Source organism: Pipistrellus hanaki, assembly GCF_964339955.1.
Source record: "Pipistrellus hanaki genome assembly, chromosome: 7".
NCBI classification, from domain to species: Eukaryota; Metazoa; Chordata; class Mammalia; order Chiroptera; family Vespertilionidae; genus Pipistrellus; species Pipistrellus hanaki.
This window is the reverse complement of record NC_140509.1, coordinates 68503254-68647432: the sequence shown is the minus strand read 5'-3', so window position 1 is coordinate 68647432 and position 144179 is coordinate 68503254. Positions and strand designations below refer to the sequence as shown.

The 144179-nt window shown below is 40.7% G+C and overlaps 3 protein-coding genes across 4 annotated transcripts; 2 read left to right on the top strand and 1 right to left on the bottom strand.

Moving 5' to 3' along the window:
• Nucleotides 1-34026: 34026 nt before the first annotated feature.
• On the top strand, nucleotides 34027-37240 carry TCF21 (transcription factor 21). Its single transcript, XM_084889345.1, has 2 exons — nucleotides 34027-34896; nucleotides 36671-37240. Exons 1-2 carry the CDS (start codon nucleotides 34447-34449, stop codon nucleotides 36758-36760), a joined length of 540 nt encoding a protein of 179 aa, XP_084745471.1. The 5' UTR covers nucleotides 34027-34446; the 3' UTR covers nucleotides 36761-37240.
• A 19949-nt stretch (nucleotides 37241-57189) lies between these two features.
• Nucleotides 57190-84819, top strand: TBPL1 (TATA-box binding protein like 1). Of its 2 annotated transcripts, none has more exons than XM_084890844.1 (7): nucleotides 57190-57440; nucleotides 76932-77004; nucleotides 79760-79842; nucleotides 79997-80060; nucleotides 82105-82208; nucleotides 82303-82397; nucleotides 84281-84819. In XM_084890844.1, the coding sequence occupies exons 1-7, from the start codon at nucleotides 57319-57321 to the stop codon at nucleotides 84358-84360; spliced, it is 621 nt and encodes a 206-aa protein (XP_084746970.1). In that variant the 5' UTR covers nucleotides 57190-57318; the 3' UTR covers nucleotides 84361-84819. The 2 variants fall into 2 exon arrangements, with proteins under 2 accessions (XP_084746970.1, XP_084746969.1); XM_084890843.1 differs by having other exon boundaries at nucleotides 57304-57440; nucleotides 76826-77004.
• A 1639-nt stretch (nucleotides 84820-86458) lies between these two features.
• Nucleotides 86459-133437, bottom strand: SLC2A12 (solute carrier family 2 member 12). Its single transcript, XM_084890839.1, is given in 6 exon segments — nucleotides 86459-88743; nucleotides 88746-88849; nucleotides 95014-95146; nucleotides 100331-100453; nucleotides 114319-115659; nucleotides 133204-133437. Coding segments are annotated over 6 exon segments (1845 nt in total). The 5' UTR covers nucleotides 133319-133437; the 3' UTR covers nucleotides 86459-88714.
• Nucleotides 133438-144179: the final 10742 nt, after the last annotated feature.

Below are 144179 nucleotides of genomic sequence, written 5' to 3'. Positions count from 1 at the left end.
ATAACCTACTCTGAATAAAACATTTCTAAGTAGTTTTGGAATTATACAATAGGCTTCTAAATTTCTTTTGTGTTTAAAGAAGAAATTATAAGGAAAATTGGAAACATTTTAAAGTGAATGCTACAAAAAACATAAAAGATATAACATCCATTTTTTTTATAAACTTCTATAGAAATTTGGCATCTCATGAACATATGAAATACACGACTAGGGATGAGGAATGTGAAAGGGATAAAGGTAAGATGGTTTCACCAACAGCAGTTATGTAAACTGCCTTTATGTCAATATTTGTTTTTAATATGCTTTTATTTTATTAAAATATTGATTCCTAAAAGTAAACACATCTACCTGCATCCTATGGGCTTAAACACCCCCTTAGAGAGAAACAACCAAGATTTTTATGTTCTTAACTATTGAGGAGATTAAAAAAAAAAAAAAAAAAAAAAAAAAAAAAACCTAAATATCTATATATACAAAAGCCTAAGTGACCATTATGACTGAATGATCAGCCAGTAGCTATGACACGCACTGACCACCAGGGGGCAAATGCTCAATGCAGGAGCTGCCCCCTGGTGGTCAGTGTACTCCCACAGCCAACCTCCTACAGCCGGCCAACCTCCCGCAGTCCCTGATCAGCCCCAATCAGTACTGGGCAAGACAGCCCCAATCAGCCTGGAGGGACACCACCCATGCACAATTTCATGCACCAGGCCTCTAGTATATGGTATATATATTAGGTATATATATATATTATATAGCATATATGTGAATACATACATATTCTACGTCATATATAAAATATACCCATTTGTTGCAGGGCTTTCTAACCTGTGACCTCTAAGCCTAGATGTATGTTGAGCCTTGCTGAATATTCAAATTTTACAAATGTTTCTCTTTGGAGAGAGATCTACAGCTTTCATTGGCTTCTTAGAGAAATTCATGAACCTAAAATTCTAAAACACAATTTTAGAGACTAAAATGTATTTCAATCCTATTCTTTACTCTCCATATTCTCTTCCTTCTAGTGACCTGTTAGGGTTTTATTCTGTTATTGATGTTTTGGATGTTCAAGTAGGGAACATTGCAAAACACTGAGATTAATCCTTATAACGCAAAGAATGACCAGATGTGATAACATAACACAGCCCTGTTTAAGACTCTTGACTTGTTTAAAATTTAAGTAGCATTACATCTCTTTACAGAACTTAGAATAAGCATGGAAACAGCCTTTATGGTGTCTATGAGGCCAAAAAATAAATGCAACTCTGCACATTTTTTATTTGAAAGCATTCACAAATGACATGCGATGCATAAACTTTGGCCAAAAGCCACAGCTAAGCATTGTGTCAAATACACACATGCACAAAGCCACTGTATTTTTCAACCCAAAACTATTTAGGAATTAGTTCTTTATTTTCTAATTATTAAATTAGGAATAAAATGATACATAAAAAGCCATGTGTTTAACTATTGCCTTTCAGTTAAATAGGCATGACAACTTTTGAAAATCCAGATAAGATAGATCTAGACTGAAGAGGATTCTCCTGCTTAGATTAACAAGAAAAGTGAGCTAGAAGGAAGCTTAGTGAGATGCTGAGAAATGAACTTAATGAAATAGGTGTGGACTAGGAGAAATTATTCCACACACATGTTCTGATTGCTTCTGCTCAGATTAATGTTTTCCTGCAAATAAAACTGGTTATCTTAGAGTTCAGGTCAAAGAAAGCACCTATCAGGATGACTCTACCATAAGTGAGGCATTTTGTCATTCAGAACCAAGATATGAGAGTTATTACAGGGGGGAAAAAACAAAAAACAACAATGAGCAAAGACACTGGAATATCTAACTACAGTACATGTCAAAGTTTCAACCTGTGTGACAATGGATAATGAAACTTCAAAACAAATTCAAAGTTTAATGTACTTAAGATGTAAGTGTCAGCATTATAGAGCATGGAAAAAACATGTACCTTATTTAACATCTCATCCTATATAATAAAAAGCTAATATGCAAATAGACCAAACATCAGAACAACTGAACAATTGGTCGCTATGACGTGCACTGACCACTGGGGGAGTGTGAATAACATGGCAGGTGTTGACCACTGCAGGATGGTGGAACAGGTGAGTGGGGATGCCAGACCAAGGTGGGGCACCAGACACTGTCATCCGGGTGAACTTCTGGTGGTTACTGAGAATTCTTTGCTCTGCACTGCAGTCCTACCCAGCACTCACACCTGCTGTAAGAACCAGCCTCACTTGCACTTGAAACTGGCGCCAGAGCCCCCACGTGCACCCACTGCTGGTGCCCAGTGCCAGTCAGAATCACTCGGCGCCATCAGTGGGTGCTAGTGGTGGCTGCCAGCCTTGACCACCCCTTTGGGATGATTGGGGCAGCAGCCACTGCTCACACCTGCTGACAGCGCTGGCCCCACTTGCACCTCTATTGGCACTGGCCCCAAATTCTCCACATCATAAGTGGGTGTGAGTGAGAGCCAATATCATCAGTGCATGGGAGTGGAGATAGCGGGAGAGGGGCTGCCGACAGCCAGGGGACCAGGGGCCATGGCGGGGGTGTGGAGGATGGGCTAAGACCTGCCTCTGTGCCACCCTCACAGCCCACAGTTCCTTTCAAGTGCACAAATTTGTTCACTGAGCCCCTAGTTTAATTATATATGGCCTCCTCTATCTCTGAATGAAATGTTCTGCCACTCACCCTTAATTATGATGCTAACATTTGTCTTGGATCCACTTCCATCTTGAAAAGATTTAATGAGATGTACATGAGTAGGTTTCTCTAACAAATCTTGATAATTTGCTTTCAGGAGAACTACTAGTAGTTAATTTATTAATAACTGTAAAAGTGAGCATAATTGGAAGATTTATGAATCTAGGAAATAAGACCCTTAAAAGGCAGTGTCACTATCTCCTGCTGTCTAATATAAAGGCTTAGAAATCTAAAGTGAAAACAGAACAAAATACATTCATTATATCATAAAGGATATTGTTTATATATAAGAACAAAATATTAGAGAATATAAGTTGCTACTCTAAATAATGAATCTGGAGAGAATGAGGATGAAAAGGCAGGAGGATCACCACACCAACTCTGAAAAGTCTATAACGCATTTGTGATAAGAACAAAAAAAAAATAAGTATTGTTTATGTACATTAGTATACAATAAGTGTATTTATCATATATTAATATAGTAAAATATGTTAATATAAATAAAATTACATTTTGAAGTCTCTTCCTTATTAATTAGCTTACTAATTAAAATTAATATAACATTTTAAAAAATTATTTTGGGATTCAGCAGTGGTACAAACTTCTGTTCACATTTTTCTAGAAGATGTAATTAGCAAAATAAATGACAACAGACTAAGTCAGAGCTGAGAAATGAGAAATCAACATTTTAGAAAGTTATATCTTTGTTGAGTTTCCCTCTATTTCTTAGCCTTCTCTTGACCAAAATAATCACTGTTACAAAAGCACATAACTAAAAGTGAATGAGTTGCAAAGAAAATGTTAAATAATTTACATAATACACCAAGACAGGGAAATGGTTCTCTTAGGAAAAAAACGTTCTTCCTTGTCAGTAGCTCAAATACTAAAACAGACTTTATTTCCAAATAAGTTTTCTTCATAGATCTAAGTGCTTCAAAAGCAAAACTTGCCGAGACCAGTTTGGCTCAGTGGATAGAGCATCAGCCTGCAGACTGAAAGGTCCAGGGTTTGATTCCAATCAAGGGCATGTGCCTTGGTTGTGGGCACATCCCTGGTGGGGATATGCAGGAGGCAGCTGATCAATGTTTCTAACTATCTCTCTTCCTTCCTCTCTGTAAAAAATCAATAAAATGTATTTTTTTCAATGTTAAAAAAAAAGCAAAACTTAGCAGAAAAACATATATTAGTAGATTTAATATGTTCAATAGTCTCATAGTTTCCTCTCAAAGTTGGGTGCACTGGTATTGGGTTTTAGTAATATATCTAGACCTATAAAAATCTATTGAAGATGCTGTGTCACTTGTCTTATACTAATATTCAGACTTATTAGGCCCACCTAAGGTTGATCTCGCTTTTCATATTTTCATTTGCTTCCTGTATACAAGCCACTGATAAATCTCTTCCTCGGTAAGCATCCTGTTCCCCATTTCTGAGATTAAATAAATCAATTTTATGAAGTCATCTTGCAATACAGATGCTCCCTTTTCCCTACCCACATATTCTAATAAAAATTTTACAAGAAAATTTTAAAACATCTCATCAACATTGCTTCTACAAAGCAACTGTTAGTTATAAACAGTCTTTTATGTTTCAAGGAGGTTTAAGATACTTCAAAGACTTGATCTAAACCCCCCAAATCCAGGTTGTTCTCATGTATTTTCTTAAACATGGTATGTTCAGTTTAATGGTTTAAAAATTTTTTGAAGTATTTTGTGATGAACTGGGAAAATTTACACTGATCCCATTCTAAAAAGCAAATATTTCTGGAATTCCCATTTTTACTAGGTCTTTCTTTTTTAAAGATATAGAAAGCAAGGCCTTTGTTCACTGTTTGTACATAAATGTTGTGGAGCTTAGAGAAGTAACACATCTCAGCTGCCCAAGGCAATGTATATTAACATGTTTTGATGCACCTTAAGAAAACAAATTCCTCACAATCTAATTCTTATAGATGGTCTTCTTGGTTACGTTTCTTATCAGGAAAGAGGCTGATCTGTTTTCCTTTCTTGTATTCTATGTGTCAGTGGCAAGAAAAAACAAATAAAGGCCACCTTGATAATTATTGGAAGTTTGTGCAAATATTAAATACAAGATCATACTGATCTGAATTGTCCCATTAATATTCCATGATAGATAGTGAGATTTTAAAAGTTCTGACTTGAAATAATAACAGTGTGCACAATAATAAATATTTTAAACTAAAAATCATGGTTCATGTTTTCCCCTTGAAGCTTTAGGTGACCATGTTAAATGGGGTTTACCCTAGCTGGTTTGGATTATTTGAAATTTTAAAAAATTACCATTTTTGAGGACAGTATTTTTTATTTCACAAGAAAGCTTCACTTGGACCAAATAATTGTTTTCTCAGCTTTCCACTCTTCTTTCCACTAGTAAGACCCATAAAGAAAAAAATGTATTATTTATTATTTTAGCACATATTTTGAAATTTTTACAACCAAGAGGAACACAGATAGTACTTTAAAGCTTCATTTCCTCTAAAATAAAAAACAAAAAAACAAACATGTAGCTCTGGCTGGATATACTCCCCTCGGTTTTGAAATCGGATAAAAGAATCTAACTTTTATCTGTTTGTTCTATTTGTTATAATGCCAACTCTATTCATGCAAAGTAACAGAAGCTTGAAGAGACATCCATTTACATGTTTATTTTGCCCACTGAAGTGCCTAACCTTCCCCTAATATGTGTGATACACAAGAAATGAAAAATGCCCAACTGGACATTAAAAGATCATCTATAAAAAAGTAGCATTATCACGAGATTTATTCAGAAGTGAATCATAGCTGTAATTGTTCTTTGCTTTGGGCTTTCTTCATTTTAAAATATTTCCAAAATGAATAAAATGTAGCTATTTAAAAAGGGGGGAAAATTCAAATCATGGTTTCTAAGGTTTAAAGAATTTGTGGCAAATGAAACAGCATCCATTTCCAGGTAGGTCCAGTTCTCAAACACACAGAGACATTAATAAAAACAAAACGTAAGCTCTCCCCTAAGAGGAAAAACAAGGATTCAGTTGATATTTTGTAATGTTTGTTGCTATAACAACGTTATACTTACAGCAAAAACTGAGTTTGTTCTGTCTCCCATTACCAAATTAACATCTCAACAATGTTCTCTTTATTTCATACTAATAATGCTGAACAACAAAATTTCTTTTGAACACTTGTGTCTGGTTACTGGAATAACAAGTTAAAATTATTTCATATCCCCTCGTTTCCCTACCCATCTTTCCAACGCGCGCGCGCGCGCGCGCACACACACACACACACACACACACACACACACACACACACACACACAAGCTGAGTTGTATATTTTGGCACATGGTAATTTATTCAAGCAATTGTTGACATTTACTTGACAGTCGTAGTGTTAGTTAGGCAAGGACACTCTCCCTGTGACATTTCAACTCATAACGTTGCAAAAAGGATTCTTTTTATAAATAGTTCAGGGGCTGCCACTGAACCCTCAGAGCCCGGGTTCCTATGCTTGAAGATCAGTTTACCCTAGTTGTTTTGTTGTTTTCTCCATACTTTATTCATCAATAGAAAATCTCCAAAAGACTTACGTAAACATTCTTAAATTCTTAATAAGATACACATTTATTTTCCAAGTACTATTTTATTCTCTTTTCCCGGAATCTGAGCCTTGACCACCTATATAATAAAGTAGCCCAAATTGTTTAATTGCCCCGATAATAATTTAGTAACTAATATTCTTGTAGTGCAGGGGGATAAATAAAAAGATGGCAAGTATCCTTAGAATAAAATACAAATTACATAGCTAAAGTGCCAAAGACAATGTTAAATTTCTTCTTACATATATAATGTATGTCTAGATTTTATGATATATTCATTCCATCATTCATTCTCTCGTTTATTCACTTAGCTCTGTGTCCTTTAAGTTTTATTGGAAGCCAGTAGACAAGTCTATATGAAGGCTTAAGGAAATGATTTGTGTGTGACTAATGTCAATATAGCTATAATAAGATTAATTACTGTATCCTATTTTGAGGATGGGTTTTCAGGAGGCCACTGGTCCTGTAATATGGGGGAAAAAATATGGAGTTATATATTTATGTATAGCTAAGAAGATAATGCACAGCTACTAGGACTGAATTTATTTATATCCATGAAAGGAAGTCAGAGAATCATTCTGCAATGAAACATCCTATGCCTAAGATACCCAAGCACATCAAATAGTTTTAACACTCTGCGCTTCACCAGAACACCTTCCTACAGTATTTAGCACTAAAATATGTTTTGTCCTGTGCAGGAGCGCACTTGTGCGCAGGTTATCCAAAGTTCAAGGGGCTCTATGCTATATGCAAGATCTCTGTGCAGGACGTGCCAGAGCAGGAAAGGGGTTCAAAAATGTTGGCCAGTTAGATGTCAACAGAGTGGAGTGTCTTCATCTGAGCTTCATACACCAAGATGAATGCTGCCTTGTCTAAAACCCATTCTCATACCACTCACCTCACCAATTCCAAAGTCACTTCCTGCCTATACAACTTTTTTTTTACATCCTCACCTGTGGATATTTTTTCCATTGATTTTTAGAAAGAGTGGAAGAGAGAGGGAAAGACAGAGAGAAATATCAATGTGAGAGAAACAATGGATTGGTTGCCTCCTGCAAAGTCCCAACTAGGGCCCTGGGCAGAGGAGTCTGCAAATCCAGGTACAGATCCTTGGCCAGAATCGAACCTGGGACCCTGCGGGATGCAGGCCGACTCTCTGTCCACTGAGCCAAACCGGCTAGGGCTAAAGGGACTTTACGACTATAGCTTGGATCTGGCTTTCAAACATGGATGCATTTAATCAAAGTGACACGGGAGATAAAGCGAATTGGAAAGCCTGAATTCCTTCTGACTCTCTGCATTAACTCTACACCTCACATAGTTCAGGCAAGTCCATGGTTCTTTTTTTTTTTTTTTCCAAATAAAATATAATCCTGACTCTGGACTGCTGAGGTTATAAAGGAGTCAATAGCATTATGGGAGGATTATGATTTTTAACCCTTCTACCATAGCTGAGCCTAAATAATTAGAATTTATCTCTTGAATATTTTCCTTGCAAATTGCATGAGACCTACATCAAACACATTGAGATTTTTGCGAAGGTGTTGCTGATGCTATCAAAGTGGCTTTTCTTTTTCTGAATTACCTACAATTCCTGATTATTATTAACTATGTCATAGCAACCACCAGCTCTAGAATCCACTCTGCATAATTTAAACCTTAATTCAGTTGGATTAGGTGAATTACATGGTCTCTCAAAACAATCAAAAAGAATAAATTGTTGTATGCTACAGATTATGTTCCGTACAATTTTTTAGTTCCAAAAAGGTCTCAGGTATTCTAGGAGGTGCTAGATGAATATGTAATAAATGTATGTGATAAATAATATCCTAAAGCAAAAAGATTATAGTGCTAATGTTTAGAAGTTATATTTAAGTATATTATGCAATTTAAAATCAAAGGATGCCACAATTCAAAGTGACCCACTCTTGTGCAATATTTATCCATTTTAATGGGGATAATGTAAATCCTTAGCTACATAAAAAACAAATAGAAGAAACTCACCAACATCAACAATATCAGCACTGTGTTGACAGGCAATCAATAAATATCTATTAAATGAAGTATGACCCTTTCTACAGAGAACATATACAAGTGCTCACAGCTGTCCAGTCCATCTAATATCATACCATCTGTTTTTCTTGGAGTTCTGCTTTGGGAACAAGAAATGTTTAAAAATACGTGTTGGAGCCAGATTCATCACACTTGATAGGCAGAACACCAAAAGTGTCCAACCTATGCTCTCTTAAAAATGCAAACAAATCTGCAGTGTGAAAGGCAAAAATTTATTGATTTAAAAAAAAAAAAGGAAAGGCTAAAGACTAAAGACTTTCTGCTTACCAAATGAAAAGAGACACTAACTAAAATGTAAAATGAATATTCTGTGGGAAGATAGGGATTACAATAGCAAGCAAGTGTCCAAGAATTTAGGGTTAGCAGAGTCAACAACACCACCAAAATATCATCCAAATTGTGCCAGATGGAAAGTCCATAAGTAAAGATAGCTAATTCTAAATACTTGAATATTGCTTAATTTGATTAGCTTTATTAATTTGCCTCTGTGGGAATGAAAAGAATTGTTTTCTCTTTTCCTGGCTCAAATGAATAGACAAATTAAATAATTATTTTTACCACTTAGAGATAACTTGTATGCATATATCAGGGAAAACAATCCATTACCTAGTAAATGGTCAGAAAAACATAGGTTACAATTGCAGTCTTTCAGGTAGAGAGCAAATGTTCATATTATCACATAAACATATAGATCAAAACACTTGTACATAAGTGTCCCTAGCAGCATTATTCATAATAGTCCAAAAATGGAAAGAACTCACTGTCCTTCACCTGGTAAGGGAATAAATGAAATGTGATTTATTTATGCAATGGCATGTTATCTTATATATAACCTAAGTGACCATTACTGTGAAATGACCAAAACAACCAGAATGACCAGTCGCTCTGATGCACATTGACCACCAGGGGGCAGTCACACGACACAGGATCTGCCCCCTGGTGGTTAGTGCACTCCCTCAGGGGGAGTGCTGCTCAGCCAGAAGCCAGGTTCACTGCTGGCGAGTGCAGCTGCCATGGCGAGAGCCTCGCTTATCTCCATGGCAGCACTACTGAGCAGCAGCAGCAGCAGGTGCAGCAGGCCAGGATGAATGCAAGCAGCGCAGCACCTAGCCCCAATTCGGGCTCCTCTCTGGCCGCTACCGCTTGGCACACTGTTACATCCCTCAGGAGATGTCTGACTGCTGGCTTAGGCCGAATCCTGGTGCCGTTCTCTGTAGAAGGCAGTCAGTCCGAACTACTCGGTGACTCAGGGAAGCACAGGAAACTCAGGGTGAGTCTGCCTCCGTGCTTGACTAACGATGGTGTTTGCAGGACAGGTCGTGCTGGCCCAGCCTGTGCATGTGCAGCAGCTGCTGAAGCTCAAGGAGCAGGCCATGTAGCAACAGAAGGCCATCCAGCCACAAGCTGGCAGGCAGACATCCCCTGAGGGGTCCCGGACTGCGAGAGGGCACAGGCCGGGCCTCTAGTTCAAGTTCATAAAAAGAAATGAAATACTGATACATGCTGCAACATGGATGAACTTTAAAGACATTATGCTAAGTAAAAAAGCTAGACACCAAAATACACATACTAGTATTATATGATTCCATTTATAGGAAATGACCAGAATCAGCAAATCTATAAGAAAAAAGTACACTAATGGTTGCCTAGAGCAGGGTAGTGGAAGGAGAAAAGGGGAGTGACTGATAATGGGCAGGGGTTTCTCTGTAGTGAAAGGGATAAAAATGTTTTAAATTGGATTGTAGTAATGTTTGCACATTCCTGTGAATGTTCTAAAAGAACTTAAATTTTATACTCTAAATTGCCTGGTGAATGAATTATACCTCAATAAAGTTGTTTTTCAAAAAGCATAAAGGAGATTTGAATTTGAATAATGAATGATCTATTATTTGGAGGCATAATTATTTACTAACTACACAAATCAGATTCACTTGAAAATTACTGGCCACTCTACTTTTTTATAATGAAACTAGGGGTCCAGTGCATGAAATTTGTGCACTGGGGATTCGGGGGCCCTCAGCCCAGCCTGCACCCTCTTGCATTCCAGGACCACCCAGGGGGAGCAGGCCTAAGCTGGCAGTCGAATATCCCTCTCACAGTCTGGGACCCTTTGCTCCTTACTACCCGCCTGTTCGCTGCTCCTTAGTGCTGTCACAGAGATGGGAAAGGCTCCTGCCACCACCACTGTGCTCGCCAGCCATGAGTCTGGCTTCTGGCCACCAGGGGGCAGCTCCTGCATTGAGTGTCTACCCCTAGTAGTCAGTGAACATCATAGTGGCCAGTAGTTCTGGTTGTTCCACCGTAACAATTGCTTAGGCTTTTATTATATAGATTCCTCTATTTCAAAACTATTTTAAGACACTTTTTTATCTCCCCGTTAAAAGAATCTGAAGATTTACATAATTTTAAAAAATTATGTCACAGAGGATAATCCAATGATATAATTATTTTGAATGGCATTAATTGAATCATTAATGTTTTTATCTTATTTTTTTATTTTCCATTTCTTTCTTGTTGCTGTTGTTCTGTTCTAATGCTACCATAATTTGCCTCAAATGTACCAAAATAAAGCTTTGTTTTCATGTTTTTTCAGAATTAACCTGAAGCTAATCATTTACTTTGAGTGATGGCAAACAATGATATAATTTCAGATTAAGTTAATAATAGCAAAAACAACTTTGTTATCCTCTGCCACACACCAACATACTTTGAAGTGAGAAAAGAAAATTCAGTTGGCTAAGTGATCTCTTACAGTTTAACTGTCAAATAAATCCTCTGATGAACAACTCAGAAATCTAATTTGGTATTCCTGAGAAACTCCCTCCCACTCTTAGTCCCTCCCTCTCTAAAAGGTTCAAAAACACCGCAATTATAGCATTGACATCTAGCTCTAATTTGTATAGTATCTATACATTCCCCTTGGTATTCTTAAAATCACCCTAGCTTTCCTGGAACCTCTCTTTCAATTACAATAATCATATGCTGATATTTGCTACCATTTCTTTCTGGAAGAGAAACAAACTGGAAGACCTTATAAACAAGAAATACCTCAAGTAACAAAAATTCCATGTTACTCTTGTAAACACAAAGAGATCCAAATCTCTGAAATGTGGCATGTTCATATTTTCCCTATAGGAAGATATTACTAATTCCCAGAGTTTATCTGTACCTTACCTTCAGCTACTATTTAAATGCCATCTCCAATTAACATATCAGGCAAGATCTCCCAAAACTGATCACCAAAACTGAGTTCATGAGCCTAAGAGTGATGCCATAGTAGAAAGTAAAATGGGAAGAATCAGGGATCTTGGCTAAAAATTGTGCCTCGAGCCAGTTGAGCTCATCTCAAGTCGTTCTAAGTGACAGGGAAGTTTGGCATAAGGGTTTTTCTTTTGCACAGGCTTCCTCTCTGGCCATCAACCAAAATGAATTCTGGGAGCATGTACTGAGAACCCAGAGTTCTGCGCAGCAGCACCAAGGCGGGGCAAGCAGGAAATAAGTGAATAGTTACCCTTCTCCTTTGAAAGACAGCCGTTTTCAGGTGAATTTTCAACTAAAATCCCCTAGAAGTATCCATCATCTCTCCAACAAACTTAAATATTTAGAAATATCAACACAGCACATCTTTTCTTTTCCATGTTTTAGAAACCTCAAGAGCTTTGCATCGTAATCATATGCATGCCAAATGATTTGTAAGCAGTAAACCTTAAAAAGGATGCATTATTAGATAGGAAAATAAGTAACAGTCCAAAACATCCTATTACTGGAGTATTAGGTTTTGCTTCTGTGAGAAGAAATGTTCTAATAATGTTTTGATTTGCTCAAAAAAAAAAAATCCCACTTGATACTCTTACAAATGTTCGGGAAAAGAAAGTTCATCTCCTCTTATCCTGATCATGTCTTTCAAATATAACCTGGATTCTTCTTTCAAGAGTGATTCATGCTCCACATAACAAGTAAATGATAACTGCGAATAAATCAAATGCAAAATCATGTTAAATATTTCTGGTGGTGTATTTGATTCTCACCAAAATGAAATGAGTGGGATTTAAGCTTTCCTTTGATATTTTTTTTTTTTACTTCAATCATTTTTTTTAGAAGCAAAAAAGTACTTCGGTTTTACTTTAGATGTTTAGACCTGCTGGTTCCTCTTACAAAAGCTACCTGTGGACCCATCCCGGGGCTCACATTGATTTCGCAGAAGCTCTGAGCCCGGGAAGCCACGTGTGAGATAGCAATCATCGCGCCTATTAACGCGGTTCCAAACCGTCCAGGCCGGCACTCAGGATTCACAGTAATTCCCGGTGTGAGCCTCGCTAAGCGACAAGTTGATGGGGCAGAAGGCGGGGAGGAGAGTGACCCTGGAAGCAAGCGGAGTGTTGGTTTTACACCCGCTGCGTATCTGTTACAGGCGAATTTCCTCTGGCGCCAGCAGGTATTTTGAGCCAGGCACCCAGGGGATCCCCGAGGGGCAGGGTGGGCGTGGGGGAGATGCAGCCCTAAGTTTGGGGGATCAAAGCTCTAAAGACCTCGGAGGAAATCAGTAAGATCCGGGTGGATTGGCCCCCAAGGCTTCCAGTGGGATGCGGAGAGCATTCCCCCCCGTGGGTGGGTCAGAGCCGAGGGGGTAGCGGATGGGAAGGCAGGGGGTGAGCAGGGTCTCCAAGGAGGGATCGTCACACCAGGCCGAGGAGGAAAGCCCCCGATACGACCAGGGAGACCATGAGGGGTTCTGCCCTCGTCTGTTAAGCCGGTGACCCCAGAGGCAACTCTTGCCGGCAGACCAGACCGTGCCGGCGTGATGGGCTGCGCTGTCCCGCCCGCAGCGGCCCCACGTCGCGGGCAGCGGGCGGGGGCGCCCGGGCGGCCGGGGGCGCGGCCGGGCGCGCAAAGGCCGCGGCCGGTCTTCCCTGGAGGTCCGGGAGGAGAGCCATTAAAGCTCGGGAAAAGTGACTGCGATTTATTTGGATTAGTCACTATAAAGGTCTGGGAAGACAGCTATTTATCCGACGCGGGGCTTTGACAAATGGGCTGGGCAGAACGAGAGAGGGCAGTCCCCCTGGCCCGGGCGGTGCAGGGGCAGAAATCAAGATCCTCCCACCTGCTCCGGCTGCGTTCATTCGAAGGAGCGCGCACCTCAGTGGGGACGCGCGTCTCCACCTGTGGCCAGTGGCGGCCCCTGCCCCCCAAGAAGATGTCCTTTCCAGGCTGGAGGGATTGGGCTGCTGCCTTCAGGCCCTTCAGGGATTTCCGCTCCCTCTCTGGCAGCACCTGACCGCCAGATTTCAGGAAGGTTGCTCAGCCTGCCATCTGGCCTGGTTGCCCTGCAGGTGACCAGTCCTGAGTCCACCCTGGAGGGTCCACCTTGGTAAAAATCGTTTGGTCTGGCAGCATCCGGGTCATATAAGAGAGGTCCTTTGGAAGTCTTTTATTTTTATTATTATTATTATTATTATTATTATTATTGCTATTATTATTACTACTGCTACTACTACTAATAGTAGTATTATTTTAAGCAATGACAAATGATTTAAACCTGAAATTTAATTCCACTACTTAATATGGAATGCGACCATAATGTACTCACTGGATCCTAATTAAAGATAACCTAGACCTTGGTTGTCACCGAGTCTGCAATCGATCCACTCCAAAGCCTACAACCCTAATACCTCCAACAAGAAAAGAAAAAAACAACCACAAAATTCGTGGTTTTCGATACCTTTGAACTTAATTTTTTTCTCTTAATTTCTTTGTCATTAATATATAAAAATGAAAGCTCTTTAAAAGCAAGACATTTGTACTAAAGATCAACCAACAAAGATAAAATACGGAAAATTCTAACTTGAAATGAAATCAGAATCAATTCTTTTTTTCAACAGTACATCGCTTTTAATAAAAGTTTTTGTCGCCTAGGGTTTCAGGCCAACACTGTATTATCAGGTTATGCAAAAATTTAAGGCTAGATACCTTATGCATGATTCTGAACAAGAACTCAGACTGTTGGTAACAAGTAAACCTGATCACTTTGCTTTTTGGATCTGAAACAGTCCTTTTTGAACAGTCGCTAAAAAACAAACAAACAAACAAATAATCTCTGCATATAGCAATGATGTTAATTTCTTTCCTTGTTTGCCTTTGTTTTGGTTAAAGAGCTAAGACTAGGCTCTTTAGTAATTTGAATAATTTTTTTTCTTATTCGGTAAAAGAAATTGGATCCCTTCAGTTAAAAGATGAAAGTTCAGCATGGCCAGAAGATGAGGGTTTTAGCCCTTTTGATGGAGACTATTTGAACCCGAAAATTTTGCGTGGCTATCTATCTTGCTAAAAGTCAGGATGAGATAAAGTGTAATCTGGCTCTGATTTCTGCTGGAAAGAAAACATTGAAATGACTGCTCATTTATCACCGCGCCCACCCTCCCCCTCTTCCACCTTGGTTTAATTGACAATGTAACACGGAGCTGTTTGTGTCTTCCCTTGACTGTTGGAAATAAAATCTATTCGTTGAAGGGAGAGTTCTAAATTATCCAGGTTAGCATGTAAAGAAATCATAAGGGGAAAAAAAGTATAGGAAACAGTTGTAAAAAGTCTACCAATAGCAAGAACACTGGAGAACCATCCAAATTTTGTAATGATTCATCAGGTTTTTCTTCTCTGCCTGTTGGGTGAATTTGCATATATAGGTTCCTTTACTAATAGTAACTACTTAAAAATTTATTTAAGATACTATTTGTGGCACTATTCCTAAAACTGACTGGATGAATACCTACTGTAGTGATTATGGAAATGAAAATGTTAATACCCAATTTTGACAAGAATCCAGTGAGTGAAACAGTGACTACCAAATACTGCCTGAAAATGTGTAAATTAGATCAACTGAAGATGTCCAAATGATCAGATCATTTGTTTCTAGTCCAGATAATTATTTTAATCAAAAAGAACATTTATTTCCTCTAAATAGATGCCTAAAATCTCAAAGGTTGGTATGCATGCATAATAAAATTCAATCTCAACAGTAACCATTTATGTACCGTTTCCCTGAAAATAAGACAGTGTCTTATATTAATTTTTGCTCTCAAAAATGCGCTAGGTCTTATTTTCAGGGGATGTCTTATTTTTCCATGAAGAATACGGTACACATTTATTGTTAAATGAAAATAAAGGAAATTTATTACTTGTATATATATAGTACAGTAGTACAGTAGTTGTCAACACAAACCAGATAAACTGTGAATCCTACAGAATAAAAATTTACTCATTTATTCAATGACAATCATGTCATCATCTTCTGGAACATCATCATAACAATCCAATTCCTGAATTTCCTGGTGAATTTCTTGTGACTCCATTTCTTTCAGAATCTGTGGACCAAATCTCTCATGTTTAGCCTAGGGGGACCTTATTTTCAGTGGGATGCCTTATATTTCACTCAGAAGGAAACCTGTAAGTAGGTCTTATTTTTGGAGGATGTCTTATTTTCAGGGAAACACGGAAATACTAAATCAATAATAGGATTTTTTTTTACCAGTGATCTAATTAATCAGTATTTCTTAAAATGTTAATACCCAATTTTGACAAGAATCCAGTGAATGAAACAGTGACTACCAAATACTGCCTGAAAATGTGTAAATTAGATCAACTGAAGATGTCCAAAAGACTTTAAAATGCATCTACCTTTTATGCTAGTAAAAGGTAGATGTTGATGAATTTATTCAATAAAAAGAATTAATAATATGGACAAAGATTTTACATGAGGAACATCACAATAACAAAAAACTAGGAACAAATATATGCAACATGAAAACTAGTTTTGCTACTCAATTATGTCATAGAAGAATTTTTAATGACATACAGAGATGTAAGATAACAAAATAGATTATTATAAAATATAATAAAATTTTTGTGAAAATTATATTCATAGAAAAGATTTGAGAAGATATAGATAATGGTGGTTTATCACAGGGTAGTGGTATTCTACTTTTTTGTTCAAAAGTTTGATTACATACATATATATATAAATTTTAAAATACAAAAACATTACACAATCAAAAGTCTTCTCTTTTACATCTTCTATTAATGTTGCTATTTGAGTTGTCTGCTTTTTCACATTGGTTCGTGCAATTCTTAATCAAGTAAGAAAATCAGTTCTTTTTCTATTATATTTCTTCAAATCCTTTTCGTAGTCACAGACTGTCTTTTGATTTTGTTTATATTTAAAATGTATATGTAAGCACATTGATCAGTCTTTTCTGTCATGCCTCAGGTTTTATGTTTGCTTACAAAGTCCTCTTTCCGAGTTTGAAACATCGATGAGAGAGAAACATCGACCAGCTGCCTCTTGCACATCCTTTACTGGCGATATGCCCGCAACCAAGGTATATGCCCTTGACTGGAATTGAACCTGGGACCTTTCAGTCCGCAGACTGATGCTCTATGCACTGAGCCAAATCAGTTTCAGCAAGATTAAACTTTTTAATACTTTTTTAATGTCTTGGTTATCATATCGTTAAAATGAAACCAAAGAACTAATCTACATGAATTAACACTATCTTGTAATTATAAAAATAAATGGATGCAAAGACTATTGAACAAAAAAAAAAAAAAAAAAAAAACAAAGTCCTCTTTCCTATGCATACACACACACACACACACACACACACACACACACACTAGTTTTTTTAAACTTTCTCACTTTTCTTCTAGTAGTTTTTCAGTTTTTATTGGTAATATTATTGAGAAGGGTTGATACTCAGCTGGTAAGTACAGTGATGGCTATACCAGTGGAAACCTGAAATTTTAGATCCATAGAAAATGGATCTTTATTGTTGAAAGTTTTATAGAATTCCCCCTTTTTTTCCCATTGACCCCTTCCACCCCACACCTGACGCTCCCAGGCCTTCACCACACAGTTTTAATTTATTATTGACCAACTAACTAATTATATGAGGCCCAGTGTCTGTTCACACTATTCAAGATGACTTGTACCCTAACCAAAGATGATCTGATTGGGCCTCTTGATTGTTGGATTTTGGCCACCATAATTTTTCAAAATATACAAGGCTCTGACATAATTGTTGATACCTCACAATCTTATTTTCTCTATTTGAAGCTTGTTCATTAGTGGTTGGTTTTTTTTTTTTAAGGTTTTACTTTATTATTATTATAAAACTTTATTTTGATCCTCCTGCATAACTTGGTCCTAGACTGGTTTGATCAGGCTGGAAGCCTCTGAAAAGTCTGTTTCACTGTAATCCCAATTCTTCCTTCTCATCAATCATCAATGTTGACCCAGAGAAATTAATTTGAAGGATAAAGTAAAAAGCTTAGTTGTGGACAGGCTGTCTGTGAGATATATTCATATGAAAATGCCAGGAGGCATAAAAATCTATTCCTATCCTTTAGGAATTAAATCCAAAGTAAAAACCTAATTGGAGAACAATATGTTTAGGAATGATAATAAAGACTTGACAATAGATGTGATCATTAAATCTAAAGGGAAGAAATGAGAAAACTAGCAACAGAACCTTGGGAAATGTTCACATTTAGGTGATTTGTGTAAGAAGACACAGTGAAAACAAAACAAATGATAAAAGATAGTGTGAAGAAAATGAAAACTATGAAACATCACAGGATCCAAGCAAAGAGAAAAAAACTGAAGAAATATATAGAGAAAATGATGTATTGTTATTTTAATAACAATAAAAAAGTGTTAACAACCTAAATGTCCATTAATCAGTAAGTGATGAAATTATGGTCCAGTAATACCATAGACTACTACATAACCATTAAAATGAGATGGATCTATGCTTACTACCATGAAAAGATTTCCAAGCCATATTGTTAAATTTACAAGTAAATCATGGAAATACATATAGTGTGTGATTCCAACGACGTAAGACAAAAATAAAAAGCATTTGGTAATATATATAAGACATATACTGAGTGGTCAAATTATTATGACCACCTGACGTTTGTAGGCAAATTAGCCGTACACTGCATCATATGGGATATGGGAGACGAAGGCCTGTTCGAACACCTTTGCTGTCTGCAGTTACCAAGATAAAACATCTCCAATTCACACAGGAACACATTTTTTCCAATGCTCGATTGGACAGTCGAACATTGGAAAAAAGTCATGTGGTCCGATGAATCACATTTCCAGTTGCAGCATGCAGATGGTAGAGTGAGAATTTCTCGGGAACAGCATGAAAGCATGTACCCCACATGCATGAGTACAACCTTTTAAGTTGGTGGGGGCAGTGTTACGGTTTGAGGCTTGTTTTCCTGGCATGATTTGGGCCCTTTAATTCACGTGGAACGATGTCTGAATAGTACAACATACCTAAGTATTGTTGCTGATCAAGTTCATCCTATCATGTTGATGGCATATCCCAATGGAGATGGCTTCTTCCAACAAGACGATTCCCCATGCCACAGTGCTCGTATTGTGCAGGAGTGGTTTCAAGAACATGAGGGAGACTTTACCTTGCTTATGTGGCCCCAAAATCACCAGATCTCAATCCAATTGAGCATTTGTGGGACGAAGTTAAAAGAGCCATCAGGTAGCTGGTTCCACAACCATCAAACCTCACAGAACTGGACAGTGCTATTCATCAGGCATGGTGTCAGATTCCTCACATCAACTTTCAACATCTCATGGAATCAATGCCAAGAAGAATCACCACAATATTGAAGGCAAAAGGTGTCCCAACGAAGTACTGATGGGGTGGCCATAATAATCTGGCCACTCAGTGTACATTCATGAACACATGTACATAATAATCTGGCCACTCAGTGTATATTCATGTACACATCTACATCCTTCCCAACACTTGTTATTTGTTGATTCATTGATGATAACCATTCTGACAAGTATAAGGTGATACCTCATTGTAGTTTTAATTTGCATTTTTCTGATGATTAGTGATGCTGAGCATCTTTTCATATGTGTTGGCCATCTGTATGTCCTCTTTGGAGAAATGTCTGTTCAGATCCTTTGCCCATTTTGTAATTGCATTGTTTGTTTTTTAGGTGTTGAGTTGTATGACTTTTTATAAATTTTGGATATCAATCCCTTATCAGACATATCATTGACAAATACTTCTCCAATTCAGCAGGTTGTCTTTTTTTGTGTGTGTGTGTGTTGTGTTTTGTTGTTGTTGTTGTTGTTGTTGTTGTTTTTTATGGTTTCCTATGCTGTGCAAAATCTTTTTAAAATTATGTAGTCCAAAAAAACCAAGATGGCAGCATAGGGCAGACACCCGAATGCAGCCTACCACAACAAATTTGAATTTAGAACTGGAAAACAGGGGAGGCATTGCCCTGAAGCACCAGACAGCTAGCTGAGAGGAGGCTCTGCCATCTGGGAAGGAGAGAGAAGGCATGCCGACCCTCAGAAACTGTGAAGGTACTGAGAACTGTGCGTGTGAAAAGGCGCTGGCTTACTCCCGGCGCTCAAAGAGGCAGGGCCGGGCCGGGCTGAGTTCACTACTGGGGTACTCCCGGTGCGTGAGGAGGGCGGGCTGGGCCGAGTTTGCTACTGGCTTACTCCCGGCGTGCAGAGAGGGGCAGACAGTTAATGCATGGCTGGCTTTCTTGTTTGAGAGGAAAACAGAATCACCCTATTGCTCTGACGGCCCCAGTCAGGGAGAGGCCAGACTGTCAGGCAGCGAGCAGAGATCTCTTGGAGGTGTGTGAAGTCAGAGGCCATTACTGTGGGACTTGGGGAGGAGCCACTTGGGGAGGAGCCGAAGGGAAAACAAAGCTTGTCTGCACCACCCCGAGACTCCACCCCATCCAAGCTGAGCAAAGAAGCTCTCCCCGAGGCTGGCTTTCTCCAAGGAGGGACTGGCCAGAATCTAAAGCTTGTCTGCGCCTTTACCAAAGAGGTGCATGAGCCTGCAACCAATCTGGTGAGACTCACCACGAACAGGACTTTTCTAAGGTAAGACTGACAGGGAACCAAAGATTGCCTATGCCACCCCGAGGCTCCACCCCATCCAAGTGGAATACAGAAGCCTTCCTAGCTGAGACACTGCTGATCCTCACAGCCAATTGGCTTGGAGATCAATGCTTCCCAGTGATAAGCAAGGCTTAACAACAAGACTGCACACATAGCCCACAAAGGGCTACACCAAGACTGTCCACCGCAGGTAACTGGGAAGGCTGTGCTACTGGGCTCTACCAGAACACCTAACACACAAAACTATTCCATCAAATCAGGAAAACAACTAAAATGCAGATAAGAGGCAGAACACAAAGGAAGGGGATGGAGGAAACGAAAAGAATGGACATTGAATTCAAAGCCACTGTTATAAGGCTTTTCAATAATACCCTAAAAAAGGCTGATAAAATAAATGAGACTTATGAGGACATGAAAAGGGATCAACTAGAAATAAAGAAAACATTGTCTGAAATAAAAAATATTACACAGACTCCTAAAAACAGACTGGAAGATCACAAGAATCAAGACAAAGATTTGGAACACAAAGAGCCAGAGGGAACTCCTCTGCAGAAGCAAGAAGAGAATCCAGAAAGTTGAAGATAGTGTAAGAAACCTCTGGGACAATTTCAAGTGAACCAACATCAGAATTATGGGGTTCCTAGAAGAAGAGAGAGAGCAAAATACAGCAAAAATACTGGAAGAAATAGTGACAGAAAACTTCCCCCACCTGGGGAAAGAAATAGACTTGCAAGTCCAGGAAGTCTGCAGAACCCCAAACAAAAGGAATCCAAAGAGGACCACACCAAGACACATCATAATTAAAATCCCAAGAGCAAAAGACAAAGAGAGAATATCAAAAGCAGCAAGAGAAAGCAGGTAGTTACCTATAAAGGAGCACTCATATGATTGTCAGCTGATTTCTCAACAGAAACCATGCAGGTCAGATGGGAATGGCAAGAAATATTCAAAGTGATGAATAGCAAGAACCCACAGCCAAAAATACCCTACCCAGAAAAGCTATCACTCAGAATCGAAGGCCAGATAAAGAGCTTCACAAATAAAAAAAAAAGCTAAAGGAGTTCATCACCGCCAAACCAGAATTATATGAATTGCTGAAGGGGGTTATTTAGGAAGAGGAAGAAGATAAAGATAAAAATTATGAACAACAAATACATAACTATCAACAAGTGAAACTAAAAATCAAGGGAATTAAAAAATCTGATGAACAATATTAACTAGTGAATATAATAGAATCAGAGGTATGGAAGGGGAGTGGACTGACGATTCTCGGGGAAAAGGGGAGCAGAAGTGTGGGAAGAGACTGAACAAAAACTGTACACTTATGGATGAGAACAATGGGCGATGGGGAAAGGACAGAGGGTGGGGTGGGAACCTGGTGGAGGGGCACAATTGAGGGGGGGGGAGAGGAACACATTTGTAATAATCTGAACAATAAAGATTTATTTAAATAAATAAATAAATAAATAAATAAATAAATAAAATAAAATTATGTAGTCCTGTTTGCTTACTTTTCTTTTGTTTCTCTGTCCTGCAGAGAAATATTAGAAAGAACATTATTAAGAGCAATTTCAGAGTTAGCGCCCTGTTTTATTCTAGGAGTTTTATTGTTTTGACTCTTACATTTATGTCTTTAACCCATTTTGATTTATTCTTGTATATGGTGTAAGAAGATGGTCCTATTTCATTCTTTTTTTACATGTATCAGGGTTAATCTGTGCAGTACCCAGTGAGCCTGTCAGAAGCATGAACTCTAGCTGGTTTGGCTCATTGGATAAAGCATCGGCCTGTGGATTGAAGGGTCCCAGGTTTGATTCTTGTCAAGGCTACATGCCTCAATTGTGGACCCCATTCCCAGTAGGGGATATGCAGAAGTCAGCTAATCAATGATTATATCTCATCATTGATGTTTCTATCTCTCTCTTCCTATCCTTTCCTCTTTGAAATCAATAAAAATATACTTATAAAAATGAATCACTGACTTCAGAACTTTTGCTGGAGTTATTGGAAAACATTCCCTTTTTCTACGAAGGTTATGCATGGGGGGCGGTATGACTAGACCTCCAGGCAGTGATGCTGATTCCATTTGGAGACTGATAGAGACATCAACACAGCAGAAAGGAGAGGATAAATGTGGGCTTAGACCTAATGCTGAATTTAAGTGCTAAGCCGTATGTGTTGAACCAACTACTACTGTATATCCTTGGACTGTGCACCTGTAAGAGCCAATGAATCCCCTTTGATTAAATAATGGTGGTTTTTTTCTGTCACTTGATGCAGATCTCATCCAAAAGCTCTATTTTATTTCAAACTCTACCTAAATAATATAAGAAAGGATACCTTAAAGTGAATTTCAAGATAACCAAAATAATTTAGTATGGCCATTAATTTCAGTATCTGTCCCAAGCTCTGACCAGCACAGCTTGCTCACCAACACTGAAATAACATTGGGCGTTTTGAATTTCACCTCCTCTCCTTTCCCTCCCTCCTTTCTAATGGAGATGCTTAATGAGTAGTGAAAAGTCTCAAAAGGTGAATGAGAAAGACAGTGTGATTCTGATTCCCAAAAGCTAGAGCAGTGAGCCCCAAAGATATTCAGCCCAGCAGATAAAAACTTGTTTGGCTTCACTGACATTATCATAGGTAATTCTTCCTGGTGTATTCATGGAGAGCGATAGTAGATTTTCTTCTCTTGAATGTTAGCATTTGAAATATTCAATGCTATCAAAGACTGGCTTTATTAGTTTTCACATTATTTGAGAGGACATAATAAGTTAATGACTTTCTAAAACTCATGTGGTTATATTGAGCTTGATTTATTGTTTATGTCATGATATAAGATATAATATTTGATTTATACAAAAGAAATGTTTGTAATACATATCTACGTTATGAAACACTGCTAAAAAACTGTTTCCTTTCCCAGTATTTATTAAAAGCTAATCCCCAATCTAATGCTATTTGAAGGTGGGGCTTTGGGGAGGTGATTAGGACAAGAGGTGACCCTCTCATGTGAACAGCATCTGAGTGAGTTGGATTCCTTGCTAAGGGACATAGAATATGGCAATGGGAAGATTACCACCACAGAGGAGGGATAGCCTAAAAGAGCAGCAGATTTCCCAAGGGATCCTATGTCATGAGGAGGAAAGATTACAGGAAACTTCTACTAACACTTTATTTTCCTTCCTGGAGCTCCAAGAGAGGTTTCAGTAACTCTGTGGACAGGTCAATAGCTACTTACACTATAGGGTTTCCCACAGCCCACATTATAACTTATGTCTTGCCTGCTGTTTTTAAAACCCTCTTTCCTTTGCTCAGATGCATTTAAGTGTTTGGTTTCCACAAGTTTGTAACTCTCAGTTGAGTTTGGTTTGGGAAGCAGTAGTTGTTAATTGAAGTAGAACATCATGCACCAAAGTCTCCAAAAGAAACCAATGATAGAAAGCCAGAGATAATAGGATGATTTGGCCAAATCAATCCCATTCTTTTGGATATAATTTTAAATAAAAATGAACATTTTTACCTCAATATGGACCAGATCCAGAGCTAAAATATAACAAAAGAAAGCTAAAATTAAAAAAAAAATTTAATTTATCAGAATGTGTGCAGAGCAATTTAGATCATTTAAGCTCATTTCCAAAATAACCAGTTTTGTCTCTGTTATCTTTATATTTAAGAAGAAAAAAATTGGTATGTGTTTCCTTAATGATGAAAAGTCCTATAATGGTTTTACATATACAGAAATAATGTAAGTACAGTGTATTAGTGTAGAGTTTAATGTTCCAGAAACATGCACTCAAAGATTACCATTCTTAGCATTTTACCTGCAGAGAATGTGAAATATGACAGTGTGTTGAAATAGTCATTACCCAAAATTTGCAATTCATTTTTCTTTTGTTATAAAAAAAGTAATCTTGTTCTAGATATTTGGTTTCTCAACACGTCTGACTTTCTATGGCACTCTATATATTTAAAAAAAAGATAGATACCAGCTCTGTCAGTGTGGCTCGGAGGTTGAGTATCAATCACAAGGTCACGATTCAATTCCTAGTCAGAGCACCTGCCTAGGTTGCAGACTCGATCCCCAGTATAAAGCATACAGGAGGCAGCCAATCAATGATTCTCTCTCATCATTGAGGTTTCTATCTCTCTCTCCCTCTCCCTTCCTCTCTGAAATCAATAAAAATATATATTTTTTTAATAGATAACAGTCTCTTGATTTAAAAATTCAGGAGTATTCTAGGATGCGAGAGAGAATATTTTATTTCAATATACTATTTTTTGATAGGTGAAGGATTTTAAAATCAACAGATTTTTAAGATAATATTATGCTTTTAACTAGTTTCATATGTTATATATCAATAACCCTTCTGGTATCAAAGATGGAAGTCTAATATAACATTAGTTGTTTTTATATGTCAGTTTTATTTTTAAAAAGAGTACATCTGAACCAAACATCACGAATTTAGTGATGTTAGCTCACCTAGAGAATTTCTCATTAAAGTCACTCTTTGGCATTTCTCCCACGATTTAGTAGATTTCTGTTAGTGTAAGTTGCTGTTCAAGACCTTAGTCAGTTCTCATATCTCACCAAAGACCCATAATAAAAAAAGAACTGTGGAAGAAAAAGGTTTGCTTGCCATCCCTACCCTATCTTCGACCCATCAAGATCATGTGCTAAAATTATATTTTTCAAATGAGTGTAAAGCATTAAACTATAAATTTGTAGAACCAGACAGCTCATTAGGCTATGGGCCTATGCCCTTCTAGACCACTTAAGGCATTTCATAATTCTTACGAACCTGCTGTGCAAACAGAATACCTTTGCCTTGATAATATCTTGCAAGGAAAGAACAGAAATACACTTGTAATTTCCATGTTGTAGGAGTCAACCCCAAATGTCACTGAGACTAGAATCTGACCAAATCACTGAATTTAAAAAATAATTTTAGCCGAAACCGGTTTGGCTCAATGGATAGAGCGTCGGTTTGGGGACTGAAGGGACCCGGGTTCGATTCCGGTCAAGGGCATGTACCTTGGTTGCGGGCATATCCCCAGTAGGGGGTGTGCAAGAGGCAGCTGATCGATGACTCTCTCTCATCGATGTTTCTAGCTCTATATCTCTCTCCCTTCTCTGTACAAAATCAATGAAATATAATTTTTTTTTTAAATTTAACATTTTATCATAATGCCATAATTCAAAGTAAATATCTGAATAAATATCTGTTACCTTACTTTCAGTAGACTCTTAAATTATTGTTCTACTTTTAACAATGGAATCCTTGATTCATACATAACTTTCATTTGTAGCTGTTTGTAATTATTTGATTTACTTATTTTCAATTTTACAATTAATGCTCTTTATAAGAAACAGATATTCATTTCTTTCTCAATTTATATTTGTCAATGTTGGAAAAAGGAGTTGTGTATGTCAAGGGTTTTACTACATCTTGACAAAAAGAAGAAATCAGAGCTAACTCTCTCCCATTGAGTGGTGAACTGGTTGTGTGAGCACAGACAGAATAGCACTGAGCCCAGCTGAGGAGCTGGCAGGAGTAAGCCAGATCCTCCCTGGCTCCCACTTTCACCAACTAAATAGTCAAACAATATGGATGTTTGCCTGTGCCCAGAACAAATTTCCATTGGTTGTATCATATCTGTGTCATCTTTTCATGAAAGATTTGTTTAAAAATCTTAAAAGGAGAGTATATTTTGACCTTTCGTGGTATGTGTAGAAGTAATAGCACCAACTGAAAGAATAAAATAAAATAAAAATGTTTAAAGATATATTTGACTAAGCATTTCTTTCTTCAACAGCAAGAAAATCATTAATACAATTTCATAACTTTTTAAAATCACAAAATATTCAGAGGAGATACTAACCCAGCATCAATTTAAAGTAAATATAAAAATAATTGTATCTGCATTTTAATTTTTGGTAATAGTTTTGTTTTTGTGTTTCTTTGTGGGGTTTTTTGTTTGTTTGTTTGGTTTGTTTGTAAGTTACTAGCATGGCAAAGAAACTTTTGATTTTTACCTTCCAGGGTCAAATCTAGGCGATATCAATCACCTATTGTGATACCCTTATGAAACATGCTATATCTTTATTCTGCCAGGTCAGGAGTTCATAAATTTAATTTGGAGCAAAAAAGAATGATCATTAATGAAACGATCATCTAAATCACCAGAAAGTGAAAGGAGAGACTGAAGTAGTTAAAGTTTAATACTGAATAGATTCTTAATTTGGTGATTGAGAACATAATTGGCTTCTCATCCAAAATAATAGGATTGAAAATGCTTCTCTTCTTCCCACATATTTTATCACCATAACAACAACCAATATTTACAAGTGTTTACTATATGTTAAGCACCAAACTAAATCACTTACAGATATCATCTCAATTAACACACCCAAAACACTATTGAATGTATTCCTGCTGTTACCATGTTAAGTGATAGGGCACCCACCAAACCTAGCAAAGTTAGGGGATTTGTCTAATTTCACACAACTAGTTAGTTGTATAAGCAGAACTTGGACCCAGTCCCTTGGTGTTCTACTATGTCATAATATCTTTAGAGAAAAAAAATTTAGAAAAATTAAAATTCTATTAAGAATATTTATGTTGTATAATTTAATGGGATGTGAGCATGACATTTCCCATTCAATATTTAGTTTACTCTCCTGTCCAAATTCATTTGAGAAATGTTTTCCTGGGAAGGTTGTTCTCATTGTGGTCAGTCTTGCAATTGGGTTAAAAGAAATAAAACATTTATTCATGTGAAAGGCAGGTTAATATCTCCTTAACATTCTAGTTAAAAATAATAACTGGCTTCATCTAAAATATGTCAGAGTGACCAGTTTAAAAGATCCCAGTACAGTCAATCAACTGTTTGTTTTGTTTATAGACTAAACTAAGAAATGTTTGCCAACTTTTATTACTGAATTGATCTAACCCATGTCTATTTCTGTGTGGGAGCTGTGTGGTATATTCAAATGACTGGATGAAGAATTCCTAAATTCTTCTTCTAATGGGTTCTTTAGAATTGATTTAGAGCTTCTAACTATAAAATGACCCTCCTCTCTCTCTTTCAGGGGACTGTCCTTTGCAAATTTTAAGAATGAGTATCAGATGACATTCCTCGTCATAGACCATGAATCTGGATTTAAAGCTCTTCATCCTAATGATTCCTCAAAAAAAAGAAAACCAAGAAAAGAAAGCCTGAGGTTTGTTCTCATTATTATCATTGTCATTAGTATAATGACATTAGAATATAGTAAACCCTCAAATGACAGAAGAGCCCTGTGTTGTTTGAAATTGAAAATAATAAACAACCTTTTTTTCAGTTATAATTTCTAAAAATAAATGCTATGAACTAATTCGCATCTTCCACCCTCAATTTATGTTGAAGCCCTAACCTCTAATGTGGCTGTACTTGGAGATAGAACTTTGATGAAGTGATTAAGGTTAAATGGATCATAGAGTTGAGTACAATAGGATTCCTGAGTGTCCTTAAATAATAAGAGAAAAAGATCTCTCTCCTGAAAGTAAAGGAAAATCATCTAAGGATACACAAATAGGCAGCTATATGCAAGCCAGGAATAGAGTTCTTACCAAAAACTAACTATGCTAGTACCATAATCTCTGACTCCAATCTCCCAAATTGTGAGAAAACAAGCATCTATTGTTTAAGACACCCAGTCAATGGTGTTTGCTATAGCAACTGGAGTTAAGAAAGTAAACTACTATCAAACCTTGAAAGTATATTAGAAAAATTAAAATTAAAAAAGAAGCTTTCTACTTGTTCTAAAACCTTATAAATATACCTGCTTCATGATCAGATTGATAGCATTTAAACAAGCAACTTAGAGGACTGTAGTGAGGGCCAATGCTGGTTGGTAAACAACCTGCACATTTTTACTGGTAATTCCTCAAAAACCGTGATTTTATAAAGCCATAAAGCCATTTTATTGAGTGTAAGTTAGTGACAACATTAGTTGAAATGGATCACATTGATGAGTGTTCTCAGATATGTAGTCAGAAAAAAGGTTGTTCAATGTTTTTTCAGTTAATTCTGAATTCCAAATAAGAAGTGAAGCTCATGGAAACTTGACTTGAACTAATTATAAACTTCATAGAGAATTTGTGCTATGCATTTTCTATTAAACAAAATATTCTCCTCTATATACAGTTCATTTTATCCTTTATGCTTACAAATACACTGGCAGAAACTGAATTGGTTCCATTTCCTTTTACTAATGATCCATAATCCTGAGTTTTAGCAGAGTATATTTAGAGACTGTGTTTCCAAACTTTCCTTGCAACTAATGAGGGCAGCCAATAGGATGGGAGAGGAAGTGATATGTAACTTTCACATCTCATTAGTATAAGGAATCTGCTTGCCCTTCAGCCTTCTTTCTTCCCTTCCTGAGGGCCGGTGAGGGTAAGCTGACTTCACCTACATATGTGAAGGCACCGCCCAAAGGATGACAGAATTACAGGATAGAAGAAATCTGGGTCCTGGGTGTCCTTGTGGAGGAGAATCATCCATCCCCCTGGGACCACCTGCCTTTAAGAAAGAGAGAAACGAATGTATGGTTTATCTGAGCCACTGTATTTTAGAGTTGTGTTAGTACTTTAAATAACGTGCAAATCTCACAGTTAGCACTGTACTTCCCATATGCTATGGTCTAGAACATTCATCCAATCGCTCAACTATTATGTACTAGCCCTGCTCTAGGCTCAGGCCATACAACTAAACCAGGAATGTCAAGTCCATGGTTCCAGTGTCCATCTTCTAGCCACATAGGAAGGAAGCTGATAGCAAGTTGGCCTGTATCTGTTTTCTAGCCATCAATAAGCAATATTTAACTTATAAGTTAAATATTGGTATCTTTCATATCATCCACTGGATTTATTCTCTTTAGGAAAACTTGGGAGGCTTTGCTCTCGGGCTTTACATTAAAATACAGAAAAATCATCACTCAAGAAAGTCTTTCTAAAGCTTTATGGTTATGGCAGAAGTCTGGCACACATATCTATTAAGATTTTCATTTCATGTGGCAGCTCTTTCTGCAGTAGTGACAACAAAAAGGAGAGGTTCTACATTAAATGGTAGAATGCAGGATTGTTCAATTTTCCCTCCTCTCTTTCCTAATATTAAGTAGATCTAATAAAAAATATCCTAGAAGTAGAAGACTTAGGAGAACATTAAACTGGATTTGTAAAGTTTTTACCTCTCACTATATGCCTGAGTTTTTTTCAGCCCCCTTCTCATTAAGGTAAACTCTGTCCTTCATGTGCCTGCTTTCAAAGTTGTGTTATGGAGCATGTGTGATTCAAGATTACTTATTGGGTCTAAAGAACCATGGTGAGTCTTTCTTTAGACTTGTATGTTGTTTGCCAGCTTTAAATCTCAGTGTTGTGGCATCTGACCTACAGTTCATTGAATTACATGTGAAAAGAGGGAGTTAGAGTATGATGAAAACCAAGAGGACTTTTTTTTTAAGATATATATATATATATATATATATATATATATATATATATATATATATATAAAATTTATTTTTTTTTACAGAGAGGTAGGGAGAGGGATAGAGAGTTAGAAACATCCATGAGAGAGAAACATCAATCAGCTGCCTCCTGCACACTCCCTACGGGGGATGTGCCTGCAACCAAGGTACATGCCCTTCACTGAAATTGAACCTGGAACCTTTCAGGCTGCAGGCCGACGCTCTATCCACTGAACCAAACCAGTCAAGGCAAGGACTTCTGATAATTGAATGCATTTATAAACCATTGATCATAAATGATATCAGACAAAGATAACAGGAACACTTACCATTTTTTATCTCCTTAGCTAGCCATCAATCTCACTTACTAGTACTACAACCACTTTGGATGCCAAAATAATAGGCCAGCACAGTTATAATTTAGTACAAGTAATGGGACATAATGGTCACATTACAGTAAGTTAATATTTAATAAAATGACCCTGGGCAGTGTGGCTCAGTAGTTAAGAGCATGGGCCTGTGTCAAAGGACTGGGATGCTGGTTTGTTCTTTGGGGGGTACATGTGGGAGGCAACCAGTTGATGTCTCTCTCTTACATAGATGTCTTTCTTTCTCTCCCTTTCTCCCTCTCTCTCTCTCTCTCTCTCTCTCTCTCTCTCTCTCTCTCTCTCCATTCCTCCATTCCAGGCTCTCTGAAAAACAATTGAAAAGATATCCTCTTATGAGAATTAACAAAAACAAAATTTTTAATAAAATAGAGTCAGATTTCAGGGGATTTTGAGCAGAAGATGAAAATCAATCGCCAGTGACAAGTAAGTGGAATGGACAAAGAGGTGCAGATTTGCATAGAAAGTCAGCACATTGTTGCAGCTCATGTGGTTGCCATCAAATAAAGAGAATGACACATCAGGAAGTGTTCATAGGAAGTGGAGAAAAAAGAGAGATTTGGTAATTTGGCCAATTTGCAAATCTATATGCCTCCTGGACAGATAATGGGCAGTATGAGAAAATAATTAAAATTTAGAGCATATTTTTCTTCTCTGGGAAAGAAGATGTGAAATCCGTTTAAAAGAAGCCTGTGATGTTTTCCTTCTCATAAAAGATAAAGCAAGTTATTCCATCCAATGCAACTGAGTCAAATTTGAACTTCCTGAAAATTTACCAGTAGATAAACCAGGATTTAAGTTCAAGGACACATTCCATGCCTAATCTTCATTTTACAACTTTGGAAGATAAATTTTCCTCTGCACTGAAATCTTTCAGAGATAGCCTTTTTTGAAAAACAAATTGTTAGAAGTGTGCAACGAATTGGCCAGATGTCTCTGGGGCATAAACACTCTCTTAAAAGAAAGGTAAGAACTTCTAATAACGACCTCATGCTTTCAAACCATAAGTCTTCTGTCTGGTGCTCTGAAAAAGTAACGTTCAAAGTATTTTTCTTGTTATTGAAAGAGTTCATACAGTTTCTCCAACGTGCTTCTCTTCTCACAGAATGTAGTTTATATTTGGGGAGAATTTGGCACAGCTTTAGTTACAGCTTCACTGATTTCCTTAGTAGAATCCAACAATAAGTCATTTCCCTTACCCATTTGTCCCTTAGTGTTTATTAGCAGGAATAGACACAAAATGTCAAAAGAAAAAAGTATTACTCATATTAATCTACTTTCTTCATGACTTCACATCATGATACCTAAATAAAAGCCTTCTTCACAACTTGCTCCCATACTGGCATCCATCCCTTAGGAAGTTTTTGCAAACACCCCCAAAGTTCATTATCAACTAACTTACCCTTCCCAGCCAAATGCATTACTGCAGGATAAGTGTATTTAATTCTTGCTTATCTAAATAATAATAATAATAAAAATAATAATAATAATTGCTAGGCACAAAAATCAGCATATGGCATGAAGCTAGTTTTGTTCCCTTCTAGAAGTTGTTTTTAAGTTGCAGACCTTAAAAATAGACAGCAGAGCCGAAACCAGTTTGGCTCAATGGATAAAGCGTAGGCTTGGGGACTGAAGGGTCCGGGGTTCGATTCCGGTCAAGGGCATGTACCTTGGTTGCAGGCATATCCCCAGTAGGGGGTGTGCAAGAGGCAGCTGATCGATGACTCTCTCTCATCGACGTTTCTAACTCTCTATCTCTCTCCCTTCCTCTCTGTACAAAATCAATAAAATATATTTTTTTAAAAATAGACAGCAGAAATCTACTCAGTGGTATGTATTACTCTGATTGCTACTATCCCATAAACAGCCTGGCTGGCCTATAAACTCAGGTGTAGCAGAAAACCACACCTTCTCCCTTTCCCCAAAAAAGAATGACTCTAAGAAGCAAAACCTTTACAGCTTCATAGCCTGGTGTATAGTAAGGCCATCATTCTGATTCTTAATCATTATCCCATTCCAGAGCCTAAATAAATACTTTTTCTGTGACTATTTTACATATATCTCATGAGCTACACACACACACACACACACACACACACACACACACACACACACGTTTCATAAAGTATTGGCCAATGCCCATTTCACATAGTTCTTTTAGCCTAAAAATAACTTTAACTTTCATGTCTTACCAAGACTGAGAAAAGGGAGGGCAAATCAAAGAAAACCAGTTTGGGAATCAGTGGGGGGAAATTTTAACAGGCCTGCTGGGTGTTCTCTTCATACTGTCTTGGCTCTCAGTATTAAATTATTATACTTTCTGCGTTCTAGGACTGGGTCATTTGTGCATGAGGACAAAGGCAACTTCAACTTGATATTTCTGTCATCCCTGCTGTGGGAAGAGTCTTTTTCCTGGTTTATAACATCAATCACCCTCGCCATAAATCTTGGTGGTGGATATGGTCATTTAAATCTCCACCTGCACAAACAACAGAAAATAAGAGAGCTCATAAATCTCTACGCTGGTGATTAACAAATTTTGAATCCTAGGCAAAGATATTATGGTGGGATGGGGGGGTCTCACTAATTCATTAATAAAGACTGATTTGCTGACAATCTGTTTAGTTTACAGCATAGGGGGAAAGCAAACAAGACCCTGCTAACAAAACAAAACGTTAGGGGTTAGTGAATTCCCAGCTGAGCCCAGGATTAGAGATATGATATCTTAATGTAGGAGAGGGGTGCAGGCTCCCGGCCAAAAGCTCAGATGCCACGCTTACACGCTGCCTCAGCCTCTCATCTTCAGCGCCTAATTGCAGGGAAACAAAACCCAGGGAAGTGCTGGTAAGAGGGACTCCTGCATTCAGTCTATCCAGTTTCATCTCATCAATTTCATTCCATCGCTTGGTTTCTGGTTCCCCCTGCTTTCCTACTCCCCAGATTTTCTTATTATCTAGTAAAGATGGTCCTCGCTGGGGATCAGGAATGGAAAAGAACCTTTCCCAAAGGGATAATACTGTTTAGTGTTTTTGGAATGTCAGCTTCACCTGAGGATGTAAAGAGAGGCAGAGGTGGCAGCACTGGGTGGGAGAAAATAAGTCTCGGACAAGGTGATGTCTGAAAGCAACGATTCTTAAGACAACATGAAATACATTTTTTTAGAGAGAAATCTAGGGGAAAGTTTTTGATTTGGTTAAAAAACGGTTATCACCACATACTCTTGTTACTTCACCTCATTCCCCCCACTCCCACTGTGTGTGTCGCTGCCTGTGAGTGTACAATGGTGATGTGTGTGTGTACACGGGCAGTTCCTTGATATCTTGAAAGTGACCAGGTGCAGGTGAATTTGTTGGTACTTTCTCCGACATCCCCCTAAAGATTCTATGAAGAACTTGTTTCTTCATTTACCCCGGTTAAGGCTGGAAGATCTCTTGATAAGACTGTTGTAGTCTTACAGGGTGTTGGCAAGAGCTAACTGATCTCTGCCTGGATTCTAAGTGGCGTTTTCTTTCTAGGGGGAAGCAAGAGGGATGCTTGCTAGAGATTCATGGGTGGAAGGCCCAGAAAAAAGAAAAAAAAAAAAAAAGGATCTGGTCATTTTCCTAAAATTTGCTTATGTACAAACAGCTATGACCTCTTAGGGGGAACTCAGGCCTTAGAGATGGGGATGGGCAATGGGCGCTGGAGAGGGGCTGTGGGTACGCTCAGCTCCTCCCAGGCCCAGCTCCAAGGGGAAGGTGTTAGTATTTCGCATTGCTGTTGAATACATTTACATTATAAGTTGGAAACCAGGGCCTGTGAGTGAGTGAGAGTCTCCCTCCGGTTGGGAAAGGGGTCGAAGAGCCTCGCTGGGGCCTGGGAGGCCCCTCCCCTGGGCTGCCAGGATCCGCCTCTCTATTCCCCAGATAAATTCCTAGTGTCCACCAAATTCCTCGGCGCTCTCTCACTCTCCTCTAGGCCACGGCTCCGGGGTGGGGGCGCAGAGCGGCCGGGTTCCTTCCCTAAGAAGCCCTGGCCCTGGCGGCTCCCTCTGCGGAGGGGACAGGGGTGCGAGACCCCACCGGGACCCCATCCCCAGCTCCCAGCACGCGGAGGCCGCTCCACCTTGCACTCTAGGGGGGCCCACTAGTTTCCGGGTCTCTCTGTCCTCTCTCTCCCTCCCCTCTCCCCCGCTCATCCTCTCCCGCGAACATGTCCACCGGCTCCCTCAGCGACGTGGAGGACCTCCAGGAGGTGGAGATGCTGGACTGCGACGGGCTGAAGATGGACTCGAGCAAGGAGTTCGCGACTTCCAACGAGAGCACCGAGGAGAGCTCCAATGGCGAGGCGGGGTCGCCGCCCAAGGGCCGCGGCGGCCTGGGCAAGCGGAGGAAGGCGCCCCCCAAGAAGAGCCCGCTGAGCGGGGTCAGCCAGGAGGGGAAGCAGGTCCAGCGCAACGCGGCCAACGCGCGCGAGCGGGCCCGCATGCGGGTGCTGAGCAAGGCCTTCTCCCGGCTCAAGACCACGCTGCCCTGGGTGCCCCCGGACACCAAGCTCTCCAAGCTGGACACGCTGCGCCTGGCGTCCAGCTACATCGCCCACCTGAGGCAGATCCTGGCCAACGACAAGTACGAGAACGGGTACATCCACCCGGTCAACCTGGTAAGTTCCCCGGGGTACCGTCGCCGCCCGTGCGCCCCGCGATGCTGTCCGTGCCCAGTGTGAGCGCGGGGCTGGGACCCCGCACCCCGCTCCTTCCCGCCCAGCGCCTCCTCCAGGGACCCTGGCGGGAGATCCCCCCAAGGCCCTCTCTCTCTCTCTCTCTCTCTCTCTCTCTCTCTCTCTCTCTCTCTCTCTCTCTCTCTCTCTCTTCTCTCTCTCTCTCTCTCTCTCTCTCTCTCCCCTGCAAGCCGCCGGAGCAGGGGTGATTTATGCAAGTGTTTGACGTGGCAGCCTGATTAGGAGTGTGCAAGTGGAGAGAGCTGGCAAAGAGGAGGATCCCCTTGCACCCGCGCCACAGGACTCGCGTGGAGGGACTGGTGCGGGGACGGGACAGGGAACCTGCGCTCCAAGGGGCATGTTATGAATCCCTTGATTCTTCCGTTAGCGGGAGAGTAGAACTCGATTTCCCCCCTCCAGTGCTTGTGAATAAAACCGCCCAACTATGTTTCTCTCTCAAGCACGTATAGGACCGTTAGACATGGATACATCAGGTCCCCCATAATTAATTGTCATGTAAGTCCTGGACCACTTAAATATTCTGTGCTTCGCCTGTAAGTGGGTTGACATTTTTAAATCCCAGAAGTTTTAGCAAATACCAGCATTATTAGTACCTTCTCGCCAGTACTGGTGTAACAAATAATGTTAAAGAGGTCGCTTTCAGCCAAGATTTAAGAACATTTTAATTTTTTCTATTTTTAAAAAGTAATGCTCATTGAGCTTAATGTGTTTTTTTTTTCTCCAATGCATTTTACTGTGAAAGAAATATATTTTGTTTCTTTTTTCATGGGATTTGATTTTTCAAACGTACAGGCACCAAAGAAAAACAACACTTCCTAGCACCTCTGTTTGTGTCTGATAAGAAGGAGAGGTTTTCCTCTTACCAGCCGTCTTATCTGCCAGAGCTAGGGAGAGAGGTTTGAAGATCTAAATTGTCTTCTCACTGAGTTAGTTTCAGAATTTGGGGGAGAAGGGAGGGGTGCAAAACCACGTTTTGCCTCGAAAAATATTTTCCCCTCCAATTAAAAGTCTGTTTTTCCGAATGAGACGAGTCCATAGCTTTTTAAAATCTGGAAGTCAAATGAAAGCAGTGCCTTCGTTGACATTTTACTGCTGCCTTTATCTTTGAGCAAGAAACTTCCATGAGCTTTATCCTAAAAGGCCCAGAAGAGAAGGCTGTCCTTGCTTAGCCCAGGAGGAAGATGATCTTAAATACAATATGAGTGTCTATTCTTTCATTAGTATTTTCCCCCCTTAAGAGGTAGCGATTCACTCGGAATCTGTGGCCAAAGCCCGCATTTGTGATGGAGGACAGGAAGGTCGGCAGGGGAAGATAGATGGGGCTAAAAGCAGGAGGTCCAGGAAACCTGACCAGGGCCTCAGCAGAGGGGCGAGGGAGATTCCCGGCGAGAAGTCTCCGCTGGGCCTGCACCGTGCACGGGCCTCTTAGGGCTTAAGAGGGGCCTTCTCTCTCGGGTTTCACTTTGCCCCCAAGAAGTGGCATCTCTTCTTTGCTCTGCCTCCCCGGGCTGTGCCTGGAGCCAGCGCTGCTGTTGGCTTTATCCAGCCACAGGCTCCCTGTGAATGCAGAGATCCCGGGTCTGGGAGGCTCGCCGCTGCCCCCAATCGAGCCCTCTCCTTCCTTCCCTCTGGCCCCGGGAACCCACCCCATCCCTCCTCCGCGGCCACTCAACTCCTCCGCTCTTCTCTCCTGCAGACGTGGCCCTTTATGGTGGCCGGGAAGCCAGAGAGCGACCTGAAGGAGGTGGTGACCGCCAGCCGCTTGTGTGGAACCACAGCGTCCTGACCTTGGAGGTGCGAGTCTGGGAAAGGCGCGCTCCCCTCCCGGGGGAAGAGCCCGGCGAAGGCGACCCCTGCCCTCCCTGCTGTCTGCCTCTGCTTCCCTGCTCCCCCCCCAACCCCCAAAGCTCCTCTCCCAGGGCCACCCTGCGAGAACACTTTACAGACGAGGAGATTCGAGATTCGTTTCCAAACCCGAGGAGATTGGTTGTGCTTCCAACGATTCCCACCTATTTAACGTTATTCCTGGTTACCGTGAATTGACTCTGCGAGCCTTGCTGGTCCAAGTGCAATATGTAATTATAAATATATGAATAGCTAATAAGAGCCTATCGATGTGTATCTTCTGTACCATATGTTGTAAAGTGTAGATCATAGAATAGCTGACTTTGACAGTCACCTTTATAAAGTAATTCACTCAAAGATATATATATATTTTTCAAACAAGTTTTTCTACTTTTGAAAATAAATCTCTCTTTATATTGCTAAAAGCCCTGCCATTTGGTGTGATTTAAAAAAAAAAAAAAATGTTCTTTGGGATAGAAAAGTGGAGGACTACAGGGAAGCTTGATAATATAAATGGTTCTTTTGTGCCTCAACCCAAACTCCCAGAGATAGAGAAGGATGAGGTCCAATTTCCACTCTGATGTCCAGATCAGGTTTTGCACTGAAACTTCCAAAACCTGTCTGCGCTCCCAGGTTATTTTCTGTACAATCAGAAATAATGTAACCGTAAACAAAGAAAGAGCAGAGTTAAAGCTGCTGTTACACAGAAAAGGAAACTCTGATGGTCATGGATTCCACCAGGTCATTGCTGACGTGTTGCGGGAAGAAGGTAAACCCCCAGTTTTAGAACTTTCCAGGCAAGGACCTGTAACCCGCGGTTAGAAACCAGTGGAGAAATGCTGGGAGCTCATGAGAAGGGTCGATTCCATATCCCTTAGGAGATGCTTCCCGATTTTCAAAGTGGCCACATCCATGACACGTTTCTTATTAATAACTAATTCGTGTTAGCAACCAGCCTGCCTGCCTGTCGGTGAAGGTTAGCCAGTGCGCTCAGCTCCCCGCCACGACTTCCGGCGGCCTGGGCTTTTCTTTAAACATCTCCCCGGCCTCGGAACAGCTCGTCGGGGAAGATTAAGTTGAGATAAACAGAGAGGCAGGGCCCGGGAGCCTGGGACCCGCTTCCCTCGCTGCTGCCCCAGCGCGGCCCGCGGCAGCCCCCGAGCCAGATGCCACCGAGGCTGTTTAATGTTCGGGGTTATGACCGCAGTGTTTACAAGACGTCTTCGGTTATTTATACTGTTATTCCTCGCAGAGGGCCTTGAAACTTCCGCTTCGTTTGCTCTTTCTTTTGGGGTGTTTTTTCTTTCTTTCTTTTTCTCGATTCGGTTTGGTACCTGGAGGACTCGCCTCCTACTCACCCCAAATTCGGGTGAGGGGTGGAGTCCTCAGCTGGGCCCTCAAAAAAGGGGCTTGTGCAGAAGAGGGAACCATCCCTTGCTGGTGATCAGTAAACACCTTCTTTCTCCGAGGGCTGGGAGCTGCGGTGATGCCGCATCCACCTGCCTGACATAGGCCTCTCAGAGGGTGCCCTTCTACCCTCCTCCCCACACACACACATTGGACCTTGAAGGTGCATTTCAAGATCTGGACACCTCCTTAATCCCCAAATTCTCCTATTGGGGGACACTGCCCTCCCCTCCATGGGCAGAGTTCAAGTCCAGGATGAGTCCCAGCCTGGATTCAGTTTTTTGGGTTTCAGTTCAGCACGTTGTCTAAGTTCCCATTTGGGTTTTGTACAAACCAAAAGCTCAGAATTCTGGGCACTCTGTGCAGGCGGCCCCAAAGAGGAAAATGTAGGCTCATTCTCTGAGGACCCCAAAATGCAAAGGGATTTTTATGAAAGACCCCGGTGCTTCCCGCCTATCCTTTGAAACCTTGGCTTCAAATTTGAGACAGGAGGCTATGATTTTGAAGCAAGTGGGATAAGCTCTAGTTCTGGGTCCAGCTTTCCTAAAAGGGAACCTGGTCACCAGTTTTCTGGTCTCTGCAGATGGGGATCAATGTGATAATAATAATAATTCTTTCCTTCTTTTGCCTCACAAAGCGTTCCTGGGCTCAAATGAGATTATATTTGTGCAATTGATTTCTAAAAGAAAGGGTCCATGCAAATATCTGTTTCTTTGATTGAGTGGCCGTGAGCTGTCTATGCTAGACCCAACCCAAATGTGTGTCAGGCAGGAAGCTCCAAATATTATATGTTTATAATGTACAGATGATTGTAAAAATCAAAACACCTCCCTTGGATGCTATATTTAACCTCACTTCTCTCTCTCTCTCTCTCTTTCTCTCTCTCTCTCTCTCTCTCTCTCTCTCTCTCTCACTCACACACACACACAAACACACACACACACACACACACACACCCCTTTACCCTTCTCCAATGTCCTCCGAATTTGTCAGAGCACTTTACAAACATGAGTGTTTCCTACAAATCCTGAATCCAAAAAAAATTTAGAGACCAAAGATCAAATCAGGAGTGGGACCAGCAATAAGAAGGGCTACACCCATGGGTGTACTAGTATGGCTGCTGGGAAGCCCCACCCATGGGAGCCTCGGCCCTGGGACCCAGTGCACTGGAGATGACACAGTTGTCCACTGAAAGGAACAAGCAATACAGTGGCGGTTACTGTGCTGTGGTCATCAGGAGCCTAAAGAACGTGGAAACCTGGTCGCCCCACACTGCCCCACACAGGCATCCCCAGTCTAGACATCTCTCCTTCCCCAAGCACCCTCCTCTTAAAGCAGGTCATCAGCACCCCCACACCCACCACACCCTTCCTCCCTGTGCCTCTCATTTCCCTGGAGTCTGTCCATCTATCCCCATGGGGCTTCATCGCCAGGCTACCTGCCCAGGAACGTGGAGTGACTTGCTTTGAATAGGAGACTAGGCTGCCTGAGAAGGAAAGGGGTTCCCCTTTAGCCTCAAGCCCGTGTATTTAGGGGTAAGAAATGGGGAGTGGGAAGTGTTCTCTCTGTGACCTCTTGGTTATGCAAATTACCTTAGAAGGTGCTTTCTGGAAGAACCAGGAGAGCATCTGAAACTGGCTATAGAAGCCTGGAAGGAGAAGGAAGTGCTTCAAGTTAGCATGTGTCTGGGAGTTCTCAGGAGGAGGGATATTGAAAATGGACTGTAGCTGGGGAAGTCCCATCTCTCTCTCTCTCTCTCTCTCTCTCTCTCTCTCTCTCTCTCTCTCTCTCTCTCTCTCTCTCTCCCATTGCTTATGTGACTTTTTACAAGTAACTAGTGCAAGTTGGTCCGAAGGTTGTGGGTTATTGTTAAGCTGATTACAAGTAACTAGTGCAATCTAGCAGGGTTTCCCACTCTCAGATACCAGACGTATTTCTGAAAAGAGATGTACGTGATAAACAAGGTGGACCCAGCTGGTTACATCCAGTGACCAGCGGGGAAACACTGCCTGGGCAGACTTTGAAGCCAGTGGCTTTTCCGTGGGTAGCGGAATCGCCTGCGCAGCTGGAGGCAATAAATTGCTGGGCTCCTTCCACTCGAGTTCCAGATTCAAGAGACCTGGGAAGGAGCCCCATAGTTTGTATTTCTACCCAGTTCCCAAGCCGTGCCGCTGCCGCCGCCGCCGCCGCCGCCGCCGCTGCTGCTGCTGCTGCTGCTGCTGCTGGTCCTGGGACCACACTTGGAGAATACTGTTTGGGGATCTGTCTCATTGGAGAAACAAAAGAAGTTAACGCAGAGGGAAAGGAAATATTTGGGAAATTTTCTTAAGAGGCTGCACATTCTGGGCTCCGGTCTCAATTACTTCTCTAGGCACTCCACGATGGCAGGCAGTGTGGCCTTCACGCTTACATGAGTTCACGGTGCGACCCTGGTGTGTGGATGCGCAGTGCGCTCGCCTTCAGCGCTCAGGACAGATTTCAGTCCGCAGGTGATGGATTAGGACCTGACCGCATTGGGACCGGGCTGCTGTGGCCTCCGAGGCGACCTCTAAAAGGGAGAGAGATCTGGGAACATGGGACCCAAGCATCTTGCGACTCCTCAGTTTCAAAGAGGGCCCCTGGGTCCAGGTCAGCAAAGACCTTCCCTTCGCCCCAGTGGGAGGAGGTTTTATTTTTTATTTTTTAATTAATTAATTAATTAATTTGTTTGTTTGTTTGTTTGTTTACTTATTTATTTATTTATTTATTTATTTATTTATTTATTTATTTATTTTTCTGGTTTGGGGCCCTAGCCGTCCAGCTCTTTGGAAGCCGGTCTGCAGCCGGAGCGCAGAGGTGCAGGAGTGAGGCGGATGCTGGGTGAGCGCAGGGCGGAGGGGGTGTGCAGGGGAGAGCCCCGAGCCCCAGACAGAGCGGGGAAGGACTCCTCTGCGGCTTTTCTGCTCACCCTTTCCCGTCCCCCTCCCCCACCCCCCTCCACCCGCCCCTAAAGAGCTTTTGGAAGTAGGAGGGAGGAAAAGGAAGGAGGCTCCGGGTTCCGAGCGCACACAGCCTGCAGGGTCGCCGGCCCTTGGCGGGTGCGTGTGCAGCTTGGGATCCAGGCGAGGACCTGGGGTTAAGACCCCACACCGCCCGGGAGGGGATTCGCAGATCCCACGCAGTGGGCGAGTTAAACTTCCTTTCTGAGCTTTCCATCCTTCGCTCCAAATGCTGCTGGCTCTGCCCTTGGAAACTCGGGTGGTGCTGAAGGCTTCTGAGGACCCAGCCGGCTTCCTGGGGTTCTTCCTGCACGTGCCTTTGATCCTTAGGTCTGGTTGGCTCCCCTGGCCACCCTCCCGCCGGTTCACCGAAGGATTAACCACCCCTGGGATTAGGCTTGAGACTCCCTCCCAGGGCAGAGGGAGGAGAAAGGGGTGGAGAGGCGGAGAGAACCACCTTTTAGAATGTTCCAAGAGTTGGGAGAACAGACTCCTGGAGAGCAATGTCACATCATTGCTGTACCCATCACCCACCCTCGTGCCTGGCACCTCAGTCAGTGTTGAATCATTAGCTGGGACTCTGGTGAAAAAAGGAGATGTGATAGAGGGCAGCTGGAGCTAAGCATTGACCACGGGGCGGCTGCTATGCTGGAATTGAAACGGAACCTCTCATGTTGAAGTCTAGGTGCCTATTTGATTAAAGCAAGCGTCCAATAAAAATAAATTTAAAAAAGAAGAAAGCAAACAGACATGATGGGACTAGATGGCATCAACTGGAGGTGGGATGTTTGCCCTGCCCTGCCCTCCCTGATACTCAGATGAAATTTGTTCTTTCCCTTTACTGTTGAAAAGAAGATTATCAGTTTTGAATTTATATGGCCCTGAGATCAGAGGCATTCACCTAAAAGTTGCTTTGAAGAGTGAAAATAATGTGAAACACTAAGAATAAAATGTTCACAGAATTTATTTTAAAATCAATCCAGTTGTTGATAAGGAAGCCGTCTGTTGCCTTTTACAGATGTAATTTGCACCTACATCTAGTGAACGGTACAGTGAAGAGATCTTTTGACAAAGTATTTGCCCTTTCAGGACCTTGGTTCTTCCATCTATAAAATGGGTATAATAATGACTACTTCAGTAGGATGATGTATGTGGGCATTGTCTGGGATGTGATAGGCTTTAATTAATTTTGGTTTTCTTTCTCTCTTCTCCTCTTCTTCAAGTCATTAGATTACCAAAGTGCCTGAAAAAAAAAATGATATGCATTTTTCCTAGATAGTTAGCTCTCTAGTCAATAGCAAGCAATTATTAAATTCTTGTGATAATCCAGTAGCTTCAGGTCTTGAGTGTGATTAAAACAGGTTATCATACAGGTCTTACCTTTCTTCAGTGAGACCTTATCACATTATCTGCAGTGGATCCTCCCCTAATTCTGTGTTTCAGCACTTATCACCTTATCAATAACAGGTAATTACTTTCTTTACTGAGTTTGTATCTTTTTCTCCTTGCTCCAGGAGGGCAGGGACCGTGTCTGGCTGGTTAACCTTGCTTTCCCTCGCACCTAGCACAGTGACAGTTACATGGTAAGTGCTTGAAGAAAAATGAATGCATAAAGCCTAATAATAAGCTTTTTAGAGATACTTCTGTCTGCCAGACAAGCTCATGTTGCACACTTCAGGTCAGTTGTATGTATGTATGCCTCTTGTTCTGTGAGCTATAGCTGGCTGGGGATGGGTGAACAGGTTGGCTGCTGGCTGAGGCAGAATATTTTTGAGACAGAGACTCTGGGTGCAACAAGAATTCCAAATCTGTTTGTAGCAAATGTAATCTATTGCAATCAGGGCTGGGCTGTTTGCCTATGGCCACTTGGTTTTATTCTGCTACACCAATGGTGAGCAACATATATTTGGGAAAAGGTCATGTTCACAGGTATTATTGTGTCTTTGTTGGGAGAAAAGGTAGGAATAACAGCATGAAAGCATATATTCATAAAACCTAAATGTCCTACCTTATGGAAAAGAACAATTTCATTGAGAAAATCACCACCACTTTTTAGCCAATAAAATGCAGTTATTGGACATATTTATTTAAGAAATAATAGCATAAATACAGCTCATTTGATTTTCTATTCCATTTGCATCACATAGAGCACATTCATATTTTATCTTCAAAAAAACTCTAATAAGGATGTATTTTTCATTTAGGGCAACTGAAACTCAAAGAGGGGAAGTAAATCTTGAAAAGTTATATAGTGAATAAGTAGCAGAAATCTAAGTATAGGATTTTTGTATTTCATTAAAACTGAAATGGATTCCAATCTTGAACACAGGCGAATCCTCAGGTAAAAGGATGATTAAAATTCTAAAAAGGAAAGAAATGCCTCCAAAACAAAGAACATACATGATTTTTTTTTTTTTTTTTACTTACAATAAATCACCCCTGAATCTAATGGCTTAAAACAATAAACATTTGTTATTACTCATGAGTCTGAGAACAGTTGGTCAGTTCTGCTGATCTGAGATGGACTCTGCTGTTCTCGCTGGACTTGGTTGTATCTGTGGGCTGGTGATTTGAGAGTTAACTAGTTAAGGATGACCTCACTCACATGTCTGGTGGCTGGATGGGTATTGACTGGAATGATGAGGGTGACAGATCCCCATCCAGTAGACTAGCCTGAATTTGTTCTCAGTGAGACCAAAGAAGGAACAGAAATTCACAAGGCCTCTTACACCTGGGTTCAGAACTGGCATAGCATCACTTTACCTGAGTTCTATTAGCTAATGCCAGTCACAAGAGCTTCCTATTTTCTTCTTTAAAAAAAAAAAAAAAATAGCCGAAACCGGTTTGGCTCAATGGATAGAGCATCGGCTTGGGGACTGAAGGGTCCCGGGTTCGATTCCGATCAAGGGCATGTACCTTGGTTGCGGGCATATCCCCAGTGGGGGGTGTGCAAGAGGCAGCTGATCGATGACTCTCATCGATGTTTCTAACTCTCTATCTCTCTCCCTTCCTCTCTGTACAAAATCAATAAAATATATTTTAAAAAATAATAAAAAAAAAAAAATATATATATATATATATATATATATATATATATATATATATTATTGATTTTTTTACAGAGAGGAAGGGAGAGGAATAGAAAGCTAGAAACATTGATGAGAGAGGAACATCGATCAGCTGCCTCCTGCACATCCCCCAACTGGGGATGTGCCTGCAACCAATGTACATGCCCTTGACCGGAATCGAACCCGGGACCCTTGAGTCTGCAGGCCGACAAGACGCTCTATCCACTGAGCCAAACCGGTTTTGGCAAGAGCTTCCTATTTTCAAGGGATGGGGAAATTAATTAATTTTGGTTTTCTTTTTCTTTTCTCCTCTTCCTCAAGTCATTAGATTACCAAAGTGCTTGAAAGAATGATATGCATTTTTCCTAGATAGTTATCTAGTCAATAGCAAGCAATTATTAAATTCTTGTGATAATCCATAGCTTCAGGTCATCTTGAGTGTGATTAAAACAGGTTACCCATTTTGGAGAAGCTGCAAAGTAACATTGAATAAAGCATGGATATAGAAAAGGGTGGAGATTCCAGGTTATTTTTGGAATTAATTTGCACTGTTAAGCTTTAGGCCTGGGTAGGGGCCCTCCAGCTCCTTCTGATCACCGGCTCTGCCCCTGCCCAGGCCTGCCCAGGTCGAAAGCCTCTTGGGCAGGAGTGGACCTCTAGCTCCCTGAGATCCATCAGAACAGACCCCCAGCTCCCTGCAATCAATCGCAGGGTGTCCGCTCCTCCCCAGGCCTTACCTCACAGTGTCCTGGGTGCCAGCATGTTCCTGGGACACAGGCTCTGGGTGCCTCCGAATGCAAATTAACTGCCATCTTTTTTTGTTTAATTTGCATAGTCACTCTGATTGGCTATGGCATAGCAAAGGTACGGTCAATTTACATGTTTGTCTATTATTAGGTAAGATAATTAACACCAAAACTATAAATGATAGGTCATGCCTGGCTGGAGTGGCTCAGTGGTTGAGCATTGACCTAAGAACTAAGAGGTCACGTTTGATTCTTGGTCAGGGGAAGAAGATATTGTATGTGATTTGGGGTTAGGGTGTGAGCGCCATCCCACCCCAATGCCAAGGGGAAAGGATGAGTCTGCTATCTCGAGGGGTTGTAGAGATTCCCTAGGGCTACTTGGAGAGTTTTGTGTGTTCTTTGGGGATAGAGGAGTGTCTCCTTCCTGAAATCATAGAAGTTAACTTTGGGGCAAGAGCAAAACCAGGTCTGAGATACTGTGCCGGGATCCATATACCCAGAGCTTGTCCCCCATGGGAAAGAAACAGCAGACACAAGGTCATCATTGGCCCAATCCAAGCAGAAAGGCAAAGGGATACAAGCAGTAAGTTAAATCCACAGATAGAGCCTCAAGTCACCTCCAGAAGTGGAGATACATCTGCCTGGGCAAAAGAGAGTGCCCATAAGAGGAAGCTTGGCTCTGAATATCTGCCAGGTCCAAAGCACGTTACAACGAGGCTCTATTCTTTTAAGTCTCTGGAACCACTGCTTTCTATTTCAACTTTCGGGAGTCAGAACCTAGAGGAAGAGAAAACACAGGGAGGAGAGACTGAGATGAGGCCAACTATATTTTCCTTCTCCACTTCCAGCCTCATGTAGGCCTGTTCTGAGGAGTTAAGGTTTAAAATGTAAAATGGTTCCAAATTGCTATTAATACTTACGTTGGACATCCAAATTACTGAATTCTGATTCCATGACATTTTATTTATTTGTTTGTTTATTTGTTTATTTATTTATTTATTTATTTATTGTGTGACATTTTAAACTGTGTACTAAGAATTACCACAAAAGTTAGAACTTGCCAAATTTTCATTCAGGAGAATAAAAAAGACTTTTCCCACTGAACACGTTTTTAAAGAGGCAATAGGAGAATGGGTAAATAAAATAAGTAAATAAATGGTTGGAAATCATCAGCAGACCAGTTATATTTATAATATGGAGTTTCTTTCCCAAATAAGTTGAAAGATTAACACTAATTTTTTCTCCCCATGATCCCATTTTCTGTGCCACACATAAACTGAGCATCAAGATTTCCTCTCTTATTTACACCAATGTATTCTTTCTTTACATAGTTTTTATACATCTATTCTTTCCTTTATATTTCCCCTACCTTCCACTGTTCTATTAAAGGTCCAGACTGCCTCAGATCTTGGTTAATATAACAGTTTATTAGTGCCTTTGATTCAGTCTTAGACACAAACTCTGCCTGAAAACATAGTATCTATGTTTCCTTGCCTAGCATCCAATGCCTTTCATGATCGGACTCTACTTTCCCAACTCTAATCCTACATCTTCCCTATCCGATGTGTTTGTTCCAGGTAAACAAGCATGCCTCTGCGTCTTTTCCTTATGTCTAAAATAGCCCATGATCATGGCTATATTTCAGTTTTGTGAAATCCTATCCTGCCTTCAAAGTCCAACTCTAATGGCCCCCTGCTCCAGAAATCCTTTCCCAAATACTTTGGCTTGAAGGTATTAGCTGTAGTGTGAGTAAGGTGGGTTCTAGAATGGTTCAAATTGATACAATTAAATCAACTACTAAGTGGAAAAGACTTAACAGTTGGAGGTTCCTATCAACATAGATTTGACCATTTAGTAAAATTCATACATCTGGATCAAGGGTAGATTGACAAAAGGGCCATGATTGACATAATGAAACAAAATCTCCATTCTATATTCAGAACTTCCAAGGAATTTATGAGGGCCAGAAGAAACTTTGTCACCAGAAAGGTACTTTTTTGGTAAAATAAAGTTTATTGGTTTTCAGGGAGGTTGGATGAAGGACCCACCTTGATAGTCCATGTCCAATTAGAGGGCAGAAACCATGTAGTCATCTGAACAGGTAAAGTATAATTTAAAAATTGATTGACTAAAGCAGAGCATTAACTAGAAAGGAAGAACACTGGGGCTGAGGAGGTATACCCACAGATGGAACATACTTGGAAGAGAAGCAACCTTCACAGGCGGATATCCACTGGAAAGAAAAAGATCCTTGGATTGTTCTGGGCCAGAGCTGATCCACAGCTGGTCTGAGCAGAGGCTGGCAAGCAAGGGACTTGGGGAGGGACTAGCATACAGGGAACATTCTCCTTGGATCCAGGCAAGCAGCGTCTGGCAAATTGGGAACCTTAAGAGGGAATGTTCAAGTGACAGTCATCCAGAGAGATGTCACCAGAGGCGATCTTGGGTAGATGTCCTCATAGGGAAGTGTTGTGCTCCACTGGCCACTGGATGCTGCTGGCCACTACGTGCTGTAGGAGCCTAGCCTATAGAGGCCACAGAAGGAGACTGCTGGAAGGAGCACAGAGGGTAAATGAGAGAGTGCTCTTTCCTCCTGCAGTGTCCCTCCAGCGCCCTCTACCGACAAATCTTAACACTGTACCAGCTGCAAAGGAAGGAAGCTTAGAAGACAGAGCTCCAGAACAGTGGATTGGGAGCTGAGAGGCAATACATTGGTAAGTGGAACACTGCCAAAACCATTATCTTCTTGTGACCTTATTTTTCTATTTAGCAGAAAAAATAAATAAATTTGTAAATCATCTTCCCAAGGATTTCTCTAGATAAGATACCACAGTCATCAAAGAATTCCAAGGGAACAAAATATATGATTGACTCTTGGTTTAGAGTAGATGCTTGCATACATTACGTCCCTGATGTAGGATAATGCAATGTGCACTATATTGTATAGTAAGCAACATGTAAGTGCATGCTACCATTCTTTCTACTTTAACATATGATGAAATTGAAGCTTAAGAATACATAGTGATGTGTATAAAAATCTAAAACTGGGGAAATACGTGATCAGTTCACTAACTCAGCCTAATTTCTTGCCAACAGACTAATTTTGTGTCTGTAATGTGCCAAGAAATTTTAGGTTTTAGACTGAAAACATGGTGCCTCACTGAAGACTTCAAGAAATTCTCCTTGCAAACAGTTTTTACTTTTTGGATGACACATTTGGATGAATGCCTTAAAAAGGCAATAGAAGTTATGATTTTTCTCTATGAAATTTGATATTTCATAGTGATCACACAAAGTCGAGTTGTGCACACATCTCCACTGCTGGGGGATTCCCTCCAGCCTACCATTTATGGGGCACTGAGTATGTGCTAGGCACGGTGCTATGTGCAATGCATACTTTTTCCTGTGTAATCCTGCCCACCCCTTAGTGGGTAGCTAGTACTACCCAGTGTTTCAGGTGAGGAAACTGAAGACTGAAGAGGCTAAATACCTTCCCCAAAGTCAGCACCTAAGTGGTGGCACTGGAACTTTAATCTAAATATTAGGTCTAGCTCAGGTCTGACTCCATAAGGCCATCTGGTCACCTTCTGTTGTGCAGCTTTATTTTAAATCATCTAGATTTCTAAAAATATAGGAGGAGGTGAATATACTTCTCAGCTTCTTTTAAATAATAAAGGAGATTGCTCTGTTAAGATAATTTGGCTCCTTTAAGAATAGTAAGCTGGTTTACAGGGTATAGCCCGTTACCAACCCTGTTAGATTGGCAGGGGGAGAGTTACTGATATAGTGCCCCTTCCCCAGTCTCATTAATTCTAGGTGAGGTACTGCAGACCCTGGGAACTGGATGTGAGTAATTTGCAACTGTCTAGGACAGTGGTCGGCAAACTACGGCTCATGAGCCACGTGCAGCTCTTTGGCCCCTTGAGTGTGGCTCGTCCACAAAATATCACGGCCTGGCCGAGTCTAATTTGAAGAAGTGGCATTAGAAGAAGTTTAAGTTTAAAAAATTTGGCTCTCAAAAGAAGTTTCAATCGTTGTACTGTTGATAGTTGGCTCTGTTGACTAATGAGTTTGCCGACCACTGGTCTAGGATGAGAATAGTAGCTGATATGGTAAACATTTTGGAGGGCTAGTTTTCATGGTCTTGCTTCTTACCCTGAGTGTGCTGTTGGAAGCATCACATCCACGAGGGAAGGGGGGGTGGGGGCAACCTCCACACAACCCTGGGGCCTCCTTTTAACAAAAAATAGATCTCAGTGCACACTTCTGTGATACTCAAACTAGCAGAACTTATATAATTGCTGAAAGGAAATCTACTTAATCCTATATAGTAAAGATCTAATATGCAAATGGTCGTCATGCCCCCATGCCCTCAAACCGGGGCTGGGGGATCCTGAGGCCGGGCCAGGGGACCTGAGGTTGCACTCTCCCCGCCCTGCAGGGTTTGACGGGGTAGGGCTGGCCAGGTCTGGGTCTCATGTGATTTCAAAGCACATGGGGGTGGGTGGGGACTTGACCCTGGGTCCCGCGGCGTGCCCCACACTCTGACAGGAGGGAGATTTTCAAGAAATTTTACTAATTTTCTTTCATCTCTGACACTTCTAATTTGGAGAAAGGGCAAATAGCAATATTAAAATATTTCCTCTAATTAATTCCCTTTTAATGTGCACAAATTTCATGCACCGGGCCACTAGTATTTAAATATTTGCTTCACTTACCATTCATTAAATTCTATTTAATATTATTTCTATAACATGAGTATCACACCCAAGGTATATGATTGTGAAAAAAAAAAAAGTAGGAAGAGAATTTTAAGAATTTTATATCTTATAATGGATCATTTTATTTAATTCTGTTTTATAAAAATGAAATTGTGCACATCTAGACCTATTTTTTAAGATAAAAATATATATTCTGAGGGGCCTTTTGTAGATGACTCAATCCTGCCAATTATATCTTCCTGGGAGGTCAGTCAGCTCCAGAGCTAGGTCTAATGCTGTGCCCGGAGTCCTGATGCAGCCGAAAGAGGGCATCACATTATTATAAATCTCACTAAATGAGTCCTAATAACAGTGACAAAAGATAGCAACTGCTGTTGTAATTAATGGAAATTCACTTTCATGCTTTCCTCAATTCTCACACTTCTCTGTGCAGTCCGCTCCTTTCAGTTTTACCATCACGCCACAGGGTGGCAGCCTTGTTTCTCGTTTCCTCCTGTATTTTCCTGGCAGAGAGTCCCATTGTCACTGAATCCATGTTGGGTTTCAGAAGAAACCTATGGATGCAGAACCACGTTCTGGAGGAAACTAGTGGGAAAAGTAGTGTGGCCTTTGTTTCCTTATTTATAAAACGGAATTGATTTACAAAATCCCTTCTAGCTATAGCTTAGGATTCTGAAACCAACTTGATACTGAACTTGAATCTACAATACTAACACTGTGGCAAGAAGATGGTGGGACAAAGCCTTCAGGAGCAAGCTGAACAAGCACCCGCAGAGAAGAGGGAAGTAGTGAGGGAGGGCGTGAACTGAGAATGTTCCCAGCATTTTCTAAATGGAGGCAAAACAAACAAAAAACAACAAAAACCAAGCCCAGCAAACCTCTTGAACAGTTGAGGATCTCCAGGACAAAAGAAATGAAGGAAGATTGTGGTGGAAGTTATAAATGAGCCAGAAAACACTTGTGATAAGTGTTTAATTTCCATAGCCTAGAAAATGTGCCAAAATCAATCCTTATGTATAAAATTACCATCTCTGAGGAACACTAAAAAAAAAAATCAATTTCTAATGAAAATAATTCTAACAGCTTCTTGGAGGAGAAATACAAAACCATGCAATCCAATCAAGGCATAGTTTCAGGAGGGGGAAAAAAACACCTAATCAATAGTAATGTAACTTCTTTCTCTGAAGAAAAAATAATTTAACAGTAAGACAGGTCTGACTATATATGTTTTTCTCAATACCATGTCTTGAATGTTTACCCTCTGTCAACAGAATTGAAGTGCCTCCTTTATCATTTACTAGTTTCCTTTAAATCATGATCTATATTTTCTATTCTTTTAAACTCATATTTTTGTCCATCCCTGCCTACATTTATACTGCATTACTGATTTTTAATGTTTTTATATCTGGCAGTTTAATACTTTCCTTTTGCAAAATTGTCTGTTATACTCTGACATTTTCTTTTTCAAATAAAATTTAGAATCTGATTAATTATGTTAAAATTATAATTAACTATTGATTGGGTAACATTCAATTTATAGATACATTTGAAGAGAACTGACTTCTTTATACCATTGATCCTTTCCATCCAAGCAGTTTTACACTTGCTTTTCTTTTCTCTCCATCTTCTGTTTCTCTCTCTGTGTATTAGCTTTATTTCCTCATAGTATTGTTCTTTTCCTTACAGAAGAGGATATGTCAGCTTATTGCCCTCAATAACAAAAAAGAATAGTGTTTTTTTTCCAGATCCAATTCAATAAATCCTGGGGTAGAACACTCTTTGACCTGGCTTGGTCACATACCTTGTTCCCAATCAATCATAGGTGCTTGGGGGGGGGGGGGGGGGGGAGGGATTATGAATCCAATTAAAGGAGATAAACCATAGATTGAATTCGGCAGAGATAATACAATCTAAAAATTTTTAACCGTAACAGGGAATTGGGATGTTGAGGAATTGCTAGAAATAAATAAAGAAAATGCTAGAGGAAGAGCACCTATAAGGAATAGCCATTACCTCCAGAGTTGAGATGGAACACCCAAGGAAGACTCCACCCCTCTAACATGGCTGAGCTCCAGACCTTATTGGAGAGGTCATGGTCATGGCTCACTGAATAATAGAATTTGCTATGATGCTTGACATACAGAATTCTCTGGGACCCACCCTCTAGGATCTTTGAGTATAGTCAATCTCGATCAGGTCCAGTAATAGCTAAATGGTGAATAATAATTTTTTCCCAATGTACAAATATATAATAAAGGGGGGGGGGGTGAGATAATAAAAATGAATGTGAAGGGGCAAAAAGGAGGTTCAATATGCAATGGTTGTAAGCATATACCATAAACTGCTGGACAAGAATAATAAGGGTAAGAAGGACATCACTTCTCCAGCAGAGACATGAGACCTTGGGTCAATCAAAGTGGCAAGACTCCTTTGTCTATTATTCTCAAAGACCCTGCCTTAGAGAAGTGTGAGAAGAAATCTCCTGGGACTGCCTTGACAACTGAATTCATCTCTCTTCAGATTCAGAGACCGGGACATTATCTTTGAGGCAGCATAATCAGTAGATGCCTTTGCCAGGCTGAGGTCTCCTGGCAATACCTTAAATCTTTCTTGGCTTTCAATCAATGTCATTTGGGGAAAATCCATTAGCTTGTTATCAGAAACCTCACTGAGACGTGAGCTTTGAATATGGACTCTGCCCTTCTGGTTTCTATCTCTTGGAAACTGGCCTGGCAGCTCTGTCAATCTCCCTAGATCTTAGTTCATTATCTTTGCCATAGACTTTATCTGAGGGCAACCAGAGGGAACAGAATGGGGTCATAAAGTCAGGTTACAGCACCAGATTCTATGCCCTAAGCTGTATACCCCTCGCCTGGCATAACATAAGGGGCCTCAGCAGAAGGTATTTGAGAGGACTCCTGAGGGATGAGGCATTCCTGGCTCTGCAGGGTCTTCACATTCCTAGTGCATTAACCTTGAGTGGGGCAGAAATTTTAGTTGTGTCAATGGACAGAGTAGATATCTGATCCCCATCAATATTAGAGAATGAACCATTGGCAGAAAGGCCTCCTAACAAAGCTGTGTAAGCATCATCCTACTATTGCCTACCTCTACATAAAGGTCATGCTGAACCAGTCTGTCTATCTCATAGTACTAAGGACAGCAAGCAGTAGCTAACATATTCCAATAGACTATTTTAAACCAAGTTCATAAAGCTAGAGCCTTAGTGAGCATAACTATCTGCAGTGAAGGATCAATTTTGTTTCTAGTTACCAACGAAACACAGAAAAATGCTTTCATAAATATGAAACTGCATGCTTAGTTGCCAAAATAGTGTCAAATTATTAAAAGTTGCAAAGTGTTCCTCTCAATGTCTATACCTGTTTCATTACTGATAAGTACAGTTTGCAGACTGGCTTTGGTCTATACATCACATTTTATTTATTTATTTTTTTATTTATTTTTTTTATTTTTTATTTTTTTAAATTTTTAAATAAGTTTTTATTTTTCATATTATTACAAATGTTCCTTCCCCCCCCCCCCCCACCATTGCTCTCCTCCACCAGGTTCCCACCCCACCCTCTGCCCTTTCCCCTCTCCCCATTGTCCTCATCCATAGGTGCACAGTTTATGTTCAGTCTCTTCCCACGCCCCCCTCTCCCCTTTTCCCCAAGAATCGTCAGTTCACTCCCCTTCCATATCTCTGATTCTATTATATTCAACAGTTAATATTGTTCATCAGATTTTTTTAATTTCCTTGGTTTTTAGATTCACTTGTTGATAATTACGTATTTGTTGTTCATAATTTTTATCTTTGTTTACTTTCTCTTCTGAAAGAACCCCCTTCAGCAATTCATATAATTCTGGTTTGGTGGTGATGAACTCCTTTAGCTTTTTTTTATTAGTGAAGCTCTTTATCTGGCCTTCGATTCTGAGTGATAGCTTCGCTGGGTAGCTTATTTTTGGCTGTAGGTTCTTGCTATTCATCACCTTGTATATTTCTTGCCATTCCCTTCTGGCCTGCATGGTTTCTGTTGAGAAGTCAGCTGACAATCGTATAGGTGCTCCTTTATAAGTTACTACCTTCTTTGCTCTTGCTTCTTTTAATATTCTCTCTTTATCTTTTGCTCTTGGAATTTTAATAATGATGTGTCTCGGTGTGGTCCTCTTTGGATTCCTTTTGTTTGGAGTTCTGTGCACTTCCTGGACTTGTAAGTCAAATTCTTTCACCAGGTGGGGGAAGCTCCCACAATGAGCCCGGTATTGGGGTTCAGTTCAGTTGGAAGTGGAGTTGGAGGTGGCGTTCACAGCAGTCTGGAGCCCCAGTCTCCTTCCCGTCAGGGCAATCCCGCGGCACAGCCTACCGTCTCTTCTCTGGGGGCAGTGTGCGCGCCTCCGGGACCTCCTTTCTCCGCTACCCTGGGGTTCCGACTTACAGCCCAGCTCCCTATGGCTGAGCCTGAGTCCCCGGGGTCTGGCCCAGAACGGGGGTTCAGAGCAGTCAGGGGCCCAGCACAGTCGGAGTTTTATCTCCTTTCCGCTAGGGAACGCCCGCCAGGCACTCGGCCTCCCTCCTCTCCAGCTCCGTCCTCTTCTCGCGTGCCGCGTGTCTCCGTACCTTGGGCTTTTACAGCTCCTCCGTGCTTCCTTCTGGTTTTCTCCTTGTTTCTTGTTGTAGGATTTCCAGTCAGTCGACTTTCCTGTAGTTCTGGGTAATGTCCATTTTATATTTTAGTTGTATTTTATTAAAATTGTTGTGTGCGGCTGCGGCTAGTTGCCTACCCGAGCAGCCATCTTGGATTCTCCTGTATACATCACATTTTAAGTAGCACTGATCTAACTGAAAAAGCTCACTATTTGGTTAGCCAGCCTATGTGTCAATTTCTGTATTAATTGAGAGTCTTTTTAAAAATATATATTTTATTGAATTTTTTACAGAGAGGAAGGGAGAACGATAGAGAGCTAGAAACGTTGATGAGAGAGAATCATTGACCAGCTGCCTCCTGCGCACCTCCTAACGGGGATGTGCCCGCAACCAATGTACCAATAATAAGGGTAAGAAGGACATCACTTCAGAGACATGATTCAGATTGACCAGAATCGAACCCGGGACCTTTCAGTCCACAGGCCGATGCTCAATCCACTGAGCCAAACCGGTTTTGGCTTAATTGAGAGTCTTGATTCAGAACATCACTGTATATTTTAACCTTATCTAGCACCTGAATAATGAAGCACGTTATAAGTCCAGTGGAGCCCATGGTCTTTATCTCATTGTCTTACTTCTTTCATGAAGTGAATTCCTTTGTCAGGAGAATGGTGTATAGGCGAGTGTGATAATGTATAAACACTCAGTAAATCTGTAGATGGTGTTTGCAGCAAAGCCAAATCCAATTCCAACACAAGAAACTATTGTAGTGAAGCAAACTGTTGACTGATCTGTGATAAAATTGAATCCAAAGTAATTGATGTGCTTGATATCACGTGTCTGCTGGCCCCTTGGAAGGAGGGTGCCTCCTAAAGATCTGAAAACTGGGTCACTGTTGCTGTAAAATCGATTTTCAGCAGTTGCAGGAATCACCAGAATAGAGCCTTTCTCCTGCCGCTCATTCCTTGGTACATCAGACCATGATACCTGGCAGCTCACAGCCCTTATGTCCCCTAGCGCTTGGAAGAAAACCCAAACTCCCTTCTATGATCTGCAAGGCACTGAATATTCAAGACCTTAGCTTCTCTCCAACTTCATCTCATGTTGCTCTTCTTGCTCTGACCAGGATGCCCTATCTTAGCTAGTAACTCCAGCACAGCAAACTCTTAGCATATCCTGTTCCCTCTGTCTGGAACACTATCCACACCCCTCCCATCCCCACTCCCTTTAGAGACCTGCTGAAACGTTACCTCCTGACAGCTGTCTTCCCCACTACCACAGACGTTACTTTCTAATCAGGCCCTTCTTCACGCTACCTAACGCAAGCTGTAATTATTTACTATTATTCAAAAAACAATTTAGCACAGGAATTGAAACAAAACGGAAATGCCATATTTCTGCAGAGCCTTCAAGTGTTCGGGTATTTTTTCTTAACACTCAGAGGGGGAAGCAAAAGATCAAGAGGCATCTTTGAAGACTCACTAAATAATGAAATGTCCAAATGGTTTCCTATACCCATAACCTCCCAGAAGTCAGCCCCTGTCTTCTCTTTCAAAAGGAGAGCGGCATTATCCTTTTTCATCTACGATTCACATCCATCGCAGGCCAGGCACCCAGGGAGGCCGCCTCGTGGCCTTTTATTAAACCGGAGGCCCGCGCAGCCCAGGAGTGGGCTCGGGCGCCGCTGGGTTCTGCGTCGCCGGGCTCTCGGGGCGTTACCTGGAGTCTCGCTCCCGCCCGCATCTCTCAGCCACCCCACTGCCCCAACCCCCGAGTCCCGAGGGCGCCCTCGGACCGCAGCCGTTCAAACTGGCGAGAGTGCCCCCTCGGGGTTCCCGGGCCGTCTCCTGGTTACTTGGGCGCAGAGCTTCGAAGGGGCCTCAGCCCCCAGGCGCCCAGCCTTCTCCTGAGCGCCCTCCTGCCCGGGCTGCCTCTGCCTCCCCGCACCCGGGTCCCAGCCTCGGCCGCCCCCTCCCACGGCCCATCCTCCCGGCGTCCGGCCACGCGGCGCACAAGCCTCCGGCTCCCACGGCAGGTCCTGGCCGCAACCAGAACTAAGTAAGGAATTGAAGAGACAGGAGACAGTGTGTGACCTGAGGTTCCTGCTCATCTATCTATCTATCCATCCATTCATCATCTGCCTACCTACCTATCAATGTATCTATCGACCTTCCTATCCACCCCCCACCCCAACCTCTTACCTATCCATCCATCCATTATCCATCCATCCATCCACCCACCCACCCACCCACCCACTATCGCTCTCTATAGGACTACGATTAATGAGAGCTTTAACTGGAAAAAGCCAAGTAGGACTTTTTTCCCCCCAGACAGAAAATGTCTTAGAAAATGTAGTTTTAAAGTCTAGCTTTACTAATTATGTTACATGGTGGAACTTTTCTATAAATTGAATGAGCTCACGAGAAGGCTCCAAGGTTTCGACAAAATTGAAGTCCACTAGTATTACACTTTACACCAAAAATTACGTACTTGAGTTTAGGGATCAGCCAGATACGCACAAGCGGTACAGAGTTTTTTTTGTGTTTTTTTTTTTTTCCAAAATCTTTTTAAACGGCTCCAGCAAAAGTCTGAGCAACAGCACGGCTCCCCAACCCCTACCCCACTCCGACAATCTCGTGGGCAGGTGGGGCCGGAGTTCGGGACCAGGAAGGAGGAAGCGGAAGTAAGCCAAAGAGGGCGGAGACAGAGGCGGGAGCAGTGAGAGCCGGAAGTTGGAGGCTAGAGAGGCAGGGAGGAGGGGGAGCCCCGTGCGGTGACGCTCTAGCGCCGGAGCGCCGTCTCTATGCTCCCCCCGCGTCTAGTCTATTTATTGTCGCGGGGAAGCAGCGGCCGCCCCGGACCCGGAACAACAAAGCGCGAAAGAGGGAGCCCGTGCCTCGGGGGCTCCTAGCAACGGGCCGGGGCGGGAGTTCCATGGAGACTGGAGAGCGCGCCCGCATCATCATCCTCCTCGTCCTCCAGCTTATCCTTCGCGTCCGCCGCCACCGGCATCAGCGCTGCCGCCGCGTCCTCTGCCGCCGCCCCCTCTTCCCACGGTAACCCCGGGGGCGCCCCTCGGGGGGCGGGGAGCGGGCGGCCCGGTGCGGGTGCGGGGCCGCGGGCGGCGGGCGGTGCGGGGCCCCGGAGCCGGGCTGCGAGCGGGGCGTGCGGGGGCGGGTCGCCGGAGGAGGGGCGCTCCGGTTGGGAAACGGCTCCGGGAGTCCTGCAGGGACGGACCTTGGGGGATCTCGTTGGGGGCGGCGAGGTGGAGGGTGGGGCGTCGCTGCCGCGGAGCGTCTTCCAGCGGGGTGTCGGAGGAGAAAAGAGGTGTCTCTTTCTCGCGCTCGCCACCCCTGGGAGGAGAGGAGAGCCGGGAGCCGGAGATTCCCTGCCCGCCTGCCCGTGTGCAGCCCTCACCCGGGGAAGGAAGGGTCGTGCAAAGATGCTCAGGGGGTGCGTTTGTTCCCCAGAAAAACTTGAGTGGCCTCTGCCGCGGCCGGGGGGCTCCCAGATCTCATCCGCGTCGAGAGACCCGCTTTGTTGTTACTATTTTTTTATTAGCCAAAAAGATGTGAAGAAGGATCTAGAAACGGAGGAAGAGAGAATGAATTGTGGGTAGGGCTGAGCCGGGACGAGGGTTGGTTGGGGTAAGCGCTTGATAACGGGAAGAATCCTAAAAGTGAATGCAGTTGGCAGCGACGGTTTTTTAAAACTCTCTTCTGCCGAGACGATGTGCCTCTGCGGGTCGTGTCAGTGTGTGCATTGCAACCAGGCGCAGGCTGCAGCCAAGCCACATCTGTGAGCTCCGAGGCTGCATCTGTCACCTGCGGTTCCCCAGCGACACTGCCAGTTAGGCGGCGTGGGCTTGGGTGTGAGCGTGAGGAACAGTGTGCCTTCACATCGGTTCAAGGAAAGAAAAGGAAACAAGCTTGGGGTGTGATTTTTGTGGGAAGTAACAATGGCAGATTCTCTGGGGAAATTGAAAAAATCTAAGAAGGTTCGGCTATAATCTGCAGTTTCTTTGGAAGTTTAAGGAGATGGTCAGTTAATTCCAATGGAGAAGAGGCTTTTATTATCACTATCTTGTTTAAAAAATTATTGTTTCATATGGCCAGTGCAATCCTGGTACGTCCAGGTCTATGCTGCCTCTTTAAGCCTTACATCACTAACTATTTAAAGGTTTTATATTTTCCAAAACTATACTAGGTCAGTGAATGAGATTTCTCCTATGGCATACTGAAAAGGCCACACATACGTACCACAATAATATCGTTTTTGTGTTCAATGGGAACAAAGCTCTGTACACACACTGAAGATTAAGGATGAGAATAAAACTGATCGGTCACCGAAGCAGTTATGTCAAGCACAGCTTCTGTTTTGCTAAGCCTGACTTCTTAAACAAAAAGGTATCATCCTTATGTCCAGCCCTCTCTTTTTGTACACTCTGCCCTCGAAATGAGCCCCAGAAACTGTAATGATCTACTTACTGTGTGTTCCTGAATTTGATGCCCGAATACTCGGGCTTTTTCACGTGATAGAAGTTCAATGTCTCTTGCTAAAGGATTTTCCTGTGAAAAGTGGTGGGCAGTTTCCTTTAACAAAGATGGGAAGTACAAAACACTGGGAAATTTAAAATTGCATTTTAAGAAGAAAAACATGATATTGTCATCTTTAGGTTAATGAATGGATTGTTGCATAATCTATATAATAAAAGGGTAATATGCAAATTGACCCTAAGGGCAGCACCACCTCTGGACCAGTCACTATGCGGTTCACCAACCACCTCTTGGTTCCTTTCCTCAGCCGGCAGGCTCCCATCACCTGATGGCCAATGGGGATCTGGGGGTGCGTGGCGGGAGGGGACAGGGCCGCTGCAGGCAGCTGGGGACGATGGCCCTGATAGCAGGCCTGGCCTCGGGACTGTACCCGCACACGACTTTCCTGCGCCGGGCTTCTAGTCTTTTCATATACCGTAGCTGTTCTTCTGTAAAGGCTGTGCTGGGATATGATCACACGTGAGGCTGTTGGATGGGCAGCCCCAGAATTTTCATAGTGTATACGAGACCGTGAATTCAGTCCTCAGTGTCAAGGCTGCCATCACACTCAGTTCACCTGGACCTCTTAGCTGTTGCCTCTGTTCCTTCTATATTTGAGTTGGCGTCAAGCCCCACTTTCCACCTTTATTCACAATCCAATTTTTGCTTTCCCTGTTCTGCTGCAACCCTTCCAACATTTGATGTCTTTTTTCCTCACCTTGCTTGTGTCCTAATAAAAAATAGGATTTTTTAAATGCTATTTGTATTATTTCTGTTTCTTAGGAAGTTGTCATCATGTGCTTGGTCTGTATATCCTTTTCTTTTTTTCTTTTTTAAATATATTTTATTGATTTTGTACAGAGAAGAAGGGAGAGAGATAGAGAGTTAGAAACAGCGATGAGAGTCATCGATCAGCTGCCTTTTGCAAACCCCCTACTGGAGATATGCCTGCAACCAAGGTAACATGCCCTTGACCGGAATCGAACCCGGGACCTTTCAGTCCCCAAGCCGACGCTGTATCCATTGAGCCAAACCGGTTTCGGCTGTATATCCTTTTCATTAACGGCACTTCGTGTGTTGCATATTCCTTCTGTGCACCTCCCCTTTATTTGGAGAACTGGAGTAGTCATGTCAGATGTTCTGTATTCATTCTGAATAGGTGTTGGTTGTGTAGTACAACAGGTAAGAGCCTTATGCTGAGAATCAAAAGACTGTATGGAGATAAGCCATGAAAAATATTTAAATTTTTAGAATAGAAGGTGTTTTAGAAGTTCAGAAGTAATACTGTGATTGTAGACATGGTCACTTTTTTTTAAAGATAAAAGACTATTTTTGGTTATTTATTGAACCATAGATTTTCCTAATTCTTAGTCTAAAAAACATTTAACATCAATCTTTTCTCATCATTATGCATCTGAATGTTAGACCAAAATTACATTTTGCCAGATTAGGGGGACAATTGAGGTGATTCCCCCAAATTTTTCTTCATGTGGAAAATTTTTGTGGATGCATACATATATAGAATTTGTTATAAAGCAGAGGAAATACATATAAGACACATAGCTGAATATTTTTGGAGAGTGTTATAATATTTCTTATGGATGTGGCACATTTTAAAATCAGCAAATATTGTATAATACAGTTGAGTGGGTATCAGTGCTGTTTTAGGAGAAGTAGGCCGGTAATAACCTGGTGATTCATTTCATTCTGTTGCATCATAGACCATGTGAAGAAATTAGTGATATGAAAACTAAAGTTTAAATTGATTTTAGAATAATTTATAGTAGAATGTTCCCATAGTGTCTCTGAGCTAAAACCTCTAGTGTTTTGAAAATTTAGCTATATTATGATTTTTGAAATAATAAATAAAGATTTACTGTAATTTATACCCATACTTTTTGCACCTTTTATATACCTGATGTCACATCAGGTGTGCAAAGTTGGATGAAAAGTGTTTCTCTTCTTGTGCCTTTTTTTGCACTTGTAGATAGCAGAGAAATGACATGCATGGACACCAAAATATGACAGACAAAATTTTTGAATTTTAAATCCTTTATTACATACTGCTTGGAGCTATAGTTACTGGTGTCAGGATTTCATCCATACCTGCTAAATTAGAAGTTTCCTGAGGTTTCAGACTATGAATTGTCATCATGTTGAATATTCATGCGTGTGTGTGTGTGTGTGTGTGTATTTTGAAGATTAATGTTAATAGAAGGATATATTTCTATTTTACTTCAGGGAGTCAATCTAGTGAATGAGGGCAACTTTTAGGCATCTAATTAGTAGTCTAATTCTTGATCCTTAAAATGTCAACTTTTTATACTAGCTGCTAGTTATAAGCAGCAAACATTTCTTGAACATGGTTAGAGTTTTTGTTTTTTTGACCAATTCAAACAATAAAAATAATGGTTTACTGCCCTGGCCAGTGTGGCTCAGTTAGTTGGAACGTAGTCCCGTAAAACCAAAAGGTGGCAGGTTTGATTCCTGGTCAGGCCACATACCCAGGTTGCAGGTTCCATCCCTGGTTGGGATGGTTGAGGGAGGCAGCTGATCAACCGATGTTTCTCTCTCACATTGATATTTCTCTCTCTCTCTCACAAATTAAATAAGTAAATAAATAACAATAGTAGTAGTAATAATAATGGTTCATTGCCTTGAGTAGATACAGTATTCTTGTCACAAGACTCCCAGTTTGAGAAATTTCAAAAGGGTGAAATTATATACATATCTGATGTCTTTCAGGCCACTTAGTAACAATCAACCTTTTATTTAGAAGAGAGATTGTGTGTGTGTGTGTGTGTGTGTGTGTGTGTGACTGTGGAAAAGCAACATTCCAGAATTATGTCATTATTCTAAAGGAATCGGGTCATATTAGAAATTGTATACATCTGGTTTTATCTTTTGACTAAAGGGTAATAAAATACAGAATTTGCTTCAATGGCTCGTTTTATACTGGAAGCAGACTTCTGGGGATCCCATAAAATGTTCAAGAAAACACACACAGAAGTGAACTCCGGGATGGTTCAAATCAGAATTCATGTAGGAGTCAATAATGAGATTTTTGAATTTCACCCTCCAAAATGCAGCACAAAAGTTTGCCTGGTGACTTGGACCATACAATATTTATCTGTCAAGAGAGAATACTGAAAATCCCACTGTGTGTTAAGGACAGAGATTTCTTGGGACATGTATGGATGGGTGGCTTTAGTACTTTGTGTTTAGCACCATAAACATCTGTCTATAGACATTGGTCCATGGTATGCTTTTGTTTTTTAATTCACAACTTTAAAAAAAAAAAAAGTAAAATGTTATTTTATTAATTAAATGGTGTTACTCTTTCTCTTTCTGATAAATTACAAATATTTTTATTGAGACAGAACAGTTTTGATCAAAATTAGCTATGCTTTCTTAGAATTAGTGTGGAGTTTAAGAGTATGGCCTCTGAATACAGCCTGCTTGTATTCAGGATGGTGGCTGTGCTGCTTAATGTGGCCTTGAGCAAGTTACCAAGTGTAATGCTGGGAACAGTGCTCAGCATAGTGAGATGGAAAAGTGTCCGCTGGTGCTCGAAGCCGCGGTACTCGGTAGTACATTAAAGGTGAACCATTAGATCGCTTGAATGCTTTGTTTCTTTGATTTAGAGGCTTTCTATGAAAGCATTGAAATTCTTTGTGAGCACTGACTGTTCGACTCATCTCTACTCTTGGACTTTGGTAGGGGAGGGGGAAGCACTTGCTTTAATTTTTGAATTGTCACACAGGCATCTGGTTATCACTTATGGCAGATGGACTAAGTAAAAAGAGACATCTCTGTTTCTTAGAAAAGGAAGGCCAACAAAGCCTGGTCTGGCACTGTGTTGAAGCTATTGAAATGCTATTTCCCTGTGGACTTGACTGCTTATTTAGTTGTATGGTACTTCTGAATAAAAGCAATGGACTCCAATGGTTTCATTTAGCAGAATTAGTCTTTCTTTAGAAGACACTATTTTTTACTTGTATAACCTTAAATGATGCTAAACTTGAAACTTGGTATCATTGTCAAGCCATTTAACTTGAGTTTTCTGTGTCACTATAAATGTTCTAGATAGTGGCTACCTTGTAACTTTAGCAGGAGCTGACACTGCTGCCAGGCTCCAATAATTCAAGTGGCTGAAGAATGACTGTATGAAATTGCAAAATTATACTTGTTTATGGTAAGACTGACACCAAATGCTCAGCTACCTAGCCAGGGGAATAACTTGATGATTATAGCTTTTTAAGGCTGCTATTGAAATGGTTAACAGTTAAGTCCAGATATTTTAGTTTAGTTTTAGTATGTATAATACATTTGAAACTGCTGACTAGAAAATGAATAATTATGCTAAAATACAATGAATTGCAAACTCTTCTATTTTGGCTCCTATCCAGATCTTGGTTTTTAGTTAAAATAATATTTGTATAAAATATGTGTTTTAGAAATGTATATAAAATATGTTATTAAAAGAATATTTTGCTTTAAATGTACAGGGGTAAAGTTTTATAATTTCTCCCATATTGTGCTGTTTTTATTGGTTTTAGTTGGTCTTTATACCCCTCCCTAAAGTAGACTGACAAATATGCTTGTATTTAGAGTGTGGATTTGCTTTTCTGTTTAAAGAGGGTAATGTCTACTTTGATACTGTTGATTTATTAGAGTAATAACTGCATTGGCCAGAATAGATTTAGTATTGATGTGATCTTAATATTATTCCCATAGCCATCATAGATTCTGGATCTAAAAAATACAGATAAGCCAGGAAATGATTATGGCTATTTCCCTCTCTCTCTCAGGGTTTTTTAGGAAAACACATCTCCAAGGTGTCAATACTATTGTCCATAATAAAGCCTTCTGTTTTGAGATAAGGATCTAACACATTGTTAATGTTTCCCTGGTGTCCTTTACACCACACTGTTTCAGGGACAGGTGTTGCTATCCTTTAGATATAAAGCTAATAAAACCACTATGTAACCTAAAAGTGCAAATATGAAGATGGGTATTTGGTTTTTTACTATAGTCAATATTTATAGAAATAATAGTCTGAACCTCAGCTAAGATTCGTGGTGAACCTGAAACTTGTGGACCAAGAACTAACTAATTCTTTACAGATTACCGGATAATTTTGTTGAACCACAAAGTCTTTTTTTCTGACCTGCTCATGGCTACAGCATGTTTCTTGAGTGTCTCCAGTTTCTTGTGTGCAGGTGCAATCTAGTGGAGTTGGAATGAGCATCCATCATTGCTCATGGGTTTACCACATCCCAGCATCTCCACTGGGGGCAGGTTAGGTGGTTGTAGGAAACACAGCCATGTTGAAGACAGACCCAATTCATTAAGCCTTCCTCAACACAAGTTTTATATGCTAATCTCAAAGGCACACTAGATTTTTTAGCTCAGTTCTCCACTCTTTTTTGGTGGTGGTGATAGGGAGAGCCTGAGGTAAGTGATGTGACATCTTAACACTTCACAACTGACAAAAAGCTGTAGTAATGGTTTTATCATTTTCTCAGTAGCATATCTTTAGGTCAATTTGGCAGAGAAAACATTTGGCTAGCCAGTAATCTTGAAAATTCTGCTTCAATATGTAGAGTAAAATTACTTGGATAATTGTTAATTTGTACGTGCATTAAGAATATCTGTCTTTTAATTTACTCTTTCTAGGCTTTTTGTTTTGGGCCTGTTGGAAGAGTTTCAAATGTCTTATATTCTTCATTTATCTTGCATTGTATTCTCACCTCACTTTGTAAAAAGATGAGTAATAGTTTTATCAAACCCTGTTTAATAGGATGGTGGCTGTGCTGAAAGGAACAGAGAGGTAGCCAGTCTATAACCAGCTATCATGGAATGAACTTAGCTTATAGATGAGTTAGGACCCTTGGGGAGAAATGGAGAGCAAACTCTTAGAGGAGGGAAAAAGAAATATGTATCAGAAGTGCTGAGGGTCTATATGTGTGTGTTTTAATTAAATTCTTTCCTTACATTAGAAATGTATTATATTTCTGTATTTGTCAAAGCTCCCAAAACACAGTTTCCCTTCAGGATTTGGGGGTCAGAACTAAAGCCAATTATAAATGTGCTAAGCAGAACATACCAGAAAGTGAAATCTATAATATTAAAAGTGTGATATGGTAATTAGACTAGACAGCCGGACGTCCTTCCGTATAGCCTTCTGGACGAAGCCAGGGCTGCGAGGGAAGCCCCGGTCCCGGGTGCCAGAGGGAAGCTGGTGCAGGCAGCCAGGGGAAGGAAGGCCTACTCTTGCATGGATTTCACACATCAGGCCTCTATTAAGGAAATAATAGGGTACTGTTGGAGAGCTTGAGTGGTTTGGGCCTATGAAGATTATTATTATAGTGAAAAATGTCTTTATTCCCACTGTTTCCCCACCCCAACGATTCTTTCTTTTAATTGCTCTTCAAGTATTCATTTAATTCATAACTATTGAGTTGATGACCAAGTGCCCCTTGTTAAAACAAATCTTAAAGAAACATGTTTATATTAAACAGTTCTCTTCAAGGATCATGAGACAGTTATAACAGTATCTTTGCATTTGCTGTGCCCTCTATTTTTGGGGTCTTTTCTCTCAGTTTTTCATATTGCCTGGCTCTTTATCCTTCAAGATCTAACTGTAAGAAGAATTTCTCATCTTTGAGGAAGTTCAGAGGCCTTCCAGGATCATTCTCCTGAAGTTCCTCTTGTGACATTTACTTCCTTAGGTCACTTTCTCTGTTTTAATTACTTCTCTGTTTGTTGTCTGTTTCTTCCACTGGAATACAACTTCCATGGGTGTTCCTTATTGACTATTTTGTTCTGAGCTGTGTTTCCAGTGTCCAGCCACATTAGTTGTATTCTAAATGAATGCAATTATGAGTAGTAATTTAATTGAAGGAGTGGAGAAGGGCATCCTAGGCAGATATACACTCAGAATAGGGTCTGCTATTGCAAGAGGATTGGTAACTTCAAACTGCTTAAGTGTACTGAAAGTAGAAAAGGTTACAAAGGTATATTTGGAAACGTGAAGCTCACTGAATTTATAACAAAGCAAGTTAGAGTCTGTTTTGTCCCTGTGAGAGAGCCAAGAGATGTGTCTTTAAGCAGGATGTGGCACAGTCAGGAAGATAATTCTGGCTGCCTCTTTGGTGGATGGACCAGATTGTGGAGATGGAAAGCAGAGAGTTCCATTAGAAGACTGTAGCACAATGACATGTGAAAGCCTTAAATAAAACACTGATGCTTTGGATGCAGAAAAGAAGCTAAATTAGAAGTTAAAGGAGAATAAAGAGATGAGGGATGGTCTGAAATGTCTGACTCAGGTGTGTAAGTGTTGAACGGTAGCTCCATTAAAATTAAGAATCAAGGGACAGCAAGTATTTCTGAGGTGATTAATTTTGGATGTGTTAATTCAATGAATATGCCTCATAGGCAGTTAGGAATATGAGTTCTGATCTCTGATAGGTCAGCATTGATAGTAGGAGCCATAAACTCATGTATAGCAATTGAAGCCTGAAAGTTGAATGAAGAAAAGGATTTACTGGTATCTAGTGATCTTAAACCTCAGGGGTCTTAACTCACTTGAGAATATGAAGAAAACAATGGCCTCCTCAGGTGCCACATTCCGATTTTGTGTACATATATAATTTCAAGGGTTTCTCGCCCTGGAACCTATGGTTGAGCTTTCAGGCCTGAAATGAAATTTGGTTAAGAACTTCCGATTAAAGGAGTAGATGGTAAAGTATTTGAGCTAGGAGGAGAATTTAAGATGAAAGGTGCCTCTGAAGCCAAGCCAAGGGTGGGGTGTTGTCAGAGGGAGAATTTTGAGAATGAGAGGTTCCCAGTTATGCCCTGGAGAGGTCAAGTAGAAAGGAGTTTCAACTGTGACTTTGGATTAAGCCAACAGCCATTCATTGGTAACGTTTTATGTCATGCAGAGGCCAAAGGCAGATTGAAAGGAAAATTCCGTTATTTTGACTTGTTGTGGTATGGTATTTTAGCCCAGTGATTCTTAACCAAGTGCCCATTAGAAACAACTTGGAAATTTTTTAAAAATCAGGGCCCTACAAACCTTAGTTAATTAATGCTTTAGGGGTTGAGCCTCTTCATAGTTTTTGTTTCAACTTCTTGTTAAGAACCAATGTTCAAATCAGAATACTTCCTTATCACTCTTGTTATGTGTTCTTTTAGTTGTATGTTATTATTTAATTGCTCAGTTTACTATTGTGCTACTTTTAAATCATTGTCCTTTAGTCTTTCTCATAGAACTTAGTTTCCAGCATAAAAAAATCTATGGCTTTCTTTTGATGTTTAGCCAAGTTCTCCATTTTTATCATTTTAAAATCTGACCAGTTCTGTGTAAAACCAGAAATTTTTAATTGTGCTTATATATGGAAAGTGTATTTATTCTGTAATCCTGTTGCTTTTATTTATGTTGCATTTTTTACCAAATAGTAAAAACTTAACTAGAATAGGTTGAATTCTTGAAGTCTATACAAGGAGCTGATTTCATAATCTTAAATTCCTTTCTTTTTTAAAATATTTTTCACTGATATAGAGAAAGAGAAAGGAAGAGGGATATAGAGATAGAAACATTGATTGACACCTTCCTGCACCCTCCCCCCTCACTGCGGATCGAGCCCACAGCTGGGGCATGTTCCCTGATGGGGAATTGAACCAGTGACTTCTTGGTTCATAGTCGCTGTTCAACCACTAAGCCACACTAGTCAGGCTTACCTTCCTTTTCTTAACATGGCAGTCATAAGTGGCATAGACCTCTAACAGGTTGTCTACATTTATACAGGCATTTTATATGAAAAGTAAACCTATAAAAGCAATTGAAACTGTAAAAATAGGAAATTTCACTGTTATTTTTTCACATTGTAGTGTTTTCTCTTGATTAAGTTTTTGATGAGCTATTAGCAGTTCAAGTTTGAGCCTTGCATTCACACTTTTTTTTTTTTAAATTAATTTCAGAAAGGAAGGGAGAGGGGGAGAGAGAAAAAAACATAAATGATGAGAGAGAATCAATTGATGGGCTACCTTCTGCATGCCCCCTACTGGGAATCCAGCCTGCAACATGGGCATGTGCCCTTGACCAGAATCGAATCCGGGATGCTTCAGTCCCAGGCCAATGCTCTATCCACTAAGCCAAACCAGCTGGGGCTCCTTTTTATTTTTGAACATTTCTCTAACCATGGAAGAATGAAGGAAGGAGAATAATAATAGTAACAATGAGAATAGTTAAATTTGAATGCATATTACCATGTGCAAGTACTATGCTATAGGCTTTGAAATTTCAGTGTTTACAACACTGATGGGTAATTTTTTTTTTGCCTTATTTTGCTGGTGAGGACATTGAGGCACAGAGGCATTAAGTAACTTACCCAAGGTCATAAGACTGATGATAACATGGTATAGTCTAGATTTAACCCAAATAATCTGCCCCAGAATCTGAGCTCTTAAATGTGTATGTGCGCGCGCTCGCGCGTGCACGCATGTGTATAGATACTGCTGCTTAATAATCTCAAACTAATGGTTAAGCTCTTACATATGTTATATTGAATGTGTTTAGTGCCTTGGGAACTATGCCAAGGCTAGTGTACAGAAATAAGATTTGATCATACATCTGGAAAGATTATTGTCAACCAAGGAAACATATATAAATAGAAACATTCTCTAGATTGTGGGAAAATGCAGTGATAGTGGTATGCATAGCAACATAGTAATGGACTCCGAGTAGGGATACTCTGCCTTAATCTTGGGGATCAGATGTCTTAGTCCCTTGGATTTCTTATTTTACCCACCGTGGTTGTAATTACCTTCTATACTGGGGTTTCTAAATTTTCACCTCCAATCTAAATAGACATAGACTTATCCTGAGCAATGAACTCTTATCTGATTTTTCTGTCTCTCCTCTTGTATGACTCACAATTTACTTTGGTTCCTCATTTCTAAAACAGAATCCATACCCCTCCTTCATTTGCCATCTCCCCTGCATACCTGCTCTTTCTGTTCTAGCCAATAGTATCTTGGGCCACAAACCTAGAGTCATGCTCCCTTTTCCTTGAGTCAATCTCAAAGCTCTGTTCACTCTGTCTCCAGAAAATGTCTCTCTCCTCTATGTTTCTTTCCATTTTCCTTCACCCTGTTATCAGCCTACTAGTTATCTCTCCTGGGACTGCTGCACTGTAGACCCTGACTGAGTTTTCTGCCCATTCTTATCTACTAGCTCATTCTCCTGTTACAAAAGCAGCACTGATATTTTTTAAAAACATTGTCATCATTTGCTTTTCTTTTCATTCACCGTGCTCTTGGGATAAATATGAAAAGTTTTAACGTGGTCTAGAAGTTATGATTTGATTCCTCCCTGCATTTCCAGGCTGATCTTATGCCAATTTCTCATTCACTCTTCCTACTCTAGCCATGCTGGCCCTCCTTCAGGGTCGAACAGTTTATATTTTTAACTCACCTCAGAGCTGAGAACATCTGCTATACCTTTTGCCAGATCTTGTTTACTGCTGGACCCTATCCCCTAGCGCTCTACGAATGCTTAGATTTCCGGTTCATTGTTACAGAATGGATTGGGTGAAGGTGATGCTGAGCTACAGAACAAGTGGGAGTTAGCCAGGTGTACAAGTGGGGATAGATCATTTTTAACAAAAGAATAGTATAAGCAGGCAGAATACAAATATTTCTTCACATGGAAGAGCCTTTATAAATCAGTAAGAAATCTCAGAAGGAAAATGAACAAAAGATATGAGATAGTTAACATAATAAATAGTAGTTAGTAATATTTGAAAAATTAAACCTCTTTCGCATTCAAAGAAAATTAATCAATTTAATATTGCTGATTTTTATATCTCAGGTTGTGCAAAGGTTTTTACAAAGTCCTTTGTTGACTAGATATGACAGCATATAATGTGAACCCAATCTTATTTAATATGCACAGATAAATATGTAGATTTAGCAGCCTCAAAACGTGTCAATATAAGCATAGAAAAATATTAGTAATTATTAATATCATTGTGGTAGGATGATGGGTGACTTTTTTTCTTTCAGTATTTCTTATGTAACCAGAAAGTGATATGCTATCTTCTTTAAAAGCCATACATCAAGACATTAATTTGAAATACTAAATCTGTCCAAATTTTGCTTTTACATAAGGACTCGATATGCTTGATATTTGAATCCCCAAATTTTAGGTTATATTCAGTAAAATATATTTCTTGTTATCTCTAACTAGACATTGCTTCAGATTATTATTAATGTTAGCACTGACTAATATGACATTATTTTAATAGAGCATTTTTAATTTGTGAGGTGCTTGTTATTCTGTTAAAACAATTTTGTGAGGAAGTGGGGTTTGCATTTTATACAAGTGAGGATAGGAATAGTTTACAGCTGACATGTACCTTCCATCAGGGTCCACATCTTCAACATCCAAGTTTTATTCCATTAGCTATACACTGTAGTACATTCTGAAATAGTGGAATTCTTTTTAAAAAGAATATATGTTTATTGATTTCAGAGAGGAAGAGAGAGGGAGGGAGAGATAAAAACATCAGTAATGAGAGTGAAATCATTGATTGGTTGCCTCTGGCACATCCCCTACCAGGGATCTAGCCTGCAATTTAGGCATGTGTCATGACTGGGAATCAAACCATGACTGCTGGTTCAAAGGTTGATGCTCTACTGAGCCATGCTGGTTGGCCTGAAATTTTAAGAAGGCTGCTATTTAAACATCAGTATGAGATGAATATAGGTTTAAATTAACTAAGTATTAAGTTTAATTTAACTTACCAAATTTTCATTTTCCTTTAATTCGAACTTGTTCATGAGAATGTAAATCACTGACTTCTCTTTTCTTAACATCCATTCAGAAAAGTCAGTATCATTTACATTTTCTTCACCCCCTTTTAAGCACCATTACAAATATTTTTATCAACTGAAGCATAAAATATACTGCTCTTTACTATTTTTAAAAATAGATTATTGCTGGCAACCCTCAGAGTTATTATTGTTAATTAACTTCCATTAACATTTTTTGTAGTTTTCTTAATATAGATTTTTTTAAAGTGTAACACTTTGTTTTGATGCCAGTTATTCACATGCTTACCAGTCTTCAGAATTGGTATTAAGAGTAAGTCAGAGATACAGTAGTTGGAGACATGTAGTGAACATAGTTTATAACTTTCTGTTTAACATAATGTGATAAAGATTTTGTACATCAAATACCTTTGCTCTTATTTAAGCACTAGAGGTCCAGTGCACAAAATTCGTGCATGGGAGGGGGGTCCTCAGCCCAGCCTGCAGCCTCTCCAATCTGGGACATCCCTCTCAGAATCCTGAACCACTGGCTCCTAATTGCTCACCTGCCTGGTTGCCCATAACTGCCCCCCATGCTGACCTGATTGCCCTTCACTGCCTCTGCGTGCTGGCCTGTTCGCCTCTAACACCCCCCTCCCCCCGCCAGCCTAGTTGCTCCTAGCCTTACCTGCCCCTGCCCCCCTCACTGGCATGGTCACCACTCACAGCCCACTCACCAGCCTGGTTGCCCCATGCAGCCTGCTTGTTCAGTCATTTGGTCATCCCTCACTAAACTCCCTGCTGGCCTGGTTACCCCATGCAGCCCACTTGTTCAGTCGTTTGTTTGCCCCTCACTAACCCTCCTGATGGCCTGGTTATAGGCAGCCATCTTGTGAGAGTGTGAGAGTTAATTTACATATTATCTCTTTATTATATAGAATTTGTTAAATGTTCTATATTAGAGGCCCTGTGCACAAAATTTGTGCACTGGTAGGTTCCCTAGGCCTGGCAGGTGATCAGAGCTTATTGGGGCCTTCTGGCTGCCAGCCAGGACCTTTCTTCTTTCTGCGGTGGTCAGCGCATGTCATAGTGAGTGACCGAACTCCCATGAGGACACTTGGCATATTAGCCTTTTATATATATAGATGTTGGTATAATATATCATCCTTTCCTTGGGAAATACAAGGATTTTTGTGACCAAGCATATTATTATTGACTTTTTTCATGTGGTTAGAAAATAAAAATGTTAACCCCAAGGACTGGTTTCTGAAGTATAAGCTCTTGAGTCATGCATGAAAACATGTCCTCATGACAGAATGTTATCCTGCCAAACAAGTGAAAGGTTTTGCAATATTGTTCACTGTCTGCTGTCACCCCTTAATACAGTTGTCGGCAAACTGTGGCTCGTGAGTCACATGCAGCTTGCGAGCCACGGTTTGCCGCTCGGTTGACTGAGTTTGCCAGCTACTGCCCTAGTGCATCTAACTTTCTTCCTTTACTGTCCCTTTGAACACAAATGCATGTTGAAGGTAAGTGGGAAGTTCATAATTGGGATATTGATTTAACTAAACTAACATAATAGCTCCAGAATTAAAATTAAAAGTTAGTATATAATTTCTAAATTTTGTCTAAGTGTGTCTCCATCTAAGCTGTTATAATTGGGAACTTTCGAATTAGATGGAATATTAGAAACCATTTAGTCTCATCTCCCACCTAATAGAAGACTCATTCTATACCCTTCCTGTTGGTAAATTATCTACCCTTAACTCCCTCCTCCACTCTTCCCCTCCCCTTCCCTCCTCTCCCCCTTTTTTACCCTTACCTTCTTAAAAGACCAGATTGTAACTGTTTTAGTCTTGTAGGTCATTTGGACTTAGAACTGCTCAAAGGTGCCATAGTCATTATGTAACAACATGAGCCTGGTTGTTTCAATAAAACCTTTTTTATAGAACAAGCGCTAGCCCTTTGGCTATAGTTTGCTGACTCCTGTCTGACCTATTAAGACCTCAGTTTTTTCTGTCTGGTAATGTGATTGTTCTCAAATTTTGTACCAATTCATTAAATACTATTTGGTTACAACATTTAGCTATGTAAATCTATCAAACAGTAATAGCTGCCATTTAATAAACGGAGTGTGTGTACTATGTGCTTGACATAGGTAATTAAATTGAAGTCTTAGGAGCACACTGGGAGGGTACAGTGATATTACCAATTTCCAGAAAAGTAAGGTATATGCTGTACTGTTAAACAGGTGCAAAAGAACACCCTTTTTCTCAAAGGCAAAATGTTTTATTTTTCCATCTTGGTCACAGGCATGTGTTGGGATACTGTCAGGTATAGTAATTGGTTGGAATCACCATACAAACTGTTTTCTAGTCTGCTATTTTGGGAGCTTTACAAAGAAGAGTTGGTTTTAAATGCCATGTCTTTTAGAAAAGAATGATCCCTAGGGGAACAAGTGTGTTCTTGTATTTGCAAATTAGTCTGTAGCCAGCCTTCCCTCTGCCATTTCTTAAATCATAGATGGCAATTTTGTGGTTAAACCTTTTAGGCCCCTCTCTCAATACCTTCATAAGCAACTTGAATACACTTAAAGTAGCTAGAATCACTTTTTTGTATACTTAAGTTTCTTTAGGGTTATTTGTTTTGCTTTTAGTTATATCTTAGAGTAATTTTTGTTTTGTTTTTATCATGGTGTTTATTATGGCCTTTCAGAAGTATCTTTTCTGGTGTGGAATTTAATATGTATTAGTCTTAAGTGCAATTTGTCATAAAAGCCAGGAGGTGGCAGTGTTTTCCAGGTGTTGCTTAAGGTTTCAGGTGCTGAAGGAATGTTTTTCAATACCACTAGAAAGTCATAGGACTTATAAAGTACATTTAATGAAAGCTAGAAATATAACATTTTCTGAAGTTAGGACAGCTGCAGTTTTGAACTTTTCTTCTTATTAGAAGGATATATTATATTTGAACTCATAGTAGGTATTTATATCAGAAACAGGAGAAAACACCCAATTAAACCATGTCTTCATTTTAGATAGTGGGCACTGGAAAAATAACTGATAACTATATTTAAATAAAAATGGAATTAACTTTATTTTTTATAGTAAATCTAATAAATATTTGTTTTTTTGGTTTTGTTTTTTTTTAAAAAAAATATATTTTATTGATTTTGTACAGAGAGGAAGGGAGAGAGATAGAGTTAGAAACATCGATGAGAGAGAGTCATCGATCAGCTGCCTCTTGCATACCCCCTACTGGGGATATGCCCGCAACCAAGGTACATGCCCTTGACCAGAATCGAACCCGGGACCTTTCAGTCCCCAAGCCGACGCTCTATCCATTGAGCCAAACCGGTTTCGGCATATTTGTTGTTTTTAAAAAGATAAAACTAGACTACAAAACAAGAGAAGAAAAAAATTTTAAAATCATTCAGATGCCAACTCTCTGAATACAATAATTGTTAACATTTTGACTGTTTAAACATCCAAGTACATACTTAGGATGAACTATGTGTGTGACCTCATCTTTAGAATTTAAGTTGCTGCGGTATAAAAATAATCATCTGTTTTGAAGTTCAAGACTTCTTTGCATTCACAAAGGTTTGCTTTACCCCTTCTATCTTCACTTATTTTTACCCTATTGTCCTTTAATTTTCTCCTCAGTTTACTAATTTAATACTCAGAGAAGTACATCTTAAGTGAATTTGTTTTAGCCTGTTTAATGTAAAAAAAAAAAAAAATCTGTGTGAAGCAGTAAATTTGACATAGTTTATTTATATGTAATTTCTCCTTTTTTTAAAAAAAGTCACAGTATCTGCTACTTTTATTTTATTTATTTATTTTAATATATTTTATTGATTTTTGTACAGAGTAGAAGGGAGAGAGATAGTTAGAAACATCAATGAGAGAGAGTCATTGATCAGTTGCCTCTTGCACACCCCCTACTGGGGATATGCCCACAACCAAGGTACATGCCCTTGACTGGAATCAAACCCGGGACCCTTCAGTCCCCAAGCCGACACTCTATCCATTGAGCCAAACCGGTCCCGGCTTCTCCTTAAATAATGTTTTTTTGTAGCTTATTCTCATGGGATGTGTGTCGATTAGGATTGGGTTTGGCTGCGTACATCAGAAATCCAGTATGAGGGTCTTAATGGAAATAGATTTTCTCTCATATTCATGACATCTGGAATTCAGAAGTACAGGGAAAATAAGGAATTTTATTACCCAGAGCTTCATGATCTCAGATGGCCCCTTGAGCTCCCCCTCTCACATCAGACTCCAGGCCACAAGTATGAAGACGGGCAGAAAGGCAAAGAGTTTTCTTGCTAGCTTAGATCAGTCCCTTTAAGCACGCTTTCCAAAAGACACAAAACTATTTCATTTTACATTTTATTGACAGAGTCACAGAGTTATGTGACTTTTTGGCTGTACCTGTTGCCTGGGAGCCTGGAATGTGTAGTATTTTATTTCTTCCACAATGTGTGTGGTTACACAGCTGGGTTCTGTCCCTTGTGAAGGAAGGATGCAGTGGATGTTGGGATGAGCAGCTTGGAGCTTGTACCTCACAGTTACAATGTAATCATGGGAAGTGATGCTAAGAAACTTCTGTTCTGCCAGTTGATTTGAACTCATTTTATCCATAATCACTTTTTGTTTTATGTTATTATTTCCAAGATATATGTGCTAAGTACTTTTCATACATTTTATATAATCCCCTAATATAATCATGGGCACCATCCTTGTTACATGTCACATCTGAGAAAACCTAGGCACAGAGAAAATACATAACTTGCCCACGTTCTCATAGCTAGTAATTGATTATTCAGACATTGAGTCTGCTGCTTAAGATCAGTATTGATAACTGCCTCTGTCCTCTGCTTATTAATCTGCCTATATACCTATTAATAAGGGTCACTGCCACCTCTACCCCACACCTTAAACATAAAAATCATTTGAGTTTGCTTAAACACACACAAAGAACAGAAAAGTGAGAAAATAAGCAGAATGTAGGGAACATAAGTGTGAGAAAATACAATGAAGTTGAGGAACAATTGACATGCAGAATTGGATGCAGTCTGGTTGTGTGGAGGTGCTGAAGTCTTGGTCTGGCTTGTTGCTGGGTTCTAGTATAGTGGGAGGCAGAAAACAGTATTGAATTTTCTTTATTTGGACACTTGGCATCTTCATTGATTTAGTCACATAATTTAAATCTGTTGCCACTTTCTGGTTTTCTCTTTGTAAATTAGGTGAGTAATCATTACTTATTTATATAAGATATGGAAACCCAAAGAAATTTTTTTTAGCTGGAATATGGGTCTTTCGCATAGTACAAGCTAGGGCTCATTTTGTTTGTTTATGGCAATGCTCCTGTCAATAGTTTTAAAGTGATAAGTATTTTGGAAGTTGTGATCTCAATAAAAATGATATTGTGCTACTTGTTAGAGCGCCTTCCTACAAAACACACACACGCGCACGCACGCACGCTCATCTGTGAGCTCCTTGAGGACAAAAGGCTTGGCCTCATGCACTTTTTTTCTCCAGTATCCTCAATATCTAGGTGTTCGGTAGGTGAAAATAAATGAATGACTGGTAAATAAGAAACATTTGTTTATAAATGTTATTAATAATATTTCTGCTTCTTTAAACTTAAAATTAAATCATTTACTTGAAATAAGTGAAAAATAGGTTAGACTTTTTATAGCCCTAGCAAATGTGAGATAGGTTATAGTGCCATTAATTATTAGACATTGGAACCACAAAGTGCAGCCCTTCAACTTGGTGTGTTTGGAGAATTGCCATGACTGTGATACACCTGGAACATGGTGGTTGTATAGGCAAGTAGCAGGAGATAAGTTTGGCAGCCTCCTGGCGTGTAAAGTTACTTATTAAATTTAAGGAATGAAAGTTAGATTTTAAAGATACCTTTTAAAATTGGCATTTTTAGTGGGCAATATTAGGGACATTTGATTTGAATAACATTTAAAAATAAATAGTATAGATTTTTTTTGCATTTTAATTTTCAAATTTATTTGTGAAAAATTCAGGAAACATTAAAGTTTAATTACTTTATTTTATTTTGTTTCTCAGGATGTGATCTTCGTGGTGGGAAGCTAAGTTTTTAAACTACCCCAATGGATGCAGACAGTGATGTTGCATTGGACATTTTAATTACAAATGTAGTCTGTGTTTTTAGAACAAGATGCCATTTGAACTTAAGGAAGATTGCTTTGGAGGGAGCAAATGTAATTTATAAGCGTGATGTTGGAGTAAGTATCTGAGTTTTGGTATGTATGCTAATTGTATAGTACTAGGAATGATGTACTAAAATGTGTTTATTCTGTAGAGCATCTGACACCAACTGATGGTCCATGGACCACTGGTGGTCTGTGAGGTCCGAAAGATTGGCGACCACTGCTATAGATAGTTTATGAGTACCTTACCATGTGCTAGTTGTGCTGGATACAATAGTGAGCCCTGTAGAAGTGGCCGCTTTTCTCATGAAGTGGCAGCCTTTGGAGATACTTATCTCCAAGTCTTACCAAAGAACTCATTGGCTACTAGACATTTTATATTGTTCTCTCAATTTCTTTTGACTGAAAAAGGCGACTTTTATACTTTATGTGTATATTTATTTAAGTACTAGAGGCCCAGTGCATGATTTGTGCACCAGTTAGGTCCCTCAGCCTGGCCTTTGCCCTCTCACAATCTGGGACCCCTCAGGGGATGTCAGAGAGCCGGTTTCAGCCCGATCCATACAGGCCAGGCTTAGGGACCCCACTGGTACACGAATAATCCGTATGCACTTAAGGTCTTGGGTTAATCTCTTTCTGCCTTCCTCCCTCCACACTTCCCTCTGAAATTCATTAGTCTGTCCCATGTTTCTATGCCTGTGGTTTGTGCTCCTGCATTGAGTGTCTGCCCCCCTGGTGATCAGTGTATGTCATAGCTACCAGCCAGATGGCTGGCCGCTTCGGCTTTTATATATATATAGATAATTATGTTTGAATGGTGTCCTAGAATGGAGAAAGTCAGATTGTAAATTTTGTAGCATGTTGTCAAAGCCCTCTTTAATTAGCCAAGATAGTTGGTATTCTTTCAGTAGCAAATTGCTGAAAATATGGTTCATATCCTACCCTATACATTCTAATTGTAGTTTTTGTAAAACCTATAATATTGAAAATAAAAGCTATTAACTTGCTTTTTTAACCTTATAGTGTGTTTTTTTTGTTTTGTTTTGTTTTTTAATATATTTTATTGATTTCTTACAGAGAGGAAGGGAGAGAGATAGAGAGCTAGAAACGTCGATGAGAGAGAAACATCGACCAGCTGCCTCTTGCACACCCCCTACTGGGGATGTGCCCGCAACCAAGGTACATGCCCTTGACCGGAATCGAACCTGGGACCTTTCAGTCCGCAGACCGACGCTCTACCACTGAGCCAAACCGGCTTCGGCTTAACCTTATAGTGTTTTGAGGTTAACATACATGACAGTGGGTGTTCATTTGGCTTTTATAACCAAAGAATGATGAGATTATGTATCATATATTTTTTATGAAAATTAAGAATGTATCTGAAGGCTTTATTTAAGTTGTAAAAATTAGATGCCATTATACTTAGGAAAAATATTATTAGTTTTTAGTGCTAGAAACTAAGTGAAGATGAATTAAAATTTTCAATGACCTGCAATTAAAGATTTTCAAGTTTAATAATGCCATCTTTATTTTAAAAAAAAAAAAAAAAGAATAAATATGTTTGCTAAAAAGTTTGCTAATGCTACTTTGAAACTTTTGATATACCATATGGCAGGGAACTCATCTTTCCTAAGAATAGTAACTGAAAAGGCTGAATTGATGGACAAGCTGGTGGTGAAAGACAAACGTAGAATAAACTTAGTCTAGTATTTCCCAGCCACTTCTGTTGGAAATTTTATACTTATTTTAGCTCAGATTTTACTTTGTGTCTTCGTTAATTTTTGTCTTCCCAAATTTAATAACTTTCTAGTTTGATAATATGGAATATAACAGAGAAAAGGAAGACCTCAGACTGTAACAAGAGTTTTAAGGAGAAATATCTGATTCATTTATGTGCTACATAATTCAGTAAACATTTATCTCTTACACAGAATGGGCATATGATAAATATTCTCATAAATGAAAATTTGCAGTGAAAACTTAAATTCACATGTTATCTTGGATCTTAATTCTTGACCTATTTATACTCACTCTGTAAATAATTTTATTCATACCCATAGCTTTAAATGCCTTTCATATCTAAAATTATATCTCTAGCTCCAACTTTTCTCTTGCATTCAAAATTTGCATATAGAACTAGAATATGTAATAGGCCTTTTAGCTGTAAGACAATGTGAAGTGGTGATGGATACCATGAAGCTGAAGAAAGCAGGGTTAGAATTCACAGAGCAATAAAGGAATGGGTGTTTTGGTGGAAGAGTCAGGGAAGACTCTGTGGAAGTGGCATCTGGTGAGAAACTTGAATGAAATGAAAATATGAAGGAAAAATATTCCAGTTGAAAGTAACAGCTTCTGCACAGCTCATGAGATGTGAAAAAATTTCCTATATTTGAGGATCTATGCAAATTATAAATTGTAGTTATGTGACTGGAGTGGAATGAGAGAAGAAATGTTTACATACTTGGTACTTCATCAGTTTTAAGTATTAGTGAGAGATTTATACAGTCCATGCATTTTTTAATTAAATGTCCTTTTGGATTAATACATTCTTTTGTTCAGTATGGTACTTGATTTCAAAATGGGTGGATGATGTAGGAACAGTTATTTTGATCGTGGGTAAGCTTGGAATAGTATTTAAACATTAAAATAGCCACACAGAACAGAAGCATACAGGGTGGGGCAAAAAATGTTTACAGTTGTTTGATGAAAAATTATACAATAATTAATGATAATTATTAATAATAACTGTTTTGCATACTCACAACTATAAGCCTATTTTTATTCACTCTGTATATGAAAATTAATCCTTATTATGTACTTTTTTTTCCAGAAAGTATTAATGAAACTTAGAAAACCTAGAATTACAGCTACAATTTGGTCCTCAGGAAAAATTATTTGCACTGGAGCAACAAGGTAAATTTTACTTGGGTTTTTAATTTTTTAACTTACCCCTCATGGAAGGAACATTTGTAGACTTAGGAACAAAATCATATGTACAGTTTGTCAAGTTCCTCAGTATAAAATTGATTTCCTATATAACAGTCTTTTTTTCCCCCTAAAACCATAGTGAAGAAGAGGCTAAATTTGGTGCCAGACGTCTAGCCCGCAGTCTGCAGAAACTAGGTTTTCAGGTAACATTTTCAAAATGTATCAAACTGCAAATGTTCAAGGATTTATTATTATAAAGTTAAAACATTGAATTTAGTAGACTAAAGAAATCACGACAGAAACTACTAAGGTTTTTATACTGTTCTTCAGTATAAAAAGTTAGTTGCAAAATTTATCCACGTGGATGTTTTTAAAGGATTCTGGCTTTTTTTTTTCCAGATTCTTCTTATAGAGAGACACCGGCTTGTTTTCTTACAAGTTAATACCTTTTTCTTTTCTCTTTTCTTTTCTTTTCTTTTCTGCCCATAAGAAATTTATTGTGTCTTCAAGACACTATATAGCCAAGACCGATTTGGCTCAGTGGATAGAGCGTCGGCCTGCGGACTGAGGGGTCCCAGGTTCGATTCTGGTTAAGGGCATGTACCTTGGTTGCGGGCACATCCCCAGTAGGGGGTGTGTAGGAGGCAGCTGACAGATGATTCTCTCTCCTTGATGTTTCTAACTCTCTATCTCTCCAACTCTTCCTTCCTCTCTGTAAAAAATCAATAAAATATATATATTTTTAAAAAAAGACACTATATAATGTAGACTCCTCTCCCTGAGGAGTCTACATTATACAGTGTAGATGGTTCCCTTTCAGAGATAGGGAACCATCCTCCATACGAGTTGCTCATTTGTCATTTTCATAGGTGGCTGGATTCTTCCTCCTGGATTTCTCAAACTCCTCAGCCCCCCATGTGTAAACAAGATAAAATGCTACAAATGCTCGTCCTCCACAGTCACAGAATCCACTGGTCTCTGTCCACCACTTCTTAATTACCTTTTTAACTCAATATGCCCTTTAATATGCCCTTCTTCTCCCTCCCCCTAAAAAAACACTAACACACACACATATTTCTGATCATCCCAAGAATGTTGTGTGTGTGTGTATGTGTGTGTATCACAGTGTTCTGAGAGCTGTAGGACCCTATTGACATGTACACAGTGGTCAGCAGACTCTCACACTTATACAGTGACCATCACTGACAGGCTAACCTCATCCAACATAATTTTGTAAAGGCATAAATTTGAATAAAATTAAAACATATTATGCACTTGCTAAGTCACTTGCAGATAATGAGTAAATGAAAGATAAAGATGAGTCCCTAAAGAGATGAGCCTAGGCTCTTTTGAATTTGGATGGGAAGTGATGGGAAGTTGAGTTTTCCTCTGATGTCTTCAATATCCTCTGAGGTAGAAGGTGAGAGGAAAGCACTGACTAGCTGGTGCCTGTGGGAGTTCTGGTGGTTGAAGACAGGTGATTTAGAGACAAAAAATGCTGGGGCCACTTGGCACAATTTTATGGCTTTCTGCAGCTGTCTGGTGCAGGTACTGAGTTGGAGGATGGTTATTTATTCAGAATTGTGGTTTTACTAGGAACATTTGAAAAGATAAGATAAAACCAGTCAGGGAGTTGCTGAAGTTATTAATTTTAAGGGACATTAATTTTAGCCTTAGAGTTTCCTATCTTAGCATAAAATTAGAAATGTTGAGAGACATTCCAGTAAATTAAAAGCACAGTTTTATCCCTTTATCCCTCACTCTGTCCCCATAAAGAAAACAAACATCTAAGCATACAGAAAGATCATTTTACCTCACTGCATATAAAAAAAAAGTCTGATCTTTGCAGTTTAGTGTACTAGTATACTCAACTATTTGTTGAATTTTAAAGTAGCAACTTTTTCATTTAAACTCTTGAGAAGAGGACTGTGTTTTCATTCTTTTCTTCTATTTGCTCTCCTATCCCAGTAGACTGAGTATCCCATTTCAAATATAAAAAAGTATTAAACTAAACATGAAAGTCAATCATGCAAATATCTCAGGTTTTATTTTCTTAATAAAGTTTTTGAGTTGGTTTTCTTTGATTACAGCATTTAATGAATCACTGATAACTTAAAATACTGGATCCATGCTTAAGATATTTGTTTTATTTATTTTTAAAGATTGAAACTTAATGGTTAAGGATTTCTCTGATGAGCAGATATTTTGTTTCAAAATAATTCACTGAGTTTTATTTCTTTCCTAAAGGTAATATTTACAGATTTTAAGGTTGTTAATGTTTTAGCAGTGTGTAACATGCCATTTGAAATCCGTTTGCCAGAATTCACAAAGAACAATAGACCTCATGCCAGGTAGGTCTTTGAGAAATCAAAGTAACTTACCAAATTTGAAATTACTTGTCAGGCTATAAACACTTATATTGTGGCTTTTTTTGTGTGTGTGTAGTTATGAACCTGAACTTCATCCTGCTGTGTGCTATCGGATAAAATCTCTACGAGCTACATTACAGATTTTTTCAACAGGAAGTATCACAGTAACAGGTATTTTATGACATTGAAACCAAACTTGTCAATTCTGTATTGAATGAAATAAGAGATACCCATACCAAAATAGAAAGAATGTCTAATTTGTCCTTTAGTCACTTTTGCCCTTTAAGGGGAATCAGTCTCTTGACTTCAACATGATAGGTTAGTTTTACCTGCTTTCATGTACTGTTTTAAAACCATAACAAAGTACTTTGCTTCTGTCTTCTTTCACTCGTTATTATCCCAGTAGGATTCATCCTCTGTGTAGTGATAGATCATTCATTCTCATTGCTGTGCAGTGTCCAGTGTATACATATACAGTCCACAGCATTTGGAGTTTCCAGTTTTGAGCTATTAAGAATATTCTAGTATATTTTTTCATAATATTACTTTTAAACTTATAATATCTTCCATTTAAAATATGTAAGAGAATCCAATTTTATGAACTTCATAAAGATTTTACCTAAGCAGAGATTTAAATATAATTGGTACCTATTTGTTACATATCTTTTGAGTCAACTATTGGGAAAAGGTGGTTTCTAAACACTAGGCCTGGGTGTCAGAGAGTATCTTGAACTCTGCAGATGATTTGTAAAGGTGCTGTGCTTATAAAATATACAGAGACAAAAATTGGGAATCAGACCCAATTTTTGGCACATTTGTGTTAAGGAAATTTCTTTAGTGTCCTTGAGTTTTTCTTTTTATTCCCTCAATCCTTAAGGGAGAGTAAAAATGATTAACACCTTTAAACACTAAATAAGTAAGTTTTAGTTTTGACTCATCCCATGGGTTTTCACACCTACTTCTGAAACTTTTCAAGCTTATTGCCAGGGCTGTGCCTGCATTAAAAGTGGAGTGGTGAGGAACACGTCTGTTTGTTCCATTCTTTCAGTTGTCATTTCTGTACTTCCAGAACCCAGTCTTCTGAGGGGCCCCAAAGTCTACAGATAAGTCTCTGCTAAGTCTAGAATAAAATGATGCATATGTAAAGTCTATCTTTTATTGAGTTAATAGATATTTAAACAACACAGTAACAAACTGAAGACAACTGACCTGGTTAATTAGGATGCATTATCTATTTACATCTATAATATTTATGAAATCCTGTAAATTCAGTAAACACATACTCAGTGGTTCCCATGGGGAAATCACTATACTATGTGTAGGGGTAAACTGAGTCAGGAAGGAGTGGAACAATATGAGATGTGTTTAGATTGTCAGAATCTACAGCAGGTCCATATGTATGTTTTTTAGGATCCTTCAGAGGTGATAAGTATAGTTATGAAGCCATTTTTATTCAAAATGTTATAAAATATTTTTTATTCACTTTCATGTTTCTTTTGAGCTATTTAAATGGACGATTACATTTTTAAAAGTTATTCCCAGCATCACCTCATTCCCTTGTGCTTTCTTTGTGTTCTGTTGCCTGAGTAAGCTGTGGGCGTTTCAGACCAGGTGGCTCAGAACAGCCATCAGCAGCTTTGTTTTACTCTGCTGGGCTCGGACTCCGCGAGCTTCAGTAGCCCAACAGAGAGCCAGACTGCAGGCTCCAAAAGGATAATGGTTTTCCGGGCCCATTTGCCCTTTCTCCCTCTAATCATCCTATCAGAGTACTTCCTGTTCTCCTCTGTGAGAATCTGGATGTTTTTTATGAGCGCTCTTTTCACACTGGTGCCCTAAAACAAGATGAGTGACATCGCTGTTTCAGATTCCCTTTCCTTGTCCAGGGAACATTTTTATTCTCTTCGTTTTTATTATGATTATGTGTAGAGTTATGTTTGTAGATTATTTAAAACATTGACCCCCAGGCTACTCGGGTATTTTTAATTGTGAGAACTGAGCTTTTCCTGTTGTTCTCTGTGCTTCTTCTCACCCTTCCTCCGTTGTGTTTGTTTCAGGGCCCAATGTAAAGGCTGTCGCTACTGCCGTGGAACAGATTTACCCATTCGTGTTTGAAAGCAGGAAAGAGATTTTATAATTCATCACTTAATTGGTTAGAATCCCTAACTGAGCACCTTTTAAAACCTGCTGCACATTGGACTCAAAACAAAAGGAAACTGGACCAACAATAATTGAGAAAATAGACTCTTTTATTCATTCACGGCTACAGTGTAAAAAGCTCCAGTCCCTTTGGATTTTATTTCAAACTTTGCTGTAATATAAAAAGGAAGTTTACAAGACATGACATTGCTGCTTTTACAGAAGGACATTTCTATTTATTTTCGCAGTAATTCTCATGTCCCATAAGCAGAGCTGTCACAGTGTGCACTACCTTAAATTGTTTTGTTGTTTTTTTTTCCAGTTTGAGCTAATGTGTTTTATTTGTGAATAGTCTTTTACATTTTTGTATGCTGAATATGGGCACCAAAGAACCTGTAAAAGTTATCTTTTTCAATTGAATATGCACAAATAAAAGTTTGGAAAAGGTCTCTCTTCATATCCATTCTATAACTTTTATTCCCCATTTTCTATGAATAAAAATTGTAATTCGTATTTTTTTTTTTTTTTAATCTATGCAAGCTTAGACTTTTGCTAAAGTGTGTTGGCTTTTTTTGGAAGTATGTTTTGTAAATATATATGTAAAGTATCTTTTAATTCTCTGTTACCAAATATCAAATAGGATTTTGTTTTTCCAGATTAGAAATAAAAACATGTATATAAATTCCAGGGAACCAGAATAGAACTTTATAGATTAAGTGTAATGTTTTATGTTGCTAATTTAATATGATAGAAAATGTTAAATATCTTTTAAAAGTTACAAAACTGTAGTTTTAAAAAGAAAAATGTCTTACTTACAAGATGAATATAAGAAAGAAGCTATGATGGGTTGTACCTCATATGTGTACCTTTATATCCTGGAAAGACTCAACTCTAGTTGTAGGAAAGTAATAATCTTAGGTTGGTACTCAAGGCCATACTGTTTTGTCACGTGATATATTGTACTGTTTTAATAAGAAGTTCCACTAGTTGCCTCTGTGCCATAGTATCATCATAATCTAATTCAACTTGAACTTGAAAGCCTTTTTTGCAAGATCTGTCTTTCCCTTGCTGTGTCTTATGTAAAGGAGCTAAAGAGTGGCTAAGCATATGGGATAGCTATTCTTAAAGTAATAAATATGCCTTTGTGAAACTGGCTGTCTGGCTCGGCCACCAGCCCTGGAATTGTAATGCAGGATCAGGCTGCCGTTGTGCTCTGCCCTGAGTGTTTAGGAGTTTAGTATAAACAGTGATTTTACCTAGAAATAAGACCTAATCCAGAATCAAATCAGCTTCTCCATGAGACAGTATTCTAGCACAGTCTTCCTCTAAAACCTGAATTTCAAAAATGTTTGAAACCTTTGTGAAAATTTGCAACATCTTAACTTCTATATTTTAGTACATTTTCCTTACCGTATTCTAAAACCTTGAAAACTTAGTTTAAGCACTGCACTGAACATACATATTATTTTGTTTTTATCTTCTTTTCTATACTTTTCCCTACCCTGCCTCTCATTCCCTCATAAGCAGGGGCAAAGGCTCTTTTGTATTTTCTTTCTTGTGAAAAATTTAATTGTGATTTTTATTCTTCTGTTGTCCTTTCTGTTACATTTGTGTTTATTTGCTTCATTTGAAGTTCCAGTAGGATGGATAACCTCATAAAATAGAAAATGAAAAAGTTACAGGTTCTGTGAAGACTTTTAAAATTTGAGATATTCCACTTATTTTTAATTAACAATAATTAATAAGTGACCTTGGTTTGCTGTGTTCCCAAAAAAAGGAATATGGAAAGGGGAAAAAACATAATTATATGGCCAGGTTACGTAACCAGATGTCATGCCGTTTTTAGTTTTCGAGTGACTTAAAAACGAGTAGATCAGTAAGCACCTCATCAAAATGCTTTCTGGGAAAAGAAGAGGAACGACAGTCCGGCCAGGTCTGGTTTCAAACTGCAGGAGCAGCCCCTGGCTGGCTGGCCGGGATGACCTGCAGAATTTAGCAAAGCCGGTGAGAAAGGATACAGTTGGTGTCTTTGGCTGGCTTTTCACAAGTGCTGTGGATGTTTTCATAAATAAAACCTGTGACTATATACATACACATTTGAAGTATTTCCCCTTTTATTTTTGAAAATCAAAAGCTCTGATTGGCGGTGTATTAGGTGAAAATTAGATTGAAGATAGAGTTGTTTAGTTATAGACTCAATATAAAAGAAAAATATTACAAAGCATTTTAAGAACTGAAGTTGAAATCACTAATAATGAACATAATAAATAGATTGATAGACAATTTCCTGCCCGTTAACAAAGAATGGCTAAACCAAGATAGCTAAAGTATATATAGCATTTGAATTTCAAAGAAAACGTAACAGTTTTGTTAAATATATTCTTGAATGCTTGGCAAAGCACAAAAATTTATATTGATTACCTATCTTGATTTTTTTAAAAATCTCAATATAATTCCACTGAAGATTCATAATTTCTTAAATTGATCCTCTACAGAACACTTTCTCTTCAAAACAAATAAAGGGTGGAAAAAAACCACACCAATGCGTGCTGTTACTTGCATATGAAATGTTACACAAGACACAATGCAAGTAGTGTCTTTGTAGGGAATTGTCCTGAAGTCTGAATGTCATTTATATCAAATCTTTCCTTATAACTTTCCCTGCCAGTTTTAATCAAGAGTAGATTTCAGAACCAGGATTGTTAAACATTCTCCTGAGTCTCTGATAATATAGTATAGTTTTACTATGTTTTTAATACTTTAAAAAAAATTACTGATTTTAGATAAGAAGGAAGTGGGAGGGAGGGAGAAACAACAATGATGAGAAAGAATCATTGATTGGCTGCCTCCTGCAAACCCCACATTGGAAATCGAACCGTGACCTCCTGGTTCATAGGTTGATGCTCAACCTTTGAGCAATGCCAGCCGGGCTAGTTTTATTATTTCTTACAACAGTTAGTCTTCCACTCTGTTACAAGGAAATGCAGTGTCATATGCCCTCATATCGAACTTGGGACAGTTTGTTATGTGCCAAGAGGAAAATAAATAAAAAGGGTCCTTGTTTTTGACTCAGGATTCTCTTTTCTTCAGATTAATCATGTTTTTTGTATTAATTTTCAAGTTAGGTTGCTCATGTTTTTTTAGTGTCTTCCACAACTTAACAATATTAGTAATGTAATGGATTATTACTTAGTGGTTTGAGACTCTTTACTGTAGGTTTTCTATCATATCTAAATTCTATTGATAAAATGCTTCACCAAGTTTTAAAAGTCAACTGGAGAAATACACAAGAGGGCAACTCATTTTGTGGGTGAAAACCCAAGCTTCTGAGACAGTTGGTGATCTCTGTTTTAGCATAGAGCAGAACATAGGGAATTGCCCTGATGTCTGAATGTCATTTATTACGACTAGTCATCTGAAAGTCAGCATTGGGTATAGCCTGTATGCCATAACCTGAGGTAGTGATAATCCTGAGAAATACAAATACAGGAAACCGGATCGCTATTAAGTTACCATGAATGCCTTACAAAGAAAATTTTATAAGCTTGGCTTGAGAAGTCCAATGTAATTGCTTAGAGATTGGGATAAATAATCTAATGGCCTGACTCCTAATGTTTTACTAATAGCTACTTCTAAATAAATATGGTCCCAGGATTTCATATTGTCCTTTCTATTCATCTTTTTAATGGATGAGAACATGCTTATTTTTCTCAGCTATTGAATTGTTTTTCACATTGTTTTATAATGCTAATATGAAATTCACAAGAGTAAGGTACTTTGCATTACACTGTAGTTCACAATTCATAAAATAAGATGCAAAATGTTGTAACCTGTTAAACTGTAATTAGGATTTATCACTAAAATCCTAGCCAGCACCCTCTCCTAATGTAGACCATATGTGCAATTGTCCACACTGTGTTCTGATTCTTTTTTACACAAGACCCAGTGCAAGTAGTGTCTTCGTAGGCAAAAAACCACAAGCTTGTGTTTAGACAACTTATGTATCTGAATGATAAAACCGCAACTGGCCTCTATGCATACACACCTGAAGGCCAAGGTGATCGCATCCCTAGTTCAGTCTGTCAAAGCTACTCTCTGAGAAGGTGCAACGTGAGGAACCAGACAGCATTTTTTTACCTGGTATCCTGCTCAGAGTGACAAAGAGCCCTGAGGCTTCTATCTTCATTTACCTATTGTGGGTGGAGATTGAAGGCTGTTTTTATAAATTAACTTCGTGACACGAAAGACAAAACATAGCATTGGTCAACACGTATCGGTATGAAGACTACTAAATGTTCTTAGACTGCATCAACGTTTATAAGGTTTTGAGGCCAGTAGGTCTCTAGACCAAACTACCTTGGTTGTCCCCCACCACAAAGCTTTTACACTCCAAGAGCTGCTCTTGATGTTTTCTTTTTTGGAGTTGTTTTGGCGCCAATTCCTCTTGGTGATGACTCATAAAGCAAATGTTGTTTTTCACATAGTTCCTGAAAGAGAAAGAGGCACTAATGGAAAATGTCGTTCTTAGTTTACAGTACTTTGGAAAAAAGCACAAGCTATTCTTTTTTAAATCTCCCTGGGCTTTAATGTTTTAACTATAAAAGAAAAAAAAAAAAAAGAAGAAGAATTTTTATTGTAGAGCCTTGATGTATCATAGAATTGAGTATACCACAGAGCGTTGGTGTGGCGTCTTCTCAGGCATGAGGCATTCCTATATTATGTGCAGAGAAGGACTCCAAGGAGAGAGTTGCATAGGACTAATGGAGTTACATTCCCAGATCCTCTCATTCGTTCCATTTTTTAAACTCAGCCAATATGCCTTTAAATATATATCTACATAATCCTATTTTTCATTGTTTCCTCACTCCTGCATGAAATTCTTTTCTACAGGATTATCCCACTCATGTAATATTTTACATTTATTAAAAAAGAGAAATGTACCTTTGAACCTCTCTCCCCTTTTAAATAGCTTTTTCTGGAATTTAACCAGTTTATCAAGTGACTGCAATGTGCCTGGTGCTAAGGTAGGGGCTTTGTATAGAGAAGAAAAAGACTCCTGTTTTTAAGAAGCTACAATTTAGTAGAGGAAATAGCACCTAAGCATGTAATTTCAAGTACTGAACATGCCAATGAGGAAAAGGGGAAAGGAATGACTTTTTTTTGGAGGGAGGAGTGGCATATGCTTCTGGCATCTCTAAAAGAGGTAACATTTGATCAGAAACTGGAATGAAGTTAAGGAGGGAAGCAAGAATTGCAAGTAAAGTACCTTCAGAAAGGCCAGTATGGCTGGAGCATTGATGAGTACATGAAAGACTTTTTTTTTTTTTTTTTTTTTTTTTTTAAGATGAGGGGAAAGATACCATACCAGGTTTTTTATGCTAAGGAAGAGGTAAAATATAGATGATGTAGAGGTGAGCAGGGAGAACTGTTGGTGAATGTCCTGGAGAAGAGAAAGAGCGAAGTGTTTTGACCTTACATAGGAATGAGAGAGCTGAGAGAGCTGGGAGGGATGGTGGTGTATTGGATGTAAATGGGAGGTTATAGAAGTTCCCTTCTAAGTGTGTCTTTTTCTTAATGAAGTCAGGAGCAAGGCCCTCCATGGGAGTAAGGAGGGCAGAGGAGGTGGGGAGGTTTCCCGAGAGGTGTTACTGAGCAGCCACCTAGGGGAGAGGCCAGTGATGGACTGGGGATGTGTGTAATGGCCAGGCAGCATCCAAGGCCACCCGAAGTCCGTGTTCATGGTTTTAAATGAGACCCGGCTTGTGTGCTTTCTCAGCCAAGTACATCTATGCGACTGCAGAGGAGCATGTGGTAAGCCTTAAAATGTAAATTAGATCATGTCATTCCTCTGCCTAAAATATTTTAGTAGCTTCCCCTTACCCTTAGAATGAATCCAAACTCACTCAGATTATAAATCCCTATATACCAGTACCTATCGAATTTCTAAACTGGATCTCAAAGGTTGCAGCCTCCTGGATTTCTTTCAATTCCTGGAACAGTTCAAGTGTTTCTGCTTTATCATTTGCCCTAACTGTTCTGTTGGCTCTTGATTATCACCTAGATTTTATTTTAAATGTTAACTCTCAGAATAATTTCTCAGCTCAATCAAAAGTAGCCACCAATCACTATTTTTTGCTCACTGATTAACTATAGCACCTAGAAAGAGGCCTGACATACAATAGATGTTCAATAAATATTTATTGAATAAATGAATTTGGGATGAATAAAGGAAGAAATGGCCACGTAAAATTTATTAAAAGTGAAAAAGAGCCTGGCCAGTGTGGCCCAGTGGTTGAGCATAGACCTATGAACCAGGAGGTCACAGTTTGATTCCAGGTCAGGGCACATGCCTAGATTGTGGGCTTGATCCCTAGTAGGGGGCATGCAGGAGGCAGCCAATCAATTCACTCTCATCATTGATGTTTCTATGTCTCCCTCTCCCTTTTGCTCTGAAATCAATTTTTTTAAAAGTGTCTTTTAAGTGAAAAATAGGCCTCAGAACCAAAATATTTACAAAACAAGTACTTGGGGTTCTCTATATGTTTCCACTTAAGTTGGAGGAAAAAAATCACAGCTGAAATAGCACATGTGGCCAATGTTCCATTTTCAGTTTTTAACTTGCAAGGCAGAAGTTCAAACTAGAATCCTTTCAGATTACATTTTTGCTGAAATCTTTCCCAACCTCTCAGCTGAGTCACTTTATTTTATAAGAAACTTAACAACTTTGGAAGAGTATCTGTTTTCTCAGGCTGGTAGGAATAGAAGTAAAAGAACCCAACTCCAAACACCAGAGAGGAAAAATGTCAGGCAATGTGTAGGATCAGAAAGTTTCCTTTCTCACTCCTTAGCAAATCATCAGTACTGTCGCTTTCCCTGGTGACAAAAGTTAATTCATTGTTTCCTTAATTCCTCAATTCACAGACCCCCTTAACTCAGCAGTGTCCTTCCTCCGTCTTCAGGTTAACTTCTGCTTCCCAGGCCTCGCAAGGTCCCTGGGCTCTCTGCAGCCCCACATTTACTTCGCTGGTTCCATGGCTTTTCAGTACCGTTACGTCTTTTATTTTTATTTCTGTTTCTGGCATTTCCCTCTGGGGAACCTTGCTACATGCATATTTCACACATACTTTGATCAATCTACACACTCCAAGCTGCTTATCTTTTTATTTTCTAAGCCTTTGCCAACCTGCTGCGGCAAGCTGAGACAAGCCCCGGCCCCTAGCGTTGCATAAATAGGAATTCCCGGTTTCTGCCAGCAGCCTTGTTTCTTAGAGCCTGCCGTCAGTATGGGGCTTCGCCACACGGATACACCCCAGCAGAGACTCCTGCTGCTATAAATGAGTTTAACATGCAGGATTGCTTTTTTTACCACCTCATCTTTCATACTTCTCTGCACCAGAGCCCTTAGGTGGTTTTGTTCTTCAATACCAACCTCCCAGTGCTTGTGTGGTCTGCCTAGGGGTCGACAGTACCTTGGCTTTCGGTTCTATCCTACTTTGCAATTTTTTACCTTTCTTGGAGAGGGTCTGGCGTTAAGTGTAAGTTACTGCATGACTCAAAAAGTAACAGGAATATGATTCTTTTTAAAACGTGTCCTGATTCAGTCTTACTAATTTAGACAGATTCCTTCCCCACACCAGATGCTGACAATAGTTTTGTTCCGTTTTGGATCCCATGTTCTTAGGAAATGTCTTATCCTGGAGATCTGCTAGAAGGAAAGATGGGCCTCTCTTAAGTTCTGCCTTCACATTTCCATTGGGTCTGCAGTTTGATTCATTCCGAGCCCCCTGTGAAAAGTAGATCTAAAAGTTTCTTAACCTTAGCTCATCTGGGACACTTGGCCTTCAAGTTGCACTTTATAAGAAAGAGGGCAAAAAAAAAAAGGAATGATAATAGGGTAGCTTCCTTGGATGAATTCATTACCACCTTCTCCCTGGCTCAGTTTTTTAGTTATTACTGCTCATAAGAATTTTAATGAACCTTTATATTTTAAGGGATTTTGCTCCCCCAGCTCGTACATGGGTAGCTCAAAAGTGCATACACACAAGATGGGTTTCCATAACACCAATGAAACACACCCATGACCCTCACCCGCACAACCCTTCCAAGATGCATGTTGTCATGAATAATTTTGCATTTATAATTTGTGATATTTTTCTTAAACTGGACCCTCAAAAGTTTATTAAGCTCCACAAAATGTGGATCTGCCCCTACTTGTGGACCGATGTGTTGAGTACCAAGTCTATTTCTCCAACGTGGATACTTCTCCTCAACTCCCGCTCCCAGTAAACACTGACCCTCTTTCCCTTTCACTTGCATGTCCCATAGGCACCTCAGACCCTGTGCAAACTGCTGAGGGTTGTCCCTGACCAGCCAGCCACCAGAGCCCTGCCTCCCACACCCGCCTTCCTCCTGCTCTGGGTCTGACTTCAGTGAATGTCCCAGTGTTTACCGGGTTAGTTCTCTACGCTCGAGAGATCCCTGTTCCCTAAACTGCCTTTTCCAGTCTAGCTCCAAGCTGTGTAGGTTCTATCCCTGCACCAAGACCAGCCTCAGTTTCCTATCTGATTCCTCCCACACACTCCTCAAAGGTCTCCCTCATTTGGCATCTCCCCTTTCCATTTCCCAGATTTTGCCAGTGTGCTTCTTCAAAAATCCAGTTACCCTCTTCCCCTGTCCCACTGCTTTTATGATGCCCCGCTACTTTCAGAATAAAATCCAAATTCTTGATCAAGATGAATCAAGACCCTTCCTGACTCCTCTGTGCCCTGTGCTCTGGGCTCACCTCTCAATCCCCAGCTCAGAACCTGCCCTCTTCATTCCCCACGGGTAAGTGGACTGGCCTCTATGTGTTCCCTCTCCTCTGACCTCCACACAACCCCTTTGCCCAGATAACTCTATCAAGACCTTGCTCTGGAATTACCTCTTTCAGGAAGCGTTTATAGATAAAATCCTCCAATGTACTTTGCTTTGTGTCTTCCAACACAGTGTGTTAAATGGTCTGTTTTCTTAAAAAGCCTCTTAAAGAAGCCTTGGATTCTTTGTCTCCTGTATCTTCAGCTCTTTCCTGGCCCAGAGCCGGCCCATAGGAGATGGCCCACAGAGAGCTGAATAAGTAATATTTGGAATGGTGGAGAGGGAGTGCCTTGGGATAGCCAGTGTGTCCCGCTCATCTGAACACAGACCTCTTCCTCCTCCTGTTGCACAGACGACAGAGTAAGTCACAGCCTGTGACCCACAGAGCAGTTGCCTTCCTGACTATTGCACTTCTCTTTGTAAATGAGTGAGCATCGTTTTCATTTTCTTTTTTGAAAGCAGGCCTTGCCCTAGCTGGTTTGGCTCAGTGGATAGAGCGTTGGCCTGCAGACTGAAGGGTCTCAGGTTCTATTCCAGTCAATGGTACATGCCCAGGTTTCAGGTTCGATCCCCATTGGGGGATGTGCAAGAGGCAGCTAGCTGGTCAATGATTGTCATCATTGATGTATCTCTTCCTTTCTCTTCCTCTCTGACATCAATAAACATATATTTTAAAAAAATAATAAAAACAGGTCCTTATATTTATCAAAAATTAGCCGTATAGTTTGATGTTTAACTTATGGCTTTAATTAAGAAAAAAGTTTTTATGCTTTTTACTAAAGTGATATGTTTCTAAAATGTGAACCACTTAAAAGTATATAAAGTAAAAAGTAAAACATTTCCCACCATCTGCTGACCACCCTAATAAACCAGGATTAACAGTTTGGTCTATATAAATACACATGCCTCCTATCTCTGCAGGTTTATTCTTCCTTCAGACAAAAGCTGGAGAGTGACTAGGCCCACAATTTCAATAGCAATCACATATTTCTCTCTAGTGGATTGAAAGTATCTTTAGAAGAAAGCCTCAAACTATAAATACATTGTTTCTCCCATTTTATTAAAACCCAAGAACAAGTACCTCTACATTTTCAAGTATAAGTTTTAACTCCTGGGAAGAATAACCAGTTCCCCTTCATTCCTGGCCCGACACACCACCCCTTCCCCAGGCCTGTTTCAGCTGTTAGAACCATGAGTTCTGCTACTTAAAGAAATGGAATTTCTTATGGCCCGCTTCTGACTTACATTGCTAACGTGATGCCTGCATTTGGAATGTATTTAACCAGTTTTCTAAATGCAAATTACCTAAGAAACTCCTAACCTTTCTTAAACTTACGTTGTGCCCTATTTGGGATAATTTGTAGACATTTATGCCTGAATTTTCCTGATAATCTTAGCTTAAAGAGATCATCAGGTAGGATAGAGATGAAAGAACTGAAGCCCGTGCTTCTAATGCAAGGTGAGCCTGATGTTCTAGGATCTACCTTCAACCCCAAACAAAAAACCTGCATCAGGGGAAGGTGGGGGAGATGGGAGGGTCCTTTGATCAGGGCGGAAAGATCTTTGAACAGTTCGCTTGTTAGAAAGCATCGATGACTCTAATTCCTTAGCCGAGTCACCCAAACTAGATACGCGTCAGAGAAACTGGAATTATGCTATGAGATACGGTTCCACACCAAAGAGAATATCCTAAAATACTTTCAGATGTTGTTATGATTTGGTTGTATATAAAGGCTGCATTTTTTTTTAAAAAAAAACCAAAAAGTGCTGTTCGGAGAGCAATGCACATCATACTTACGTTTTTGCCAGTTCCATTGATATTTGTTCCAAAGAGCATCCTTTGGTCTCAGGTATAAATGCAACAACAAACCCCAGGGCTGCGAGACTCATGATCGCATATATGAAGCACACCCACGGCAGGCCAATGAGATCTGCAGAGGATGGAAGGAATTGGTTAGAAATGCATTCTGGGTTGCTCTGGTGCCACTTGTTTATGGACAGCAGCTTCTTGGAGCATGTATAAAAGCATGTATTTCCAAACATGTGATAGTATCCTAGGAAATAGCACCACAAATGAAAACTACAGCCAGCCTCGGAAAGCGTCGTGCTTACAAACCACCCCAGCTTCCTCTGGCAGAATAAACAGCAGTCTTGCAACACCCAATGCTATCTTTTTGGTGAGCAAGCCTTTCTCTTTGCTCATTGCAAAAAGAGAACTGGAAACAACACAGAAACGTATGAAGCCGAAGGTAAAATATCTCCTCTCTCTCCTCAGGCTCCACAATTCCTTGGAGAACCACTGAGGCAGCAGTTTGCTTTCTATTAATGGACATCTTAAAAGTCACATTGATACAGATGGCTTTTCTGGGAACAAACTCACCGTCCTATACTCTGAATAAATCATTTACCTGTTGGCAATATTTTATCTCTTAGTAGCTTGTGTATTTGCAATGCTTCTTCCTGGATTTACGGGTGGTGGTGGGGGGGTGTTACATGATGGTGGTTCTAACGAAAGGCATTTGCTTGCTCAGATTCAGCAGCAAGAAGCCTTGTTTTCCCTCAAACCACTTCTACCGGAAGGTACGGTTCCTCTGCAGTGACTGACCAAGACCAAGGTACATTAACCATGAGCTGGCTAGCTGGTGAGAGATGGCCTCCTAGGCACTTGAGCCTGCTTGCATCGGGCCAGCCCTGGCTCTGCAGTAGGAAGTCCAGAGTGGCAGGGGGCAGCGAGGAGGCAGCTGGCTCTTCAGACCAACCACGGGCTGGAACCGTGCAAACAGCCCTCAGCAGCTGCAGCCACAAATCATGGCTGGTCAGCCAGGAAAGCTGGCCGGACAGTTATGTATGAGGCAGTTCTGTGAGTGCGGTGGAAGGAGCTAGTGTGTAGTCAGCCAGCTGTGCAGAGAGGAGAGGCAGGAAGCAGACACAGCACTGCTGTCCTGGCGTTTTATTTAAACCGATTTGTCTGTGCTCTTCTTGCTGTCGGCATAGGGTTTGACCCAAGTGAGTGCTTAATAAAGTGCTTGTGCAATTGGTCCTTTTTCCCCTTCTGGGGCATAAAACCAGAGTATAGAGTAAAAAGTGCCAAAAGGTTGTCTCATCAGACGTGTCCCCTGTTCTGTCTTAGCGCTCTCCGAACAGGAGGCTCACCACTTTCCAAAGATTTTCTGGGCATGGTGAGCCGCCCCTATCTGTTGCAAAGGCCTTCCTTTTCAGTTTCTACATGCAAGTCTGCCCTTTAGGAACTCCGGTTCCGGGGTTCTGCTTGGCCCTCTGGGTCGGCTCTCCCCACCCCTCTTCAAGACAGCGTTCAAATGTATCCGTGCACCTGCATCCCTCCCTGAGCACCCTCTCCTCCAAGCCAAACACCCTGAACTGCAGGTGTTCTTCACAAGCCATGTTAGAGAGGACAAGCGTCTCAAGGTGTGGGTCATTCTTACTGAAGGTTATTCTTGCCAAATGCTAAAACGTAGCACAGAATTTTGCAGACCAGCTGTAAGGAGGATAAGCTTGACAGGAACAACATGTAACTGACCAAGTAGTGCAAATGAGCAATGGCTAAGCCTCCCTTGGGGGGCAGAGCTTTGGATATCAGTCTCCTGTCTCTTTTACCAGCTGCAAGTAAATGAAACTATCTACCATGTCTCATTCTTGACTAGAACACCCAAGCAGCGGCCCCCCTTGAGCTCGGTAGCAATAGGTCACACGACCATGTCATCAAGATTGCACTCGCTTGGTGGACACACTGCAACCCTCTTAAAATATTTAAACAGCCCTCTTAAAAATGCTTTACTCAGAGCCGAGCACAGCACTGCAGCTGCGTCATGCCCACTGCGAGGAAGTCTCTCTCTGGGACACAGCCTTTATTGACAGTTGAACTTGCACTAGGAAGGTTTGTGTCCAAGGACTTGCTGCCCTTATGCTTTTGACTTGGAAAATTGATTATTTGAAAGCAAGTAGAGAATTTCAAACTTAGCCCAGTTAAATGCCATCTACGGGTTTCAGATTATCCCAGGATTTATAAAAAAGTGGATTCATTTTCCCAATGTCTGCTCTAAAAGCCCATGAAGAACTTTGGCATCTTCTTTAGCCCATCACACGTATTCTCCACTCTTCCCAGAGATTTGTGTCATCTTTTTTTGTGTCCCGTATCATTTCCATTCTTCCCTTAAAAAAAAAAAAAAAAATATATATATATATATATATATATATATATATATATATATATATATATATATATATATATATTTTATTTTTTTTTTTTTTTACAGAGAGGAAGGGAGAGAGATAGAAAGTTAGAAACGTCCATGAGAGAGAAACATCGACCAGCTGCCTCTTGCACACCCCCCACCGGGGATGTGCCCGCAACCAATCTACATACCCTCAACCGGAATCGAACCCGGGACCTTTCAGTCCACAGACTGACGCTCTACAGCTGAGTCAAACCGGTTTCGGCCATTCTTCCTTTTATATTTCTCTTCCTCCTCATCAAATAGCAGACTAGCGTGTGTGTGTGTGTGAAAGTGCAGGGCATAGGCCTCTGAGAGTGATTTGAGTAGGAGAGGTATGGTTGGTGTAAATAACTAGATCCTGTGCTTCCTTTAATTTTGGGCTATTTCTAAAAAAGTAGGAAGGATACACACATTTTAAAATCTTATATTGAAACTTAAACCATGCTTATTTAACAACTCCAAAAGTTCCATAAGTAGATGCACTTAAAAAAAAAAGTTGACAAGATTCAGAAGTACTATATGTAGATATATAAATATCTACATTTTTGAATATACATCCACTTTTGAGACTTTATATATAATATATGCATATTATTCACATTCTCCCAATGATTTTATAATTATTTTTATACTTTGCTTGACTCACAACCCAAATACATAACTTAAAATTGATATGTATCTTAAAATCTGTAGGTTTTAGCTCCATTTCTCCTCCCTTTCCTTCCTCTCACTTTACATTTTTAATGAAGAAACTCGGTCATTTGTCTCATAGTTTTCCCCAGGCTGGATTTGCCGATTGTTGTCATATCACATGACCTTCTGTCCTTTGTTTCCTGTAAGCTGCAGTCTGGCTCTAGAGCAGCGTTTTTCAGCCTTTTTCATCTTATACACACAATAGAGCCCCGGTGCATGAAAATTCATGCTCTGGAGGGGGGTTCCTCAGCCCAGCCCCTCTCACAGTCTGGGAGCCCTCAGTGGTGGGAGGCAACCCAGTGATCAGGGGAAGGTGATGCCCTATCACACTTCTGCTACTGCCACTGCCAGCAGTGCAAGCCTCAGCTGGCCCTGGTTACCTGAGTTTTGGGTAGCCCTGAGTGGCTGAGCAGCCGGCATCTGAGGCTTGCCTGCTCCTTGGGCCAGCCCTGGGTAGTTGGGGGACTGAGGGGACTGGGGGACTCTGGAGAGGCAGGCACATGCCCCCAGGCAGGCCCAACCTTGCTGCATGCCTGCCGCCCCAGCAGGGCTGAGGGACTGGGTGCCGCCATCTTAAGGCTGTGGGTGCTGCCATCTTTAAGGGTGGGGCAGTCAATGAGCACATTCCCTCCTTATTGGCTGAGGGTGCTGCCACCTTTGTGATAGCATGAGGGTCAATTAGCATATTTCCTCTTTATTAGATCGGATAAGCTAATTACTAAAACGCTGCGGAACACCCAAAATATATTATTTTTGCCAATCTGACAAAAAAAAGGTATAATTTTGATTCATTCACACTGGACAGCTATTGCGCTGGCTGTTACTATTTTTTTTCATTTGACAATCTAAAGGAAAGAGGATGTTCTCCTGACTGAATAGTCAGGTATTGCATTTTTAAAAAATTCTTGTGGAATGTCCAAGCTGGTTTGGCACAGTGGATAGAGCGTCAGCCTTTGGACTGAAGGGTCCCAGGTTTGATTCCGGTCAAGGGCATGTACCTTATTTGCTGGCACATGTTTCTAGCTCTCTATCCCACCCCCTTCCTCTCTGTAAAAAATCAATAAATTTTTTTTTTTTTTTTAAATTTAGAAGGAATGATAGAGTGAAAATAACGGATCTGGGCAATAATGCTCAGAGGAAGTAGTTGCAACAAAGCAGGAGACAAGCAAATGAGACATGCCTCGATGGCAGGACACACACGCCATCATCTACAAAGGAGGTTGCAAACAAGAAAACCCAAATCTCTGCAAGCCTCCAGACCCAAACAGCAGTTGGCAGGAAACACAAGGGACAGAAGGTCACGCGATATGACAGCAATCAGCAAAATCCCGCCTGGGGAAAGGGATGAGATGAATGACCCAGTTTCTTCATTAAAAAAATAAAGTAGGAGAGAGGGGAGGAGAAAGGAAGATGAAACCTACAAAATACAAGGAACATATCAATCAGTTGTAAGTTATATATTTGGATTGTGATTCAAACAAACAAAATATAAAAAATAATTATAAGACACTTTGAAGAATGTGAACACAGGTTGGATATTGACACCAAGGAAGTTTCATTAATATTTTAAGGTTACTAATGATATTGTGGCTATAGTTTCTATTTCATGTGTGTGTGTTCTTTTTTTAATATGTTTTTATTGATTTCAGAGAACAAGGGGGAGGGAGAGAGAGTTAGAACATCCATGATGAGAGAGAAACATCATTGATTGGCTGCCTCTTGCATGCCCCCAACACGGGGACTTAGCCTGCAACCCAGGCACGTGCCCTGACCAGGAATCAAACCTGTGACCTCTTGGTTTATGATTTGACGTGCAAGTATTAAACCACACTGGCCAGGCATGGCTATAGTTTTTAAATGTCTTATCGTTTAGAGGTCCATGCTGAAATGTCTAGACAAATGACATGCTGTCTGAGATGTGCCTTAAAATAATGTGGGAGGACGAGCAGGTGGGATTAAGTGAATTATGGCTGACAACCCTTTAAGTTGGGTAGTGGGTACATCAGGTTCCTTGCCACTCTTTCGTTTGGAATGTGTTTGACAGTGTCCACAGAACAATGTTTGCTTGTTTTTTAGGTTGTTGTTGTTGTTGTTGTTGTTGTGTGTGTGTGTGTTTAACTGAGTGTGCTTCTCTTGCTGTTTGTCCTAAGAGCACAAAGGCATTAGTGGAAGAGGACGCAGCCTTACCCGTCACAGTCAAAAACGTCAGCGAGATGAGGAGGTTGATGCCCCAGTTCATGCTTGACGTTAAAGCCATGGCTCGACCTCTGATTCCACCAGGAAAAATCTCGCTGAGCACCAGCCAGGGCACTGGAGGAAAAGGCAGAGGGGGTGGGGGCAGCAGAATTATCAAAAAGCCATTGACACCCGGGGGCGGGCCACGGATCTCTGCCCTAGTCTTGCCTGTTTGTGGTTGGAGAGCAGGGCCCTGTGCCTCCTCCTTACCTCCAGCCAAGTGAGGAAGGGTTCAGGAGGAACTCTGAGAAAGTCTGATAGTGGTCCCCAGAGGAGGGATGGGGATTTGAAATGCTGTGTGTGTGAGAGGCACAGGTCGGACAAATGCAAATGAGAGGGGCAGTGGGTGGGGCCACCTGCCAAGCACAGAACCTTAATGTCAGTGCCTCCGGGCCCTTTCCTGTAATTTCGTTTGCCCTTGACCTTGGAGAAATCCCACAGCATAGCTACTGAGTGGGTAGAACATAATACTCTCACTTGTCTTGCTTGTGCTTCCTGGCCTGGGGCAAGCTAAGTAGAGAGAACCTCTAAATTCAATAGAGCTCTAAGATTTGATTAGCATGCCAGACTCAACACACTTGAATCTCTGAAAGGAGACTCTTCTTGGCATGAACACTGATCAGAAGACTTCTTATTATCTGAGAGTGACAGGGAATCTTATAGGACCTGCTTTATGGACTTTGAAAGGGGAGTCCAGGAGTAAATGAACTTGTCTCCTGCTCCCAGCCTATCAACCCTAGTTTGCCTAATAAATTGGCTGTGAGTTTCTATAATGGGCTGAACAATTTACAAAACTTACCTCATCTGATCCTCACAAAATCCTACCAGACGAGAGCTATTACTATAGAACAGGAAACGGAGGCTTAAAGAGTTAATAACCAGCCAAGGTCATGGGCCTCCTAAGTGGCAGAGGTGGCATGAAGGCCTGGTGCCCAGTCTCTGGAACTCGTGCTTTTTAATCACGGTGCTGTCTTGGTGGTGGCTCAATAAATATTTGTTAATGAATAATTAAATGCAGAGTTCAAACACAGTTTGATTCTGAGGAAAGAAGGATTTAGGAGCTGTCCAGCCCAGGCTCACTGAGTCATCTTGTGTTGAAAGGCCAGCTGCACCGTCCCAGCCCGGAGGAGGCTGTGGGAAGAAGGAACCAGAAGATAGGGAGGGTTCCACAGGTCAGCAACGACTGTGCCAGAATTATGCCGTCAGCTGTGCCTCTAATTTAATTGCTTTCACGACACTACCATGCTGCAGAGAAAACACCTGCTCCTAGTAAATTTGCTGTTTTAAAGTAAGACAAAAATAAATAATAGAAGAGGGCAGAAAAAACATTTTTTTCTTGCTTATCTTCTCCAAGGAAATCTATATAGGGTTATCGTTAAAGCCTGGAAGAAAATGACCATGATTATTAGTGTTCTAATTCACAGGGATTCAGAAACACACGTCTATATCACACTCCCCCACCCCCCTTCTTGCCCCAAAAGACCTTCACTAGGTTCTTGCAGATTCTGTCCTTCGAGATCAGTGCAGTGCTCCGAGTGCCTTGCCTGATGGGATCAAGACTGGGATCTGGCTCTGAGTAGAATGAGATCTACATAATTCTGATGAAGCCTTTGTAATAACCCATCCTTGGGCAAATACAAGACAAAATTATGTAGATCCTACGTTTTGAAGCTAAACAATCTATACCACAGACCAGTGCCCCTGTGTCCCTGCCTGCCACGGGTACTTAACATGTTCATGGTAGAGCAGAGGGCCCGACAGCCTTTTGCTCTAGCAGCCATGAGGAGGAGGCGAGGAAGGACACTCATTTTCTTTAAGTGAGGGCATTAGCACAGGCTTTCTTTATTTTCGTTATTTTTATTTTTTTAATATATTTTATTTGATTTTTTACAGAGAGGAAGAGAGAGGAATAGAGACATCGATGAGAGAGAATCATTGATCAGCTGCCTCTTGCACACTCCCTACTGGGGATGTGCCCACAACCAAGGTTCATGCCCTTGACTGGAATCGAACCTGGGACCTTTCAGTCTGCAGGCCGACGCTCTATCCATTGAGCCAAACCGGTTTCAGAATCTTTCTTTAAAAATATATAATATATACACATATACATACACACACACACACACACACACACACACACACACACACACACACACACATATATATATATATATATAATTCTCCACTACAGTTTAGCGGGTCCGGAAACAATGTCTCTTGCCCTAGCTGGTTTGGCTCTGTGGATAGAGCATTGGCCTGCAGACTGAAGGGTCCCAGGTTCGATTCTGGTCAAAGGCACATGTCTGGGTTGTGGGCTCAATCCCCAGTAGGGGGGTGTGCAGGAGGCAGCTGATCAATGATTCTTTAAAAAATATATATATATATAATATATATATATATATATATATATATATGTATGTATATATATATATATATATATTGATATGTGTGTGTGTGTGTGTGTGTGTGTGTGTGTGTGTAATTTTATTGATTTCAGAGAGAAAAGGAGAGGGAGAGAGAGAGATAGTAACATCCATGATGAGAGGGAATCATTGATATGCTGCCTCCTGCACACTGCTCACTGGGATGGAGATCATAATCCCAGGATGTGTCCTGACTGGGAATCAAACCTTGACCTCTTGGTTCATAGGCTGATGCTCAACCACTGAGCCACGCTGGCCTGGCAGCACAGGTTTTCTTGATTTACTTCCATCCCCACTTCCTCATCTCTGAAACCCTGTTCTCTCCTTTCCCACCTTTCATAATGAAGCCTCCTGGAGTCATTCAGTGGGGCCTGGGGATTATCATTGCTGAGGTCATCAGAGCCATGTTGGCCACAGATGAGAATGAGCTGGTCCTGCTGTTACAGGAAGTGTGGTCTCGCCAACCAGAAGATGGAGCAGATGCAGGAGGTCCTAGTTGTTAACTGCTCAGTCTGAACTGCCAAGAGCACCCAGGACCCACACTGAGAGCCTTTCTGAGGCACGTTTGCCATGCAGCACTGAGCCACGTCCTCGGGCAGTCTGACCAGCCCGTGGGCAATGAACTGACTACTGAAAGAGACTTCCCTCAGTCTCTCATGGAAATGCGTCGGGCAAACCTTGCAGCTGACATGTCAAGAGATAACGTAGCATTGCTGAAAGCTTCTACTTCTTTTTAGAAAGAATTCTGAATTCCTTCTAAATTCTACTTCTCAGAGAGAGAATTCTAGAACTGAAGCCTTGGTTTATCGAATAGACTGGATGTTGCAACAAAACTGATGTTGCAACATCAGTTCACCTAATATGGAATCTAAATAAAAAATAAGGAGAATCTTATTTTAACCATAATTTTAGTACCACAAATCACAGGTTTTCTGATTCAGAGAGAGTGAAATAAAAATCAAAATGGCACCTGCAGCAAGAGAGAACTTCCGGAAAGGGTCAGAGCCTTTCCATGGCAGACTGAGGAGCAAGACAGGGCCGGACTCCCCCAGGCCTCCGTGTTCCCTGGGCCAGGGCTGTGAGTGCCCCTAACAGGACAGACAGAGAAGCTTTGTTTCAGTTCGGACAAAGGTACAGACCCTCACCCGAGGATTTGATATGCTGATATTTATAATGTAAAGTGTCTTAAAACCACTGATGTCTTTTCGAAGGAGTTGGCCTAATTTCTCCCCCAAGGAAAATCAAGCTGTTGCCACACACCACAGTAGAGAAGGCTTTCTCTCTGGCTGTCCTCATGTCCCCTTCCCTGATCACGGCCCACAGGAGATGCTGTGTGCTCTTTGCTTGGGAGGAATCCACAGAGTATCCAGAGACATAATGAATGCCTACCAGGAGCTCAGCCACTACAGTTTAGCGGGTCTGGAAACAATTCTCCTTGACCCCTATTACTCCACCTTCAACCCCACCATCCCAGGACTCCCTCAGCAATATCTGTCTCTATAAATGTCAGCATCTGCACGTCTTTAAGGCCTTCACTGTGCTGCACGGGTTTGCTGGGAGATAACTGAGTACAGATATTAGACTCACATTTCACATGATATTAAATCAGGCTGCCTGTCAGAACCCGCCTGGTTCTGATGAGTCTGCAGAGTGTTTATGGCTGCACCGAGTATCATAAAAACACCGTGATGAGCAATAAGTTAAAGTGGCTCTGTGGGCAGTGGAGGACACGGACTTGGATTCACAGGGGCTGTCAGTGGAAATGACTGAGCCCTGCCACATGGAAACCGCCATGGGCATCTCCCCCCTCCTCCATGTTGCTGCCACTGGCACAGTGTTCCCCACTGAGGTCGTCAGTTCTCTCCCTGTGCTCGCAGATGTAAACCTTGGGGCGCTCCAGGCACACTTTCCTTTTGGCTGGAGCTCTTCCTGAACCACGGGGTGTGGTATCCCCAGGTGTGAAAGTCACACGGGAGTTTTGAAACTCTTACCAGAAAACGCCTACCAACTTTGGTGGAAGTTCTGTGCTTTGGCTGCAGATTTTTATTTATTTTTTAAAAATATATTTTATTGATATTTTTTACAGAGAGGAAGGGAGAGAGATAGTTAGAAACACCAATGAGAGAGAAACATCAATCAGCTGTCTCCTGCACACCCCCTACATGTCCTTGACCTGAATCGAACCTGGGACCTTTCAGTCTGCAGGCTGATGCTCTATCCACTGAGCCAAACCGATTTTGGCTGGCTGTAGATTTTTAATAATTTGGTTTGCCCAGGAGCCAATCCTATACTTTGAAGGAGTGAAGCCAACTCCTACAGTTTCTATCAGCTATGCAAGTAGCATGCAGCCCACCCAACTCTTATTGCATAGGGTTACTTTCATGTGCATTTGAAAGAGAATATGCCCACTTTCTTCCTCCCACCCGGATGGTTAGATTCTGGCCTCATAAGTTCCCTAAGTGGGAAAAATTACATTCTTTAAAAAATGTGCTCCACCATAGGTCACCATCTCCCACATTAGTAGCTTTAATTCATTTTTATTTTCTTGTATTCTCTCTTCTCTAAGTCTCTTTGAGTTTTAGTCACCTTGGGCCTTGTGAAAACAAACAAACAAACAACAAAACTTCATTCAAGCTGAATTTCTTAAATAACAAATCAAGACATTCCAAGGTGAATGTCACTGACTTCTAGAATTACACATTCATGTATTCTCTATAAATAGGTAAATTTATTGTTGAGAGGAATAATAAAAGTGGATGGGGAGTTGAAGTTTTATGATAGTAAAGTCATTCATTTCTTCTAATTAACAACCGAAGTTATTTCTAATATCAGCTGATAACTTGTATAGGTCATACTTCAGGTCTGTTGAAAGCAAATTATTGAAAACAACTAGGCTTATAAAAAGATGATTATCTAGTTATTAGAGTCATTTTCAACCCCATACCTACAACAATATTTCCAATTGTCGCTTTAATTAGTGTTTCTGAAGTTTTTATAATGTGTGGCATGTATCATAAGATTTCTGATGGATAAAAGGTGTGCTTTCTTTTAAGTGGAAGAACACATAACTGGGGAGAGAGAAGGGAAAAATGTTGGGAAACAGTAAATTTTTCTGAAATTCAAATTTACTTCCTTTGAAGTATTATTAAAAGACCATTCTGGAAAATAAAGCCCAGGAGCATGCAAGTATGCATATCCTGATTTGCAGACCACTGAATCACTGTTCAAAATGCAAGGAGGCGGGGATGGAGGGGAGTGGAAAGGAAGCTACAAGAAATTAGTCTTTTGTTGTTTAAACTAGAACTTGAATGTCAAGTTTCAGATGTAACATTTTATGTCATGCTTTTTCATGCCTGATGCTTTGGACTTCAATCCGAAAAAATTTATAGTTTTTAATGTTGCAAGTGTTCCTTGGAAAATTTCGTAACCTTGTGTTCTGGAAAATAGTAAAGTAAAAAATGAATGCTTGTGCTTAAGATAGTGTTAAAACCTTAGTCTGTCTCTTTAATATTGCTACTGTCCAATATTGGTAAGTTTTAAGGTCATAGGACTATGGTTGTGCTGCGCTGGAAATAAAGTTCAGCACTGGTGTATTATGTGAACAGTTGCTGATGGTAACAGATGGATGGTGTCATTCTGTCAAAACACTACAAACATAATTTTAGACTCCTTGGTTCTGTTAGGGTCTACTGCTTCATCATCTGACTCCCAAGAGGAAAATAGGATTTAACTAGATAAGAGTACAATATTTCTTTAAAAGTTTTGCCTCTTTTGCTTGAGTGTAAATTTAGTGTAAAACCATTCAGATACTATTTTTTGTTTATTTTGCATTATTTTAATGACTAACACCAGAGGATCAAATAATTCACCACTTTAATCAATGAAAATGACCTTTGACTTAATTAACTAAAAAAAGGAGCAGTAGTAGTGTGAATATTGGTAATTACTGAAACCTAAGATTTAAAAAGGGGAATAAATGGTTTGCAAGATCTTAAGGTAACACAAACCCTGTGTGTGAGTATGACTGTGTAATGGCTTCACTTGATAACAAAACTCCCCTGTGTAAAGAATAACAATTTGTGCGATATACCTTTTCTGTAAAGATATGTAATTATCATAAGAATGGTGGGAAAGGATGATAAACACTAACTGTGATAGTTCTGCATATCAGGGGCCCAGGGTCTAGGGAGAAATATGAAGAACATCTTTTGAAACATTTGTTTCTTCTGGACTGTAAGCCTCTTGTCCTTCTGGACTGTAAGCCTCTCTGCTCTAAAACTAATATATTTTAGAGTGAAGCAGCTAAATAAACTTCTAAATTAGAACCTATTTTTTCCACATCCCTGGAATTGTCACAGTCTTTGTGCAAAAATCACATGAAAAATGTGAAGAGCTGGAGTTATTCAGGTATAACATCTAAATGTAGCCCTAGCTGGTCTGGCTCAGTCCTTAGAGCGTGGGCCTGCAAACCAAAGGATCCAGGGTTTGATTCAGGTCAAGGGCACGCACTTGAATTGCCAGCTCCTCCCTAGCCTGGGGCCTAGGGTGGTGTGTGCAGGAAGCAACCAATCGATGTGTTTCTCTCACATCAATGTTTCCCTTTGTCTTTTCCTCTCTCTCTAAATTAAAACATCCTTGGGTGAGGATTAAAAATAAAGATACATTTAAGAGTTACAGCAGATGGGTTTATGCTTCCTACTGATACCCATCCTCCTAAAAGCTGTTTAACTCCATAAAACCAAACCAAGCAAAGCTAGGCTCTATAATCTTTGAACCTTAAAAAAAATTCTATTTTTGTTGTTGTTGTTAAAAACAGGAAAGTGGGATATTTGAGGTGAGAGACAGTTCTCTATGGGTCTCTTGCTTGTCTTACAAGCAAAGACATGCCTGTCTTTGTGCCAGGAAGATAGACATATTGTCTCATCTGAAGCCAAGGTATTTTTACTGTCCAGTAAATTAAAGATAAAGTTTCCCTGCAGAAAAAAAAAAAAAAAATCAAGCTAGATTGCTATCCTAGCCTATATAATAAAAGGCTAATATGCGAATTGTCCCCACAGAATTCAAATGCTTGCTATTATGTGTGCTGACCACCAGGGGGTGGTGTGGAATGAAGGAAGGCCCTGATTGCTGGCCAGGCCTAGGGACCCTACCTTACTTGTGCAGAATTTTGTGCACCAGGCCTCCAGTCTATTATAAAAAGATTTGGGTTCCCTAAGCTTGGGGTTCCTCTCCTTTAAAGTAACCCATCGAGTGTGTAGGTATCCTCTGTCCCTTTTCATGGGGCCTGAGGAACTGGTGCAGCTGCTGATATTCTGGCTATTGCTATTGCTAGCAGTAATACATGGTTCTTTGCCTCTGACCATGCATTCTTTTGCCAACATCCATTAAACCGTGACAGGCCAACTTGCTAGTTTGCAAGTGGTCTAACATGCCATTCAGTTTGCAGTTCTTGAGAGTTTGATTTCTTGTGGCTATGGTATAATCTTTCTACAAAGATCTTTTATTGCTGCTATTAACTTTAGACTTCCCATTCATATCTGAGGGATTTAATGTGATTCTTAAGCCTGAATAATCCATTGAAATATTTCTAAGAGCTCTAATATTAATTAAGTAAGCAAAAACAACCCCCAAATTCCAGGTTCAGATTTTCACATATTTCTCTTCAGAAAACCATGAAAGAATTACCTTAAATTATTTCTGGTAAAAAGTTGGGTTTTAAAACATTCAATTATTAAACCAAGATAGGAATAACCACCCCATGATAAGGCAAATCACAATCTTAATTTCCTTTTCCAGGGGAAGGGCTGGGAAAAACAATAGATATTTGGGAATGAATGTTTTATCTTAACATCATAAAAATTTTAAATGCCTTAATTTTAGTATATCTAAAACATGAATTTTATTTAGTCATCAGTTGAATTGGAAATGATCCTGAATTCTCAATTGAGTAGCTTTACTCAGATAATAATTTTTAATCAAATGCCCAGGGAGTTCCACACAAGCCATTTTATCTCTTATTCCCTAGATATTGGCTCAGATTCATGCCAGAGGAGATCAGGATGTATCAACACCAGACTAGAGTGACAGCTCCCCTTTAATCACAGAAACTGAGAGAGGTCCAGAATCATCATCTCTCTCTTTTTGAGATGTTTTTGACTCATCTAACAAATATTTAGGGAGCCCCTATTGTGGGTCAAGCCCAAGGAAACAACAATGAGCAAGACAATTTCTGTGCACATAGGACAGAGGGTCTAAATTAGTTGCACCAACTTATACGAATGGGCTTTGGGTGTTTCTCAGCCTGCATCAATCATATCAATCACCTTTCACCGAAGCCTAAGGATTTTCTGTACCACCTGTCTGTTTTTTTAGGAAGTTCTCTTGACTGTATAGGTCATCCAGAATTGAACCATATTTCAAGCCACCAATGTTTTTATTTTTTTCTTGACCCGACTAAAATGGTTTATAGAAGGGAGGTCAGGAGGACCATGGCATAGTTCAGTATAAGGTATGGAGCACTACCTGTGTTCTGACATGACTTAACCAAAATGCCTGCTGAGGTCAGTGCTGGCATTTTCAGAGCTACTTATCTCAGTTTGACCATAGCCAGACACTTTACAGTACTAAGAACTAAATATACTGAGTCTATGCTGCAGACCAGACACTAAACCACATGTGGATTGTTCCATTCAACCTCACAATTACACTGTGAGATGGACAATATCACCCCATTTTCTAGATAGGTAAACGGATGCCTACAGAGATGAATTGTCCTGTCCAAAGTCCTACTTTGTGGGGCTGGGACACAAAATGATACCAAAGCCTCGTCCCAATCCAAACACCACGTTATGCAGCCTCGAGAGGCTTTCTTGCTGTTCTCCTAAACCTTCTGCTCATGTCCCTCTCAAGACCATTTGACCTGCCATTCTCCCTGCTTAAAACTCCCTTCTCCCAGAGTTTCACTCTTCTTTCTTCATATGAGCTGAAGCCCAAATGTCACCATCACAGAAAGGCCTTTTATGGCCATCCTATCGGAAATAACGCTCCTCCAAAATGCTCTTTCATTTACCCTTCTTTGTTTTTTTTATCACTCGTCCTCCACCTGAGTGTCAACACCTCTCTTCCTGAACTGGGATAACACCTGTCTTCATTTTCTTGCCCATTGCCTATCCCCACATTGGTTCCATAAGGGCAGGGTGTGGCTCTTGCTCAGCCATCCCTGAATCTGGGTGAGCAATACACACGTGCTGGATGGGTGAGTGAATCAGTGAACCCCAGGCTTTCCCTCTCTCTCCCTTGGTTGGTCACTCCAAGTTGCTTTCTCGCTGGAGGAGCTCCTGCTTATTTGACAGAAGAGATTGAGGCAGATGATTGGGGACCACCTGTCAGTCAGTATTCAGTATGAATAAAAAGGAGTTAGAGGATGGCAGCCACAGTCTCATAACCAAACTTAATCTGTGATCTTGGATAAATTTCTTTCATTTTATCATAATGAAAAAAACATATAATCATGAGATGGAAGAGGAGGTGAATTAATTTTACAGACGCAGGAATCTGTGGATTTAGAAAAGCCCTAGTAATTACTGTGAACAGAGCAGCCACACATTTTTCTGAGTTACACTTGCTATTTTAAAAGGCTGGGTTTCTACACAAGTATCACCTCAAATGAACTCATGAAATAATAACTTTATGCCTTCTGTTCGGGCCCAGCTCTGCTTTACTTATAAAGCATGTGGCTCTAAGTCCTCACAATGTCAGAACTCTTCCGTTCTACCCAAAAGCTTGAACCATGACAGAAAAATACCGTTATTAAAAGAAATTAAAACAATGATCAGGGCCACTCCAGAAACACTGTGGAGAGTAAGGGTAAGATTTTGAACATATTTTGAAGTGAAAGATCAGTTAAGGGGGGAAAAATGTTTAATAGTCCTCAATAAAAGCAATAGAGTATATATTCTGATTTTACTTGATGAGAGAATTTTAGTATTAGTTGTAAAAAAATGCAGGGCCGAGGTTCTTAAATTCTTTGGGCCATGAATTCCCTTTTAGAATAATATTTTAAATGCATTAAAATATAATACATAAGATTGCTTGGTATCACATTCATTTCCCCTCCTGAATTCTAGATTCTAGGGCAACCTATTATTTTACAGTTAGGGAAACAGAGGACCAGAGAGTGAAATGATAGAGCATACACTCAATCCAAAAAAATAAAAATAAAAAATAGAAACACTCCTTTGGCAGAAGAAATTATGGCATGATTTAATTCAATTAAGGAACGCTGTTCTAAGCCAACCCATGTTTAAGAAGTTTAATGAAGATGGTATAATCTTGCCTTTGATTTTACTTTAGAACAACATGTGCATTTTCTTTTATACCTCTACTTATAGAAAGGATTTGCTTTACTACAAGCAATCAACTCTCTAAATGAGATATCTGAGAATAATCACATTAGGTTAATAAGTTTTAGAAAGCATTCAAGATCTAGTATGAAAATCTTGCTCCTAATAAAAATCTTCTTAAAACTCCCACTGGTTTTTGCAGCTTACACCAATGCTCTAGAATACAGTTTTGATCATTGAATTGGAATTCCTGTAGTATGCTTTCTTTAGAAAAGAAAAATAAACTATAACATGAATATGGACAAAAACGACTCTTAGCAAGGGAGAAAAAAAAAGGAAAATTACTCAAATCCCTTCTAAGAGCTCAAGGAGAATCAATAGCCCCAAACCATAGATGGGGAATTCTGTCTCAGGCTACATGCTTACCAGACTCAGCTGTGAATACCTAGCTCAGTCCTCGAAATTACAATTATAAGTTGGAGAGACCAAGCTATTTTTCTTTCCTATGCCAAAAACCCCCTTCAACTCTGAGATTCGCTACCTCACTAGTATTGCTTGGGAGTCTAAGAAATTCTCAAAGGGACTCACTTCTCCAGGTTGTAGCAAAAAGCAGAGGTGTCAAAACAAACAAACAAACAAACAAACAAACAAACAAAAACAGTACTGGGACTAATTTTAGGTCCTCTGTGCCTGAAAATCCCAATAACTGTGACTTAACAAAGAAAAGCCCTAAATGCCTCCCACTATTTGTTTCCAAGCATGACTAATCCCCCTGCATCTTCTCTTATGAGCAAACACAGAAAGATTTTCCTCACATGCCCATGTGACAAATTATTCTGCAAAAGAACTCGTGATGATATTTGGCAGAAACAGGAGTTTCTTACGTGCTACTTAGTTTGCCCATAAATTGCTTAATACATGTAAAGAAGCATACTTTGAGATTTTTCTGATATATGCATCTTATTTTTAAAGTCTTCCCCACTCCCTTAGAAACACAAATGTGTTCCTGCATGGCTTTCAAACAGATTTATGCCAAGCTCACTTAAAGAGAGAGAAGAAAAAATATAAAATGTCGTTTCTTTCCTCAAAGAGCTTATAATCCAGTAACCATATTCTTGCTAATAAACCAAAACATATAGTAGCAATAACTGTATCAGTAAGGATTAAGTTATATTACAGTGTGCATTACACTATGTGTGTACACTTCCATTTATATCATACCTGTAGCATCCAAACCACACATACATTTGCTCACCTGATGCTGACTCTGTGACATAAAACAGATATTATTATACCCAATTCATAGATTAAAAACAGCTTCATGAACATAGTTGATTTAAAGATCACACAGCCAGTAGGTTGAAGACCTGGGATTAAAACCAAGATTTCTGACTTAAATTCAAGCTACTTATAGTCCAGAACTGACATATGCTACACTAGAAATGACTAGTAGTTCATACAAATAAACACCTCTAAGAAAAAAGTGAATTCCTAGAAAAGAGAAGAATTTCATTGAGCTTTAAAGGTAGTAAGAATCTCCCTTTGGGTAGGGTAGAGGAAGTGTAAAGCAGTGGGAAATAAAGAAGCCCAGAGTGATAAGGTATTGCCTCATTGCACAATGCCAGAGACATTGTTCACTGTGCTGTCCATGTGGAGTCTATAGGCACTCCTGTATGAACGGTGGCCCTTGAGCATAACTCCATAAATCACAGTGTAAATGGTGCCCCCTGGAGTTGTGTAAACAGCCTGATATGGTTGGGTGGATGGTGGGGGGTCTTGAAAGTTTTGCAATACTTCCTTCAAAGAATGGTGATATAGTGTATGCAAAGCATGGAATTAGGCTTCCAAAGCCTGGGGTTTTATTTCCAAATCTGTGTAATCTCAATCTCCTGTGTATCTTGTTTCTTTTTCAGTAGAAGGAAGATGTTGGAATAGATCATTTCTAATCTTTTTATCTTGTAAAGCATTTGATTTATCTGATATGGCAGAAAGTAGGACACCATGGAGAGTGTGTGAACATTAGGGACATGAGGAAAATGGTATTTCAGGAATACTGCTATAGAAGATGAATGGGCATGAGAAAGGCCTGGAATAGGAGAGAATTACAGTCTCCTAGCAACCTAAGAACCATATGGAAGCAGAAATGGGAAGAAAAAAATAAGCACTAGAGCCATCTATGAGCAAAATCCAAGAGCATTTGGTCATTGACTAGATTGGGCACTGTACTCTCTTCTGTTTAGCTGAGCAAGTTTGTTTGGACCTTGATCCTTATTAACAAAGGTTTTAATACCAACTGTATGTGTGAGAGAGAGAGTGAGAAGAGAGAGAGAGAGAGAGAGAGAGAGAGAGAGAGAGAGAGAGAGATGAGGATGATAGAGTAAGCACTTTATTTTCTAGGGTGATGTACAAAAGACCTTTTACAACTTCTCTACAGAGAGGTTTAGACTTTCAGGCCGACACTAAAAGACTAGGGAACTTCAACAAACAACCTATTCTAGCAAACCCTAGAGACTTTGCTTCAGAGAAGGGTTTAAACTTTGTCACTGGAGTAGACTGGCTACATAAAATAAAACATGCTGTAGCTATCTCCCTGTAAATTGTTTGTATTCTGTTTAATAGGAGTAACTTGACTCCCATTCTCTGTTTCATAAGGGAGAGTAAACTACCCTGGGAGGCTATTTTAATGATAAAATAGTTTAAAGAATAATTCATTCTCCTTCCCATCTCAGAATTCCCTTCTTCTTCACTATTACTAGAATGCACCCACCACAGTAACTTTAAGAAAATCTTGGTACTTTCCCTTTTCACCTATGAAAAAACTCAGGAATGATATGTTTAAAAAAAAATGTTATCTCAGTAAACTTTGCTTTCATAAAGCAATATATTCTCTGGGGAAATAAATATCTTCCAAAGTCTGGTTCACCTCCAATCAATTGGTGTTAAAGTATCTTCGTGGGACATATAATTGCAAAACTTCCTTTGGGTGAATACTGGCCTTGCACATTTCACTAAGCAGGTATAAGCCAGGCATACTTTCTTCCGATATTATCCATGTCCTGCTTCTAGTAGGTCTGTGTGTGAGATACTATAGCAGTGGGATGCTCTCACTGGTCAAAAGCAATTCATTAGCATTTAAAAGGGGTAAGGAGGAGGAATAAAAAAATAAAATACTTACTCGGTCCTAGACCGATTGAGAAAGCAGCAACATAAACAAGTAAGCTGGCCAAGGATAGCCATTTCAAAAAAGGTGGGACTTCCACAGGGTCTGTGACTATCTGGTATTCCGTTTGGCTCAGTCCAGCATTCAGTAAGGATGCTGAGGTCGTCTCCCCTCCCTTATCCACACCGTTTCCCCTGGGCATTAATGAGCTTCTGCTGTGGGACGTGATCCCCTTGAAGGGCTCTGTAAGAGTTTCATTGCTGGCTGACAAGTTTCTTGATCCATAGAACACCGACTCATCCAAGGACTGGTTGATAAGAGTCTGGCTTCTGCAGATAATGGTGAAGTTCATGTGGATGTTGAGATTCACAATGCCCATGGTCACCAAGGAGGCTGCCATCACGGAAGAGCCAACACAGAGGAAAGTTTTGGCCCCAACGTGGTCTACAAGAAGCGTGGCTGGGATGGTGCTGATGACCTTGACCACCCCAACACCCGTGGAAGCTAGGCTAGCTGCCTCATTGCTTTGGAAGCCAACAGATTTCAAAACAGTTGATGCATAGAATAATATGTTTGGTTGGCCAGTGATTTGTACAAAAAACACCAGTGTTAGCCCTATCATTATTCTGGTCCTCATGTTGTCCTTCGAACGAAACAGATCCCAAAAGCTATACTGATATTCATCTTTCAGGGAAGATTTTATCAGAGTGAGTTCCTCCATTGTGTCTGAGAGGGATCTCAACCTTTGAAGGACCTTGCCGGCAGCTTCCTCCTGTCCTTTCATCACCAGGAATCGAGGACTTGGAGGAAGAAAATACATTCCAATCGCTTGTAAAACTCCCAAGGGAATAACAAGGCCGAACATGTACTTCCATCCATGGGAAACATTGGCAAATGCATAATTTGAAATGTAGGCCAGAAGAATGCCAATGACAATCATCAACTCATTCAGTGACACCAGAAGACCCCGTCTGTGCTGTGGGGCAATCTCGGCGATGTAAACACAAGTGGCAATTGAAGAGAGTGCAATGGAAACCCCTATAGCAATGCGTCCCACTATAAGGACCGTGTATGATAAACTGAGTATCAAGACTAGGCTTCCAAGTCCAAGTAGGCAGGACGACAAGATGATGGCAGCCCTTCTTCCATACGTGTCAATGAGGACCCCTCCCGTGAGAGAGGTAATTAAGGCCCCAATGAGGAGGGAGCTCACGACCATTTCCTGCTCCTGGCACGTGAGGGCTAATAAGGTTCTTAGCTGAAGAAGAGCCCCGGAGATGATCCCAAGTTCATAGCCCACCAGGAGGCCACTGACAGCTGCTGTGACAGATGACAGAAGAGTAAACATGCCGCACCCTGCAAGCAGAGAGAAATAGAGGTCAGTTCTGATTGTTATTTTAAACATACATAAGTAGAATATCCTATATAATAAAAAGCAAGAGTCATCATAACGGAGATGACCAGAGACCATACCACCACAGCTCCTCACTGGGCTGGCCCTGCCCCTTGGCCCAAGCAAGCAGTTATGGGCAATCAGGCAGGCAGCCAGGGTGGTTAGGGGTGATCAGGCAGGCAGGCAAGTGGTTACGGGCAATCAGGCAGGCAGGAGAGCAGTTAGGGGCAATCAGGTAGGCAGATGGCCCCTCACAGGGCTGGCTCTGCCCCCCAGCAAAGAGGGAGGCCCAGGCCAACCAAGTCATTGTACCCCAACCTGTTGCCTGTAGAGAGGCCACCAGTGGCAGGGGAAGGGGAGGTGGGCAGACTGCACAGATGGCAAGCAGTGGCAGTGGCAGGGGTGGGGGGCCAGCTGCCTGCAGCCAGGTTAAGAAAAGCCCCGATAGGTGCCAATTTCAGGCCAGGCCTAGGGACCCTACCCAAGGAGTCCCAGATTGTGAGAAGGCACAGGCCAGGCTGAGGGACCCCCTCGAGTGTACAAATTTTTATGTACTGGGCCTCTAGTAGTAAGATAACATGCTAACCAAAAAAATGGTTAGCTATAAGAGAAAGAATATTCTTTTTAAAGAGAAGGGTAGAGACATTTAGGAAGACAGTTCCTTCTTTTTTAAAAAAAATATTTTATTGATTTTTTACAGAGAGGAAGGAAGAGGAGTAGAGAGTTGAAAACATGGATGAGAGAGAAACATCAATCAGCTGCTCCCTGAACACTCCTTACTGGGGATGTGCCAATAACCAAGGTAAATGCCCTTGACCTGAATTGAACCTGGGACCATTGAGTCTCCAGGCCGACGCTCTATCCACTGAGCCAAATTGGTTAGGTCAACAGTTCCTTCTATTTGTGATGTTTATGTTACTCTAAGTTTTGAGCCAATAGTTTTGCAAGACAAGCAGATGACACGATAAAGACTGAACAAACAGTTCAGTACCTTTCTCCTGCCTTGGTGTTGGATCAGACATTTAGATAGCCTGGCTCCTCCGGTTCTACCCTGGTTCTCTAAAGGCAAATAAATGCTTGAGGGCAGGATAAAGAGAGTAGGAGCTTCAAGAAGTGCTACCAGCTTCCCACTGTGTACCCTGGGGAGAATGAGCACAGCTCCCAGGAAACCATTCTACTGTCTCTTGGCCACAGGTGGGCCACCATTGGCTTTTGCTGAAGCACATGAAGGTGTGGGGAGGGTTTGGAGGAGGTGTGAGTGCCTTAAAGAAGTCAAGGCTGTGTCAGAAAGAAGGGAGGGAGAAATGGATGTAGGGCAGGAAATCAACCATACCTATTACTGGCTCTGAGTAAGGAGGAGAAGATGGAACAAAAGGAAGAAAGCTCAAACGTTACCTCTATTTTTCTATTATTATAATGCTAAAATTTGAGGAAGTCTGGCCAGTATGGCTCAGTGGCTGAGTGTTGACCCATGGATAATTTAATTCCTGGTCAGGGCACATGCCCAGGTTGTAGACTCGATCCCTAGTAATGGGGCATGCAAGAGGCAGCTGATCATTGATTCTCTCTGATTATTGATGTTTCTATCTCTTCCTCCCTCTCCCTTTCTCTATTAACTCAATAAAAATATATCTTTTTTAAAAAGCTGAGGAAAATGGCAAAATATTAAATTATTAATTTTGGTCATAGGTATACAGATGTCTGTAACTTATCAAAACAGAAACAAAAAGTAATTGAGGAAAAAAACATTGCAGGCACAGGAAACAGCAGTTTACCAGGCCTGAGATCATGTTTCAAACTTGTCAGACAGCCAGTACATCATGTGTGGGGCATAGCATAAGCTTCAAGAGTACGGTGGAGAGGGCATCCATGACATGCGTAAGTACAGAGGGGACACTTCATGAAGACCTAGCAGGTGACAACTTTTTATTGTATCCCAAGTATATGGGGTCAATGCCTACTGGCTGCTAAGAGGGCACTGTCACTGAGTTTCTTGGGGCTGTGTGCAGATGAGTTCTTCCAGGGCAAAGATGGGTAGCAGGGAGCAATGTGTTGCCTTAGTCCTGACAAGAGATGATGCTAGCTTAGACTAGGGTGTGAGGAGTAGAACTGAAGGCAAGTACATTCAAGTACATTCAAGAGGTAAAAAAAAAAAAATTGACTACACATGCTCATGAACTGGAATTGGAGGTAAGGAAGTGGATTAGAATCCACAATGGCTCAATGGTTTGAGTAGTTGGTTGAGTAGAGATTGGGGAGGAGCAGTGGAAATCAGAAGTTCCATTTTAGATTTATGAAAATGTCTTGATTGTTTTACCCAAGTAGGAGACTGAGTATAGAGCTTTGCAGCTTAAAAGGTAGGTCAAAGATGGAGCTATGTCTCTGGGATTCAGGGGCATGTATTTGGTATTTACAATAATGGGAATGAATGAGATCACTTAGGGCAGTGGTCGGCAAACTCATTAGTCATCAGAGCCAAATATCAATTGCTTCACATCTCTGCTTGTCATTTTTCATTTTATTTATATTTGATGTGTTGGTCTCTGATATTCAGATTGGAGAAATAGTGATTTGAAGAATGAAACACTTCAGAGACAGATTGAGTGAGGCACCCCAGAAGGGGATTTAGAGTGACAGAGGACAGCATGGGGATACTGAGTCAAGGACATGGGGGAATAGATGGCAGAACTGATCAAGGAGTAGAAGATTGTCCTTGGAACCCTGACCATGCATGCCGCCTCCTTAGTTTTTCCCTTTTGTTAGATGGGAATGACTGCTTCCCTACTGAAGGAAAGAACCCAGGAAACACCATGCCCTTCCTTGGTGCTCTATGAACCAACTTTAGAAAGAGCCTGCGGTGGCCGGTGAAGGAGGAGTGGGAGTAAGGGATGGGCAAGCCAGCTTCTTGTAGTCTGGGGGAAATGTCTTCCAAGAGGAAAGGGATCCAGCTTTTTCTTCTGCTTTCTGGACTTAACTCCACATGCCTAATTTTTTTTAGGGCTCATAGGACACTGACAAACTGGGATGTATGCAAAGGGTCTGGAAACCATCCCAATTTGTCCATGTCCCTCTTGAGACCTAGTACTCAGTATAATTCTTCAGAGATATAATAAGTTATTTCTATAAGAATTGCTTAAATGCTTTTTACAAAATCAAAAAATTATATATCCTTTAATCTATGTAGGAAATGTGCTTTCAAAAGCTTAAAAAGTTGTAATAGGATTCTATGATCCTATTCTCACAAGGGGGCATGTATACCAACATGGAGTTACATGCTTCAGAATTAAGCTAAGGTCTTCATTGTCCAAATTTTATTTGAGGAGCATACCTTCCCCGTTGTACGCTTTAAGGGCCACTACCCCAAACTAGCTTCCCCATTCACCTCATGACTGCCACTTGTTACTGCTGCATGTCTACTACAGTCCTCTGTTTGCCCACTCGGGATTTTAATTCCAATTCAGTGTGGAAGCCTAGTTCCTAATGCTCCAGACATGGCATCCCTGTGACCCCTTAACAGTGGTCGTCAAACTCATTAGTCAACAGAGCCAAATATCAACAGTACAACGATTGAAAAATTTTTTGAGAGCCAAATTTTTTAAACTTAAACTTCTTCTAATGCCACTTCTTCTTCAAAATAGACTTTCCCAGGCCATGGTATTTTGTGGAAGAGCCACACTCAAGGGGCGAAAGAGCCACATGTGGCTTGCGAGCCGCAGTTTGCCAACCACAGCCTTAGGACTTTGTAGTGATGCAGAAAGAGTCCCCCAAGATGTGCCTCAGGGGTATGCAGATTATTCTGAGTTAAAGGAGACCAAGATTCTCAGGGCTCTAGAGCAACCACTCTTCCCCTTAACTACCTGGAAAAAATTAAATTAGGAGTTTGACCCATTTTGGGAGTTATCACCAGAAATAACTTTTTACCCACCTATATGGCAGGGCAAACTATTTATTACTGAACATGCTCTTTCCCTGCAGTTGCCTTCTGAAGCCCCAAGGTATAATACCTTACCTCATTCCTTATCTCAGGAAGTCATAGAGACCTCAACTTCCTTTTCTATCTCTGACTCTCATGTATGCAGCATTCCCATACATATGCATGTAATTAAATTTGCTTATTTTCTCCTGCTAATCTGCCTCGTGTCTGATTATGAGACCAGCCAGAAGAACCTTGAGGGTAGAGGAAAGTTTTTCCTCCCCCTCAACTTCCTTCACAGATAATTATCCTGGTGCTATTTTACCACATAAAAACAATGAGGAGAGACATAAAGAGTGGATGTTTTCCTGTGTCTGCTTTTTGGCTGCCGATGATAGAAGCAAGATGTTATCCTATGGATGCCAGAAAGCAAAGAGAACTCTTCCAGGAAGCAGGAGGAAAGAGAAAGGATGTGGCAGGAAGGTGGGATTTCTATTTGCCTAAATGCGATGGGAGAGTCTGGGGCGGCTGTGTGGACAGGAGCAGCAGCCAGCACTGAGGGAGAGAGCGGGGTGAGGAATCACAATTAGTGCCTTTTCAAAAAATGACAAGGAACACCCAACCCTGAAGTCAAACAGTCTGCACTCAATGTTCCTGAGAAAGGTTAGCTTTCCCGGCCATGTTGCTCATGGCCTAGCTTTACAGGGGCCCTGCCCTGACACCTCTGTGGTCTCCAAAGTGCTCAGCCTTTGTGGACATCACAGAAGTGGCCACTGGCTGGGGATCAGCAGCTGGCCCCCACAGGCTCTGGATCATGCCTACCGCCTGTGTGGCTCCTCACCAGAAGCCAGCAGTCTGATGATGCAGTGAGGGCTTTTTAATCAGGTAATGAAGGGAGACTGGTCCTATCACAAGTGAGATCACGGCCAGGAGGCTTTGCACAAAGGACAGGCAGCCCCACAAGCCAGCAGACTGCAGCCATGGGCGACAACAATGGCTGCATTGTCTGCCCGGCTCACCAGGACTCAGATGAAACCACAATGAGCCGGAATGCACAGAAACACTCCACTTTTGCACAGTATTTGAGTTTCTGACTGTTTTCTTTCCCCTCTTCTCCCCATATGCCTATTACAGAGTATGTTCATCATACACACTCAATAAACACTTGCTGGCTGACTCAATCCTATAGCATGAATAGCATGTGTACCCAGGTGGGGTGTGTGTGTGTGTGTGTGTGTGTGTGTGTGTGTGTGTGTGTTTGTTGTTGTTGTTTTTGTGTGTGTGTTTTTTGGGGGGCAGGGGGCAGGTAACCAGCTTGACCAACTGTGAATGCTTCACAAATTTAAAAGACCCTTATTTCTTGTTTTGCTTGAGAAAACCTTGTAGTAGCCACCAAATTTCCTTGTATCTGTGGTCTCCCCTTTCTCTGCTCCTTCTCCCCGAATACCAACCCATCTTTCAAGAGTCATTTCAAGGGCCACCTCTCATGACAACCACCTTGCTCTGCCTTATTTTGCGGCTCCTCTGTGCTTCCGATGATAGAAGATGTGGGTTTTGGCACCATGTGAATAATCAATAAATGTTTCTTGAGTGGATAAGTAAATACTGGCCCTTGTTCTCCCCCACGCAGGTTTATCAGCAGATTAAGGTTAATACCTAGTATTACATAATGGTTAGCATATAGAACTCAATGTACACATAAATGCCTTGCATTTAGACAGCACACCGTTAGCATTTCTCTAAAGCTTTCAGCACTGTTATTATTAACCTGCGAACATGAAAAGCATTGTACAGACCACAAAGTGTTTCATTGTCCCTCATGTGTTTGTAGTTTATTGAATGTCAGCCCCGTGCGTCAGCCCGGACTCGGCACTTAGCAGTGGAGCAGGTGTTCAGGTCTCACTGCGGTCTCCAGGTATCAGCTGTCCAGCCCATGCAGACCACGTGCTGTTTCTGGGAGATGCTGTGTACCTTTGCAGACTTGTGCTTCTCTTCATGCTGTTCCCCCTCCCAGCATGGCCTTCCCCTTACTTCAGAGTCTAGAGAAACCCAGGTTTATCTTGGAAGATCCAGCTGAAACATCCCTTCCTCTCCAAAACCTTGCCAGACTCCCTCTCATTAATCTCTCTGCCCTCTCTTGCCTTCAAGTGTGTGACCTTACAGTACCTCCGGTAATGCTTAGTTATGTTTGTTTTCCGCCTTACAGAGGGAGTACCTTGAGAGCAGAAGTGTCTGTATCGTGGGGGCCCACTGTACCTGATGCAAGAGCTCAGTAGAGGTGTTGGGTGACACAGGAAGGAGGAGCAAAGGAAGAGCACGGGCTTAACCAGAAAGTTCCCTCACTCTCCCCAAGGGCAAGTGCCATGGACAGATGAGCGGTGGCTCCCACAGCTGACAAAGGCCCCAGAGGTCCCACGGTCTCTTATCTCTGGACCCAGTGTGGTAGGAAATATTGGGTATGAGCCTTCATTTAGCCAGTATTCCCTCCTCCCCTACATGGCAATGCTTTCATTAGCATAGAGTGAAACTCAGACCACAAAAACTTGGCCTCTCTCTGTGCCTCCTATTATCTGACCTTTCTCGGACAAAAAGGTAGGAACTTTGCTTTCACGCCTTCCTTTTGTCCCTCCTTCAATGTGGAGCTTCACTGAGGATAAAGTACTTTTTTCTTCTATTGTTTTGTGCAACTAGTTGAGTTCTACTAAAAAAAAAAAAAAGATTTTTCCTTATATTTTGGGGTATTTTTCTCCCAGATTATTTAAGAGTCATTCTTTTAGCTTTAGTTATAGATATATTGATTTCTTCTCTTATCTTTATCTCCTTGTCCTTTTTATGTGCATCTGGAATAACTTCTCATATGTATCCTCCACATCACAGATTCCAGATAACAATTCTTCTCTTGCACTTTTAGCTTCCTCACACTCTTTCCGCATCTCTGTCTGTTTGCATGTTGGTTCTCAGCTAGCTTTAGCTCGTGGCACCTCTGTTTACTCTTATCATTCATTAGATGTTGTTGACTTAAACCTCTTTATTCAAAGTTGATTTAAAAAATAGAAAACAGAAATCAGATGCTTTACAAAGCTTGTTTCTCATAAGAAGAAATCTCAGAATGCATGCATTGCCTTTGTATTTAAAACATGCTTGCCAAAAACCAGATCTGCTGCATTCTCTGTGCCCGGTCCCCACAAATCACCGGTGATATTTCTGACTTCAAGAAACCACAAGCCTGACAAGCAAAGGCTGAAAACATCGTGGCACCTGTTGTTTAACTAGAGAGAAGACCAAGTTGAGTTTGGTGTCTCCAAGAATTCTATCCACCCTTCTGTTCCCGTCTCCTCAGAGGGTTGGCTTTTGTCCAGACTTGTCTTCATAGGTGCCAGGTGGCTGCCACAGTGTCATGCGTAAGACTCACTCACAACCAGTTTCAAAGGCAAGAGACAATGGAAGAAGGCTCAGGGCAAGACTTCTTTCCTTTTATCAGGAAAGGAAATTTCCAGAAGCACCTGGAAGACGATGAAGTTCCAGACACAGTGCTCCAAAATATGGTATCTTGGCATACTGGATATTTTTAGCTGAAGGAGTTTAAGAAGCAGGAGGGTCCCTCTGGCCTTTCCCTCACTCTTCCCCCAAAGCAGGTCATAAAAACCCAGTAAGAAGTGCCCTCCCTATACTAGGAGACAAGTAATGATCTTATCTCCAAAAAGAAGCCAGGAGGAATCCAAACAAACTGGTCTTGTTAAATTTCTCCCAGATTACTACACTTACCTCATACTCTCTCATCTATCATACTTCTACACCAAACCTGGCATAAAAATACTTAGGTTTAACAATTTCTTTGGGTCTCCATTTCCTTATGAAGACTCCCATAGCTCATAAAACTTGTATTAAAGAAATTTGATTGTTTTTCTCCTGTTTAATCTGTCTTTGTCAGTTTAATCTTCAGATCCAGCAAGGGACCCTAAAAAATTGAGGAAAACGTTTGTTCTTCCCCTACAAGGTCACCCCAATGTCTCATTAACCAGAGTCAGTGGGATCTGTGGTCAAACTTAGCTGCAAGAGAGGCTGAGAAGTGAGTATCTGAATCTTTTAGCTTCCAGGTAGGAAAGGTAGAAAATCAGAAGGGAGTTCCAACAGCTGTTAGGCTGGCAGTGTCTGACCTCATTCTAGCTGCCCAGTTGCAGCTGCAAGTTTCTCTTAATCAGACCTGGAGGAGCAATTGCCGTGCATAGTTACTAGCCAAATTTCTGACATTTAGAAATTATTTTTCTCATGTGATTCCATTGGACTCAGAAAAAAAATTTTTAGGGTCCCCTAACTGTGACTACGGACATTATTCCTGCATTATTTAAAGCAGCCTGTAGGTTCTTTGCTTAGCACATCAAAAATAGCACATAAAAAACCAGTGGCTCCTCCAGGCTTTGCCCTTTCTCACACTGATTTCACGCCCCAAAATGCAACGAACACTGTTTTTCCCCATCTAGCCCAAAGTTGCTGGAATCTTAGAAATTGTAATCCCTGAAGAGATATAGAAAGAGAAATAATAATGACAAGATAGGCTGGGAAGAATTGCACTGTGGAACAAACTTCCCTCTGAAGAAGTGTCTCTAAGGGGCTATGAAACATCTCTTTCTCTAGTTGGTAAAAATTCTTTCAATGAGGGATGCACAGTGAGAGTCTGGAAATCTAACATTTTACTGCCCCATTTTATTTTATTTATTTTTAAATATATTTTTATTGATTTCAGAAAGGAAGGGAGAGGGAGAGAGAGATAGAAACATCAATGATGATGGAGAGTCATTGACTAGCTGCCTCCTACACGCCCCCACACTGGGGATCGTGCCCACAACCTGGGCATGTGCGTTGACCAGGAATTGAACCATAACCTCCTGGTTCACAGGTCGACACTCAACCACTGAGCCATACCAGCCAGGCTACTGACCTATTTTATATTACCCCCATGTTTGCATTTTATATAGGGTTAACTCAGAACCCTGATAGATCCAAGAACACATATTTTATCTGGGAACTTGTAATCTTATAAAAGACACATTCGTTGCATGTTAAATTAGGAAACTAGCTAAATTAGAACTCAATAAATTTCTGAAATGAGTGTACCTGGATATCCAATTCACAGGTCAGATCACAGAACAGAGCAGAAGTTAAAAACATCAGTGCTGGATGGTTGGTCAAGTGAGAAAAACCCTGGACTGGATTTAGGATACTGAGGTTCAGATTCCTGTGCTACCTGGAATAAGTCACTTTGCTTCTCTCTAGGAGTCACCTGGGCTTAATGGTGAAGAAACAGTCTGGAATCAGAGCACCTGATTAGTTTCCAGCTAGACTTTGATGTGTCTCTTAACTTTCCTGTTCCTCTGTGTCCTCATTCCTAAAATAAAGGTAATAATATTACCTACATTATAAAGATGTTATGAGAATAAATGAGATAGAAGAGTACCCAGTGCATGGCTGTTGCTCTCTCAGTCTCAGTTTCCTTATCTGTGAAATGGGGGTAATATTATCTCATTGGATTATTATAAAGATAAGAAGTGAAAATATTAATGGAAGTTCTTGGCTCACAAACTTCAACCAAGATTTGTGTAGTCTCAACAATGGGGTAAACCCTATAACAGGGAAATAAAACTTTGAAATAGTCTCTTACTGATAGCAATGGATGCAAAATGATACTTGTACTCAGCACAACAATTATGCCTTTTTATAAGTCCTTGAATTCCTTTGTTTTTGGCAGTATCTGCATAATTAGGCCTATAGCATGGGAGATTTTATCTGTGATTTTGTCTTGGGGTTTCCACAGTTTTGTTTCCCAATGGAAATAAAACATTTTGTTTTCAGCTTGGGAATGCTCTCTCACTGATCAAATTGATTCTAATTGCAACTTTCACCCCTATTCTTATACAGCCTTGCACACCTGAGGCGGAAGTAGCATTTTGGGCAGGTTACTAAGTTAGCATTGCATATAGCTCCTGACTTCAACTTCCACGAAGTGTGGCAACAGGTGTGTGCAGGAGCACAGCATTTTGGGTAAAATAATACAGACATAGTTTACACTCCCAGAGCCTAACAACGCCAGGCAGACCAGAGTCACACATGTTTCTAAGAAACAAGTGTTTCCAAGGGCAACGAGATATAGCCGGTTAAAGGTAAATTACATTTGATTTACTCAAGGAAAAAGACACTCATAAACACTCTCTGATATTTTGGCAGAACAGTATAAAGTGAGTCATTGTTGAAAAAGAAGGAAACCTCCTAAAATTAGAATAACATGATAAGTTACCTTAGTTGTATTATTACTTCTACTTAAATTGTATAAAAGAAATTAGTATATCACTGAGACATAGCCAGTTAGCACATCCATAAATGAGTGTGCTGTGACATAAGAAGGATAATGATGCCACTGAGCCAAAATAAAGTAGAAAAAAAACACCCATATGAATGTATGATTTACTGTAAGGATAATATAGTTGAGTCAAAGTTGCAGCTGGGAAGCATTAGGGGTGGGAAAGGAATTCAGGTTTTGTGTCATTAGCTATTATTGGGTACTTTTTGAGGGAAGATGGGAAGGTAAATAATTCTTACATAGTTTTTGGTCTGAGGGGTAAAAGGGTTTGGTACCTCAAAGTATGCCTTTTGTAATATTGATTGTTTTAGGCTGGTTATTTTTTAGAAAAGACTCTGGGGGAGAGAAAGGGAAAGAGGTTAGGAATCCTTGACCTTCTAACTGTAAGATTTAGAGAGAGGACCTGACCCAGGAAGAGAGCTACCATCATAGCCAACCACAGTTTAATATGAACTGGGTGTGATAGACAGAGAGGAACCTAGCAAGGCCCTTTGGATCAGAGTCTTCTCTGTGTCCCACTGTTAAATGTGGCCCAGCAAACATATATTTACCAAACATTTGCTTTTCATCTGAATATGAATTACCTTCCTGCCCTATGATGTCCCAAATCACAAGATCCCTCTCCCTACTTAGCTGAAGATGGCATATAAGCCTCACATACCTCATCTGTCTTCCAGTCTCATATTCTTTGGGGGCCCCTGTATGTACATCCTACCTAATAATCCTACCTAAAAAATTAATTAATTAATTAATTAACCATCATTCTGTTACATCCACAAGCCATGCCCACCAGCCACACCCACCCGCTAATCGGAGCAAGTATGCAAATAAACCCAACCAAGAAGGCTACAGCCGCAAAGAGCAGGAGGGAGGCTTGGGTTTCCCAGGCAATGGAAGAAGCCAAGCTTTCCACCTGTCCTTGCCAGCCTAGGCCTCCACTCAAGGCTACAAAGTTTCAATTATAAAAGGTAAACAAATCCAAACAGAAACAGCTGCCGGCCACAGAGCAAGCAGAAGGCTTGTCTCCACTCCAGGCTACAAAGTTTCAATTGTAGAAGGTAAATAAATTCCAGATACCAGGGCCTCCACTTGGGTCACTGGGGGGCATGGCTGGCCTGCAAACCACCACAGGCACCTTGCTCAGGCCACCCCACGCCCCAAGGGAACCCCCACCCTGATCCTGGACACCCTTCAGGGCAAACCAGCTGGCCCCCACCCATGTACCAGTCCTCTATCCTATCTAATAAAAGAGTAATATACAGATTGATCATCACTCCAACACACCATATGGCTGTTCCCATGTGGTCAAAGACCCTGCCCCTATGTGGACTCAAGATGGCTACCACAAGATGGCCAGCAGGGGAGGGAAGTTGGGAGGGACCAGGCCTGCAAGAGAGGGCAGTTGTGGGTGATCAGGAAAGCAAGGGAGGGCAGTTGGGAGGCACCAGGCCTGCAAGGGAGAGCAGTTGAAGGCTATCAACCCTGCAGGGGAGGGCAGTTAGGGGTGACCAGGCTGGCAGAGGAGAGAAGTTGAGGACAAATGGGTTAGCAGGGGAGCAGTTAGACATTAATGAGGCTGGCAGGGAAGTGGTTAGAGGGTGATCAGGCTGGCAGGCAGAAGTGGTTCGGGCAATCAGGAAGGCAGGCAGATGAACAGTTGGGAGCCAGCAGTCGTGGATTGTGAGAGGGATGTCTGACTGCCCGGGTAGTCGGACATCCCTCAAGGGGCCCCAGATTGGAGAGGGTGCAGGCTAGGCTGAGGGACAACCCCCACCCTACCCCCCGCCCCCGTGCACGAATTTTGTGCACTGGGCCTCTAGTATGTAGTAAGTGTAGTCATTTTCTCCTGTATATCTGTTTCTTGCTAATTTATTCTTCCAGCCAGAACTTAGAAAGGTAAGAGGAAAATGTGTTGTTCTGCCCCCACAGGTCAAATAATTCCTTGCAAACAAGTCCAGTCCAATGCTTCCTCCTTCTTGTCACCATGACTTGGTGTTGTTTTACACAGCTTTCATTCCCTTATTTTATTCAATAACCCATCCTTTTGGGAAAGACTGTTTATGAGCAACAAAACTGAAACTAGGAGCCCAGACTCCGCTCAATTTAAGAATCTTATGGAACCAGTTCTTGCTCATAAAATCTGAGTAAATAGCTGCTTAGGCTCTGAGAAACCCAAGTTAATTGCACTCTAATGGGGGTTTGGAGCTCTCAGAACTCTTTCGGCCCTGAGGCTAAATAGCACTTGGGTTCCTCTTATTGAGAAAATGCTATCTACAAAACCAGATCTAAGAGCTAACTCTTCTTGAACAAGAAATATAAACCTGCACAGCTACAGCAATTAAAAATTGCATTTTAAAATCAGCTGATTTACCTTGAATATCTACCTGTAAATGGAAATTTCCTCAGGCAGCTCCAGGGTGGATTTGTTGTACTATGAATTCTGTTCTTACCAGCTTCTACACGATCTAGACCACTAGAAAGTAATCCTTTGAGAATTCACAAAAAAAGACTCTCCCATTAAGGTCCTTATCAGCAACCATCAGGCATGTTCCTGGGATCTCTAGGCCTAGCTCCCACTGGCAATCTTACTGATAGGAACGTACTGTTTAAAATAACTAACAGCTGGCACAGGGCACGGGCCTATCAGAGGAGACACTGACCGTAAAAGCAGCTCATGCACACTGGTGTCTGCCAGCTCATTTCAGTCAATCCAGGGCAGCGCCACTGCTGGGTGACTCCTTGGCCGGCCTTTGATCCATGTTTTCCAGGACCTGCCACCACAGGTTCCCACCAGTGTGTGTCTGCTGCTGCTGTGATAGCCAAGTGGTGGTCTGTGCCAAGTGGCAACCTCTCTGCCCTTCTTGGCGACATGATCTTAAAGGGGAACTAGAGCTCTTTAAGATCAGAGTGAGCCAGTGCACTCTCCCTCCTGAGATCACACACGTGCCTTTCCCCCCTTTCCTCTCCCTCCCCCACATGCATCTTCTAAACACTAAGGAGGCTTACAACCAGGGCAGCAATGGGCAGTGGCAGTTCAACCCAGAAGCCATGGGCCAAGTGGACCCCATACCCAATGGATTGGTAGACTGCAGTTGGGAACGCAAGCTAAGCGAGCCTGATGCTAGACCGGATTGTGCAAACATGGACCCAAAACTATGGGCAAGGGCTTTAATCCAGCTCTGCTAAGGACACAGCTAGATTTTTTTTCCTGGCTGGATGGAGGGAGAGGGGACCTCAGGAACTTAGGTATTTAAGTCCATGCAAATAAATGCCACTCATTCTAAAAAAAAAAAAAAAAAAAAAAAAAAAAAAGAAGGAAGGAAGGAAGGAAGGAAGGAAGGAAGGAAGGAAGGAAGGAAGGAAGGAAGGAAGGAAGGGAAAGGAAAGGAAAGGAAAAGAAAGACATGGGTGAACTGAAACAGCTCTCACCATGTTGTGTAGGGTCTTCTCCCTTCCTAGATCTTGGAGAAGCCAGTTTCCCAGGCCTTGCAGTTATCAAAAGCCTCTAGCTTAGAGCTTTGATGTGATTTCCAAGTGAGGTTAAATGTACAGTGACAGAGAGATAAGTGACTGAAGTGGAAGGGGAGATGGTTATCTGTAAATCTGGTTGTATTTCCACACAAGAGAGCCTGTACGTCCTCATAAATTCATATGTCCATAAATCCTGTCCCGTTCTTGGGAATGTCTAGCTACACACAACAATCTGCTATTATTGTGAACACACATTTATTTGTTCAATATAGGTTTTTAAAATACAATAGGTTGGGGTTTTTTTTTTGTTTTTTTTTTTTGTAGATGCTCTTTATTGATTAAGAAACTCCCACTTTTTGCCTTTTTTTTTTTTTTTCCACTGAGAGATTTTTAAATTACATTCATTGCGGTGACATTGGTTGGCATGTTCATATAGGTTTAAGGGGTGGGTTTCTATGTTACAAGATCTGCATTTTGCACCATGAAAAACATAATAATTTTTGACATGGGTTTTGTCACCTCACTTTTTAATTTATGGGAAGCCTGGAAAATTAGGAGTGGCCCCGACCTGGGTTCCCAAAGTGACTGGCCTATTGATAGTCTTGCTTCTCTCACATTTAAAGCTTTGTTATTAGGTCAAGCTGGTTGGCCTGACTCTCTGTCCCCCAAAGTTTCCCCAGTCTCTCTTACAAGTAGACTTTCCCTGGGGCTGCCCAAGGAAGCCTGAGAAAGCTGATCCTGACTGAATTTAAGATACCAGTTAAGCTAAGTCTGGGAGCCCAGTACTCAGTAAGGGCACAGTACATATGCCCCAACCAAAGAAACGGGGCCTGCCTAGCCAAGTAGTGATGGACCTGCGGTTTGCTCAGTGTGATCCCCAGCCAGGAGCCTGCCTGCTCAGGGCAACAAGGAAGGGGAGGGTAGTGAAAGAGCCAGGACACAGTGCCTTCCTCTCCCCACCTTCCTCTTTCCACAAGGTGGGCCATGGTTACTTATCTTATGTACTACACAGCTTCCATTCAAAAAGAGTTCCACAGTTTTAAAAATCTTTGAAAATTCCTTAGAGTATTTATCTGATTAGCAAAGTGTGCATTTATTAAATCTCAGCCTGGGGCATCAGGGATTTAGAAGGGTCTTAGCATGAAGTGCAGCCCTTTCTGCTGGATCAGTGAGTTTAGACCTAGGGATCCAGGCTCCGGTGTGTCAGCAGCTGGACCTGCAGTGCTGAGAACTGCATCCATGCGGTGAATATCGTTCTTGGGTTCGGACCTTTACCGTCGATCCGAGAAGAAAAAGCAGTGCTTGGGAGGGGCGGGGGGGGGGGGGGGGGGGGCGGGAAGGAGGCGGTAAAGAGAGGCTTAAGGGAACCTTCTCCTTCACCCGCTGTTTGAATCATGAAATCAGAAGAGACTGGAAGACCCGGCGTGTGAGATGGAGGAGCAGGCATTGGGCCTAGGCCAGAGGTGGCTGGAGTCAGCTTTGTGCCAGCCACTGCATGTACTTGGGCCAACCACCCATCTTCTGGCCTCATGTCCTTCTTGTTGGGATGCTGCAGAAGGCCAAGTTTCTCACTTCACCTGTGTCTGTTGTTGGCTCTAAGCACTAAGATTTCAGACTGAGCTCAACCCTGCCCTAGAAAGCCAATTATAACATGCCTACAAACACTGAGAAATTGACTAAAAGTGTACTCCCACTTTGTGTCATAGATTTTTAAAAATGGATTTCAGTTCATTAGCTCCTACTCATGGAAATAAAGCATTTTTTTTTTTCCAGTTTAAGAGGGGTTGGTCAAGGAACAACTGCCAATACTTTTCATTGTGTGTAATAGCATTAAGAGTTTAGGACTTTTGTTTTGTTTCCCTTTTCATTATCTCGTCCTGGACTGTCAGAGAAAAATTTACTACTTCAAATGCAGGAATAGTATGATAATTAGTAAGCATATTTTAAATACTCTAAGTAAAACCATGGATGTTTAAATATATAAATAAGTAGAAAAGAATATTAGCCAAATATTATTTCATTAAGCTTCAACATCTTCATCAAACAAACTAAAATATAATCCCAATAGCTAAGGTTAAGTAACTAGTCAAAATCACAGAGAGAGTCTGTACTACACATTCATTATATATGTATGTATATTTGGGTACCAAGAGATGTTTACAACTTAGAAAGAAATTACAAAAGTAATAATAAGAGGCTTGGATTAATCAAAATATAAACCATATACAGCACAAATCAAAGCTGTATTAATTTAAACTTTTAGGGAAACATTTAGGCTTCCTCTTCTGCATAATAAAAGATAATTTATAGTATTCATTTATCACTTCTTTTAAAAAGCATAAACAGTTGCACTTTAAATTACATTTTGTGCATGTATTCACCATTTGCAAATATACACACATCTTACCTTATTTAACCTATTCAGAGTCCACTGTGCTTTCAGAGCCATATCAAACTTAGTCAATTTTCAATTGTTACAGTGGAGGTCTCTCCAGGCAAAAGTTCCTTTTCATCTTCTTTGTGTTATCATTATCACCTTATTGTTGATGTCACAGCCTCAACCTGCCCTTAAGCTCAATCTTGCAGAAGTTCAGAGAGAACTTTTGTAACTTTCTCTTCATCCCCTTGCCTGCCCTTAGACTGGGGAGCAGAACACACTTAGAGAAAGCCTTGCTTAAGAGAGGACTGGGCCATTGAAAGATGACCTCAAATATTACTCATTTTTTACTGGAAGTGGGAAATCAAGAGAAGGCTGAGCAGGGAGCAGGACTAGGAAGAAGGACAGCTTCTCAGCCCCCAAGAGGTGCCATTCTGCCTCTGTGAGAGATGTCTTGGATGGAACTCCAAGAGCAGACAAACCCACAATGCAAATGTAAGTATGTAGAGCCATTGCAAGGTGAATGCTTTTGTATCATTTGGGGTTTTGGATTATTCATGAAATCCCAATATATGGATTGGGGATGTATTATATGGTTAGGGGGCACAGAGCTAAGAAAAGCAATAGGAAGGGGAGAATTATTTGTGTTTGACTTCATTTCATATACCCTGTCTCTGTCCTTTTGAGAACAAACTGAATGGATAGGAAGAGGCAGCTCCAAGTGTGCAATATGTGCGTGGGAACTGTATCTGGGGAAGTGAAGAAAGGTGTTCTCTTTGGTGTAGCCAAGATGACTGAAATGAATTAAAACTTCTGCAAATTTAACCTCCGGAAGAAAAAAACATGAACCCTCAGTTCAAAAGGCTGGGTTTAAAGAAAGCAGGAGCAAGCCAGCAGCAGTTTTAGGCTACCAATAGAATAAAGCTCCAACTCAGCACAAACAGATGCTGGGAACTTAAAAAACAAAGTTGTGTTCATTGATTATGTAACTAATAACTTCATGAAGCCTGCTTAGATTTTAAAATGTCCACTTGTTACAGGTGTCCATTTGTGACAACAGATGGAAAAAAAAAAAACCCACAAAAACAAAAAGGTGTGTATGCCTGTGTGGGGTGCATGTGTGTTTACACGTGACTATCTCGCCGGTCCATCATCCCGAAATGAAAAAAGGATTTACACTATACTGTCAGCGCCATCGGTGGGACCCAGCTCAGCAATCTGTGGAACTTCAATTGTCACATTGTACCTCCTTGTCACTCCTTCCCCCAGATCCTGCCCCCTCTTCTCCGTGCACCCAGCACACGCTCACGTGTACACACACACACACACACACACACACACACACACACACAGGAGTGAGATGCGAGCTCAGCCCGCCTGCCTGGCTTTACCTCTGGCGCAGGGAGGATGCGGGCCGCCGCGGGCCCTGTCGCAGCCATCTGTCCCGGGCGGGCTGTCCTTCGGGCTCAGCAGACCGGGGCCCTCCGTGCTCTCAACAGGTACCATGGCCGAGCTACAGCCCTTCCCTGCGCACCGATCCGCCGCCACGGCCCCCCGCGACCGCAGTGGTCACTCTCCCCATGGCCGCATGCTAAAGAAGGGGAAGAAAGAAAAAAAAGAAGAAAAAAAAAAAACTTCGGGCAAAAGCCAATGTGATTTGTGACCAACTTTGTTTCTATTTCCGAAGGCTTTGCCCTTTTCGGTGACACAGGCTGTTGCTATTCCAGGCAGCCTATCGCAGGCGGGGGGCGGGCCGTGGCTCCCTCCCAGCGCTCCTTGGGCCCGCCTTCATGGGCAGAGCCGGGCGCCAAGGGGTTAAAAGGCTGGGGGGAAAAGGGAGCTCAGACACCCCGAGTTTGGCCATTCAAGAGGGGCGGCAGCGCTGGATTCCTGCACCTTTGCAAAAAGGCGCAGATTCAAACGCTGGCAGACAGCGAGTGGGGGCCCAGACCACGCACAGATGGTCTCAGTTAGCCTTGCAGAGAGAGGAGCACTGTGTGCCAATACACAGCAGAAGGGAAGGTGTGTTGAGTTTGCAGCAAGACTGTTGTGTTTCCAAGAGTCATGACACTTACCAGTTTGCACAAAGCATGACACATCTGAATTGTTTCCACCTGATTTTACTCTAGAGGTGAATGCCGTATGGACTTTCTCCTTCTCCAAAGCCTGCCAGACCGATCAAGGCCCCAGACCAGGTATACACACACTCAGAATGCATACACCAGTGGTCCGCAAACTGCGGCTTGCTCGCTTGCCACATGCGGCTCTTTGGCCCCTTGAGTGTAGCTCTTCCACAAAATACCACGGCCTGGGCAAGTCTATTTTGAAGAAGTGGCCTTAGAAGATGTTTAAGTTTAAAAAATGTGGCTCTCAAAAGGAATTTCAATCGTTGTCCTGTTGATATTTGGCTCTGTGGACTGAGTTTGCCGACCACTGTCATAGATTATTTGGATTTCTTATCCCTTGGGACGGTAGCAAAGTAATCCAGTTTACATCACGCACAGTTGTCTTTAAGAGAGGAACCGACCCTAAGTCTCTGCCAGGTTGTGCGATAGACTGACTGTAGGAGGAGAGGCCAGACTAAGTGCCCCGGGTGTGGGTGTGATGGACATATAATCTGAAACCAGATCAGGCCTTGAGAAAGAGGACTTCTTCCAGATTGTGAGTATATTTATAGAAAATGTCTTGCAGAGTTTTAGGATAGCTTGCCTTCAGCTATGTATTCACAAATCATATTTATTGGAAAATCTTGAGCAGCAATCAGAATTATTTTAGAAAACCATTAGGAGTGAAAACTAAAATTTATGGAGCCAGGAACTGTGATCAGAGTATGACTCTTTTGAGGAAAATGTGTGAGGCAGACACCTACATTACAGAAGAGTCAAGGCTGATAACTTGCCTGAAGCCTCCCAGCTAGTCAGTGGCAAAGCTGAAGCCATGAAGCCAGGTGGCCTAATGCTCTCACTTTTCTATATGCTACATTCCCAGCCTTGTCCTTCTCTGATTTTCTTGGATTCCTTCACTTTTGGCTCATCTTGACCTTAAGAAGATGCCATGAAATATGGTTTGCAGACTAGGCATTCCTCTGGACAAATTTGTGCCGGTAGAGGCAGAAGCTAACCCACACAGGATTCACTTTCAGTATTTTGGCTGGATCATAACATAGCTCTAAATTAATATATCACCTGTACATTTCCTTTGTACACCACTAGATATTTTCATATCTTTCTTACTTTTTAGGGAATCAGGTAATAAATAAAAACAAACTTGTAATAACTCGACTAGTATTTATTATGCACCTTTTGTTTGTCTGCTAATAGTGCTTCCAAACATAGCTCAGTCCCCTCCTGATGAAGAAGTGAGTAGTTCAGAATCCCACAGATCAGCTTGTTCACACACACACACACACACACACACACACACACACACACAGTGTAATTCAATGATGCCTTAGATTTATTTGTGCCCAGAATGTGTGGCTATTGTAAGAGCAGCAGTTTTTATCTGTGAGACACATATTTCTCACGAGTTCTCCATATTTTCTTGGCTTTTATCTTCCTTCTGTTCAGAACTAATGACCTCAGCTGGGGGACATGTTCTTGCAATGAATCAGTGGTTTAATTGTTTTGTTTTTAATTCCAGCTCTGAGTCTCCAGCAGCTTTTTGGCATCTTGGGAGTGTTGGGGTGTTTGCTGTAGTCTTTGGCTAGGCAAAAGATAAACCTAATTCCAGAATTCCTTACAATGGCGAAAAGCAATCCAACAATTCTTACTTTGCTATCTGTAGCCCAACTGTACCGGAACTCCTAAGGCATAAGCCAACAAGAAATCAGAAGGACTAAGCAACAATGCTACTGGTCACAATGCCTCCTGGTGTACCAAATTCTGTTGACATTCCTTTGTTAGCCTGACTTGGACCACTGGTTATCCCAGTCTCTGTTCTATGCTGACTTTACTCTCTTAACTCAGAAAAAAAGTTTAGGGAGAAAATTGTTTTTACTCAACCTAGAGTGGAATATTCTCCTGCCTAAGTCTGTTTAAGAACATGTATTGCCCCTACACATTCTTTTGCACACTTACAATGTATTTATTATAGTTACATGCAATGATTTTATTAAATTTTATTAAATTTACCTGACTTGCTAGTTAGTAAGATGCACGAGTGTGTGGGCTATGTGTACTTGATGTTCCAAGTGCCTGGCTCAGAGCAAATAGTATTTGTGGGCTAAAAAACCAACCCCTATGGATCCAACTAACTTTATCATTACCAGGATGTACAGTAAACTCCAAGACAACAGGCACACGTCTGTCTTGTGCACTCACCCATATTGGTATCTCCACCTCTGAGAACAATACCAGGCATGTAGTAGACCCTCAATTCATATCTAAGTAAATGAGCACTCACAATGTAGCCTTTAAGTAAGTTGAATACTTTTTTTTTTTAATATGAAAACCTAAATGAGGATTACTTTCTCTCTCTCCTCCCTGTCAATCTCTTTAAAATAAGTGTCACCACAGGCTGTCCCTCCTCCGTGGAGTTTGAGCCATTGTCATCATTTAAAGCTATTCTTCCACTCAAGTGATGTATAATCAGCAGATAGTTCATCCCCCATGGCCTCATTAATTTTGATACATACCGTTTTAGACCACTGGTTCATTGGCAATGCTATCAAATTCAAAAACACATATCATTACATAAATTGAGAAGACAGGTAGGAGGGAATGAGAGAGAAGGCAAGCAACTTCACATAGTGTGTGAACATCTATGTATCAAGCCTATTTTGGTGGCAATTTTTCTTAAAATTCTCAATTTTGTGAAGTTGCTGGAGAAATCAGTGGGTCCAATTTCCCTGACTCTAGTGAGAATAGGGTTCTTGTGATATCTTAAACTTTTTTCTAAGACTTGCACAGGAGAGTGAATGGTTTTTATTGGGGTGGAATTATATTTTTCGGTTTGCAAAGTCTCATGTCTCTTAAACCAATCTTAGAAAATGTGTAGCTGGGGCCCCAGCAGAGCCCAAAGTAGGATCAGTGTCCAGAGTTTCCCTTCAATAGTGGAGCCGGGTCTGATCTGATGTAACATCAGACTATATTCGTCCATTCGTCCATTGTGTGGGTCCCACATAACTGTGAGCCACATGAATCCTGGGGATTGTGCCCTTTGCAACAGGAGTCCCAGGAGTGTGGGCAAGGTGAGGAGAGAGAGAGAGAGAGAGAGAGAGAGAGAAAGAGAGAGAGAGAGAGAGAGAGAGAGATGGGGGGGCTTCTTTGTTCAGGAGTTAAGTATCTCAGATTCTGCACCCTTACAGTGGCCACACCTATTCTGACCACTGACTTGTACCCAGATGTGACTGATAGATAAATATCTTGCCATGTCACCGAGACCTCATTGGGCATGAGTCTATTGTCCAGTCCCTTCCTTCAGTGATCATGGGGAACAGCCTTGGAGAATGTTAACTGCAACTTCCTGGCAGAGTTGTATAAATGGCATGTCTATATTATCTAGTCTTCCTTTTACTCCTGTTCTGTTATTTAAAAACCAGTTATTATAATGGTATCACTATTGCCTCCATTTTGCAGAAATTGATGGAACATACTTCAGATCAAAAACCACTTTCCAATATTTTAAGCTTGACAATTGTCAATCATCAGGGAAAACCTAGATTCCATAATCAACATTTTATTATGTGTGCTCTTTACCCAGCTACTGATATATAAATATCTCTAATCCATCCATTCATGCATGTCAAAATAAGTTGAAATACTTTGGTGTGTGTATCATTAACTGGAATTCAATATATCTTTAGATTCTTCTTTTTCTTTTGAGGCATGAACTGCACGAATCCTAAGTGTATCCTTATATGAGTTCAGAGAAGTACATACATATGTAAATCCAAATCTCATTATTCCAGAGTGTTCCTTTATGTCTCTTATGAGTAACTTTCCACCTCAACCTCTAGAAGCACCAATGTTCTGATGAGTTTCCACATGGGTTACCTTTGACTGTTCTAGCTCTTCACAGAATGGAATCAGAGCGTGTGCTCTTGTGTAAGGCTTCTTTCACTGAGAGTGATTTTGAGATTCATCCATGGTTTTGTGTGTACTAGTAGTTCATTCTGCTTTTATCTAAATAGTATTCTAGGAGTGAAGACATCACAGTTTATTTATCCATGTTCCTGCTGATGGTCACCTGGGCTGTTTGGTTTGGGCTAATATAAATAAAGCTGTTATAAGCATTCTTGTGAAAGTCTTTTTGCAGAACATACCATTTCAAAGCACAGCGGTCTAAGTCCATTTGATTCCAAAATCCACATGTTTTTCTCTACACCCTGTTGCTTCTCCATGGTGCATCCCATTGCACTGTTATGTAAAATGTACCTTCAGAGTTTTTATTCTAAAATGGTTCATTACAATGTAAACACAACTGGGAAAATTTCCAGATATAAATTCAGCTCTTTATTAGCCACATTCCAATAAAATACTCCACCTGGTATGATTTTTGGAAGAATATTTATTATTTTACCTGTTTACAATATCTAACTCTTTTCTCTAAAAGTTTTCTTTCTCTCTAAATATAACCTTTTCTCTCATGTGTAGAATAATGCCAGTCATTAGAATGATTAAAGCTCAACAGATTACAGAAATATGCTTAAATTCATTGACATGTTCACTTGATCTAAAATTATTTGATAAATCATTAATAGCAATAATTTCTATGCTTTAAATGCGAATATCAGAGTAGAAAATTGCATGCTGACTACCATTACAATACCTTTTTAAGATCTATGTGCATATTGGTAGAGACAAGGGAACTTGGAAAGTTTGAAAATAAACAATATATTGGAATAGTAATCTTAGATCATCTTAAGAAATTTATCAATCTTAGTTATATATAAAAAAGTATTTTCTTTAAAAGTTGTTTTCTTGATGTTCTTATAAAATTGTATATAATTCTGAAAAAAGTTCTTCAAAATTAGGGCTGGCATATACTGCTGAGCAGTTTATAGACTGCACAAGTATAGTGGGGGCCATCCCCATTCATAGACAACAGAGGTTTTCTTATTTATGTATTTTAAAATATTTCCAGAAAAAACAGTAAAAATCATTAAGGAGCAGCTTTATCTAATTTGCACAAAGTTACATTCGGCCAACTAATAGTATTGTTCAAATTATAATCTTCCTTTAAATTGCATTGTCTTATCTATTAGCATGGTCTAAGTCTGCTTTGGCATTGCTTAGCTATATAACATGAGCAGCCTTCTCCATTTGATCTGCTATTTTTCCAAATAAACGATTTCTAATTTTTTAAATTTTTAGTACTATTACCATGTCCTTTGACTGGAGACAATCACATAAAGTTATTCAGTGACTAAGCCTATCCTTCCTTTTATATCATAACTTGAGACCTGGTGCACAAAGTTTGTTCAGGGCTTGCTGGGGCGGGGAGGGAACCTCTCAGCCCGGGTTGCACCCTCTTGCAATCCAGGACCGCTGGAATCGGGCCTAACCGGCGTTGGGCATCCCTCTTGCCTGTCTGTCTACTGACCACTCCTAATTGCTTGCCTGTCTGCCTCCTTAACCACTCTGCCTGCCTGCCTGATCACCCCTAACCACTCTGCCTGATGCCCCTAACTGCTTGCCTGCCTCTGCCTTGCTCCCACAGTGGCAGCTTCTTCCGGAAGAATGTCTGGAAGGTCATTTGGTTGTCTGGTATAATTAGCATATTAAGCATTTATTATTACAGATGTCAGAAAAAGTTGCTCAATGCCATGTAATAACAGCAGCCTTTATTGGCTTGGGAGACAGGACACTGTCTCCCACAGAAAAACTGGAAAAGGTCTCCTTTCTGGCTTCCTTTACACCTAGGACCAGGCTGTGCCAAGCAGGTCACTCACCCTGGATTTTGCATCAGAAGCTGGCAGCACAAAGTAGCAGGATTCATAAACCTCATTCCAGCCATGGATATGGCCATGGTTCTGGCTTCCATGTCCAGTGTTCAAGATTACTAGATATATGTTGAGAGTTCTGTGCCCAGTGATGGGTGGACCAGCTCAGAGCAGAGCTTTGGGAATTATTTTTAACTGCAAAGTCTCCATTTGGTGTCTAAACTCATCTAGCTGAGTCCTTAATCACCACGCTAACACAGTTTCAGGCCCTCACTCACACTGGCCTTCCGAGGCCCTGGAAGAGGCCCAGCGATGCATTCTATGACCATACACTTTGGTAAAGTTAGCAAAACAAAATACTAACTGCACTCAGTTAAAACCATTAACTCTTTGCACCCTGACACTGACATCTTTGTTGTCACATATTCCTTATATCAGGTAAGTAGGAGTGACCATGGAATATTTGGGATCTGGTTTATGAACAGTTAAGTTGGGAAAATATTTGTTTTGGGCTTCATTTAGATGAATTACAAGTACTTCAGTTAACAGATGCTTATTCTCTTGGTAAAGGAAGGTCTTCCAGGAATTCTCCTACTACCCACTGGGCCAACTCATGATATACATATTCCACATTATTATACATGTAAAATTCAGATTAAAAGATGCAGTTTTATCTGACTTCCATCCCACCACACTGGCCCCTGTGTCCATGGTCCAGAGTGTAGCACTAACATAGGGTTAAGCATAGAGCATATAGGGTTAGTAATGGTTTACTAACTTGTTCTCTCTACTAGACTGTAAACGCTGTGAGGGCATGTCGTGATCACCTTGTTCACTGCAACTCCTCTAGAGACTAGCATGATGTCTGAAACCCTGAGCTCCACACAAAACATTTGCTGAAAGAAATGTCAGAGACAAGGATGGAGAAGATGATGTAAGCAATAAAACTTTAAATTGATCTTGTGCTGTGTCATTACAGCATGATTTTGAAAGTAGGTTCTAGGACTAGTCTTAGTTTTAATTCTGACCATACCACTTATTAGCTCTGAACCTTTTTATAACCCCCTCTAAAATGAAATCATAATATCCTTCATCTCATAGAGTTCTTATGAGGATTAAATGAATTAATACAGGAAGTATTTAGAACAGCATCTGACCACAGTGATCCTAGATAAATGATAGCTTTTGTTATTGCTGCATCCAAGAGACTCCATAGAAGTATAAGGTAATAATACTGGTTCAAGAATAAGTATAAATTTTCTATTTAGTATCCACATAGCTTTAGACAATTCAAATCATCCCTTGGTTTCCTCAACTCTAAGATAGGGAGACAAACACTTGCTTTGCCTAAAGCCACTAATTATTATTATCATTATTTTTTTAAACTTCTTTGGCTTTTTTTTTTTTTCATTTTATTGATTTTTCACAGAGAGGAAGAGAGAAGGATAGAGAATTAGAAACATTGATCAGCTGCCTCCTGCACACCCCCCCCCCCCCACTGGGGATGTGCCAGCAACCAATGTACATGCCCTTGACCAGAATCGAACCTGGGACCTTTCAGTCTGCAGGCCAACGCTCTGTCCACTGAGCCAAACCGGTTTTGGCAAGCTACTAATTATTTTTGCCAACCTCTCTTCTTTTGGAAATCTTCTTATAATTTCTTTTTAGAAAAATTACATGCTGTTTTATAGTAAACCATCCCTAGCCAAGGGGTAGGCTTGTAACTACCTGCCATGACATTCAGATGTTCTATCTCTGGAATGTGAGCCTTGAGGGGTGACAGAAGGACTGCACCTGGGTGGAAAAGTCAGTCCTTCCTCATGGCAAAACCCAGAAAAGACTATCCACTAGTTCCCATTACCCATTTCTCCAGAACTTTCCTCATTCTTCCAACACTTTGTTCTTTTTATTTTCCCCTTCAGTTCTGTAAATCACTTCAAAGCCAAGCAACAAGTTCATTTTTGCTAGTGTTGGACGGAGTTCAAAACATTCCCTAACGTAAACTCTCTCAAAGAATTTTAGTTAAGAAAAAAAAAATCAGAAAAAGTATTTGAAAGCATTTTAAAACTGTTAAGGTGCTGTGTAAATATAATTTATTCATCAATGGTACAGCAATAATAAGTATACAAGAGAATCAACTCTTTGTCTATTTGTCCATTCAAATCATGCTCTCTTTCTAAATAAGAATGGAAACAGCATATGACAGTAGACTGGCAACAATACAATGGTGATAAACCAGAAAGGCCTCTGAGTCTCCAGCCTTTACAATAACATGACCTGACTCAACAGAGCCACATACCCAGCTGGAGGCCCCTGGTGAGATCTTTAACCTACCACAACAGAAGGTGAGAAGAGAAAGCATCAAGTTTAAAGGATATATTTTTCAAACTCCACCTTTAGAGAAGTGTCTTGAGCAAGGGAGAATCCCCAAAATGAGTCATTCACACGCATCTATGTCTTTCCACAATGCCAGGTTTATTAGGGAGAACTCCCCAATGAACCAGTAGAGTCACATGCAGGTTACACACAGAAAGGGGGAGCTTACGTGATAGAAGTGGGCATCTGTCTCAAGTCAGGCAGTACATGTTTGGTGGAGTGGAAGTCCAAAAGAGCTCCAAGTGTGACCCATGGTACAGCCAAGCTTGAGCATTGGATGGTTGGAGCTCTGAGTCTTATAGTCATAAGGGTGGAAGTCCCACTCATATGGGCCTGGTCATCTCAAACTGCCCTCCCCTGCAAGCCTGTCCCCTCAACTGTCCTCCACTGTAGGCCTGGTCTCCCCCTCCCCCAACTGCTCTCCCCTGCAGTCCTGCCCCTCCCCCCCAATTACTCTCCCCTGCAGTCCTGTTGTCCTCCAACTGCCTTCCCTTGCTGACCTGGTCCCGCTCCACCTTAGCTGCCCTCCTCTGCTGGCCCAAACACCCCTAAATGCCCACTACTGCCCTCCCCTGCAGGCTGTCTTGTGGTGGCCATCTTGTATCTTGGAGTGATGGTCCATTTGTATATTACTCTTTTATTAGATAGGATGCTTTACTCATTTCCCTGCCTTAGTCAACATAGGGCAGGAACAGATGGAGTATTTCCTGGATTATTCTTGGTAATGAGTGTATCAAGTTGTTGATCAATGATGTCCTGAAGAGTAACTGATACGTAAAATATGAAATTGACTCTGCTCCTTTACTAAGTTGCCACACACATTTTTGCTCAAGCATACCTTAAAAGAATTTGAAGACTCTTGAAAACTTCTGTACTTCTTTACATATTTTAAGGCTAACACCTAAGTGTTTTACCATAAACTTAAATCTGTACTTTCCAGAATACTGAATAATGTGTATAAATATTTTTTTTAATAAAAAGCAAGAAATATAGATTCGGTCTGTGGATAATATCTGTCACATATCGCCAAGACTGGTTTGGCTCAATGGATAGAGTGTTGGCTTGGGGACTGAAGGGTCCCGGGTTCAATTCTGGTCAAGGGCATGTGCCTGGGTTGCGGGCATATCCCCAGTAGGGGGTGTGCAAGAGGCAGCTGATCGATGACTCTCTCTCATCGATGTTTCTAGCTCTCTATCTCTCTCCCTTCCTCTCTGTACAAAATCAATAAAATATTTAAAAAAAAATATCTGTCACATATCATGATAGTGTCAGACCAAATAGTTGAATAATACTTATTTTCCACCAGGCAATATTTAAACTCAGTTTTTAAGTTCAAATAACTACATTAGTGTGCATCTCTTTTGACAGTCTTCTCACTTCTGAATTCTTGTTCTAAAATAGATTGATGGTAGATAGAAAGAAGGGCGGGGATTTGCCATAAGTTGGAACTTGAGACCTGAAGTGCACATGAGGAGCAGGCAGGCCCAACACCCATCTCATACTGGAAAAATTGTAAAAACAAAGCAAAACAAAACAAAACACCACAAAACAAAACAAAAAACAACTAGAACTATCAAGCTATGAAAAGATATGTAGGAGTCTTAAATGCAAATACTCAATGAAATAATCAAATATAAAAAGACTATATTCTGTATGACTTCAACTACAGGCACTTTGGAGGAGGCAAAAACGTGGAGACAATAAAAAGATTAGTAGTTATCAGGAGTTGGGGGAAGGGAGAGATGAATATGTAGAGGACTTTTAGAGCAGTAAAATTGCTGTGTGATACAATAGTGGTGGATCCATGTCCTTATACATTTGTCAAAAACTATAGGATGTACAACATCAGGAGTGAACTTTAATGTAAACTATGGACTCTGGTGATTATGATGAGTCCATGTAGGTTCATCAGTTGTAATAAATGTTCTGTCTGGTGGAGGATGTTGGTAGTGAAGGCAGGGAGAATATAGGAATTCTCTGCACTTTCTGCTCAATTTTGCTGTGAATCTCAAGTTACTATTTTTTAAAAAGTCTTTCTAAAAAATAAAAGCAACTGGACTGCATTGGACCAAGCTCAACCTGACTAAATCCTTCTGGCCTGGGGAA

Coding starts and splice junctions, on each gene's coding strand:
- TBPL1 (XM_084890844.1), top strand. CDS start 57,319: ATGGAGACTGGAGAGCGCGCCCGCATCATCATCCTCCTCGTCCTCCAG. Junction 77,005..79,759: donor TTTATAAGCGTGATGTTGGA/GTAAGTATCTGA, acceptor TTTTTTTTCCAG/AAAGTATTAATGAAACTTAG. Junction 82,209..82,302: donor AACAATAGACCTCATGCCAG/GTAGGTCTTTGA, acceptor GTGTGTGTGTAG/TTATGAACCTGAACTTCATC.
- TCF21 (XM_084889345.1), top strand. CDS start 34,447: ATGTCCACCGGCTCCCTCAGCGACGTGGAGGACCTCCAGGAGGTGGAG. Junction 34,897..36,670: donor ACATCCACCCGGTCAACCTG/GTAAGTTCCCCG, acceptor TCTCTCCTGCAG/ACGTGGCCCTTTATGGTGGC.